Consider the following 129953-nt stretch of genomic DNA (forward strand, 5'->3'; position numbering starts at 1 on the left):
AATTACGAGGATTATCTGGTTTTAACTACATTTGCACCATTATTCTCATTGTACTCGGCACTACTGTTTCTTCGAGGACAGAAAAATTCTGAACAAAGATGTGGAGTTAAGCTGTTTTTGCAGTTTAGTGCCGATTTGATTTAGACTTATATATGACCATAGAAATATATAGATCGATAGAAATTCCATTCATTGCATGTTTTTCAAATTTTCGATTTTTAAGAAATTCAACAGCGTTACCTCTAATTCGACCTTTTTATCCCCTAAACACTAACGAATGTTACCAAATTACGTAGAGCATTCCAAATTACAAAATTAAGCAATTTAAACATTGACAATTTAATAATTTCCTTTATATATACCAAAAAATATATTTGGTCCGTTCTTATATATTTTCTTTATAGTACAGTTTTATTATCCCTTACTTTAGGAAAAGTTAAGATTAAGTTCGTATTAACGGGTTCTCATTATTACACCTTTCCACTAAAATAAATGCATATTCTCCTTTTGTTCGAGAACTATACATCCATAGACAAATTAAGATATAGACAACGAAAAGTTAGTTTGGTCTTTTTTTCCAGGTGGCTCTCATCATGTTTTGCATAGTCAACATGCTCATTTACGCGTTCAAGCCACTCGACTTCGAAAACACTTTTTATCGTTTTTCAAGAATTTCACCGGAATATTCCCATTTTTTTCGATGTCATCGCGTACTTTTCACATTTCTTTTTTTATGAAATAATTTTCAACTGACAAATATTCTACAGTTTTTGTTATTTTTTAACGTTTTAGAATTGAGTGACTTAAATATTCCCACTCAAACCCCTGAAACGATATAGACGACGTCTGCTGATTCGATTTTTTTCGAAGATAAACGGTGAGAGCATTTCGTTGTCTATATTTTCATTTGTCTATGATACAGCTCTATTGTACCATAGACAAATAAATATATAGACTAAAAAGCTGTCTCATCTGTTATCTTCGAAAAAGTGCTTCAATAGATGTCGTTCATGCTGTGAGAGGGCATAAGCATAGACAACGAAAAGTTAGTTTTGTCTTTTTATCCAGGTGGCTCTCATCATCTTTTGCATAGTCAACATGCTGATTTACACGTTCAACCCACTCGACTTCGAAAACACATTTTATAGTTTTTCAAGAATTTCACTTAATTATTTGGGAATTTTTTGATGTCATCACGTAATTTTCACATTTATTTTATTATGGAACAATTTCCAACTGACAGTTTTTGTTATTTTTAACGTTTTAGAATTGAGTGACTTCAATATACCCACTTTTTTCGAAGATAAACGGTGAGAGCATTTCGTTGTCTATATTTTCATTTGTCTATGGTTATACATAGCATAGACAAATGAAAATATAGACAACGAAATGCTCTCACCGTTTATCTTCGAAAAAAATCGAATCAGCAGATGTCGTTCATATCGTTTCAGGGGTTTGAGTGGGAATATTGAAGTCACTCAATTCTAAAACGTTAAAAATAACAAAAACTGTAGGATATTTGTCAGTTGAAAATTATTTCATAATAAAAGAAATGTGAAAAGTACGTGATGACATCGAAAAATATAGGAATATTCCAGTGAAATTCTTGAAAAACGATAAAATGTGTTTTCGAAGTCGAGTGGCTTGAACGCGTAAATCAGCATGTTGACTATGCAAAACATGATGAGAGCCACCTGGAAAAAAAGACAAAACTAACTTTTCGTTGTCTATATTTTCATTTGTCTATGTACATAGACAAATGAAAATATCTTCATTTGTCTATGTCTTGCCCATCTTTCAAAGAAAATAAAGAGAGTAAAGCCTACTCAGTAAACAATTAAATCAGATCGAACAAACACCACCACATCAGTGTTGCCGTTTTGACATTTCTTTACACTTTTTCAAATGATGGTGTTTTTAAACTTTTTTTTACCTTTTGAGCCTTTTTCAAATTATGACAAATGTATAAATGGTTTTTATTTTACTTATTTCAACTTTTTTTATTAGTTTTTATGGTGGTAGTGCAATTTAGATTTTAGGATAACTAGATTTAAGATTTGTATAATATATTCTAGATTGTAGTTCATTAGATTTTTATTTTTGTAGACTTTATGTTTTAATTCATTAGATTTTAAGTTTTTAAATACAAGCTTTAGCATTTTTTATTTATATATATTTTATTGTGTATGTGTTTTTTTTTTGTACAATTTTGTTCTACACATTCTTGTTGAATGTTGTAGAAAGTCTTTGTAATGTATTTTAACAATTGTGCAATGTTCTTTTTTTTTTTTTTGTAATGTTGATACTTCTTTTTGTATGTTAAATGTTCACTGTTTTATGTTAATATTAATGATATTAGTTTTTCTTCCATTCACGAAAAATGGGCAAACACATTGGGGAAATACCCAAAATCTGGCTAACTTCTTATACATTTTTTATTTATTTTTTTGTCCATTTCGGCAACACTGCTCACGTCGCCATTGAAATTAGATGGGCAAGTATGAACGCTAGCGTTGTCTCTCTTATTCTCTGTCATAAGTAAAACATCAACAAACAAATATATATATTAAAATTTTTCTACAATTGTTTTTGTAAAATTATTTTTGAACTTATTTTAATTATATTTCCACTTAAAAATTATTCAATGAATTAAAATTCAATGCAAGAAAAATTCTCTTTAGAATATCTCTTTCATTATTTTATAATTAGCTTAGTGGATGCTCATGTACACAATTTGTGACTCAAACTCGACGCATACTGATATCGATTTAAAACGATTTTACCGATCACCCTTTGTGTTGAATTTTGAGGATTTGCTAAAGATAATCAAGTGTGTCCATAATTTAACAAGCAAGTCCACGTATGCAGTTTTATTCACCTCTTTTTTCTTTTTAATTACGAAATAAAAGTAAATATAAATTGTTCTTCAAATTGTTTTCACTTATAACTTACTACCGAACAACCATACCGTATTCTATATTTTTGGTTAATATTATAAACTAAACACTTGAAACAATCAACGCCACTGATTTTTTTTAACATTGCTTTCTAGCAACATTAGTTATTCTACCGGGCATTTCCCGTTATTTCTCCGGGGATTTCCCGTTTTTTCAGAATCGGTAATTGATTTCTTCGTCAGAAATATGTTGGTACGATACCCGAAGTATTCAGCTTAAGTTATCGGTTATCAATTGCTAGTTCCTTTTCATGGTGTTTTCTTCTATTGGCAGTGCGTATTTCAGCTGTATATTGTTTTTCCAAATGAATTTGCACAATCCATTAAATGACAAATGAAAATATAGACAACGAAATGCTCTCACCGTTTATCTTCGAAAATATCGGATCTGCAGATGTCGTCTATGTCGTTTCAGGGGTTTGAGTGAGAATATTGAAGTCACTCAATTCTAAAACGTTAAAAATAACAAAAACAGTTGAAAATTGTTCCATAATTAAAGACATGTGAAAAGTACATGATGACATCGAAACATTTGGAAATTTCACTTGATAATTCTTGATAAACGATAAAATGCGTTTTCGAAGTCGAGTGGGTTGAACGCGTAAATCAGCATGTTGAGTATCCAAAACATGATAAGTGCCACCTGGATAAAAAGACAAAACAAACTTTTCGTTGTCTATATCTTCATTTATCTATGCTGGTACTGATATAAACTTCAACACTTTAACTTTATCTCTGAAGTTATTGACTCATACTCGACGCACACTGATATCGATTTAAAACGATTTTGCCGATTACCCTTCGTGTTGATTGGCAAAAGAAAATCAAGTGTGTCCATAATTTAACAAGCAAGTCCATGTATGCAGTTTTATTTATCTCTTTTTTCTTTTTAACTACGAAATAATAGTAAACTTAATTTGTTCTTAAATTGTTTTCACTTATAACTTATTACCGAACGCCGGTAAACTAAACACTTAAAACAATCACATCGATCAAAACAACTCCACTAACTTTTTTAATATTATTTTCTAGCAAGATTAACGACTACCTTTTGTCATACATGACGCATATGGAAACCTGAATGCTAACTTATATTCAACAGATGTCGTTGGCGTCGGTTTAAGCATTTAAGCGAATATACCATGACAAAATTATACAGGTAGACGCATCAACACAGCTGCTGGTACCATGAGCTGTTAAATCATGTTTGGAACTCCATATTTTGATACTAATATTGTCCTGGCAGAAATATCCTAGCTGGGATACAGGGGGTCAAAGTTTTCCTGTCACATTGAATTCCTACAATCGAATCTTAATGATTTCGATATTTGAGTAGGAAGTAATCTTCATAAGCTTTCAAACGGTTATCCCCTTGGTCCGGCAGAATTATTCTGGCATACACAATGACCCTTCAGCATGTTTTCCAAGTATACAAGTACCAATCATTTCTGTGCACCAAAGTATAATATTTAGTCCCGGTTGGCACTCGCCCAATTTTATACCCGTACAGAAACAATCAACGATAATGGTAAAGTAACATTGTTGGACGAATTATTGACCAAATTAATTAAAAATGTGATCTGTGTAGAGCATTTTTGTGTAATTTAAATTTGAATTTTTTTCTGCATAATATTATCGCTAATAATGGCCAGAATAACAGTCCTACCTAATACCCGGCGTACCGTACAAGAATACTTGTCGACTATTATGTTAAATGTTCACATTTTGTATGTATATGAAATCGATTCGGATTTGGATATGGATCTAGGTGGCTCTCATCATGTTTTGCATAGTCAACATGTTGATTTACGCGTCCAACCCACTCGACTTCAAAAACACATTTTATCGTTTTTCAAGATGTTCAAAGGATTATTCCCATATTTTTCGATGTCATCACGTACTTTTCACATTTCTTTTATAATGAAATAATTTTCAACTGACAATTATGCTACAATTTTTGTTATTTTTAACGTTTTAGAAAATTCGAAATTCCCACTCCGATCCGATTTTTTCGAAGATGAACGGTGAGAGCATTTCGTTGTCCATATTTTCATATGTCTATGCTATAAACCACTCTCAAAATACTTTTAAGTAATACAAATGTTGTATTAATGACAAATACACAATTAAATGTATATTTTTAATCTTTTTATTCAAAATAATTTTTATGGTTTCTTAATTGACGAAGGCAATTGTTAACAAAGTGTTGCCAAATCACTTTTTTCGTTAAACAAAAATTATTCATCTGTGAAAACTAAACAATGTGGTATTACGAATAATAAACTGAAGCGAAGAGAAAAACCTAAACAAATAGAACACACAAAAAAGAATTTTGTACAATGCATTGCACCTCAATTACAGAAACAATCGAAATTGAAATTAACTTTCTTTTTGCACAAAAAACTCTCATTAACATAATATTTTTAAAATTTACACATCTACAATGTTTTCTTTTCTTATCATGTGTTTTGTTTTGATTCCTCATTCATTCGTTCCTTCATTCTCCTTATGTCGCCATATTGAATATGTAAAGTTTCCATATTTACACTAAATTTGTAGTTCACCAAATCGTACGAAATCTGAAGAAGGTAAAAAATCGTACGTTTTTGAATTGTGAAATTCAAACCATTTCGATACGATTTTGTGACATGCCTGATAGCTTTCATAGATACTATTTCCGAAAAAAAAAAAAATAAACAAAATATATTGTATGTCCTAAAGCATTACAATAACACGTTTTGTAAATTGTTGAATTTGTTTCATATTTATTTAAAAACATAAAATATTCGTATATTAAATTTTGAGTGCATATAAAACCAAAAGGGGTAGCGAAGCGAATCATTTTTAAAGTTGCTTGCTTTTATTTTCAACATACATGAAAACACAAATCAGTTCTGCCGATGTTTTTTTTTATATATATATAAACCGGTAAAGAAAAGTGAAATGACATTTGTTTATAAAGTCGTCATGTTTTCTAAATTAGCAACAATGTAGTACACCTTATGTGTATGTATATATTGATTTCAATTTGAAAGGAATGTTGTTTCTTTCTACGATTTCCTAGCGATTTTTTGAAGTGTTGGAAGATTTGTACCTGCAGCTGAAAACTTAACATTGAGAGGAAGGATATAAAAACATTAAAATGAAACATTTTATTGCGTACATACAAAAACAATTGTCTATGTAGTTTTGCCTTAATCTTGAAAAAATATTGAGAAATTATTGTGTAACAAACATTCGACCTGGTAGAATTAGCTTACGAAATAAATATTATATTGAGCTTATTTATATTATAGTATAAAAAGTTTATGTTTGCAATTTTGATTACTTTTATCCATTTAATGGCCTTCCCCAGCTGTCACTCCCTTACCTTAGCTTATGGATCGGGTTCACTAATATTACATTGAATTCCTGGAACTTTGTTGATAGCTCCTGCCTGAAATGAGATTGGATAATAATATATACCATAGATTCTCTAAAAAATTCAGGTTTTTTAAAGTCAGACTGGGAAATGTTCATTTATTCTTCTTATTGTAACATGTTAGTGTCTTGACCTTCGCCGTCTTTTTTCAAGCAAAAAATGAAACTCATTCAATATTTTTTATATAGTTATTTATCAGAGTTCTTTTTTTATTTTAGAAACAAAAGTTGATTTTATAATGAACAATTGTAATTGTTAATTAAAACTGTACTTCGATCGTTCCAAAGGGGCTTCTCCACAAATAGTTTAAAATTAATATTTTTATTATTACTTCTATGTTTCATTTATTCACTGTTCCGTGTCCAATCGCTTGTAAACGAGCTAGACAAACGGGTTAAGGGTTCTGACATTTCCTGTTTCTTATAATTTTCTAGACATAAGTGGCTTTGAAAAGGAAGCAACTTGCTGGTTTTTCGCTTTGGGGGAAACAGATCAATTAACTTTATCGTTTGGTAATCATCTCTAATTTAAACATATTAAAATATTTAGAATTTTGTCACTTTTACTATATTAATTTTTAGCTATAATATGTATTATTTTTTATTGTTTTACTTTTTATTATATTGTAGTAACGAACAACTCATCTTTAAATTTGTTATATGAATGTATATGTATGTTAAAAAACTTCTAATACTCAACCTGTGGGGCGTGAAGTTGTTCAATTAATTACGGAATGTTTTTTTTTTTAAGACAAATACTCAGTAGATGGTAATAAAAAAGAAGATCCAATTAGAAAATAAATAAGTGCCAAGACAGTTATATGTGCATGTTTGACATTCGCCTATACTTCTGTACTTGGGAACAGGGAATGTTTCAAGTGCATGCTTTAACCTAAACTTAACTAGTAAAATATTCAATATCAGTGTCTTTTATTGAAATTCTTAATGAAGTGTATGCATCTCTATACGAAAACCTCGCACTAATGCAGACACAAAATATAAATATATATTAATGATCGTGTTAATAATAACAATTTGAATTTTATATTTAAAAGTTGGATATTATTTGTGTTTTCAATAAGCTTTGCAATAATAAAGTTATATTGGTTTTCTTTATACGGAGAGAGAATTTAAAAATGTAAATGTTTATAGTTCATAAAAAAAAACAACTTTTTACGGGGAAAATTAATGTCGAAACGGATGGTTTCATATTTTGACAAGTGTGTCGTCATACAGCTCTCTTCTGTCGCTCACAACGGCTTCATGCACATATTTCTGATATATTTAGTCTGAATATTTAGCCAGAAAGTGTAAGTTTGTAGAAAATTTTATTTACATAACTTTTTTCGAAATACTTTCCATCTCTTCCTACATACGCACAAAAAATAACGACTCAAAATGTTTGTTCAATACTCGATAGATGCGATTATGTAGATCTAACCACATGCGGTTTCGTAGTCGACTATGTTTCATTTGATAGTAACTTTTAAATCTGTTAAAAGTTGTAGATCTAAAAGTTGCACCACTTTTGGCTAGGTGCTCTCTCCACAAATATGCATGCAGAGGTAGCCTTGAAAACGAACAATGCGCTGGGACAGAGCACAGTATGAATAGAAAAACCCACTTAAGATGTGAAATATTTGTATTGCCGATTAGTTGCATTTTCATGATAATGATCATATTATTGAGATGTTGTGAGGTGCCATTTTCAGAAAATACTTCAATAGAATTTTGCGATTTCTGAATTTATTTTCAGTTACATTTATCTCCTCCTCTAGATACTTTAATATTTTATATACGTTATGTTTTATAGTATGACGTGGTTGTGGTTTTGAATAGAAAAATCAGTGTGAGTTCTTATTATATTTAATGTCTCTCATAGACTCTGAGCCGTTAATGTGATTATGATTCATACATTCAAAGTACTTTAATTTATTTTGCATAAGATATCTGTTTTCAGTTGCAGACGTTATTTTCGTTTATTTGTTGTACTTGTCTGTCTGTTTATAAGATTAGTTTAATGGAAGGCAAAACATGTGCTGCAATAAACTACTTTTATTATTGTTTGCATTATGTGTATTATTATTGTTACCATTATGTGAATGTTGCTGTTCTTGGTGTTGTTGTTGTGAGTGGTCATAATGATATTCATGGTATGTTTGCTGTTGCTGCTGCTGCTGCTGCTGCGATTCATGATGAAGTTGATGTTGTGGTTGTTGGTGGTGTTGATCATTGATGTAATTATTCAATTGTGTTGCTAAATTGTTATTAGGAGCGTTTATGCGCATTAAACTTAAATCATCAGCAACTGAATCATAGTCACTGGAATCTTCGCCATACAGCTAAAACAAAAAGAAAACGAAATGTTGCTTGAACATAGGAGACTGGCACAGTCTATCTAATACACAGCTTCGAATAAGAACCAAAAAATTTGCAGACCCACATAATCATATTTACTTACACGCATATTGTAGGGATGCAAATCACAGAACTCGTGATGTCAAACTTCATCTTCCAAGGACATTAGCAATGGATTGACATACTCGAAACCTTCGAACTCCGACTGATCGATGTTATCAATGACACGGCTAAATTCAATTTATAAAGAATTGAACAAAATTATTAAGGGAATTGACAAGATTTATATACATATGTCTGCTTTTTGGCAATATAAATGTACTTTGACTACTCAAGAGCGACTTACTCGTCATCTGGTGTTAATTGTACTGCTTCGCCTGTAAATTCAGGTGGGAAATTGGCCAAATCACGATCTGAGTCTAAACGTGGTTTAAATGGTGGTGTGACTTGCTTGTATGCCAACTATGGAATGAATGTGTGTTGGAGATTTTGATGGGTCGAAGACATGAAAAAGAAGCGGGAGCAAGATTTTTATGGATGAATAAAATCAAAATAACAAACAAAAGTTTATAGATTTCAAATTTTGTGAATATTTGATGAGTAACATGATACTATTAAATTCCATATTCATGAAGGTACTTATAGAGAAGGTAGATTTCCCGTAATAGAAGCGCAAACAGACATGTTTTGTTTCAAGGTCTTATAAATGAGATATGAAATGTGACCAACGATTGAGCGAAATTGTCAATTTTCAACACAACACCAATACTAGCAATCTTTACACTCTCATGTTGGGTTTTTATAGGTATGCAAGAAAATTGGGCAAACAAAAAATGGGTAGAAGGTTAACTTTCAAATATTATCGTGAAGTGATTTCATCAAATGAGGAATTGTTTTAGACTTTCGCTTATGTATTCTAGATCAATTTAAGGGAGCAGTACAAATATTTTCTTGATATATATGATCAAGATTTGGTTATCGCGGTCACAAAATTCAACAACATCGATATAACACACTTCATTTGGGAATTTAATCATAATCTAGGACTTACGGGTCATCAGGAGAGAATTCAGTTGGCTCCCTAGTAAACTGAATGTCAAAGTTTGTTGTCAAATAGGGATCACCAGGATCAAATGTTGGTATAAATGGTGGCGCTACTTCCTTTCGAGCAACCTTGCGTATATTAAATGACAATAATTCAAATCGTATTATTCAGAGACCAAAAGAATGAGGTTATAGTTATCATCAAATATGCACAAATAGTTGTTAACTGTTTTTATGAAACCCACATTCAACCCCACCTAGAGCTCACTTACCATTTCCCAATCGATAACCTTAAAAAATGGGTGATTTTTAATATCCATAAAAGCGGTTTCTCTGTGGCAGCCTAAGCGATCAGCTGGATTTTTATTGAGAAAGCCCTTAAGAACAGAAGCCGCCTTGACACTTAACGATCTTGGTATGCGAATAGTTTTCTCCAAAATAACTTGGAACAGGTAATCCTCCGTGTTCTGCGAATATAGAAAATGTAAATTTAAAAATTATAGTTGTTAATGAATTTTACTTTATGGAGAACGCTGATTTTTAGATTGATATTATGCAGTTCAGTTTCGGGTGCTAAAACTTTTGTTGTAACCCGTGTTCGTTTTCGTCTAATCTAACTTGGCATCAATTTAAATAGAACTTTCGTATAAAAATCTTACCTGATCAGGATTTTCTGATGCTCCGGCTATATCGAAGGGACTGCGTCCAGCCAACATTTCATAAAGCAAGACTCCAAGGGCCCACCAATCCACCGAAAACCCATAATCCTCTCCCCGCAATATTTCTGGGGCAATATAGTTGGGTGTACCACAGAATGTAGATGTAGTATCTCCAGGGCGTATGCCTTCCTTGCACATTCCGTAGTCCGTTAACTTGATGTGGCCCTCATGGTCCAATAAAACATTATCTAATTTCAAGTCACGGTATATAATTCCTTTCTCATGCAAAAAGTTTAAAGCCAAACTGATTTCCGCCGCATAGAAACGTGCATGTTCCTCCGGCAAACGCCTCTGCCGTTGCATGTGGTACATAAGATCTCCTCCTCGAACGAACTCAATAACAAAGAATAAACGCGAAGGCGTCTGGAAGCACGAATGTAAGCCCACAAGGAATGGGTGATTTGAAGCCGTTTCAAAGACATGTTTCTCCGTCTGGACCCAATCGATGTCTTCGTCATCAGTTACCAAAGCCTTTTTAATTACTTTCATGGCATAGATACGCCGAGTCTTTTTCAATTCAACCATTAATACTTTAGCATAACTACCACGACCAATAACGCGGATTAACTCGAAGTCATCCAAAGAAAATTGACGCTGCGATCCCATGTCAACTGGATCTTTTCCCGATGACAGGTGGACTCCGCCACCACCACCACTGGAGGACGAGGGCAAATGCTCTGGATCCGAGATGCGTGATTCTTCCCCTCCGGCGTGCATGGGTGGATAGTCTGGAATGGGTGGTGCCATTTTTGGTAATTGCTCGGCAAAGTCTTCTTCCGAGCCTTTTGGAACCAATGGTTCAACGTGTTCATTAGAGCAAGGCTTCTTCACCAATTTGTGACACTTTTTATGTACCAATAATTTGCACTGAATGCACTTGAAGCCTTGACGCCCGAGACCCCAGATTCTATCTTGACAATAGGCGCAAAATGCACGCTGTAGGACAACAAAAAAAATGCATAAATAGAGCGTTTTTTACGGAGGTAACTTACTCTGTTGAAACGTTTGGCCTGGAATATGTGCCCATTGACACGATATAATTTACGCCATCTACGTGCACCACGACGGTATATGCTTCCTGAAATATTCCATTAAAATTAGTCTTACCACACATAGTTTCTTAATTGATATTTATAACTTACGATCTTCTCCATCGCACAACAAACCAGGGGCCGCAGGAACATTCGGAAACACTGAAGAAAATCAAAAGTGTTATTTTTTTTTAAACTATACGGGTCACTTCTTATATGCATCTTATATTGTGAAATACACCAGAAGTTGAGATCGTCGATCGGCCTTTTAGTAGGCTTTAAGTACCATCAAAAATGATGTATTTGTAAAGATGGACAATAAGGTGATATCCCACATTCCACAAAAATTAAAATAAATATCTAATCCATGAGCTCATCCTCCACATTCGGCTACAAATATAAAATATTTGTTTTTAACTCATACCCTCCACATTCTATCCACATGCCACCGAAGCGATTCTATTTCCCTCATAATTTGAATCGAGTCCGTTCTAATACTCCAAGTGCTAGCAATTTTTTCCAGCTCATCGTTTAAAACGAACCCCATTTAAATGTAATCTTTAAACTTCGTATTCAAGACATTCTGTTTATTCCTACCCACATCCATGTCGTATACATGAAATGATATGGATTTTGACCCCTATCCTCTGCCATGGAACATAAAACAAAGTTTTGTAATTTTTATTATTTGACTGAAGCTAAACTCTACCCAAGTCCCTACGAAAAGTCTTGGTTTTGAATACGGCGCTCCTTTTTTGTCAATCGATGTTCATTGTCACACATTTACTCAATAAGTATTTACTACGACAGCATCAAGAAGCAAACCCAAACGGCGAAAATTTAGTTAAATTACTTGTCTTCAATTTCGTCACAGTAAGTTGAAATGTGTGTGTATGCTTTTATATATACATAACATTGTTTAATTTGCATGCAGCAACAATATAATAATTTAACTCTAACTCAAGGTTAAGTAAAAATGCTCGTATATTGCTGAGCAAGGAACGATACACTTGACGATTTCAATAGTGTTTTTTGAGCAACTAATATTTGAACCATATCCAAATAAGTATATCCGCTCTGAATTCGTAGTATACATTTGTATGCATTACGAGGCCAAATTTTGAAATTTTTACTAGTTTTCCGTTCCCGTACTTGCTAGACAAGGCAGTTCTCTCAGAGCGAATGTAACTTATCTCTCTTTTACTAATTGTACCATTAAAAACGTAAAGGGGACACAACAATGATTGCACGAAGCTTAAAAATATTTCATTTTTGGATTTTAGAAACAGACAAATAAATTAATTAACTATGATATTGTTTCAATTCCGATTTCGGAATAGTTTTAGGTTATTGATCAACTGAAAATATAAGCTTCCCCTCAAATTAAGGGGATATTATACTTTATAGATTTGTAATTGGACTCTACTAACATCCGGCACCTCCGCTCATGAAAAATGATGATGTTTGAACCCCGTAAATTGTGGCAGCCTCAAAAATACCATTCCAAATGATCATACCGATGTTTTATCTCGCTCTCGCTCTTTATCTCTCTCAAATAATACTCCTGTGGAACGAACGATGTTGTCAAAACATTCCGTACAGCAATCGATTAATTTGGTGTGCTTGCCGATAATACGTGTTGTCTTCTTTATTTACTCGTTTCTGTCGATCAGTCGCATTCAACAGCACACTGTGTTCTTCTTTTGACGAACCGATGATTTAGACTGTTAGTTCTTTATGACCACTAATTCTCCCAAGAAGAGAAATGTGTGTCATATAAGAGTGACCCATTTGCGAACGCCATAGCAATGTAAAAAAGTACACACGATTGATGGAGAACAATTCAATCGATATTATACGTTTGTGTGTGTGTAGCCCCGCACAATACAGTTACCGCATGGTGCTACCAGATTTCGGTATTTCTGCACAAAGAACGTGCAACATTGTCTTTTTATGCCCCCCAACTTGGAAAGGAGGGTATATTATATTTGTCATTCCGTTTGTAACATCCCTAAATATTCTTCGTAGACCCCATAAAGTATATACATATATTCATAATCAGCATAAAATTCTAAGTCGATTTAACAATGTCCGTCTGTCAGTTGAAATCACGATACAGCCCACAATATTTGACGTTGAGTTTCAAAATTTGGCATAACAATTTGTATTGCGTATGGTTGGTATTGAAAATGATGTATATCGGTCCACGTTTTTATATAGCCCACATAAAACCGTACCTCCCGATATTCGGTATAAAAGTTTGGCGCGGCCTAACTTAACGTTTTTTACTTGTTATTCCTAGTTTAAACTGGATTCACTGAAATTGTAAGCTTAGGCATTAACGTCGTTCTTTATAGATGATTCAACCAATATGCAAACGTATAATGTATAGTCCTTGACGTATGTTTTATTTTATATTCAATAAATTAGTATTTATGTGTTCTTATGTACGTTTTACAACTTGTTCTCTAACAAAAGTAGCCATTCGTGGAATCGTGGTTGTCAAAATTGTTTTCAATTTAAGCACTGCATGCTGAGAGAATGATATGCGAGTTTTGAACAATAAAATTAATATGTTAACGAAAATTTTATGTTGAATTTATATGACGACATAATGTATGCCAGCGCAGACAATGAATTTATATGGGCTACTCCATACTCAACTAAACCAGAATATACTGTGCACTCACACGGTACAAAAATTACACAAACTTTCTCACTTCAATTTCTCACTTCAAAACTTTAGTTCCAAACGTTCGAACACAAAACAAGTTGTACGTTGTTGAGAATACGTCAAAAAAAACGACATAAATCACATCGACTGTACAAAAGGGTAATTTGGACTTGTGGTCTTTTAAATGTTAACCGTGGAAAGACCTACATAGATAAATAAATGCTAGAAAAATTGGAGAGAGATAAGATTAGATGTGAACATATGCTTATCAAGTTATCAGCGAAGGTCTTACGAAAAGACAGATACTCTTATCCCCTGATTCACACCTACAAAACAAAACAAAACCCGTAATTTTTTTAATTGTTGAGCTTTGCCATGTTGTGGCGAAGAATATATGTTTATATGGAGTTGCGGACAAACCAAACATCCCGGAGGCAGACTTAGCATGCAACAAGATAATACAATTTAAATAAATGTTTTTTTTTTTTTTTTTTTTTTTCATATTAGAATTTGTGACAAGAACCCTCTTGTATATCATACCTACGGAATATTAGTTTATACCTGAAAAATTGACTGATACAACGGTAATCAGTTTATAGGTAACACCAACACTAAACGCTTCATTAAGTTACGCAAACGATTTCAAAATATTGATGAAAGCATTAGGAGCATTGTAGACTAAATCATTTGTAAACATTGATATTTCAAGTAAATTAAGCAGTTTTAATAAATTTTGCACAATTTTTTTTTTTGCACAACGCTAGAATTCTTAATGTTTCAATTCATGTACCTGTATCATAATAACGTGGTAATAAGGAAGCACATTACAAGGTCTTACTACCCCAACATTTAAGATTTTATCATATAATTTGCCTGAACCAGGTTGGAGTAACTAACGAAATTTTACAAAATGTTGTTTTCCGATCCTAAAGTCCAGTAAATTAGGGCGAGAGAAGAGAATTTTAATAATTGAGTTACTGAGATTTCTCAATTTCTCACTTCAAAATGTTTCTCACTGAAACTTATTCAATGCCATTAGCTGATTAAAAATCTGCTGTTTTGTAATGACAACCCAAAATGAAAATATTTAAAAAATCCCAACAACTACATAATTATTTGAATCATTAGTTCGTATTATTTATGGCTTAAAGAGGAAATAGGAAGATAATATGTTGTGTTTCAAATTAGAAGTTCTGGAAGGCTCCTATAGGTTTTACACAGCGTCAAAGGAAATCGCTGGTATATGTTCCTTGACAAAGGGACAAGCAAAAAAATCAGTCTTCTTAAAAGCAAAACAAAAAGTTTCATCCGATATAGCGCATGTTGTTTTCATACCTGTCGCATATGCTGGTTCAATTTCTTCTTCTGATTGCAAGTGTTGTTGCTGGTGATGTGTAGTTGGCACAGTGGGTATGGGGACTGGTATTGGTAGCCGTTCGTAGTGAATACATTCGTGATGGTACTGTTGATGGTGTCCATGGCCGTTGTGGATAGTACTGAGGGAACTATTGCGACCACCGCTACCACCACTGCCGCAGCCGTTGAGGCCACTACCAGCACTGCCATGTCGAACAATGTGATGGTGTTGATGTTGTTGTTGGTGCTCTAGGCCCATGCAAGGGCCGCTACCGAAAACACTGCCGCCACTGCCCCCGCCAGAATCATCCGTAGTCGTAGTTGTATTGTGGCAGCGACTAGAACAACGCCCAAGAGAACCACTGCCACCTACATGAGAGTGATGGACACCGGCACCTCCAATAGTGCTCATATGTATATGCCCAATAAGACTGCCAGAAGCCATCATTGAGCCACATCCTTGACTAGAATCCGATCCAGACTCGTGTCCAGTGCACGGCCCCGCAGATCCCGGCCTGGATCCCATCAAATTCATCGTAGAATGGGGCGGCGTTATAGACGACGACGTTTGCATATAGTGATGAGTATACGGATGTGGATGGGGAACATCATAGTCGCCAGTATCCACAGTTCCACCGGTAAGCATTCCCACGCTCCCGCTGTTGGAATGGCCCACACTTACCAAATGTCCTGTACTGCCTTGTAAACAGCCCATTGAGCCATGAACGCTGCCAGGAGGACCAACTGTTCCGTGACTTCCATGATGACTGCCGCCACCATGAATACTGCCGTGGGCACTTCCGCTACGACTGTGCAGGGAAACACCGCGAGTCAATGTGTTATTGGCGGACTGTATGGACGAAACAACTGCACCGCGGCACATTATATCCGAAAGTTGATTCGCCTGTATAGTATCAAAATATTTCGACTGTTATAATCAACATGGAGAGGTGATATCAGACAATCGGTGATCGTTACAACAAATGATTGACCAATGAGTTTTTGGGGTGTAGAAATCGCACGCGATTATTCACAAAAGATGATGCGGATGTCAAAGTGTGCAATTTTCAGGGACAATATTCAAAGAAAAACGAAAATAAATCAAATTACCATGAGAACTAAACTGAGTTGACGATGAACGAAAAATTCTAGAAAAACGCAATCGCATATTTTTTGATGGAAAATTCCCATTATTTCATGTGAACGTTCTTCCAGACAAATACATTCAGGGTGAATTTCCTCATCATTAAATAGCGGTAGATTTTCCACATTTTTCTCTAGATACGTGTAAAATCTAGACCTTGGAACAAACGGCAATACCTTACTAAATGTCCATACCTGTGGACTGTCCAACCGGTCCAGTGATTGACGCCTGGAAGGATAATCCTGGGCAGTAAAGACTTGTTGTGCTGCAGGACAATTCTTATTGGAATGTTGGTGCAAATATTGCTGTGACGAGGTCAAAGGATGTGGGGGCGGCGGTGGTGGTGTAATAGACCCACAAGGGCTTCCAGGACAGGGGCTGCCGGGACACGGGCTGCTGCACCGACTTCGACAAGTGGGACTGTAGCACAAACCAGCTTGTGTGCCAGATGGTGTATTGGGGCATGTATTTGAGTTTGTCGTTGTCGAGGACTGAACTGCGGTCGTAGTTGTCGTCACACAAGGTTCTTCTTCTTGCTGTACTAAATTTACCGGTAACGGCGTTGTCTGCGTATTGCGCCTCGGTGACCGTCCACGGTCCACAGTTGTGGCGCTCCAGTATCCCCAAGCCATGCTATAACAAAATTGTATATAGAGTTTGTTCACAGTTGCCAATGGACCCTTAGGAATTCTTTACAGCTTTTCGACTTATCCTTCAGTCAGTTCTTGCTCAAGCATTATGCATGTCGTATGCTAAAATAAGCAAATGTGTGTGAATTGTTAACGCTAGAGCCAAGCACATATACGTTTTTTAGGATAAACTTCAGCCACTTATTTCGTTTTCCTTTCTTCATACAAATAAACGAAGAACCACTAAGCTGATAAACTCCGAATGAAATGCTCTCCGAAAGGTGGATAAGACTGCTAGATATAATTTTTTAACAGACACAAATATTGTTTACAAATCGTGCTTTAGAAATGGTATGTTATACTTGACAAAGCAAAAAAGGTGACATCAAACTGATATCAACATTTCAATTCAAAACCCCTTAAGAAATCATGAATATTAGTTAAATCTTAAGTAGCCAAACATTGGTTAGTTAAAAAGTCGTATTCTTCTTACATATTTGTTCATATTATTCGTATTGTTTGCATTTTATGTTTTTAACATTTCGCCATATTATCAAAATATTTACAAGGACTTATTGTGCAAATTGGTTGTATAATTCAACTTGCCAATACAGCATAGTTATCAAAAGAAGCAGGTAGTTTTGCTTTGTATTTTTAATCGAAATGCTTGCGTAGTTAGAAATAAAAAAAACGTTGTAGACCGAACAATATTACAAGTTTTTTTACAACTAAAATGCCTTGTATGGACATTGTCTAGTAAACGTAGACTCATATAACTGTACTGTGGAACTCAGAATACAAGAAATTAATTAAATCGAAAAAATAATTGATATAACGCTTATTAAACGAAAAAAAAAATATGTTAGCAAAGCGATGGAAGTGTATCAAAAACTCATTTAGCAAAATGTTATACTTGAGGTTCTTTATGTGTGTCTGTGTAATTGGTTTAGTTTATAAAGGGTCGAGGGCGATTGTACCCATTAACTGAAGCCTAATGTTCAATATACTATGCGGTACACTACATATATTCTTTGTGGAAGACCTTGGAATATTACGTCAAATTCCATCCTTCAATGCAGAAACTTTAAAGATTGTGGCATTTTTGTGTGCAAAACTCCATATCAGTTTTTATTTTATTTTTTACTTTTAATAATAGGTGTTGTAGTCATGTTTATTAGAACACTTCGCAGACTGGCAACCGCCCTTCTGTCATAGTTCAAATTCAGGTTAATATTGCAATTGACGTCAAAACCTCTGAAGCTGCTGACAATAAACAGAAAAAGAATTCACAAACAAAGGTTTGTAGGGATCATGTCCAATAACGCTGTGCAGCAGCGGTCACAGATAAAAAAGTCAAAGGACAACGTTGTAAAATTGCAACGTACTTCAGTGTTTAGGGGAACTCGCATAATAATGAATCGATTTTATAGGCACAGACAATATGCCGAGACCATTTTAACATGCAAAATATCTATAGCCACAAGTTCTCACAAAATAATACATTGTCTTAAGTACTTTGAGCGAAGTCCTACCTGGAGCAGATAAATTATTTAACATAACACCATTTAATAAAACAAAAATCGCACTGGCTCACAAATTCTGCGTTCATTCGGAGTACAGCAAGGACCATCCAAAGAAAATAAAAATGAAAGTGGCTCAAGTTTTTGGGTGGAGTTTTTGTCGATATTTTTTATTGATTTTGATTATATGTACACATATACGACAATGCGTCCATCCGTATGACACCCGTTAGTAACTTTCAATTACCTTTTCCTGAGTAATTTATTACGACGGCAGAGTATGTATTCAAAAAATTTTATCAATTTCAAAGCAAGTCAGGAGCAATTTATTCAAGCACTTTATAATTGTAATAAATCAACTTTTTCACTGGAAAACTGGCTCTTGTATTTTGTAATTATATTCTCCAAAAGGTAATCGAATACTAAATTGAACCTGGCAAATACGTCCATTTGCGACAAAAAGTTGTGCGCGAGTGCTATAATTTTTGTAGAAGGCAGCGAAAGAGAACATCCAGAGCCTGAGACAAGGCAAAAACAAACACATACTATATCCCAGTGTATACTATACAGAAGTATACGAGTGTCTGGCATCGAGAAACTATGAACTTCTACATTGTTGGTTTGATTTAGAGAAATGTGTAAGTAAGACCAGCTGCCGAAAGGAAAAGGACATGCGATGGTAAAGATTACTATACTCCTAGCCTACCAGAACATCATTGAATTGGAGATTCAATGTCAGTATATTTCACCAGTCTCTTTCCAGAAATTTTGTTCTCAGAACGACCTTTATCTCCTATAACAGAACACAAAACTTAGAGCATCGCGACTGGCATTTTCGTAGCGAAGAGAGGCAACATTCTTGCACAGAAGCGGATAAAACTCAAAACAAAACAAATGATGAGCGTGCAATGCACAGTAGCAAAATTACCCGAATGACATATTGTGATGCGATGAAATTTCCTGTCACTGCCGGGACAACTATCACAAGTGTAGCGCAAGTTCAGAACAAAAAACAACAACATTCACACAAAGCAATTAGACATTGACCAAAGTGGTTGTTTTCGTGGTAACAAGGGTGTGAGAGCGAAGAGAAAACATGGAACAAACGTTGAATAAGGCAATGTAATCTGTTTGTCATCTTAGCCCTTTCACCCGAACACCTCATACAATTCCTTGAATATTACACACCATTCCTACGATAATATTAGGACACACCGCCTAAAACCTATGTTTGGAATACGCGGACAATTACAATTAGATTAAAAGAAAAGAAACATTTTTATTGTATGTAGCGAGAAAGACAATAACCGTACGTTTTTTTGGGTCATCAAATTAATCAAAATACATCATGTCACCATAGCAAAGGACTCAATTGTACAATTACCTATTTATACTTATAAATCAAACAACAAGTTGAGAAGTTTATTTGTATTTTTTTTTTTTTTCAATATTATTAAAGCTTTAAAGTAAACAATACTATAAGAACTGAAGTTATTTTGGGCTAATCTCTTAATAATAAACTTATATTCCAGGCAACACGCTCCCAAAAAAGACCAACATTTTCATAAGGCGACCAATTTCGTACAAAACAAAGAAACAATATCTATTGTTCCAAGTTATACTTAAGAGAATACTATAGCATAACAAAACTTTCATCTTACGCAGGCCCGCTCTTATCATGCCTCCTCTCTCTTTTGTGTCCCATTTTTATATTCTTTACGCACAGCCTCTCAGTATATAATTTTTTTAGCAACATCTACAGACGTAGAGACTTTAAACACCTTTGAAATAACTAAATATTTAATGCCACACTATGCTACGGGTAGAACTGGAAGTATAAAAACTGTGTTCTCGCCTAGTATCAGTGTTTAGTGTGTATAAAAGGGACGAAAACAATAAGAGAATGCGGTGGTTGCAATGAGTGTGGCTTTGTCGAGAAATATTAATATCCACGTCGGCTCAACTAAAAAAAACAATTTCGTTTTTTGAAACCAACATAATTTTAGATTTAATGATATATTTTGTAAGAAATAAATGTTTTTTGCGTTCTTTAATAAAATTAGGTCATAGATTTTTTTTTAAAATGAAGCACAATGTTTTGCCGTTGTTAAGTTTCAGCTTTCTTGATTTAAAAACGTATTAGAATCTCATATACACATTTAATAGATGAAACTAACCTCTGTTTCACGTTATTGTAATGAGATACCAATGTTAAGAGCTGTGCCATTATTCAATAAATCCAAAGCATCTAGGGGATGCAATTTTGTGTTCGGGACCCAGTGACAATTTACTTACAACATACAGGTACTAAATTAATGTTTCAGAACTAAACAATTTATATTTACGTGTGATTTCGTTACAGCGTTACCGAAATTCGAAATTATTTTTTAAGTTACACACACGTATCATATGAATGTTTCGAAAAAATCGATCAAATAAATCTTGACAGAACTTATTTTTCTTTTTTTGTATGTTGCAAGGCCTACATAAAATCGTGCAGTAATACCATCTGCCTACCCAATTTGCTGCCTAAAAATTCTGATTTGAAATTCAAAGAAAGTCAAATCTCAATAGAATAAATCATGGTACAATAAAAAGGTAAGTTAAACCTACCATGGCACAAACATTAATAAGTTTGTTGTCAAATGTATCCTTCTTGTCCGACCTTATGTAGGCCTTGGCATAGACAACGAAAGCTTTCAATATCGGTTGCTAAAAAATGTCGCAACAATGGGGTTACACACACGTATCATATCTGGAAAATGGTCCGGGTATCATATCTGGAAAATGGTCCGGGTGGTCCCGCTACTGAAACCAGGCAAGGATGTCAGTAAGGGCGAATCGTACTGGCCGATTTCGCTTTTGTCGCCAGTAGCTAAGATTCTTGAGGCTTTATTCCTCCCCAGCATTAGAGGAAGCTATACAGTTGCCAACCACCAGCATCGATTCCGTCCACAACAGCATTACACGCCATTTCCACACATATTAGTAGAGGACTGAACCAGAACAGGCCGTGTGATAGAACAGTGTTGGTAGCCCTTGACCTATCAAAGGCATTTGATGCAGTCAATCATGCCACACTGTTTGAGGACGAGCAGAGAACTACCCTCCGGCCAAGTTTGAAACGTTGGATAATCAACTATATGTGTGGACGCCAGTCGTACGTGGAATTCCGGAACAAGAAGTCCAAAGCCCGTAGAGTGAAACATGGAGTTCCCCAAGGTGGGGTGATATCTCCGCAACTGTTTAACCTCCGGAATTCCTCGCCCTCCAGACGGCATTAAGATCGTAACGTATGCGGATGATTGTACGATCATGGCGTCGGGCCCAGTGGTCGATGACATATGCGAAAGGCTGAACCCCTATCTCGCGGAACTTGCCGCATACTTCCACGAGAGGAACATGAAAATATCCGCCACGAAATCGACGGCCACTCTCTTTACCACATGGTCTGCGGAGATAAGAAAACAGATGAGTGTGCAGGTCGAGGGGAATCTAATACCGACCACGAACTACCCCAAGACTCTTGGGGTCACGTTCGACAGCATGTTCAAGTCGTCCGCGCAAGCCACAGCTATCTGCGACAAGATGAAAAGTAGGAACAAGGTCCCCAAGGCGCTAGCCGGAAGCACTTGGGGTGCGGACAAAGAAACCTGGTTGACCTATTATAACGCGATAGGTCGGCCTGTGGTCAGCAATGCGGCTCCAGTGTGGTCTGCGAATACTAGTGCTACACAGTGGCAGCATATCCAGACCTGCCAGAACGCTGCCCTGAGAACTGCGACAGGGTGCCTTCTCATGACACCAGTGGACCATCTACATGAAGAGGCGAAAGTCCTTCACTTACGTCAGCATAATCATATGCTTTCGTTGCAGTACCTGCTTGGGTGTTACCGTGAGAGTCATCCCAACCACCATATGGTGGATAAATCTCCCCCACCCAGGCGTTTCAGGAAGGACATACATGGTATAGAGAGGAATTTCCAGCGCCACAAGAAAGAACCTCTAGATCAAGAAGCCTATCAGGCAGGTCTGAGTGGCATTCATACCGATGCAGTCGCGGATGCTATTAGCAATTATAAAGTGAATGCCGTCCTCGGAGTCCACCCCCATCCATTGCTGCTGAAGAACGTCAGTTGCCTAGACAAACCAGGGTATTTTTGGCGCAATTACGTTCAGGGTGGTGTAGTCGTCTCAATTCGCATTGGGCACAAATTGATGAAGATGTGCGTGACGCCTGCTCGGCGTGCGATACAGGCCCGCACAATACGCTGCACCTCTTTAATTGCACAGCCAAACCTACCCAACTCACTCCGAGGATCCCTGGCTACAGCCCATTAAAGTAGCCGAATTTCTAAACCTGGAGCTGGAACTAGATTAGCAGAACGCAAACACATGCATGTCCTACTGCTACAACAACAACAACACGTATCATATGAATGTTTCGAAAAAAAAAATTTTTTCTTTTTTGTATGTTGCAAGGCCTATATAAAATCGGCCAGTAATACCATCTGCCTACCCAGTTTGCTGCCTAAAAATTCTGATTTGAAATGCATAGAAAGTCAAATCTCAATAGAACAAACCATGGTACAATAAAAAGGTAAGTTAGAGCTAAAATGGCACAAACATGAATAAGTTTTTTGTCAAATGTCCGACCTAATGTAGGTCTTGGCATAGGCAACGAAAGCTTTCAATATCGGTTGCTAAAAAATGTCGCAACAATGGGGTTTGCGCGGTCAGGTGTGTGTTTTGCATGGTTGAGTCACTCGACTTCCAAAACAAATTGATTGAGTTTTCAATAACCACAATTGTTTAATTGAATATTTTTCGATGTGATCATGATTGGGACAGTTTTTCTATTCCAATGTACCATTTACAGTTCATAAATCTCTTACAGTGGTTAATAATTTTAGCATTTTAGATTTGTGTGACTTCAATATTTTCATATTGATCTGTTGATAATAAGTGGTGAGTGCCTTCCGTTGTTTATATTTTTATTTGTCTATGGGCCTTGGTATGTTGTACACAAAATCGAATAATAAAATAAATGTTAATATTTGGAATTGAGTGCGGAGTGAAAGTGGATGGATTGTTCTGTGGAATAGCTCCTAAATAATTGTTTCTCTGCGAATTGTTTATCCTACTTATTTTATTTGTTTGGTATTGCCCAAGGCCTGTTGGAATAAGTTTCAGCCAAGCTATGATCAACAGAAAAAGAAAGGTATCTAGTTTATGTAACTAGATGGTTTGCTTCAGATTATAAATGTATCATCCATTCAAATGTCTCAATAGATCCGTTTCGTTAAGCAAGTGCGGACTTTGCAATAAATATTATTGGTGTTGTTAAAACCCAATTCAATTGTTACGTATATTTCATTGTAATTTTGTTGCATTAGGGGAAAAAGTCATCTACTTCCAAATACTAGATGGGATTTGTTGCAGAAATAGCAGATTAAAAAAAAAATTGGATTATATTATCTTTATCACGCCCAGATTACAGCGATGTAAATTCGTGTTCCGAAAGTGAACACTTTCCGAGATGTTGACCTTTAAAATTCGCGGACTAAACCCGTATTTGGCCCAATACTTCTGAACGATACGAAATCTTATGAAAACATATTTCCAACAAGTGGTAAAGTAATGTTAAGTTGAAACTTCGGTAGTTATAAAAAATATTTTTTTTATTTCGTCATGTATAGTAAAATATAAATTGTCGGAACATAAATTCGACATCGTTGTAATCAGGATGACAAGGGCACCTTTTCTAAAGTTGGGGCGGCTAAAGGAAATATGATCCAAAAATAAAGGACTGCTAAGCATGAAACTCAACAATCATGTGTTGCACATCTTGGGTATATAGTACATGTAAAGGGCGAACTGAACTTACCGTGTATGAGTAATTCCGGATTATGATTCATTTCATATAACCGTATGGCTTCGTCTAACTCCATCTGTGTTGATATAGTGCAAGGGTCATGTTCTTCGTCAACCCATTTAATAGTGAAAGGCTGCAAATAAAACTAATTTTCATTAAAGTAGTTCATAAATATTAATTTGTTATCCTTTTTACCTGCTCCAATGTAAAATTGCAATTCTTACGTATTTCAAAGCATAGTTCATCGTAGGTAATATTCTCTTTAATGTAACTGATCATCACTTTTCCGCTATACGCGGTTTTAACTTTAATTTCATTGTTAGCCACATCACTTCCATCTGGCATTATTTGTGAAGGCATTTTCTGAAAACAACAAAACAGTCCTGGTCATATTCCTGCGTTCGACATCGAGCAAATTGCGATCGAAATACATTCGCAATTGTCTATTTAGGCTTGAGAATAAAGACAATTAAGATAGAAATTCACACATTTATAGCTTGTACCGAAAATTTAATTTGGTTTCAAAACTGTTCAATGGATTTTTATAAAACAAGCGGACCGTTTCCCTAAGTAAGAACTTGCAATCTCGCAATAACACAACTTTACCATAGTAAAGGGTAATGGGCTAAACGAACAACAATAATTTGTACAATACGTTTCAAAGTTTTGGGTAAACAAACTGTTTGCGTTAAAAAGCAAAACCCAGTTTAAATTTGTGCAAGACATATTTCTTGAAGCATAAAACCAATGAACAAGAAATTCTGTTTTCGGATATTTCAACAACAATCTATTCGATTACAAGTCATTGAGTTGATAATAAGTAGAATGCTGGTTTAGGGTTTTTCCATAAATATGGCTCTAAGTCTAAATGTAGATTAGGCAACTAAACTTTCCTTTTTCCTTTAAATAAGATAATTTTTTCAGATTTTTTTCGCTTTTAGCTTTTTTGATATTATTGTTTGAATTTTTGTATAAAACAAGAACTCAAAAGGAATTGCCAGAAAATGGTCAATATCAGCATTTGTTTGGATTTCCTATAAACAGACGTATCCCAAGTTAGCTAGTCTAGTTTAAATTCGGACTAAAACGTAACATTTACAACGAAAACGATTTTCTATAGTTATCATTTCGGTCGGAAAAATTAAATTTAAAGGAACCTCTTTCTATAAAAATAAAAACTTAATGATCACTTTTTTATCCACCTCTTATGAGTCTTACATAAGACATGATCAAGGTGCCAAATAGTCTGACTCTTAGCCGTACCACGCCCTTGTAAAAATCTTGATTCTCCCAAACTAATGACTGATTCTTGACACTAAACATTTTGCTGGTTAAGGTCGTTCAGTAAGCGAATTCAAAGTCAAAAATTTCTTACGAAGAATCCACCCAAAAGTATAAAGCCCTAGAAATGTTTAAATTCTTATGCCTCTGCTGTAGAACCCATTAAAACCCTGAAATATTAAATTTTAATTACAAACGGAATGACAAAGTCAATATATCAGACCCTCCATAGTATTTTGAAGGGTATATAACAATTGCTGTACGGCTCTGCATTCAGCAATTCAATAAGATATGGCAACTTCATTGCAGCATCCTCCCTTTTCCGATAGACAAGGAATCAACAAGTGTTTACATATTTCTGTAATTGTAATTGTGTAAATGGATCAATTATTTTTACACATAATTCGATTTCCACTACAAAATCGAACACAGTACCATTAATTAGTCATTTCGGATATGCTGCGTCCTAGCCGATTATATTTTGCCAATAACATTAACCTATATGATATTTTGCATATTGGAGCCACCAGCTAAATGTTAAATGCCACCATAAACTAATGATAACATATTTAGCTTACCACGAAAAGCGAGAAATGCGTACAAAGCAAATAGAAGTTTGTTACAAATAATTAAACTTTCACGAACTGGTAAATAAAATCCATTACTTTCCAACGCGAAGTAAGAGACAAAAAACAGAGGACAGAGCCGTTGATTAGTGCCGTCGGCACACACTACAGTTGGCAATGCAATTCGGATATTTTTATTGTGGTTTTACACTGGGGATTTATCTCAATCGATTTCTTGTCTCTATTAAAATGCAGACACACAGAAGAATTAACCCCCATTCGGTTTATTTTAGAACTGCAAGAATGTAAAAAATTTTAACTACGATTTTCCCTTTATGATATCGAAAAAAATTGCAAAATAAGTGGATTCTTTCAGCTTCTGGAACAGATCAATTATAAGAATTTATTGCTTAAATGGGATTTATGCAACCACATTTATCATAAAAATAGACCTTCCCACAGCGAGAATTATTTTTAATTCCATGTTGAATCTACATACCAACGGAAAGCATTGCTGGTTACATCATTGTATTGGGGCACACTCCAAAGTCTCAAATGTTTCCCTAAGGCGTTCTTTAAATTTTTCATTGGAACACTGAAAAAAAAAAAACTAAAATCTTATTTGCTCATGATAATTCATTGGAAATTGTATTATTTTCTTGCATAAACTAGTCAATGCGAATAAGCACTTGCTTTCCAAAGTCAATTGTGTGTATATTGTTTTTTTTTTTTTTTTTTTTTGAAACATCATTTTTGGATATTTTTCCATTCTCTCCTGGATATTATTATACCCTGTACCATGGCTCAATAAGAAAGGTTGCTCAATTTCAAAGAAATTAGAAAAATGCAAATCTGTGCTGGAGTCTTATGGTGTCGAATAGATTTTAAATTTAAAAAATCAAAATAGAAAAACTTTATAACATTTTTAATTTTTTTCAATGAAATGAAATATATAATGTTGAATGGCGTATGTGCATTCAAACGAAAGTAAATTTTGTTTCTTCTCTCATCCGAGGTACCCTTTGGTAACTGGAAACAAAAGAGGCAATATTTGCAATATTTTGTATCGACAACAATTTTTTGACAAGTGACTCTCCAACCGCATTTAAAACAGAAAAATATATGTAAAATGTCAACATTTTTACAAAATGTTCAAAACATGAATGACCTAAATGAAAGACATAAAAGCCCAATAAGACAAAGTCTTACATCGTTCATGAATGAAAATTGTTAAATGAATGATAAAATATATCATTGGAGAAACAACTATAAGTTCTTCTATTATTATTAATGCTAATTTCATGTACTTTCGTACAAATTCCTATAAAAATCAACAAACCTAACATTTGAAAAAAAAGGAATTATGTTACTATGAATTACGAATCATGTCGTATGAACCGGCACTGAGAACATAGCATAAGTCGAACAATCAACTATGAATAGTCGAGTACTCGGTTTTCACCCAAGTCCATAGTCGAGTTTGAGTTTCAGAACTTTGAGTACTCAAAGTCGATTATTCAATTAATCGGAGTCGACTTACCTATCCCTAATATCGTCTTAGAGATGTAACAAAGAACAAAGTGAAAAGGAGATTAGTGCTCTAATCGTGTAAATATTAGATGAAGTCTATGTTACTGGCTTAAAAGTTAGTTTTATGGAAAAAAAGAAAATTGTAATTTATTGTGTACGAAGAACAAGTGAAAGTGCTACGTTTTTCTCTATTTCAAGTGCGAGTGTGTGATTCGACAATGCAAGAGCAGCTTGTTTTGCTTGTGTATGATACCAAAGCACAAACATACTCCCTCTTTCAATTTGTTATTTGTATGTGTTGGTAAATAAATGGAAGTGAACATTTTATGAATAAAATTTATCAACGTGCCGAACCTCTGAATACGTAACTTTGGAGTACAATGAATGGAGTACAACACTAAGTAAACGAGGTAAATGATAATATTGTTGATACTAAACAAATATATGGATCCTTATCATTATAATTCTATGCTAAGTATGTACTAACCTGTTATGTGGGGTTTGTACCCAATGTTTCGATAGAAAATAACATTTAAATACTCATATACTCAGCAACAAAACTGCCAGAGTTTGGTTCAGAAGTTTGCAGAAACTTCCAATCTCTGACGATACTTCGGTGCGGAAGTCAAATAAATTTTACCGTGATGTTTTACTTTATCTTTTCTTCTTCCATTTTCACATATTATTGCTCGACCCGATATCGACAATTTAGGTATCAAATAAAAGCTTATGTTGGACATACCCCAGAGCAGTAATATTTAATGCTTGACTGACAACTCAAAATAAGAATCAGAGTTAGAAAAACTCCGACTCCTCTGAAACCGGGAACAATGTAAACACATATATGCTCTGTTCCAGAACCTGCAAGAATCTACTAGTTTTGCAATTTTTTTTGATATAAAATAAAAATCAGTTATCATTGTAAAAAGTTTTACATTTTTCCAGTTCTGGAACAGATTAATTATATATCTCTGGATCCAGCAAAGATACCACGCATTGTAACATTTTGGAAACGTCAATTTCGGCTAAAATTTGGTACCTATAGATTTTATGGACTCTCCAAATAGGCACTTTCCGACTTTTTGTGGGGTTTATAAAAAATCCAAAAAAAACAATAATTTGATATAAAACTTCCAAACCGATTTGACATGTGATCATTTGTTGCAAAGGTATTTTTATATGATTTCAAAGGATATCAGCATAATCGGTCCGGTTCTAAACCGAAATTTGGAGCCAAAAATCCGGATATCCAGGTCCCTTACTCAAAAAATCGAAGAGGTTTTCCTGAACTAGTGTTGTTCTATGTTCATTTTATCCGAAAATTTTGACATTTTCAATATATTTGAATATGTTTTTAATTTCAAAATCTACAGAATTTTATTTTTTTTTTTCGATTTTTTTATATTTTTAAAAGAAAACAATATTTACTTTTATTCGAATGTAACATTGTATATTTCAGTCCCTATTTTAATTTTTCATAAAAAATTTAAATTCATTAAATTTTCCTTTTCAGCTCTTATTTTGAATTTTCGTAAAAAAATTATTTCATTAAATTTTTCTATGTTGAATGTCATATTTATTTTTTCGGTTACTGCTCTCACTCAACACGATTAATTAATCTCTTTCAATTATTCAACTTTCCCGCTATGGTAAAATGTTTTGTTCGTCCGCATTACCCAAATACGCCGGGTCCATATATTAAATTCTAACTTTGTTAAAATTAATATTTTGTCACTCCACCTAGGTTATATTTTTCTATTGCAAACACTCACTTTTTTGTATTTTTCATTTCTTTTTTTCTCACACCAAAAAAGTAAATTGTTCAATTTTCAATGTTGAAATTGTTCAACTTTAAAATTTCGTGTACTCCACGTATTTCGTTTAAATCACATGTGTTTAAATTGTGTGGTGAAAAACGTCGACCGAGTACGTCGAATTTTAGATAACATTGTTTAGGTCTTGGCCAATCTTTCGCAAAGTTATGTTCTGGTTCTACTGATGATGTCCTGCTGCCAATGCCGTTTTGCTATAGGGGTTCTGGTGTACGTGGTTTTGCCCTACAAATCTCTTTCTGCCACTATATTTACTCTTTCAAAACCAAAGATATATTATCTTCATCATACAAATAATGAAAGGTTTATTAAGCCACTTATTATTGTTTACGGCAAATTGGGTTTCTCCTGCCATTTTGCTCGAATTGTCTCACATACCAAACTAACTTTATGAGGCCTTTATAGCTGTGATTTAATCTTGGGTCTTCATAAAAAAGTATTACTGTTAGATTATAGATTCCAATAACCAAATTTGTTACTATAATTGCAATTTTCCTATGTAATTTGATCGTTTATCCTTTATTAAGCCTTTTACACTCTACTTGCTGTTGACTTACTGCTCGATCTACACTATGTTTATACAACGTTCAATGTTATACTTTTTGTTCATGATTTTCATATTTCCTGAAAATGTTTAAAATTCCATTAGATTTCTATTTTGCATTTTCAAATGTCATAATATATTTTTTCAATAAATGCTCCCTTATGTTAGGGATGTGACATTTGTTCTGTTCCAGTACCTGCAAGAATCTACTAGTTTTGTTATTTTCCTTGATATAATAAGGGGAAAATTTAATAGAAATAGCTGTATTTTTAACCAATCCGCTTCCTGGCCGACCTTATATAGGTCTTGAGGTCGGCCAAGAAGACTACTTTTGACAATAAACTTGGTAGTTCATGCACTATTATGATTTGACAATCTTTGAATTGTAAATCACAATATGTCTTCTGATAGCAAAATTAGTTGTCAGATGGGCTTTCTGCCCGACCTTATATAGGCCATGCTAAGTAGTTTTCAAACTATTGTGATCCGACTTTTTTAAATTTTTTGTCCTATTTATAGTGAGAATTATGGCGCAATAACAAGGTGCTCCTGCAAATGTTAACAAGTAAGGAAAGGTCAAAAGTCGGGCGGGGCAGGGCGACTATATGATACTCTACTCCACTATGCGTATTTTGTAGAGCTCCCGCAACACTGTAAAGGTTATTGGCACCCTGGGCTTTTCATTACAAATAAACAGTTAATAATAATAATTGCCGTCTCTTTTGTAATAAAAAGGTTAAAAGGTTTTTCGTTGTGGTTTTTCGTAGTTAATAGCTAAGCAACGAATTGATTAATCTCCTCAAGGTTATCTTCAGAAAATATTTCAATAAATAGAAAACCTATAACCCAATTAACCTTATCTGAAAATTTCGTTTTGTTGAATGGAATTGAATTGAATGGCGGGTCCTGAAGATTAAGAGTCGAAAATAGTTAAACTTTCGGATTTATCCTCAACATCTTTAGACGAGCCTACTAAAACGTTCCATGTTCTTAAATGAATTTGTTATGCGGGCTTATCGCAGCCACCAACTATCTACGGCTTAATTTATTCCATTCCAAAATATAAAAGATGTCGGTAGGAAGTCTCCATTATCTTAAGATGATTCTGCCATATTTATCCATGAGACGTCGCTCCAAACTTTTATGCATTTTAGGAAAGGTAAGATTTTCATGTAATGTCCATTTTCGACAATCCTCTTATCCACGTATATTTAACCGGTTTAAATTTTTTGTCCTATTTATAGTGAGAATTATGGCGCAATAACAAGGTGCTCCTGCAAATGTTAACAAGTAAGGAAAGGTCAAAAGTGGGGCGGGCGGGGCGACTATATGATACTCTACTCCACTATGCGTATTTTGTAGAGCTCCCGCAACAAAAAAGTTTATATTGGGAATTTATGTGAAGTAGATCATACCAACTATGAACCTTATTTGAGTGCGTATCAAGGCTTTAGAGTAGTCACAATTTGGGAACTATATCCAACCCTGAATCCATTTTCAACAAATTTGACGGAGACTTTTGTACACCAGCACCAAATAACATAGCTGTATAGTGCATGATATGACTTCGATAATAATTATATAAAAAAAATGTTTATTGAATATACCAGACCTAGTTTCACCAATGGAAAAATTCGGTTGAATATGAAAAAATCTATCCAAATCACAAGATGTCATCTATATCGTTCCAGGCCACTCAATTCTAAAATGTTAAAAATAACAACAACTGTAGGATATTTGACAGTTAGAACCATATTGAAATTGGATAATCGCCCAAAATGTAGGTATAGTTACCATAAATATCTTCCTCCGATTTCGGGTTAGTTGTGCACCAAATGGCCAATATCAGTCCAAATTACCTGAATTTTGGCATATCCGAACGAATTCAGTCTAGAAGCAAAAACTTTAAATTTTGGTAAAAATCAGTTCAGATTTAGCTATAGCTTAACACTATGTGGTGTAGGGTATAAAAACCAGATGAAATGTCAAAATTTCTTTACGATTTTTGGCAATTTGTTTATCTTCTGTTCTGTGATTTCAATCACAATAATGCATTTTCACATTAAATTTGGTAGTCAGCTGCCTTGGCAGGGGCAACTTATACCATAGACTAATGAAAATAAAGACGAAGAAATGCTCTCACCGTTCATCTTCGACAAAATCGAATCACCAGAATTCATCTATATCGTTTCAGGTGTATGAGTGGAAATATTGAGGTCACTCAATTCTGAAAGGATAAACATAACAACAACTGCATGGTATAATTATTACAGGTAACAGCAATAGGTATACCCTTTTTTGATATAAAATTTCACTGCAGTTGGACTTAACAGATCGCCAAAGGCGATGGTTGCAAACTTTTTTTGTGGTTAAGGAATAGACACCACGTTAGATAATATATTCGTATATTTCATGTTTCCTAAAATTGCAAAATCTAGAATACGTTATGTATGTATGTTGTTTGGTTTCAACTTGAAAGTGATGTTGCCTTTTCCGCGATTTTCTAGCGATTGCTTGAAGTGTTGAGAGATTAGGACCAACATCTAACAACTATACATTAAGGGAAATGATGTGAAACCATTAAAATTAAATATTTTGAGAACTATTCTTACATTTACATTTTCGGACACATAACTCTGACACTTGTATTACGTACAAAAACGAATTTGTATGTGGTTGTTGTTACGATTGTTGTACAACAGCACTTGCTGTTACCTGTATTATTCTACCATGCAACATTTGTAGGATATTTGACAGATAAAATCTATTCCATAATAAGATATAGGTGTACATTACATGATGACTTCGAAAAATACGCCATTAATCCAGTGGAATTCTTGAAAAATATTGAAATGTGTTTTCGAAGCCGAATATGCCGGCTGCGTTAAACAGCATATTGACTATGCAAAAACGTGCTGAGACAAAGATAAATGAAGATCATAGACAAATAATATAGACAACGAAAATACAATATAGACAACGAAAGACAAAACTAACTTTTCGTTACGATTATCATCGTAAAGATCGAATCAGCAAATGTCGTCAATGCATAGACAAATGAAGATATAGCCAAGGAAAAGTTAGTTTCGTCTTTTTTATCCAGGTGGCTCTCATCATGTTTTGCATAGTCAACATGCTGATTTACGCGTTCAACTCACTCGACTTCGAAAACACATTTTATCGTTTTTCAAGAATTATAAAGTGAAATTTCCAAATTTTTCGATGTCACCTCGTGTACTTTTCATATTTCTTTTATTATGGAACAATTTACAACTGACAAATATCCTGCAGAATTGAGTGACTTCAATATTCTCACTCAAACCCTGGAAACGATATAGTCGACATCTGCTGATCCGATTTTTTTTCGAAGATAAACGGAGAGAGCATTTCGTTGTCTATATTTTCATTTGTCTTTGGTCAATGTCGTTTAGGGGTATGAGCGAAAATATTGAAGTCACTCAAACCTAGCATGTAAAGATATTAATCACTGTAAGATATTTATGAACTGTAAATTGTACATTGGAGTAGGAAAACTGTCTCATGCTTGCTGACATCGAAAAATATTAAATTAAACAATTGTAATTATTGAAAATTCGATTAAATTGATTTCGAATTTGAGTGAGTCGACCATGCAGACACACCTCACCGGGCAAAAACTGTTGTTGCGACATCTGTTAGCAATCGAAATTGAAAGCTTTCGTCGACTATATTATCATATTTCTATGCCCATGCATCCAAGTCAACAGGGTTGCCATGTTAAAAAGTTATTGTTTTAAGAGGCTGGAATGCAAAGGCCAACTGAAATAACATCAAGAAAAGGTTTTTGGAGGCAAGCTTTATTTATTGGGGTTTTATTCACGACAATTCACATCGCAGCAGCGCTCCCCTGCTGAAATGAGAACAATAAAAGTGGTTACAAGAAAATACGTCACAAGAAATGTCTAAATCTGAACTTACGACCTTATTTTGCAAATATTTTTTCTCGTTAATTTAGTTTTTTTTTTTTAAATATGCAAAAAAATTTAATTGGATCATTGATACACCAAAGCTTTTTGGAAATGGAAGATTAATTTCCAATTTAAATCAAAATAAGTATGGACATTGTGGCTTTGAGAATATTAAGGTTAATGATAAAATAACTCATATATTTTCCTCCCTAGTGGAAACCACACACAGGCTAAATAAAAATATTCAAGTTTATAAAGCAAAAAAACACAGTTTGAACATTCGACATTGCTGTGTCACATATAATGCAATTGAATACTACTATTATTCAATGTTTACAATCAGGGAAATTAAGATAAATAACTAATGCCGTCCGTTATGCCAAGAATGTTACAATTTCAAGAGATCTGGAAGTGTTTCATTTAAGGAAATTTAAAAATGTTACCTGCAGACTACTTTTAAACCTTCGTTTACAAATTTCTATAAAATTAAGATTGTAAAAACTATAAAATTTTATCTATGTAAAAATTTCAAAACAGTCTCAAAAATATAGGAATTTTTAAAATTTGCGTAATAGGTTTTTCAATATTAATTTAAAATATCAAAGCACACTTGATTATTAAATGATGCTAAGGCATTTACAATAATAAAAAATTGATAGTTATGGTATATTCATTTAGTTATAAACAATTAAAATAAAGATTTAAAATAGTCCGGTCGTGAATCTATTTTTACCGATTTGTAGGCTGCTTCCGTTTTCTTTCTTCGCCATGATAAAAAAAATCTGTAAACAGAGTTGTACGGATAATTGTCAATAATTATTTTCTTTATTATTGTTAAATTTAAACATGATTATACCCTCCACCTTGGAGAGGAGGGTATATTAACTTTGTCATTCCGTTTGTAACACTCCGAAATATTCATCGTAGACCCCATAAAGTATATATATTCATAATCAGCAATAAAATTCTAAGTCAATTTAACGATGTCCGTCTGTCTGTTGAAATCACGATACAGCCCACATTATTTGACGTAGAGCGTCAAAATTTAGCAGAATATTTTGAATTGTATCTAGGATGGTTGGGATATATCGGTCCACGTTTTGGTATAGTTCCCATTTAACGGTACCTCCCGATATTGGGTATTTTGATGATTTTTGTCTAAAAATTGGTATTTGTGGGTCATAGTGGGTTCTAATGTTTCCTTTGCCCTAAGGTGAAGGGCATAAAAAGTTCGGCCCGGCCGAACTCAATGTTTTTTTTTACTTATTTTTAATTATTATATAATTAGAATTTCTATGCGAAGGTCATTTTTAAATTCTCTTAAGAATTTCTCTTTCATTATTGTACCCGGTGTTTAATCCCGTTTTCCTTTTACAATAAAATAATGGCAACAATGGGGAATCAAAAACATACTAACACATACGTGTGAGAACAATTCTTTTCTCTTGGTGCTCTCGAATATAGAGCGTAGCGTAAAGCTTTTTTGCCGACTGAAGTTATTGTGTGACTTTGATTTCAATGTGTACTGCGCTCAATAACCGTTGCTCCTTCGCGGTCATCCGACATCGTTGCTGGTTGTCGGGAGTTGCTTCTTATTTATTTAAAAGCTGTGTGTGTGTGTGTTAGAAGTTGAAAAACAGCTCATACAAGTTTTTGCTGAATGAAAAATATGTGAATTTAACATTAAAAATCAACTTGAACCAAATAAAGATAATAGAAAAACATTTAGCCGAGACAAGTAAATGAAATAAGGAAAAAAAAAAAAAACACCGCGACCATCTACTACTATGGCCAAGAAAATGCGTGCATTAATTGTGTATACGAAAAACATGGTAATTTCTAATAGGATATATATACGCCGTACTATGGTTTTTATTAGCCTAGCCCTACTACGGTGAACTGGGCGCATACTAAGAAAGTAGTTTTTGTTTCGAACAATATATTTGTATGTATTTAAAAAGTTTTTCATTAATCGCAATTCTATACATTTCCGTACTTTCTTTCGGTATCTAAGAGAGATTTATTACTTGAAGAGAACGGAGGCATACCTCATAGAAATTCATGTTGGAGCTGTTGTTGGCTGATGCGGCAGGGCGACATACACCAGTTGTGATGGCATGTAACTGATTTGTGTGCGTGGTACACATTCGTGTTAAATGAACTCTTAAAAGATTTGAATGTGGAACGATTTTAGTTGTTTATGTAGGTAGGCCCTCCTAGTTTTCATTAAATGTCAGTCAACTTTAAATGCGTTAAAGTTGGAAATGCATTCTTCTGTTTGGATGGAACAGATTAAAAAGAATATATATATATATATATATATATATATATATATATATATATATATATATATATATATATATATATATATATATCCTATTGCCGAAGTTGAGGTTTATTGCATTGTAAGAGCACTATTCATTGGACAGGGTAGAACAAATGACCGGATTGGATGGAACAGATTAAAAAGAATATTAATATATATATATATATATATATATATATATATATATATATTATTAATATATATATATATATATATATATATATATATATATATATATATATATATATATATATATATATATATATATATATATATATATATATATATATTATAAAAATATTAAAAATTTCCTATTGCCGAAGTTGAGGTTTATTGCATTGTAAGAGCACTATTCATTGGACAGGGTAGAACAAATGACCGGATTGGATGGAACAGATTAAAAAGAATATATATATATATATATATATATATATATATATATATATATATAGAACAAATGACCGGATTGGATGGAACAGATTAAAAAGAATATTAATATATATATATATAAATAAATATATTATTAAAAATTTCCTATTGCCGAAGTTGAGGTTTATTGCATTGTAAGAGCACTATTCATTGGGCAGGGTAGAACAAATGACCGGATTCCAATGTATTCGTTATTTCTGGAAGAATACTTCTCCAAGAGTAGTATGTGTATAAATGGATAGCCAATGGAGTTATCCCTTTGAATGCATTTACCCAGGAATAGCCATATACCTCGAAATCTGCTCAAACTTCTTATCCTTTTTAAAATGTGTACAGGGTAAGTGCGCCAGTAGTCGGCACTTTTAGGATTTTCAATCTTTCAACATTCTGAGTGAAACCTTTCAATTGCAGAAATGTAAAGTTGTTCAGTTTGATCCAGAATTTAAAAAAAAAAATTTTGCATTTAAATAGTGTTTTATTTAATTAGGCTTTTAAGCTAGGTACTGTTTTTAATTCATTTTGTTTTAACTTGAACTAAAGCATAATGAATAAAATCAGGTAATTCATAGGTGCATAGTTGTCAGTCTTCACTAAGGAGTTTTTTTAATTGATGTTTAACTTATTAATTTTAACATGCTTCGCATATAAACAATAGTTCAACGATTTCATCATATCGACGAGGTATCACATCCTAAGTTTCTTTCCTCTTTTTGCCGTATATTTATGAATTGATCTTTTTCCTTTAGACTGCCAACATTTTTTTAAAAAATGCACCCGCTTATCCAAAACGTCAAATAGGTGGTTTAAAAAACCTAGAAAAAGTTTAGAAAAGTTTGTCAAAAAGCACAAATAACGGCAAGTGCCGAATCAAAACTATTTTTTTATTTGAGTAGTTTTTGGATTATTTTTTTATACTTTTCTAAAATTTTGGTGAAATTGGTCAAAAATGATATTTTTCTATTTTTTTAAGTTATAAAATGATCTTTGGACTGTTATTTACCATTATAAAATACATCTGATTCCAAATGCATTAAATATAGTGTACTTACATCGATTACTAAGTTGACCACAACACTATCGAATGTGTTGGAAGACACTCACTGACAAAAACCGTTATTCTCTCGTAATAAATGATCGAAGCTCCTTGTTTTTTTTACAGAAAGAGAGCAAAGAACATAGTTGACGTTTTTTTGCAATTATGTCATAATTTGGTCAATTCTCTTCTTAGATATATAAGTTTAAATTTCAAAACTGCCGACTACTGGGACATGCTGAACTTAGGCCACTTACCCTATATGGTAATCTTCATAAGCTTTTCATGCGGGTACCCATGTTGAAGTGGAAGAATTTAAAAGGGAAGCATAGTAGCAAATAGGATTAACTTTTCCTTCAGAGAGATCAAATTCCACGGAATCTGAATAGTACTTTTCAAAAGGTTTCCATTGTTTCCCATATTGGAGCGGAGGAATTGTAATGAAAAGCAGTGGGTTATTAGGTGTGTATAGACTGATAGTTCATATTAAATATTCTTTTAGTTTATATAAAAAACATTTTGTGTAGCTTTATTAATGCTAACAGCAGGGCTATGTTAACTGTTGTCAAATGTTACAATTTAATGTTACAATTTAAAATTTATTGAATGTTAAAAAATCATCCTTATTAATTTAGGTTTAAGTTTTAATATAATATAATTCTTTAGACTTTCTTAGAACTTTCCAACAATAAAGAATATTTAATCAAAAACTTCTTTCAAACATTTAAATTTTTTTCTTCGTGTACATCAATGTCTAAGTTTTGATAGTACACTCCACAACAGCTCTCCGCTATTTGTTATAGTTCAATAAGAAATGAAATTTGAAAAACGATTTCTTTAATTTATTTTAAAGTCCTGATGCACATTGTCCAAATGCACATCCAAATTGATAAAATCAAATAAAAATAAAATTAAAAAATACTAATCCAAATTTTTTTCAATAAAGCGTCATTTACGGGATAGCAGCAATTTTTTAATTTACAATTTACAAAAGAATCCTGTATACATTGGTGGTAGCTGCGATCATGCATCGTTCACTGAAGCCACATACACAAGCTAAAAAGATTACGAAAGTCGCTCCACCAGCTCTTCCAGGAGATCCTATTCATACAAATTCAGCATTCCAACAACAAGTCGGACTATATCGTTTAGCAGGAAGTGCACCTAATGCTGCTTGTAAAGTGCAATTATTACTTGAAGAGAACGGAGGCATACCTCATAGAAATTCATGTTGGAGCTGTTGTTGGCTGATGCGGCAGGGCGACATACACCAGTTGTGATGGCATGTAACTGATTTGTGTGCGTGGTACACATTCGTGTTAAATGAACTCTTAAAAGATTTGAATGTGGAACGATTTTAGTTGTTTATGTAGGTAGGCCCTCCTAGTTTTCATTAAATGTCAGTCAACTTTAAATGCGTTAAAGTTGGAAATGCATTCTTCTGTTTGGATGGAACAGATTAAAAAGAATATATATATATATATATATATATATATATATATATATATATATATATATATATATATATATATATATATATATATATATATATATATATATATATATATATATATCCTATTGCCGAAGTTGAGGTTTATTGCATTGTAAGAGCACTATTCATTGGACAGGGTAGAACAAATGACCGGATTGGATGGAACAGATTAAAAAGAATATTAATATATATATATATATATATATATATATATATATATATATATATATATATATATATATATATATATATATATATATATATATATATTATTAATATATATATATATATATATATATATATATATTATTAATATATATATATATATATATATATATATATATATATATATATATATATATATATTATTAATATATATATATATATATATATATATATATATATATATATATATATATTATAAAAATATTAAAAATTTCCTATTGCCGAAGTTGAGGTTTATTGCATTGTAAGAGCACTATTCATTGGACAGGGTAGAACAAATGACCGGATTGGATGGAACAGATTAAAAAGAATATATATATATATATATATATATATATATATATATATATATATATATATATATATATATAGAACAAATGACCGGATTGGATGGAACAGATTAAAAAGAATATTAATATATATATATATATAAATAAATATATTATTAAAAATTTCCTATTGCCGAAGTTGAGGTTTATTGCATTGTAAGAGCACTATTCATTGGGCAGGGTAGAACAAATGACCGGATTCCAATGTATTCGTTATTTCTGGAAGAATACTTCTCCAAGAGTAGTATGTGTATAAATGGATAGCCAATGGAGTTATCCCTTTGAATGCATTTACCCAGGAATAGCCATATACCTCGAAATCTGCTCAAACTTCTTATCCTTTTTAAAATGTGTACAGGGTAAGTGCGCCAGTAGTCGGCACTTTTAGGATTTTCAATCTTTCAACATTCTGAGTGAAACCTTTCAATTGCAGAAATGTAAAGTTGTTCAGTTTGATCCAGAATTTAAAAAAAAAAATTTTGCATTTAAATAGTGTTTTATTTAATTAGGCTTTTAAGCTAGGTACTGTTTTTAATTCATTTTGTTTTAACTTGAACTAAAGCATAATGAATAAAATCAGGTAATTCATAGGTGCATAGTTGTCAGTCTTCACTAAGGAGTTTTTTTAATTGATGTTTAACTTATTAATTTTAACATGCTTCGCATATAAACAATAGTTCAACGATTTCATCATATCGACGAGGTATCACATCCTAAGTTTCTTTCCTCTTTTTGCCGTATATTTATGAATTGATCTTTTTCCTTTAGACTGCCAACATTTTTTTAAAAAATGCACCCGCTTATCCAAAACGTCAAATAGGTGGTTTAAAAAACCTAGAAAAAGTTTAGAAAAGTTTGTCAAAAAGCACAAATAACGGCAAGTGCCGAATCAAAACTATTTTTTTATTTGAGTAGTTTTTGGATTATTTTTTTATACTTTTCTAAAATTTTGGTGAAATTGGTCAAAAATGATATTTTTCTATTTTTTTAAGTTATAAAATGATCTTTGGACTGTTATTTACCATTATAAAATACATCTGATTCCAAATGCATTAAATATAGTGTACTTACATCGATTACTAAGTTGACCACAACACTATCGAATGTGTTGGAAGACACTCACTGACAAAAACCGTTATTCTCTCGTAATAAATGATCGAAGCTCCTTGTTTTTTTTACAGAAAGAGAGCAAAGAACATAGTTGACGTTTTTTTGCAATTATGTCATAATTTGGTCAATTCTCTTCTTAGATATATAAGTTTAAATTTCAAAACTGCCGACTACTGGGACATGCTGAACTTAGGCCACTTACCCTATATGGTAATCTTCATAAGCTTTTCATGCGGGTACCCATGTTGAAGTGGAAGAATTTAAAAGGGAAGCATAGTAGCAAATAGGATTAACTTTTCCTTCAGAGAGATCAAATTCCACGGAATCTGAATAGTACTTTTCAAAAGGTTTCCATTGTTTCCCATATTGGAGCGGAGGAATTGTAATGAAAAGCAGTGGGTTATTAGGTGTGTATAGACTGATAGTTCATATTAAATATTCTTTTAGTTTATATAAAAAACATTTTGTGTAGCTTTATTAATGCTAACAGCAGGGCTATGTTAACTGTTGTCAAATGTTACAATTTAATGTTACAATTTAAAATTTATTGAATGTTAAAAAATCATCCTTATTAATTTAGGTTTAAGTTTTAATATAATATAATTCTTTAGACTTTCTTAGAACTTTCCAACAATAAAGAATATTTAATCAAAAACTTCTTTCAAACATTTAAATTTTTTTCTTCGTGTACATCAATGTCTAAGTTTTGATAGTACACTCCACAACAGCTCTCCGCTATTTGTTATAGTTCAATAAGAAATGAAATTTGAAAAACGATTTCTTTAATTTATTTTAAAGTCCTGATGCACATTGTCCAAATGCACATCCAAATTGATAAAATCAAATAAAAATAAAATTAAAAAATACTAATCCAAATTTTTTTCAATAAAGCGTCATTTACGGGATAGCAGCAATTTTTTAATTTACAATTTACAAAAGAATCCTGTATACATTGGTGGTAGCTGCGATCATGCATCGTTCACTGAAGCCACATACACAAGCTAAAAAGATTACGAAAGTCGCTCCACCAGCTCTTCCAGGAGATCCTATTCATACAAATTCAGCATTCCAACAACAAGTCGGACTATATCGTTTAGCAGGAAGTGCACCTAATGCTGCTTGTAAAGTGCAATTGGAGGATGGCATTATAATGAGTAGTATGGTGTCCTCGCCATCGCTCGAGGAAGGCGGCTTCAATTTGCCTCGGGAACCGACAGTAGCATTGCGAATAAAAGGTGAGCTAATTTTGTTCCACTAGCATTCCAATAATTTGTTTTTTTTTTTCTTACAGACGAAATTGGAGAATATTCAACCGCTATGTCATCTTCGGGGTCTTCACAAACAGCCACACCCAATACTACGGGTGCTAAAGGTGTACAGCCTTTGGTTAACACAAATCCCTTAATATCCGGTGTCCCACCAGTATTCTGTGCTACTTTGCGAGAACCGTTAACACACAAAGCGGCCGTTTATTACCACCAGCAGCTGGCTCTGCAAGAGGACCAGGGAATAGATCTAACACAATCGCCGGGTCGAGATTCTCCTGGCTCTTCATCAGGTTCAGCAGGTTCTGGATCGCGCCATTCAACAGCTAGCCTAGATTCAGGTCGAGCATCGTCATATTTGACAGGAGCTTCTGTAGCAGGTTCGACACGTAGTAGTAGTGGAGGGGGAGCACTCTCGTCCCCACGATGTAGCTCATTAAGTTCTTGTTCGATTGGTTCTATGGACCGACAACGTAACGAAGAGTTGATTGTAGATTGGCTAATGGAAATGAAATACGAAGAGTATGCACAACTGTTCATTACGGCTGGTTATGATTTGCCGACAATTGCTCGTATGACTCCGGAGGATTTGACTGCCATTGGTATTAAGAACCCGCATCATCGTGAGCGTATCAAACAGCGAATCGATAAACTGCAAGTTTTGGATAACTTACCACATTTCGTCCCGGTGAGTTAATTCGGTGAATTTGTAAAAAAATGCCGCTTTATAAACGGTGTTTGTCGTAAAATAAACTGATTCAACTATTAATATTCTTAGGGTTCTATCGAAGAATGGCTACAACTACTCCGCTTGGAGGAGTACTTACAGCCTTTATTGGATCAAAATTATAAAACTGTCCGGGAAGTTACTCAAGTTACATGGGAAGATTTAGAAGATATTGGCATTGTTAAGCTCGGACATCAAAAGAAAATTTTGCTTGCAATAAAACGTGTAAAGGATATAATAAGCGGAAAATGGAATCCCGGTGGATCAAACATCTATAACCAACAAGTAATTACATTTTTTTGTTTTTTTTTTTTAATTTTTTTCTGTTTATATATTTGTGTTCATTTCATTAAATAATTTTAGTTCAATTTTATTTTTTTTTTAATATATTTTGTTTTTGTTCATTTATTTAGATTTGTGCCAAACCTTGGCAGCATTTACCACCCACCCCTACTTATTTACCCACCGTCCGTGTTTCATGGGACGATTCTAAAGTTTACGCCAATGCTTCTGCATTGCCATACACACATTCCTGCTTTAGCAATAGTGAAGAGTGTTGCAATGACAATGATATTGTATTAATAAAGGTAATTAAATGTATCTTAGTGTGTTTATTTCGATACACATCAAACATTCGTTTAAAGGAATTAATGCAATATGTCATTGAAGAATATCGTATATCTGAGAATATCGTAAATAAGGCAGGGTAAATCTGGAAGTTTTTAACAACTGTTACTTTTTATATCCTCATTATTCAATGAAAATTATAGACCAAAAAGAATTTGTATAAAACGCATATAGTTTCATTAATTTGTACTTTGCTCGAGCCAGTTTCGTTTATTTGCCCTTTGCTCGAACCACTTCTCACAAAACAAGAACTTTCGTTCAACGCCGAGAAACGGAAGAATGCTTTCAGTATTTTGATATGTATATAGTATTTTGTTTTCCATTTTTATTGCTTACGATAAATGTGAATCTGTTTTTTTATTTATTTAATTTTTTTTTTTTTGGTTTTGATATGTGTATGGTATATTGTATTTTATCTTTAAATTTTTTAACGTCTTCATTAAAAAAGTTTGAATAATAGAAATCCATATGTTTGGTCAGGTTCGTCAACCGCGTGGTAAAAGTCTAGAATCTCTTGAAGACATACATGATAACAGCACTCGAAGCCATTTGACATTCAGTCATTACACAACCACGGATTATGGTCATTTTGCACACCCATCCCAAATTCAGCAACAGCAAGCACTGCAGCAGCATCCACAACATCATTTGCAGCAAGTTTCTTTGGTAGGAGGCGCGGGATCAACGGTAGGTGGCCTTCATCGAATCTTAAGCAATCCAAACACAATGGTAATTAAAATTGCCATATCAATTATTGTGTTAATGTGTATTTTGTATTTAGAATTGGCGCCGTTCTTATGATGACGGTGACATAACACCTACAAATGATGCTGCTACCCGTGAACTCATGTATGAAGACGGCGGTGGTACGTTGCCCCGACAACAGCGTGGTATCCTTCAGCGTGCTGTTTTAAATACCATGCCTCCCCTGGAACATCACCACTATATGAATGCTGCTGCGGCAGAATATGTGTGCAATGCTGCTGGGCTAGTTGGCCCAAGTGCAAATGTTCCAACTGGAAATGTATCATCTGCTAAAGTAATAGAGAGCTCAAATTTAAACAATGTAAGTTGAATGTTGATGAACATGATTTTTAAATCATTTTTTTAAGCTATCGTCTTTCGTTCGTTTATATTTAGCATTATATATCGGGCAGCCCAATGACCGGCAAAAAAATAGCTCCCGAACCTCCAAGACGTCACTGTAGTATGCGCAACTCATGTACAATAAGTCAAGATGCATCGCATTTAAATGCAGTTTCGAACACTGCTGGTCATGGTCTTACGACAAACATGTATTATGGATCTATGGGAGCACCGAACTCAGCATCAAATATTCATTCTCATTCTGCATATTTGCAACAACAAGCATCTCAACCAATTTATGCAAATTATGCAACAATACAGCAAACTACAGCAGAAATTCATTGCGAAAAAACACATGATAATAAGGTAGGTTAATATTTTTTTTATAGTCGGGAACCAACTGTTTTATATAACCGATGTCGCCTTTTCTAGTCCAACTCTAGTATAGACTCAATTGACACAATACCATTTGCGAATGAAAATACTGGCACTATAAAGCAGCGTTTACTAAATAGACAAGAACTTACTGCAAATGCATCCAATACTGTATCACAGCCAACTCCTAGTAGCCACTTGCACTCTTCTTCATCATCATCGTCATCGTCCTCCACAAACACTATAGCTAATATAACCCATTCATTCCACTCTTTGAAATCGTCGTCCTCTCTACATGAGGCATCATTGATAAGAAGTGATAGCATCGGTAGTACAGCCAGTGGAGGCAGTGTTGGCCTTACCCTTCTCCGATCGCCAACTTTGCAGTATGCCCCGAGTCAAGCCGATAGTGTACCGTCGCTTGCAGTAGTGGAAAATTTCAATGCCAACGAAATCAGTGCGGGTAGTCCTGTAGAAGCAAGTGCCATAACAAACTCTAGTGCCTGTGGCAGTGATGCTAAAAATATTTCGTCCTCAACATCAAAAGGTTCGAAAGTTTCTGTGAATGTACTTAACGATATCGGCAATATGTTGGCAAATCTTACTGATGAGTTAGATGCCATGCTGGAGGAAGAGAAACGAGTTGGTCTAAATACCGATAGTGAATAGATGTAATCAAATGGCAATCAAATCCTCTAATATTCAATGAAAGGCAGGTGATTTTCCCATATAATAACCATTTCGCTTGAATATCGGGGTATAAGACATCGTCCGCCACATAAATAATACATTTGTATGTAGCGCTAGATTAGCATTAGGAAAATCGGGAGTCTGGTTTTAACAATTCAATAATCTATTATGGGTGCTATCTCCAATTTGCTAAGGCTCGGCCGAATCAAAAAAAATATATATATACGATAAATTTATAAAATTTAGGTAATAAAACTAAATGGATAAGAGTTGGTATGGATCGTATTAATCCATCCAAGCAATAAAAAAGAAACGTAATTCGGATGTTCCCCTTAATTTAATCTGTTTTCCATGCAATACTTAAAAATTTTCGGAGAAGAAGAAGCGTAGAAATCACAATCTTTACAAATTTTCATCAATTTTTTAATTGACTGGCAACCTGTGTCATTAATCATATTTAAAATATACATTTAGGCATATACTTAAAAGGATATATAAAGTAATAAATAAGCAAATTCCAAAGTCCTCCAAAAAATTAGAATGCCCAGAATCATAAATCGCGACAATATTTTTTTTTAATTTGTAATTTTTAATTTACTAGCCCGTAGGACCATGGATGGTTCCAAAAACTTCTATAAACGACTACTCTATGTTTAATAATAATTTAATATTGCAACATTTTTACTTTCAGTTTATAACTTTTTAAGAAGGACAATGAATAACTTCTTTTTGATATTGAATAGCTAAGACATTTTCAACCCCTTTTTTATTTCCAATATGGCATCATTGTAACAAACTTAATAACAGTCCGCTTATATCCTATTTTATCAATTGAACGTTTGAGATCAAACGATCTATGTATAACAAATGACTATAATTTGATATCCCTTGCTCAGATTATATATATTTTTTTGAAACAGAGCCAGCATTTTCCCAATTGTAACAAGAACTTGTAGTAGCAGTATTCTTATCAAAATTCTTGGGTAAGCTAATATTCGCATTTATATTATCGCCACCACCGTATATACTAACATATTTGTACTTAATATGTCCGATGATGTGTTGAAAATGTTTATTTAAACTCTTATGCATTTGTTCTTATTGCAGAAATTTTGTAAAATGCATATATACTGGGGAAGGCCTTTTCCATTTCGATCTTATTAAATATGAATGTTAACATTAAGAATGAATAAATGAAAACTATTTCCACTTAGTAACAAAAATTAAGCTTTTTAAAAGTATACTTTTTTGTACGTTAAAAAATGCAAAAGCAAAATAAAAATATGTTAACAAAAGCATATTTTGAAAAATAATATGTTTAATAAAACACATGTTATGTGACATAAACGTGTGTTCAGTAACGTAAAAACTAGCATATATATATACATATATAACATTTATACTTGCATTATAAAAATTATAAAGGTCGAAGAGAAATATGACATAATTAAAAATTATTTATATTAGTCCACTAATAGAAGGACATAACTCAAATTTTACATTATTATTTGAAATCCTTATAGCACATTTTCAACACTGTTGAATTTAACTGAACCTACATTAAAAAAATAGTTAAAATGTAGGATAAGGTAGTGTGCCGTGGTATCTTAGAATATTTTGTTTATGTTAAGGACCTACTCAAATTTATAAATTGTGTTGTCTATCCATTCCAAATTTGTTTATTAATGTATATTTTCCGAAATATATTAATAAAAATCACTATAATGAAAACATATGTTTCATTTTGTATGTATTTATTTGTCGTTTTGAAAACGTCTGGCAGAATTTTATGGTACCTCAAAAGAAAAGCAGAGAGATGTGAAAAGATATTTTCTTAGTTGTTATTGTTACCGGGTCTTAAGTTGATTAATATGATGGAGGAGGATTTTGCATATTATTATAGTGTTCAACCTATCGCTTCTCAAAGCTTCGTGACAAATTGTTGTCATGTGTGATAATAATTTAGAGATTGCAGATAATGCCTTCCTTAATTTGATATTTTCCTATAAAATTGTAAACTGCTCCAGAAAATATTGGTAGAGGTATTTATCATGTATATTTTAGATGTGTAGCTAGTAGACGTTGTTTGCTTTCTCGCTTGCGGACGACGTTGATTTGTGCTGCTATATTTATTACAGAACGCTATAAAATCTAGTATGTTTTTAGACTGAACATCCTGTCCGATAATGGTTTAAGTCTTAATTCGAATAAAATTAAGGCAATGTATTTTGGAAGTATACCCGATGGTTTGATATCTGTAAAAGCTTTACAGATGTTGTAAGTAAGATGAACTATGTGAGTGTACTAACTGATATAAATTGGTCGTTCAAGTTGCATTTTAATTTATTATATTCAAGGTTAACATCACTTAAAAAATTTTACATTTGGGAATTGTTCTCTCCGTGTTAACCGTATGCTGATAGCGCCTAATTTATTGCATTTCCCTGAAGTTGTAGTTGTTGGTGTGGTAAATCGTTAGGTTGAAGTCAGCATGTATCATTGTATATTGTAGTTTTTGTACTTTTGTTATTATTTTTTCTTTAATTTTTCACGTTTCTGTATGATATATAAGTTGCAGTTTCCGCCCCGTTGCCATTAAATTATTTATTTTACCCAGTGTTTCCCTTTTATGACAAAATTAACACAATTGCAATTTTTTACTAGTGTTATCAACTATTGTTTTGTCGTCCTTATAAGAAGAACACAAAGATTGTAGTTGTTAATGTATCGACAAAAATGTTCAATATTGGATTTGCCTTGCATTTTGTATGCAGTTTTAGTTTTAAAATATTTGAAACTTGAACGCTTTTGAAAGTTTATCGACAGTTTGTCCAAATTTCTGCAGAATAGCAGCATCGTAACTGCAAACAACAAAAGCTAGTTATTAAATAAACAACAACAAGGGTAGTTAAATGTTACAGAATATGCATAATGGTTTTAAAATTCGCAAATCAATTTTAGATATTTTTCTATAACGTTACCCAAAATTCGACGTAGCGTACATAAATATTCAACTCCAACTTCTCGTCTGTAGTTGGTGAGAAGGCGTTTGATGTGAGAGTTGCGAGATTGTGGAATCAGCTTCCTCTGACCCTGCGTAATTTTACCTGTTCTTTTGATATGTACAAGAAGAGGTGTTTTGAATATTTGTCTGTTCATTGAGTTTCTGGTTGCGGGTTATTTTTTGTTATTTCTTTTTAGTTATTTGCTGGGGGGGGCCATTTTTATGGTTGTTTATTTTCCATGTAGTACATAATTTTATTGTTTTTTTTTTTTTTCTCTTTTTAAGGATTTTTTTTGCTATACTTGCGGTAGTTACATTCGCTGGGTTGGAAACGAGTGATGATTAGCGCTTAAGTGTATTGATGTGTCATGTCTTTTTCCTCTCTACCTTGCTAAACTGTTGTTCAGCTTGGTAGAGGAGTTGTATCTGAGGGTCTAATTACTAAATTGCTACTAAATTTAAATTATTGTTCTTTTTTTTTTTTGTATATATATTACTATTCGTTGATAATTTTTGTTATTTATTTAGTTTTTTTTTTTTAGATTGATTTGGTTATGGGCTGTTTTTATACTGTTATATGATAATATAAGATTTTGGCCATGTTGGCTTATTTATATTGAATTGTATGAAATAAAGGAAATGAAATGAAAACTCCCAACTATAGTAAAATGTTACTACAGGTTCATATCTTAAGATCTACTGACTTATAACATTGTAAAAATTGATAGTTTTAAAAATTATACAATTGTTATATTTTTCAATTCCAAACATTTACATTTTTTGTATCATTCATCTCATCATATCATTCACACAAGAAAATAACCGATTCAATTGTCAAAGTTCTTTTTTTTTCTTTCTTTCTTTTTTAAAATTTTGTACGCCCGACGTATTTGGATAACGACACTGCTCTTTAGAACAATTTCGAATGGCTTCATTTCAACAGTAATACAACGCAGGCAACACAGACAGTCAATTGTTTTTGAAAGTTGAAATCAACCGTTTCCATGAGATTGAATGCACGTTTAAAATAATATTAATTTTTTTTTAAGCGTTGAAAGGAAATTGGATAAATGTGCTTGTAGTCAGCACAGGCAGTCAATTATTTTTGAAAACTTAAATCAGCACGTTTTCCTGGGACTAAATGTATGTTTAAAAAAGTATTACATGTTTTAATCGCTAAAAGTAAATTGGGTAAATGTGTTAGTAGTCAGAACTTTTATTATTCGCTTGTCTTTGTAATTCCAACAATTTAATTACAATTTTGCTTGGCCATTAGATGCTTATAGGAAACTTATGGATGATGATGGAATGTACGTCTTTATAGATAAATTTTATGCCTATACCTTGTTTTTCCATTTGGAAATAATGATTGGATATGTGTATTAGTAGTCAGCACAGACAGTCGATTATTTTTGAAGACTAAAATCAGCACGTTTTCATGAGACGAAATGTGTGTTTAAAAGAGTATTACATGTTTTAATCGCTGAAAGTACATTGGGTAATTGTATTAGTATTTAGTACTTTAATTTTTCGCACATTTTTGAAAATCCAACGTTATAATTACAAATTTGTTTAGCCATTAGAGGTTTTTAGGAAACTTATAGATAATGATGGGATGTACGTCTTTAAAGATAAATTTGATGCCTATATCTTGTTTTTCTCCTTTTTTTATTTGTTATGAAAACGTAGTTAGCTTAATACCATTTTGGTTTTATTAGTAGAGAAAAATAGCAATGATTACCAAGGGTAAGATAGGGAATACCATAGTTTTGGAAAAAGTCTCCGCCCTTTGTCAGTTCCCTTGTTTTTTGTCAGGGGATGTTCTCCCAGAAGTTTTTTAAAAGCAACTCCTATGACAAAAACAGATTAATTTTTATGAACCGCATGATTTGTGGATTTTGAAAAACAATAACTGACTTCCAAATAAGTGCTTAGTACTAAGAGATTTTAATGCCCACCACCGCTAACGGTCAAGTATGGAACTGCCAAAGTAGACTTGCTAAGACGTTTATCCGGCAGATTAATTTTTATGAACCGCATGATTTGTGGATTTTGAAAAACAATAACTGACTTCCAAATAAGTGCTTAGTACTAAGCGATTTCAATGCCCACCACCGCTAGTGGCATTCCGTGCTAAATAATTACCAAGAAGAAAGAAGATTTATTGCACCACAAACTGCACAGCAAATGGGAATGCCCCTACCCGAATAAGTGGAGAGTGTCACAGTTCCTCTGAATTAACCCTAAGGTTAAAGGATGTCTTTACCACAGGTTAGTTGGTGTGATAAATGACTAAAGGTGGCCACCCGTCATTTTTCTTTGGTCAAACCTTTTCCTCATAATTGTCTCTTAATGCAGATCTTCCGGCTTCATAATTTCTGAATGCTACACCTTCCTTTGCCACAGAAAACCTCACTGAACTGAATTCAGAGATTTCACCAAATGACGCTTCTGATATCCCCCTGTTCTTTGTCTAGCAGAAAAGAGTTTCCAAGCCGTCGTCACAGGCGCAGCCGCTTGCTATTGCTGATATTGGAGGTCAACCGGTTTGGTACAGAAGCACAAAAAAAAATAGTACTACAATATCTGAAGTGTGTGGAACGGTAAAATCACACTCGAACCCTGGGAGAATAAACGATAAAAGCTTAGTCTCGTATAACATATCAACCGTAACTAATCGGAAGAAATTCTGAATTTATTTTAACGACAAATTTTCGTATCACATAGAGTGTGATGTGGCGAATTGAAGAGCACCTATACGTTCACCTCACATTGCATTAAAGATCTTCGGCTACTCAGGTTGAGTCTCAACTCGCATTAGGCTATTCTTTCTTTGGAATTATGAATAAGAATTGTATTGCTCTCTCGAAAGAACTTGCAGAGTAAAAATTATGGGGAAAATATGCAGACTAACTTTTTATTTTCATTATTTATATAAAAATAACGATAAAACATGCAACACATAATGAACAAATTTATAAAATTGCAATAATTTGAATCAGATACCTAGAGGGATCTCTCGTTACTATATATTTTAAATATCAACCTTTATGTTTTATGCTTGCATGCAAACGTCGTCTAAATGTTGCGAACGGCTTCCTTTTTTTCCACAGCCTCCAACAATGCTAATGGTACATTCATTGTTTGGTCATCAATCAACACAATATCAAAAGTATTCATGTATTTCTCCAAACTTTCTTCAGCCTGTAAAAATTAAATTTGTCATCTTTGCCTTTCGAATTAAGAAAACTAATAAATCATACGTGGTCGTAAAGAAATCCAATTTTTATAATATGTGAGGAAGCCGGTACACCATTTGCCATGTCAGCGTCTCCAAGAGAATCCCCCATAACAATAATGTGGTCACGGTTATGAACCAAATCGTAGTACTTATGACGGTCAAGAGCAGTTTCGTTCTTGTTGAAACTGTGTATCATAGGTTTTTGAAAACCATCGAGCAAACCGTTTTTGTATTGCAAAAAATTGGAAATTACACTCACGTTGGGATACATTACATTGGCTTGTTTCAAAACTGAAATGACAGAGTTTCCCAAGCCAGCAGAAAATACTAGGACTGGTATGTTTAATCTGTTCAAAGTGTCAAAAAGTTTATGTGAATTATCTCGCAGTGAATCCTTGTATTTGCTGGCTACTGCATCAATTTCACTTTGTTCCAATTTGAAGCCTCTGTAATTTAGAATTACACTTAAATTCTTATAGGATTAAACATTACATTTACACACTTACACCAACAATTCTCCTGTTTTCGTCCACCACTCAATCATGCATTGAACTTTTTCATCCATAGGTAAGTGCGGATCAATTTCAATGGGTCGATACTTATTATGTAGGTTGTTGGACTCCTCAATAAATTTTGTTGGCAAGGATTCACATGCATTCAATATTCCAAAGCTGCTTAGAACTGGAGATCCATCACTTTTACGCTGTTTGGTAATAGTATAGTCAAAATCTGAAACCACCTGCAGTCTATCAGGACCACCCATTACAAATTCATTAAATATTTGTTTCACCCGCTCTGGGTTCTTCATCTTGCAATTATCATTCCAAAGCAGTGCTATGTCTTCTAAACGAATAACATTTTCGACTATATTCCTTTCTTGTTCTTTTGACAATCCCATTATCTTAATGAAAAGACGAGTGGCAAGGATGTTTCGTACTAATTTTGATGTTATTTTGAATTTTTAATAAAGAAATCTATGAATGATGAGATTTCCAGATTACTCAGATGCAGGGCCAAAAGAAGCAATGGATTAAGGCAGAAATGAAAACAAAAACTATCGAAAACGAATATTAGGGGATTAGAAACGCAATTTCGTCGAAAGCACAGCTGACATTTTCATGCGACAGCTGTATTTCGTGTGTATTGAATATATTCCATTTTGTTATAATTAAAACGTTTGTTTACAACGTTCGTTAGGAATAAAATGTTGAGTTTTTAACTGTCGTCTACTCAAGAAAAATTGTCACGAACCAAAGTTGTATTTTACTACGTCAATCATTACGACGTTCAAAATCAGATTACTTGTTGTAAAATTTGCTGACAACAATACCTATTCAATAAAACTTGTATATGTGTGCTTCTGTATGAAAAAAAGTTGGAAAACTTTTAACATATATGAAGGAAAAAAATAATAAAAGTAAACTTTAGAAATTGTTAAAACATATGTTCTAAGGACAAAGTAGAATGAAATTGTTTCGAAGAGAGTTATGGATAAAATAAAACAAAGGCGAGTCGTAAATATTTTGTAACGCGAATTTAATGCAATTTTAGCGTTCTTTAGGACGACGTGTGATTTGATTAAAGCGCCTTGGCTTTAATTGATTTTTAATAAAAGCATTTTCTCAGAAAATTATGTGACTACCTAATAGTTGTATTTGTGTTTTCCTGAATGGTGATTAACATCAAATGTTGCCATTTTTGAAACGCTCAAGTTACATTATAAACTACTAGCTACCGGGTAATCGAATAATTTACTGTCTGGTAACGCTCGAATCACACCATATCATTTTGACAGTTCAAGTTTTTTCTCCACGTGAGAGATAAACAAGTGAGATTCGGGAGCTAAATTGAGTGTATGTGTTAAAATATTAATAATTTGAACTAAATATTTATACTGAAAAATAACAAAATAAAATAGGGTACATTTCTGCAAGGAAATTACATTGGTTTTTGACGAAATAAAACTAATCGCAATGGGTAGACGCAGTACGAGAATGTACGCCGATAACATCCTCTCTCAATTGCTTCTTAAAATTTAGATAGTGAATTGTAACTGTAACGTTGCTGCATAGGTGCATTTTTATCTTAAAAACAAATATTGCTCAATGGATTGCACCTTCGCTATAGTACATACAAACTGATTATTAAAATATTGTATAGTAATGGCCGCATTTACTTGTTAAATCGTATTCAACTACTGTTTTTACAAAATTTAGTTTTAGTAGCTTTAAAATAATTTGTTTCAATTTTATAATTTAAGCTACAATTACTTTGCGTTTACGATAGCCTAACGGGTCAATAATGAGAGAGAAATGAGACACAGCCGACATACTCAGGTTTACTTCAGTGAATTCACGTAATTGGAAAGAAAAAATATTTGTAATCGGAAAAAGTATTTTAAAGGTCTTCTATATGTACGCAAAAACAAGTGCATTGTATAATTTATTGTGAAAGTTTTCTGTGTTATTTTCAACCTAAGAATACTAAATTGTCTGCGTGCGTATAAAGATTTAATTCTCTGTTTCTAGAATGCCTTATTTTGTTGCGTCTTGAAAAGCAAAGAAGGTTAAAGTGCAATCCTTCCGCTTAATTCGTGTATATTTACAGTTAAACATAGAGTCACAATCAAATAAATATTTCTTCACTTTTTTATTACATGCTCCTGTCTTTACTGAACCTGCACAAATTTGAAAACGACAAAAAAACACTTCCTCCCAATCAGGTAAGTTATTGGAATTTCTTTAATATGCTTGTTTAGAAAGATGCAGACATAGAAACTTTGGACCCCCGATCATGTTACCCAACCATTCTTCTTAAATTTTGTTTTCGATTGAGGCAATTTTTTAATTTAGTATTAATGGCACATAGAGGCTTCAAGCGGATTTATTATATATTTACACATGAATACTTATGTCGTTCTCTTTAAGTGATGTGCAAGGCGTTATTGTACAATCATTACATACATAAATATATCTGTAGTGTTACACAAATTGTTCATAAAAATACCGAATATTGAAAAGTATCGTTAAATCCAGATATAGAAAAACGTGGATCTGCAACAGAAGGTAGATCCCATTAGGTGCTATAAACATCAAATTTAAAACAATTCTGTTGAGAAATATTGCTGAAACCAGCATAATACTGAATACCGTTATATGGTAGTGTTGAATGCGTGGGCCTATATAGAAAATGTATTTCCACAGGACTTAGAAAGTGTTGCAAACTCGAAATATGGAACATTAAAAAATTCTCTTGGAAAAAGTGAATATAATCATCAAAATATCGAATGTTAGGGAATACCATTATATGGGGGCTATAGAAAAACTTTTACTGATATAGCCCATATTAGAACTGAATCTTTCTGCGGGCAAAATACAGCTGTATGAAAAATACGCAAGTCTTGTGGATCCCAGCCCGATTTAAACAGAATGATGGGTGAACTTTTTGTATTAACTTAGAATTTTACGATGGTCAAAATAATTTTTTTTCTAAAATGGTTATTTCGTTGAGCTACAGCCGGAATGCAAACTTAATATACCCCTAAAAATATGGTGCGAGCATAAATCCGCACGCTCAGTAATCTATATTAAATAAAAGCATTTCCACAACATCTTGCATCAAATCAAAATTCATAAAATACGCTAGTTTATGGAAATTTCATTTAACATTTTCAAAGAACGAACTATTGTACATTGTGTAAAGCTTAGAAATGTAACACTGCAGTTCCGTAGTCAATAGATCACATTAAAAATTAAACTAACAATAAAACTTAAAACAAAATATAATGTTTGTTGTATACGGCAAAATTAATTTATCGGTAAAATTGTGTGTTCTCATGCCAATTATACCTATTTAGATATACGTATGTATGTACCCGTTTCTCTCTTGAACTTATGTCACTAAGCAAGGCATTTTATTTAAATTCGAATGTCTTGCAGCATACATATTTATAGCATGAAAATTAACCTTCACGACATCTCGATGTTTGTAAAACTATTGTACCATGTTGAACTGACAGACTGCTTTCTTGAAAAATAATTTTAAATGCATAAAAACAATTGGCAAAAAATGAAACTTCATCGCCGAATGCAATACAATTATGTTTTCAATTTCTATATAATCGCAGATGCAATGCAAATAATAATCAGTATTAGCTTAATATACAGGATGTTCAGATGTATATTATTTGTGAAACTCTTAAAGGTGATATCTTCATGGATAATTAGATGACCTCAACATTATTATTCGAAGCGGTTAAATAAAGGCAAATTAATATATTCTAATGTTTTCAATGGTAATCTAAAAAATACACCATCCTATTAGGTGTTCGTTTGTGCATTAGTAATTTATGCCACTTAAACAAATCAAGTATGTTGGCATGATAGTATAGTTCCCCCATGTATATCAGTACGCGTATACGTTCTATATTTGACGTTTTCAATATGAAAGAAGTATAATAATAATTCGCGGAGCAATAACCAAATATTTTTGTCACAATTTACGCTGTAAATAGCCTCAATTTTGATTTTTTTACTCGTCCATATCACGCGACAATACTTGTATTTTTTCCGGTCATGTCTTTCGAGTACAAATAAAATTCCACATCTATCAATTTGCTTTATTATTACATATTTCAGATCACTGTCATTGTCATCTGTAAAAATTAGTTTATATTAATCTTTTTGGTCCACGATTGGTTATTTATTTGATTAATTTCTACATTTAAATTGATTTCCGTCATCATTAAATGGATATTATCGCTATAATTCATTTCATATGTCAGTGTGACTGTGTGTCTGATAAGTTTGTCTTCTTGTACATTATAGATATAATTGATGTTGGAACTCAACCTGCATATGGAAAGAGAGTGCATACATATATTCAATCATTAACTAAATCTAAATCATAATCCATTCAAAATCTATATACACCAGATTATACTGCAGCTAACTCAAGACAAGGATAAAGCGGTTAAGGAGATACCTGAATACTATTTGCATTAATAAATTTTAGAAAATATAGCTATTAGCTCCGTAAAGTAGAAACAATCGTAATAGTCCTGCATTAAGGAATATTTGAGAGCAAATAAAGATGTTCATCGAAGATGATGCACAGTAAGTATCCATATCATTCTCTACATCATAATAAAGTAATTTCGAAAGACAAAAAAGCAACATAAACGTTGTATTCTCCAATAAAATTCCACCTAATCAGTTTCTTTATACATACCAATCTACCTATATGACGTGTCAACTTCGTACAACATTTCCGTGGGTTTTACTCCTTGGCTGATAAATTTAGTGCATTATAAATGGATTAGTAATCTTTTAATAAATATAAATAGATATAAATCTTAGTCGATTTTTAAAGTAAATTTGCACATAAATAATAACATTTTATTAGAACTACAGAAGAAGAATGCCACCGGTACACTTTATTAATCTATAATCCATTTTATGTTTGTTGCTGTCTGCTTTTACCACTTCAATATGTGTTTGTCTTTATTGTTTTTTTATAGAACTTCACATTCATTACTCTCTGTGCATTCAATTATTCATTAATTTGAATAAACGTGGTCCATTCGATAATGTCAGAATTAATAAGACTAAAATTAAAATGACACACAAATATATACATTTTAAGTTTTTCCTGTACTAACTATACATCTTTTTTACTTTTAGCATGGAAAGTTTCTGGATACAGAGTGCTATTGGGGCCATTAAGGCCTTTGCATTTGTTTGTGATATAATCACATTACCAGTTTATTTGGTCTTACAAAGGCCATGGAAACGTAGACAAGAAGCGAAACGAGTTAAGGTTAGTAAAATATAAAAATAAAACACTAAAAATAAAAACTCCTCACGACAGTTAAATATAAAAATTCAACCGACCAAAAAATTGCTTTCAAATTTATCTGTTAGAATTTTTGTAAATTTTATCGCATTATGAGATTTGATGACGTCGCACAAATGAAAGGACCACACTGTCTTATCCATTTTTAGTCGATTTAATAAATGAAAGTAAGAGCACATCAGTACATAGCACACAAAGAACAAGTTAAATAGCAGTAAGTTCGGCCGGGCCGAACTTTGAATACCCTCCACCATTTGGAACGAATTTGGAAATTTTTAAAAAATAAAACCTTTAAACAATTCTGTTAAAATATTAAAAATACCGAATATAGCCGTTATATTGGGGTCTATACATCGTGGACCTACATAGGCATTGTTTGTCATAAGCCATTACCATATTAAAAATCGAAACTTGAAATAAACGGTGAAGAATGTAGCTAAAATCATCAAAATATCGTATATAGGGAGGTACCGTTATATCGGAGCTGTGCGAAGACCTGGACCAGCATGGACAATTTTCTGTCATAGGCTGTAGCATCCATTACGAACTTCTAATACGGCATCTCAAACAATTTCGGTGGGTATTGTATCTAAATTCGTCAAAATACCGAATATAGGGAGGTACTGATATATGGGGCCTATACGACCTGGACCTGCATAGAAAATTTTCTATCACAGACTGTTGTTCCCATTACGAACACTAAATACGTAATTTGAAACAATTCCGGTGAATAATGGCCCTAAAATCATCAAAATACCGAATATTGGGAGAAACCGTTATATGGGGGCTATACGAAGACGTAGACCTGCACAGACAATTTTCTGTCTTGGGGGCTGTAGTATCCATTACGAACTTATACCAAACCGTTATATGGGGGCTATACGAAGACGTAGACCTGCACAGACAATTTTCTATCTTGGGGGCTGTAGTACCCATTACGAACTTATACCAAATTTGAAACAATTCCGGTGAATAATGTCGCTACAATCGTCAAAATACCGAATATAGAGAGGTACCGTTATATGGGGGCTATACGAAGACGTGGACCTGCACAGACAATTTTCTGTCTTATACTGTAGTATCCCTTTCGAACTTCAAATACCAAATTTGAAAAAATTCAAGTGAATAATGCCGCTAAAATCTTCAAAATACCGAATATCGGGAGGTACCGTTATATGGGGGCTATACGAAGACGTGGACCTACATGTGGCCCATTTACGAACTTAACCTGCCTACTGGAAAAATAAACACGTGTGGAAAATTTTAGCCTTCATCTTAATTCGTTCGAAAGATAGCGTGATTACAAAAGACAGACGGGCAGGCAGAGAGACGGATATAGCTAAGTCGAATTAGAATTTTACGCTGATCAAGAATTTTTTCAACCAAAAATAAAGTCAAATACAATACCACACGAAGAGTAAAGCTTTAAAAAACTTATGATTTGAGAAATTCTCATTTGTTGGGATTCAAAATTTAAAATTGTTATGTAAATTGCAGTGATGATACGAGAAAGGGCCAATTGAAATAAAATCTGTCACAAACTTTTGGAGCAATTAAAAAAAAACTTAATACACTAGTCCTGACTTAAACTAGACGAGTTTACTCGCAATTTTTATCGTTCTCTTTTGAACTTGTCTTCTGCATTTATATAAGATAATTATTTACAGCAATGAAAATGCGATTTCTGTAATTTTTTTTTATTTTTGTATAAAAAAAAACAAAAGAGGAATTGCCTGTACGATATCGGGTAACAATTCTTACCATATATTATACTAGCTGTATTTTTTCATTTGTTCAAAAGTCTAGTATATAAGAGGATATTAGAGAAAAATTTCGACATGTTTTTAAATGAGAGTTGCTGGATTTTGAATAAATGTTATTTTCAAATTTGAAATTATCTGCAATATTAGTTACTGCTTTATATCAATAAAAATTAATCATTTACAAAATTTTGAAACTTTTCGTCAAGAAATTATTTTGCAGACCCTAAACTCGAAATGTCTCATTTCAGTAAGAAACCGGAATATTTTTTAGAAATAATTTCTAAGAAGAACTCTACCTTTACGTACAGTCTTTAAATGGGAAGCGTCAGTAAAAGCAAGTGGATCTGTTACTACTTGCAGCATGTACTGTGACTTATTCGCTATAGTCCATATTCGAAACTTTCAGCAGGCGAAATAAACATGTGTACGTTTTGGCTGTTAAATATGTTCATACTAACTGTGTCTTACCAGAAATACAAAAAGGCTAAATGGGCAGAATTATAATATGCATTTTATATGTAAAAAGTATTCAATGATAGAAGGAATTAAAATAATAACAAAATAAATTGAAATATCGAATTGGGGTTGCAAAGCACCCCGGGCTCAGCTTGTAAAATTTAAAATAACTTCACTTTGCCACAGATCAAGTCGAATTTGTTTCTTTCAAATGCTGAAGTTTTCGTCTTATTTTAAAATTTCTATCTGTCAATTGAATTCATCGTGATTTTGTACTTATAATTTTAGGCAAAAATTGTGTCTAATGACGAAACCGCATTAAGTTATCGGACAATTGAACCTCCACGTGATGTTCACATTAAAATGTTGCAGGACAACATAGACACGCTTGAAAAGGTTTTCAATTACGTTGCTAAAACACATTCATCGAAGCGGTGTCTGGGAACTCGTCAAATTTTAAGTGAAGAAGATGAAGTCCAACCCAACGGCAGAGTTTTTAAAAAATACAAAATGGGTGAATACAAATGGAAAAACTTTATCGAATCTGAACGGTTAGCTGCCGCATTCGGACGTGGTTTACGCGAATGTGGCCAAGAACCCCGAAGGAATATCGTAATATTTGCCGAAACTCGTGCTGAATGGATGATTGCTGCTCACGGCTGCTTCAAGCAATCCATGTCAATTGTTACTGTTTATGCAACACTGGGCGACGAAGGCGTGGCTCACTGCATAAGCGAAACTGAAGTAACAACCGTTATTACATCCCATGATTTACTGCCTAAATTCAAGTTGCTTTTGGATAAATGTCCAAACGTTAATACAATTATATACATGGAAGATCAGTTGCACAAAACTGACACATCAGGATTCAAAGAAGGCGTTAAAATTATTCCATTTTCACAAGTAACACGTCTTGGCCAAGATAGCAAATTCGGTAAGTCAACAATAGTACCTCAATCAACGAATATACTAAACAATACTATTCTAGAAAGCGTTCCTCCTAAGGGCGATGACATTGCCATCATCATGTATACTTCTGGCTCAACAGGCACACCAAAGGGAGTCTTATTGTCCCATAAAAACTGCATTGCAACAATGAAAGGTTTTTGTGACGTTGTTCCAATCTATCCCGACGATGTTTTAATAGGGTAAGCTTTATTTAAATCCTTCTATATATTTAAAAATTGTTGATGCACAGTATTTCGACCGATAGACTGTATTATAAAATTTAATATGAAAATAATGATTTTTGTAGATTTCTTCCTCTTGCCCATGTTTTTGAATTGGTAGCCGAAAGTGTTTGTTTAATGACAGGCGTGCCAATTGGATATTCCACGCCATTGACTTTGATAGATACTAGCAGTAAAATTATGAGAGGCTCCAAAGGAGATGCCACCGTCTTAAAACCAACTTGTATGACCACTGTCCCAGTAAGTAAATACACATTATTATTAGCTTTTTCTTAACAGCATTCTACCTTTTAGCTTATATTAGATCGTATTTCAAAAGGCATAAACGATAAGGTGAACTCCGGTTCCGCCTTTAAAAAAGCTTTGTTCCAGTTTCTTTACCAATACAAAGTGAAATGGACTCAGAAAGGTTACCAGACTCCTTTGATTGATAGGTAGCTAAACTTTAATTTTATTAAAAAAGTGATTCGTATTTATTATAAAATATTCTAGGTTGGTTTTTAAAAAAGTTGCCAAACTTATGGGCGGACGCGTTCGAATTATGATGTCAGGCGGTGCACCACTTTCACCCGATACACACGAGCAGATAAAAACTTGTTTGTGCGTTGATTTAATTCAAGGTTACGGCTTAACTGAAACCACATCGGGAGCAACGGTTATGGATTGTAATACAAGTTTTGAAACTTGCTTTCATTTAATAAAATCGCTCACCTTTTGTTTTTTATAGATCGCGATATGCAGTATGGTCGTGTTGGCGCCCCATTAACAGTTTGTGATATACGCTTAGTCAATTGGGAAGAAGGAGGGTACCGAGTCACAAATAAACCCAATCCCCAAGTATGTGTATCCAATGAAATTTATTACAAGAAAAATCAACTCTTCCTCTTTTTAGGGAGAAGTTCTTGTTGGGGGTGAATGTGTTTCCATGGGTTATTATAAGCTACCAAACAAAACAGCCGAAGAGTTCTTTGAAGAAGATGGAAAACGCTGGTTCAAAACCGGAGATATTGGTGAAATGCATCCAGATGGCGTACTTAAAATTATTGGTAAAGCCAGTTAAAATTTATGATTTTGCTTGAGAAATTAAGTTTTTTTTTTCCGTTTCAGATCGCAAAAAGGACTTGGTCAAGCTGCAAGCTGGTGAATACGTTTCCCTTGGAAAAGTAGAATCGGAGCTTAAGACATGTCCACTGGTTGAAAATATTTGCGTATATGGTGATCCTACCAAGCAGTTTACTGTTGCTCTAGTTGTACCCAATCAGAAGCACTTGGAAGAGTTATCTCTTCGTCATGGTCTTGAAGGCAAAACATTTGAAGAGCTTTGCTCGAGTTCAGAAATTGAAAAGGCAGTTATTAAAGAAATCGCTGAACATGCTCGCAAATGTATGTACGAAATACAAATAATAATGGATCCTGCGTTAACTATCGCCTTTTCAATTTTTAGGTAAACTTCAAAAGTTCGAAGTCCCCGCTGCCATTACACTCTGCAAGGAAGTCTGGTCACCAGACATGGGGCTTGTAACTGCTGCTTTTAAACTGAAGCGCAAAGACATTCAAGACAAATATCAGCACGACATCAATCGCATGTATGCCTCATGAAATTGACTAAACAACTAGGTGCAGTTTTAGCCGGTAACAAGTATGCACTACACGAAAAGTTTATTCGTGTACTGTCTTTAATTTTTCATACATCACGATCTAATATGGATCAAAACAATTTCTCATTGAATGAAAATTTTAGTACAGCAATATTAGGAACACAAAATTATTTATTAATCTATACAAATACCAATAATACTACCATTTCAAATTGTACACGCATGTTCTAAATTTCATACCGAAACTACACTTCCTTATTACGCTTTGAACTTAAATATAAAAAGTTAATGGTAAAAATAGAACAATGAAAAAAAATTATTATTTTATGTAAAGTTTCAAACACACAGAAGGTCTTATGAATTCATTTTAGTTCTTCTTTCATAGCTATAATCACTCTTAAACAATTGTTTTCTGCTTAACATGAAAACATAGTGCGAATTAACACAGCGCAACTTGGATAACGTGAAAGACATATTTTTGAAATTGTTTAAATTACTTCAAGTTTGTTTAAGTGAATGCTGAATTACTAAATTAATTAGTATTGGGCACATTTTCTTTATTAATTTATATTTGTAAATTTATTATCAAATGCATTAACCACCTATTTCATAACAAAAATTTAGTCTGTCTGTGTACAGTGCGTATTGTTGAAATTATAAGCAACTTTTTTGGATTAAACGCTTGTAATAATTATGCGGTTCACATTTTTAATATTGTCTTAAGAAACATATTTTAATACAGAAATTTGATATTTGAACCTTATAAGCTTTGTGTTTTTAAAGTAAGTGTAGTTTTCAAAAACCAGGAAATGGAGTTTTAACGGAACTCGCAATCGTCTGCATTCTAACATATAAATTGTATTTTTTTTTGTACGCATATTTGTTACAATTCTAATACCATTCGGGAATATATACTTTTTAACACATCTTCTCAAACATAATTTATTAGAAGGCATTAAAATTACACAATCCACCAAACAGTATAGACGTCGAGTAAGTTTTTGTTAAGAATAAGGGGTAAAAAGATTATACTTTGGATATTAGTTTACAGTTCCAATTTGTTATTAAAATAATTGTATTTAATATAGTGAACTTAATTTTAAGGTTAGTGCTAAAACTATTTGATGGTATTTTGTTTTGAAAGAGACTTAAGAGAAAGCCAGTAATAGCAAAAACATATGCAGATTAATATAAATGGTATAAATAAAAACATAAATAAACAATTTGTCTTCACATTTCCCCTTAATTATAATTAAAAAAAAGACAAATACAATATATATTTGCGTTGTTGTGGAACAATGTATAGCAAAGTTACAATTTTTAGGTCACATGTAGAATTTTAATCCTACACAATATTAATGTATACTATTGAAATACATTATATGTGTTTTGTAAAGGGAGTCGTCACAAAATTTGACAATGATTTTCAGTATCCATACAACGCAGCATCAAGAAACGGGGCAAAATATTTCACGGAGCTTACAAAAAGTGACTAACGTACGGCAAACTATTCGTTTTTTAAATGAGTATATATTGAAAATATTGAATAAAACTCGAAGAATTTTAAAAAATAAAAAAAATTAATTTAATGTATATTTAAACGTAAAAAGGCATTCCAAATATAACTTTCCATGTATTTTGAAAGTGATCAAACTGCGTGTGTTTTTGAGGCAAGGCATGCGGATAAGGAAGATAGAATTAAATTCCTTGATTGGGTTTCCTCACCATCGATGAATCCATTTTCTTGTTTTCCTTAAGAACTCGTGTTTCAATCGTTGGCATTTGTTTTGCCCTAGAATTTGCATGCGTTTTTGATGCAGGAAATGCAGAAAGAATTTCAATAAGGCTACGATCTTAGAACGGCTTCTTTCTTGCATACCAATCAGTACTTTTATTTTATGTATACTCACGCCATCTCGAAGCATAAAATATTTTATTGGAATTACGTCTTCAACATAGATTCTTGTATTAAGATAGTGCTAATCGATGCTCAAAATGATTGAAAACAGAAATCATATGCAGAAGGCAATATTTGTTAAATGCGTTTGGATATGAAAAATATTATTAAATTCCACGCTTGTTTTTAGTCACGATCGAAACCGTACTGTGTTTTTCCAGGAGATATTTCTTGGTCTCTACAAACTGCGTGTGTTTTTGAGGCAAGGCATGCGGAAAAAATCTACCAATTCATACAAATTTAGTTTGGGAATGTATGTAATATTTTATTGGAATTACGTTTTCAACATAGATTCTTGCATTAAGTAAGTGTTAATCGGTGCTGGAAATGTTTAAAAATAGAAGCTGAAGTTATTTTCAGAAGCCAACATTTGTTAAATACTTTTGGATATGAAAAATATTATTTAATTCCTCGCTTGTTTTTTCTCACGAACGAAAAATAAATTTTGTGATTTCCTTGCACAGCAGACAATATTTCTTAATCGCTTTTGGATATGAAAGATAGAATCTAATTTTTTGATAGGGTTTCCTCAACATCGACGAATCTATTTTGTTGTTTCCCCGAAGACTCGTATTACACTTGTTGACAGTTGTATTTCCCTTGAAATTGACAAAAATTTTAAATATACTTCGAAATGGTGTGAGTATACATAAAATAACAATATTAATAGGTATGCAAGAAAGAAGCCGTTCTAAGATCGTAGTCTAATAGGAAATTTTCCAGCTTTTCTTGAAATTAAGGAATTAAATTCTATCTTCCATACACATAAGCGTTTAAGAAATATTGCCTGCTAAATATGACTTCTGCTCCTATTCCCAATCAAAATTTGTATGTAAGGATAGATTTGTCCCCATACTTTGCTTAAAAAAACACACGCAGTCTCAAGAGACGTACACATGTTTCCAGGATAAGGCAAGAATCTATGTTAAGTCCGATGTCCGATAAGATATTTTATAATTTGAAATCTAATCAAAGATTAAATTCTATCTTTCATATCCAAAACGTTTAAAAAATACTGCCTGCTGAAGATGACTTCTTCTCCTATTCCCAAACTAAATTTGTATGAATTGGTAGATTTTTCCCCATGACTTTCCTCAAAAACACACGCAGTTTCAAGAGACCTACAAAAATATCTCCAGGATAACCTCAGGATGGGTTTTCGATCGTGACTAAAAACAAGCGAGGTATTATATAATATTTTTCATATTCAAACACATTTAACAAATATTGCCTTCTGATTTCAAACATTTTGAGCACCGATTAGCACAAACTTAATGCAAGAATCTATGTTGAAGTCGTAATTCCAATAAAATATTTTATACTTCGAAATGGTGTAAGTATACATAAAAAAGTACTGATAGGTATGCAAGAAAGACGCCGTTCTAAGATCGTGGTCTGATTGAAATTCTATCCGTATTTCCTGCATCAAAAACGCATGCAATTTCAAGGGTACTACAACTGCCAACATATGAAACACGAGTTCTTAAGGAAAGCAAGAGAATGTATTCATCGATGGTGAGGAAACCCAATCGGGAAATTAAAATCTATCTTTCATATCCAAAACGTTTGAAAAATATTGCCTGCTAAATACGACTTTTTCTCCTATTCCCAAACTAAATTTGTATGAATTAGCAGATTTTTCCCCATGACTTTCCTTAAAAACACACGCAGTTTCAAGAGACCCACAAATATCTCCAGGATAACCTCAGGATGGGTTTTCGATCGTGACTAAAAACAAGCGAGGTATTAAATAATATTTTTAATATTCAAACGCATTTAACAAACATTGCCTTCTGTTTTCAAACATTTTGAGCACCGATTAGCACAAACTTAATGCAAGAATCTATGTTGAAATCGTAATTCCAATAAATTATTATATACTCCGAAATGGTGTGATTGTACATAAAATAAAAGTACTGATAGGTATGCAAGATAGACGGCGTTCTAAGATCGTCATCTAATTGAAATTCTATCCTTATTTCCTGCATCAAAAACATATGCAGTTTTAAGGGTAATACAACTGCCAACATGTGCAACACGAGCTTTTATTGTCTCCTGGATAAGTCTTCTGCGTCTGTTTTCAAACATTTTGAGCACCGATTAGCATTAATTTAATGCAAGAATCTATGTTGAAGACGTAATTCAAATAAAATATTTTATACTTCGAAATGGTGTAAGTATACATAAAAAAGTACTGATAGGTATGCAAGAAGGACGCCGTTCTAAATCGTGGTCTGAGTGAAATTCTATCCGTATTTCCTGCATCAAAAACGCATGCAATTTCAAGGGTACTACAACTGCCAACATATGAAACACGAGTTCTTAAGGAAAGCAAGAGAATGTATTCATCGATGGTGAGGAAACCCAATCAGGAAATTAAAATCTATCTTTCATATCCAAAACGTTTGAAAAATATTGCCTGCTAAAGATGACTTTTTCTCCTATTCCCGAATTAGTAGATTTTTCCCCATGACTTTCCTCAAAAACACACGCAGTTTCAAGAGACCCGCAAATATCTCCAGGATAACCTCAGGATGGGTTTTCGATCGTGACTAAAAACAAGCGAGGTATTAAATAAAATTTTTAATATTCAAACGCATTTAACAAACATTGACTTCTGTTTTCAAACATCTTGAGCACCGATTAGCACAAACTTAATGCAAGAATCTATGTTGAAATCGTAATTCCAATAAATTATTATATACTCCGAAATGGTGTGATTATACATAAAATAAAAGTATTGATAGGTATGCAAGATAGACGGCGTTCTAAGATCGTCGTCTAGTTGAAATTCTATACTTATTTCCTGCATCAAAAACATATGCAGTTTTAAGGGTAATACAACTGCCAACATGTGCAACACGAGCCTTTATTGTCTTCTGGATAAGTCTTCTGCACCTGTTTTCAAACATTTTGAGCACCGATTGGCATTAATTTAATGCAAGAATCTATGTTGAAGACGTAATTCCAATAAAATATTTTATACTTCGAAATGGTGTGAGTATACATAAAATAACAATATTGATAGGTATGTAAGAAAGAAGCCGTTCTAAGATCGTAGTCTAATAGGAAATTTTCCAGCTTTTCTTGAAATTAAGGAATTAAATTCTATCTTCCATACACATAAGCGTTTAAGAAATATTGCCTGCTAAATATGACTTCTGCTCCTATTCCCAATCAAAATTTGTATGTAAGGATAGATTTGTCCCCATACTTTGCTTCAAAAAACACACGCAGTCTCAAGAGACGTACACATGTTTCCAGGATAAGGCAAGAATCTATGTTAAGTCCGATGTCCGATAAGATATTTTATAATTTGAAATCCAATCAAAGACTAAATTCTATCTTTCATATCCAAAACGTTTAAAAAATACTGCCTGCTGAAGATGACTTTTCTCCTATTCCCAAACCAAATTTGTATGAATTGGTAGATTTTTCCCCATGACTTTCCTCAAAAACACACGCAGTTTCAAGAGACCTACAAAAATATCTCCAGGATAACCTCAGGATGTGTTTTCGATCGTGACTAAAAACAAGCGAGGTATTATATAATATTTTTCATATTCAAACACATTAAACAAATATTGCCTTCTGTTTTCAAACATTTTGAGCACCGATTAGCATTAAATTAATCCAAGAATCTATGTTGAAATCGTAATTCCAATAAATTATTATATACTCCGAAATGGTGTGATTATACATAAAATAAAAGTACTGATAGGTATGCAAGATAGATGCCGTTCTAAGATCGTCGTCTAATTGAAATTCTATCCGTATTTCCTGCATCAAAAACACATGCAGTTTCAAGGGTAATACAACTGCCAACATGTGCAACACGAGGTGTTAGGGAAAACAGCAAAATGGATTCATCGATGGTGAGGAAACGCAATCAGGGACTTAAATTCTATCTTTCATATCCAAAACGTTTAAAAAATACTGCCTGCTAAAGATGACTTCTGCTCCTATTCCCAATCTAAATTTGTATGTAAGGATAGATTTACCCCCATACCTTGCATCAAAAGCACACGCAGTTTCAAGAGGCCTACAAATATCTCCCGGATAACCTCAGGATGGGTTTTCGATGGTGAATAAAAACAAGCGAGGTATTAAATACTATTTTTTATATTCAAACACATTTAACAAATATTGCCTTCTGTTTTCAAACATTTTGAGCTTCGATTAGCATTAAATTAATCCAAGAATCTATGTTGAAGACGTAATTTCAATAAAATATTTTATATTTCGAAATGGTGTGAGTATAAATAAAAGAACTGATAAGTGTGCAAGAAAGAAGCCGTTCTAAGATCGTGGTCTGATTGAAATTCTATCCGTATTTCCTGCATTAAAAACGCATGCAATTTCAAGGGTAATACAACTGCAAACATATGAAGTACGAGCTCTTAAGGAAAAGGAAACAATGGATTCATCGATGGTGAGGAAACCCAATCAAGGAATTTAATTCTATCTTTCATATCCGAAAGCGTTTAAGAAACACTGCCTGCAAAAGATGACTTCTGCTCCTGTTCCCAATCCAAATTTGTATGTAATGATAGGTTTGTCCTCAGACGTACACATATTTCCAGAATAATGCAAGAAATTATGTTGAAGACATAATTCCAATAAGATATTTTATACTTTGAAACCCAATCAAAGAATTAAATTCTATCTTTCATATCCAAAACGTTTAAAAAAATATTGCCTGCTAAAGATGACTTCTCTTATTCCCAAGCTAAATTTGTATGAATTGGTAGATTTTTCCCCATGACTTTCCTCAAAAACACACGCAGTTTCAAGAGACCTATAAATATCTTCAGGATAACCACAGGATGGATTTTTCGATCGTGAGGAAAAATAGCTAGGAATTAAATAATATTTTTCATATCCAAATGCATTTAACAAATATTGCCTTCTGGATATGACTTCTGCTTCTCTATTCAAACATTTTGAGCACCGATTAGCACAAAGTTAATGCAAGAACAGACATTGAAGACGTAATATTATGCTTCCAAATGGTGTGAGTATACATAAAATAAAAGTATTGATAGGTATGCAAGAAAAAAGCCGATCTAAGATCGTGGTCTAATTGAAAATGTTCCCGCTTTTCCTGCAATCAAGAAATTTAATTCTATTCTTCTAATCCAAAAGCGTTTAAGAAATATTTACTGCTAAAGATGACTTCTACTCCTATTCCCAATCTAAATTTGTATGTAAGGATAGATTTATCCCCATACCTTGCATCAAAAACACACGCAGTCTCAAGAGAAGTACAAATATCTCCAGGATAACCGCAGAATGGCTTCTATTTGGTTTTTAAAAAAGTTGCCAAACTTATGGACGGCCGCGTTCGAATTATGATGCCAGACCACTTTCACCCGATTCACACGAGCAGATAAAAACTTGTTTGTGCGTTGATTTAATTCAAGGTTACGGCTTAACTGAAACCACATCGGGAGCAACGGTTATGGATTGTAATACAAGTTTTGAAACTTGCTTTCATTTAATAAAATCGCTCAACTTTTGTTTTTTATAGATCGCGATATGCAGTATGGTCGTGTTGGCGCCCCATTAACAGTTTGTGATATACTCTTAGTCAATTGGGAAGAAGGAGGGTACCGAGTCACAAATAAACCCAATCCCCAAGTATGTGTATCCAATGAAATTTATTACAAGAAAAATCAACTCTTCCTCTTTTTAGGCAGAAGTTCTTGTTGGGGGTGAATGTGTTTCCATGGGTTATTATAAGCTACCAAACAAAACAGCCGAAGAGTTCTTTGAAGAAGATGGAAAACGCTGGTTCAAAACCGGAGATATTGGTGAAATGCATCCAGATGGCGTACTTAAAATTATTGGTAAAGCCAGTTAAAATTTATGATTTTGCTTGAGAAATTAAGTATTTTTTTTCCGTTTCAGATCGCAAAAAGGACTTGGTCAAGCTGCAAGATGTTGAATACGTTTCCCTTGGAAAAGTAGAATCGGAGCTTAAGACATGTCCACTGGTTGAAAATATTTGCGTATATGGTGATCCTACCAAGCAGTTTACTGTTGCTCTAGTTGTACCCAATCAGAAGCACTTGGAAGAGTTATCTCTTCGTCATGGTCTTGAAGGCAAAACATTTGAAGAGCTTTGCTCGAGTTCAGAAATTGAAAAGGCAGTTATTAAAGAAATCGCTGAACATGCTCGCAAATGTATGTACGAAATACAAATAATAATGGATCCTGCGTTAACTATCGCCTTTTCAATTTTTAGGTAAACTTCAAAAGTTCGAAGTCCCCGCTGCCATTACACTCTGCAAGGAAGTCTGGTCACCAGACATGGGGTTTGTAACTGCTGCTTTTAAATTGAAGCGCAAAGACATTCAAGACAAATATCAGCACGACATCAATCGCATGTATGCCTCATGAAATTGACTAAACAACTAGGTGCAGTTTTAGCCGGTAACAAGTATGCACTACACGAAAAGTTTATTCGTGTACTGTCTTTAATTTTTCATACATCACGATCTAATATGGATCAAAACAATTTCTCATTGAATGAAAATTTTAGTACAGCAATATTAGGAACACAAAATTATTTATTAATCTATACAAATACCAATAATACTACCATTTCAAATTGTACACGCATGTTCTAAATTTCATACCGAAACTACACTTCCTTATTACGCTTTGAACTTAAATATAAAAAGTTAATGGTAAAAATAGAACAATGAAAAAAAATTATTATTTTATGTAAAGTTTCAAACACACAGAAGTTCTTATGAATTCATTTTAGTTCTTCTTTCATAGCTATAATCACTCTTAAACAATTGTTTTCTGCTTAACATGAAAACATAGTGCGAATTAACACAGCGCAACTTGGATAACGTGAAAGACATATTTTTGAAAATGTTTAAATTACTTCAAGTTTGTTTAAGTCAATGCTGAATTAATAAATTAATTAGTATTGGGCACATTTTCTTTATTAATTTATATTTGTAAATTTATTATCAAATGCATTAACCACCTATTTCATAACAAAAATTTAGTCTGTCTGTGTACAGTGCGTATTGTTAAAATCATAAGCAACTTTTTTGGATTAAATGCTTGCAATAATTATGCGGTTCACATTTTTAATATTGTCTTAAGAAACATGTTTTAATACAGTAATTTGATATTTGAACCTTATAAGCTTTGTGTTTATAAAGTTAGTGCAGTTTCCAAAAACCAGGACATGGCGTTTTAACGGAACTCGCAATCGTCTGCATTCTAACATATAAATTGTATTTTTGTACGCATATTTGTTACAATTCTAATACCATTAGAGAATATATATTTTTAACACATCTTCTCAAACATAATTTATTAGACGTCGAGGAAGTTTTTGTTAAGAATAAGGGATAAAAAGATTATACTTTGGATATTAGTTTACAGTTCCAATTTGTTATTAAAATAATTGTATTTAATATAGTGAACTTAATTTTAAGGTCAGTGCTAAAACTATTTGATGGTAGGGTAAGCACTTTTTATTTTTAAGCCCAAATAAATGAAACTTTTACAACTAAATGTATTTTGTTTACTTCAAATATATTGTCAGCTATCTTTGTGTACAATTTCGCTAAGAAAAGATGATTTATTCTAATAAAAATTAAATTTTTGTCTGTGAAGGTCCTCAACAATCCATATTCTTAAAAAAAGTACAATAAAGACGTCGAATCAGTTTAACTAAACAAAAATATTATATTTTAATGAATTAATTTACAAAAAAAATTTGTATGCCGACTGTTGGAACATGCCATACCGACAATTGGCAAGTGGTGCCGACTACTGGCAAAAAGCATTGTTTTAATAAAACTACAAATTTATGAAATTTAAAAAAAAGTTATTAAAATTTTATTTATTATTGCAAAAACTATACAAAATTTCGAATCTGAATAAATTAACTTTGTAATAATTGAAAAGTTCCACTCAGAATGGTGAGCGATTAAAAACGCGAAAATCCTAAAAGTGTCGACTACTGGTACACTTAAAAACCATCAATGTTAAAAACGCATTTTTGTGATCGAAAATAAACTCCGGTCAAATTTTCGGAAATCATTTGATTTTTGGAGGAGAATGGTAAAGTTGTTATTCACTATGCGGCCATATAGAGGCTCATCGGAAAAAGCAGCTTGGCAGTACATTGCATGGCGCCCTAGAAGGGATGTCATAATGATGCAAAAGCATAATATTCAATTTCTAAATGTCTTATGAATATATATTTTTTAGAGATGCTAAGCTAATAATTTTTTGCGTTGGTTACCGAAGGCAAGTATATGATTTGAAAGGTCATGGCCAGTATTTTATTGAAATAACGTTTTAATGTTATTGGGGACCGCTAAAAGTGAATGTTGGGAAATTCGAATTTTCTTTGATGTCAATCTTAAACACACCTTCTAAATTAATATTTGGTGCTTTGAACTCGTTCAGCGAATCCTATAAAGGTATGCTCTATAATAATTCCTTTGTTCCCCTTCTTAGTAGTGAGTAAATAAAACTTTCAAATATTGCAGTCATGTACAGGTTTAACCAGGGTGATCAAGTTTGAAAAACACAATTTAGAATTCGTGATACTTCTAAGTTATTAACTAGAAATGCAACTAGGTTTTCTGTTTAAATTACTCCTTACTCAAGCTTTTTAAAAAGAAGAAGATACTGTTAAAAATGAATAGAAGTTTTTACCTTACGATTTGACAATTTGCTTTTCGTAAACGTTGTAGATATAAATTTTAAGGTGAACGAAATTGGCAAATGTTTCAAATTATTTATTACATTATCATTTAGAATATTCGCGCACATTTCCTATTTATTCTTAAGGTCGATTTGGCTAAAAGTAGATCCCTTAGATGCAAAGAACTATCAGAAGTAAGGAACAGTCTTTGATTTTTCGAACTACATGAGTTAAGGTAGCGTTGAATTGTGTTTCACTGTCTTGTATTACAATCTTTGCTTTTGATATATCGAAGTAGTACGTTGAATGTTGTTTGTCATTTTGTTTTTTTTTTTTTTTCGAGAAAGTTTAATATAAAACAGATCTTTCCATGTTTTGTTATTTGTATTTTTTGCCTGTTAAAGGTTTCAAATATATATTACTTCCTTATTTAAAATTTTTTTTATCAATTAACAATAAATTACTCGATTTTATTTAGTAAAATATTGTGTTTCATATCTTTTATTCCTTTGGCCATGATGTCTTGTTGTTGCTATCGCATGTTAATATCATACCAAAAGATAGTTATCGTAAGGAATAATTTTGTCAGAAAATATAGTAGTCATAATTAATTTTTCGGAAACACGTTTGTATTTTCCGAACTAGACAATCGTTCTTATTTGCCTCCGAAAATATGTACACCAAATTTTGAGCTGTGTTGCACATATTTAAACAATGAGCGATATCATATTGATCCATGTCTTGTGGTAGGGCATGGGTAAACTGCTTCACGGAGCTCATCATCAACATCCTCATTGTTTTTTATGAATCACTAAGAGCTCTTGTTTCACTTGTTAACAGTAGTATTACCCTTAAAATTGCATGCATTTACGATGCAGGAAAAGCGGCAAAAATTTCAATTGGACCACGATCTAAGATCGGTTTTTTCTTGCACCCTTATCAGTTTTTTTATTTATACTCACACCATTTCGAAATATAAAATATTTTATCGCAATTATGTCTTCAACATAGATTCTTGCATTAATTTAATGCTAATCAATGCTCAAAATTTTTGAAAACGGAAGCAGAAGTCATATCTAGACGGGAACGTTTGTTAAATGCGTTTGAATTTGAAAGATATTAATTTTTTCCTCGCTTGTTTTTCCTCACGATCGAAAAATCAATTTTGTTGTTTCTTTAAAAGTACCTGTAATCCTCTTGAATTTGTACGTGCTATTTGATGCAGAACATGCAAAATAAATATTAATTAATCTACCATCTTAGAACTGCTTCTAATTGTCATATTTACTATAACATTTATTAATGCATACTCAAACCATTTCAAAGTGTATATAATGTTTTATTAGAATGCCATTTTCAGCATCGATTCTTGCAAAAATTGTTGTTAATCTGTGCTCAAAACGTTGGAAATATAAGCAGGATACATTTTCAGTAGGCACTTTTTCTTAAATGCTTGGACATGAGTGATAGAATTTAGTGCCTGGTTGGCTTATCTCACAATCGAAGAATCCATCCTGTTGTTATCCTAGAGATATTTGGACTTCTCTTGAGACTGCGTGTTTTTGAGGCAAAGTATGAGGACAAATCTATCCTTACATACAAATTTAAATTGGGAATAGGAGCAGAATTCATATTTAGCAGCCAATACTTCGTATCAGTTCTTTTATTTATACCCACACCATTTCGATATATAAAATATTTTATAGGAATTACGTCTTCAACATAGATTCTTGCATTAATTTAATGCTAATCCATGCTTAAAATGTATGAAAACAGGAAAAGAGGCCATATCTAGAAGGGAATATTTGTCAAATGCGTTTGAATATGAAAAATACTATTTAATTCCTCTTCTGTTTTTCCTCACAATTGAAAAATCCATTTTGTTGTTTCTTTAAAAGTACCTGTAATCCTCTTGAATTTGTACGTGCTATTTGACACAGGACATGCAAATTAAATTTTAATTAGTCTACGATTTTAGAACGGCTTCTAATTGTCATATTTCCTATTACATTTATTAATGCATACTCAAACAATTTCAAAGTGTATATAATGTTTTATTAGAATGCCATTTTCAGCATCGATTCTTGCAAAAATTGTTGTTAATCTGTGCTCAAAACATTGGAAATATAAGCAGGATACATTTTCAGTAGGCACTTTTTCTTAAATGCTTGGACATGAGTGATAGAATTTAGTGCCTGGTTGGCTTATCTCACAATCGAAGAATCCATCCTGTGGTTATCCTAGAGATATTTGGACTTCTCTTGAGACTGCGTGTTTTTGAGGCAAAGTATGAGGACAAATCTATCCTTACATACAAATTTAAATTGGGAATAGGAGCAGAATTCATATTTAACAGTCAATATTTCTTAAACGCTTTTGGATATGAAAGATAGAATAAAATTTCTTGATTGGGTTTCCTCACCATCGATGAATACATTTTCTTGTTTTCCTTAAGAGCTCGTGCTTCATATGTTTGCAATTGTATTACCCTTGAAATTGCATGCGTTTTTAATGCAGGAAATACGGATAGAATTTCAATCAGACCACGATCCATTTTCATTAGAATGCCATTTTCAACAACGATTCTTGCAAAATCGTTGTTAATCTGTGCTCAAAAACATTGGAAATATAAGCAGGATATATTTTCAGTAGGCACTATTTCTTAAAGGCATGGACATGAGTGATAGAATTTAGTGCCTGGTTGGCTTATCTCACAATCGAAGAATCCATCCTGAGGTTATCCTGGAGATATTTGTACTTCACTTGAGACTGCGTATATTTTTGATGCAAGGTATGGGGACAAATCTATTCTTACGTACAAATTTAGATTGGGGATAGGAGCAGAATTCATATTTAGCAGTCAATATTTCTTAAACGCTTTGGATATGAAAGATAGAATTAAATTTCTTGATTGGATTTCCTCTCCATCGATGAATACATTTTCTTGTTTTCCTTAAGAGCTCGTGCTTCATATCTTTGCAATTGTATTACCCTTGAAATTTCATGCGTTCTTAATGCAGGAAATACGGATAGAATTTCAATCAGACCACGATCCACTTTTTTTGTTCCTTTAAAAGTACTGTAATCCTCTTGAACTTGTACCATTTTGTTGTTTCCCCGAAGACTCGTATTACAGTAGGCACTATTTCTTAAAGGCTTGAACATGAGTGATAGAATTTAGTGCCTGGTAGGCTTATCTCACAATCGAAGAATCCATCCTGAGGTTATCCTGGAGATATTTGTACTTCACTTGAGACTGCGTATGTTTTTGATGCAAGGTATGGGGACAAATCTATTCTTACGTACAAATTTAGATTGGGAATAGGAGTAGAATTCATATTTAGCAGTCAATATTTCTTAAACGCTTTGGATATGAAAGATAGAATTAAATTTCTTGATTGGGTATGGGAACAAATCTATTCTTATGTACAAATTTAGATTGGGAATAGGAGCAGAATTCATATTTAGCAGTCAATATTTCTTAAACGCTTTGGATATGAAAGATAGAATTAAATTTCTTGATTGGATTTCCTCACCATCGATGAATACATTTTCTTGTTTTCCTTAAGAGCTCGTGCTTCATATGTTTGCAATTGTATTACCCTTGAAATTGCATGCGTTCTTAATGCAGGAAATACGGATAGAATTTCAATCAGACCACGATCCACTTTTTTTGTTCCTTTAAAAGTACTGTAATCCTCTTGAACTTGTACCATTTTGTTGTTTCGCCGAAGACTCGTATTACACTTGTTGACAGTTGTATTTCCCTTGAAATTGACAAAAATTTTGAATATACTTCGAAATGGTGTGAGTATACATAAAATAACAATATTGATAGGTATGCAAGAAAGAAGCCGTTCTAAGATCGTAGTCTAATAGGAAATTTTCCAGCTTTTCTTGAAAATAAGGAATTAAATTCTATCTTCCATATACATAAGCGTTTAAGAAATATTGACTGCTAAATATGAATTCTGCTCCTATTCCCAATCTAAATTTGTACGTAAGAATAGATTTGTCCCCATACCTTTCATCAAAAATATACGCAGTCTCAAGTGAAGTACAAATATCTCCAGGAGAACCACAGGATGGATTCTTCGATTGTGAGATAAGCCAACCAGGCTCTAAATTCTATCACCCATGTCCAAGCATTTAAGAAATAGTGCCTACTGAAAATATATCCTGCTTATATTTCCAATGTTTTTGAGCACAGATTAACAACGATTTTGCAAGAATCGTTGTTGAAAATGGCATTGTAATAAAAATGTATCGTGGTCTGATTGAAATTCTATCCGTATTTCCTGCATTAAGAACGCATGCAATTTCAAGGGTAATACAATTGCAAAGATATGAAGCACGAGCTCTTAAGGAAAACAAGAAAATGTATTCATCGATGGAGAGGAAATCCAATCAAGAAATTTAATTCTATCTTTCATATCCAAAGCGTTTAAGAAATATTGACTGCTAAATATGAATTCTGCTCCTATTCCCAATCTAAATTTGTACGTAAGAATAGATTTGTCCCCATACCTTTCATCAAGTGAAGTACAAATATCTCCAGGATAACCTCAGGATGGATTCTTCGATTGTGAGATAAGCCAACCAGGCACTAAATTCTATCACTCATGTCCATGCCTTTAAGAAATAGTGCCTACTGAAAATATATCCTGCTTATATTTCCAATGTTTTTGAGCACAGATTAACAACGATTTTGCAAGAATCGTTGTTGAAAATGGCATTGTAATAAAAATGTATCGTGGTCTGATTGAAATTCTATCCGTATTTCCTGCATTAAGAACGCATGCAATTTCAAGGGTAATACAATTGCAAACATATGAAGCACGAGCTCTTAAGGAAAACAAGAAAATGTATTCATCGATGGTGAGGAAATCCAATCAAGAAATTTAATTCTATCTTTCATATCCAAAGCGTTTAAGAAATATTGACTGCTAAATATGAATTCTGCTCCTATTCCCAACCTAAATTTGTACATAAGAATAGATTTGTTCCCATACCCAATCAAGAAATTTAATTCTATCTTTCATATCCAAAGCGTTTAAGAAATATTGACTGCTAAATATGAATTCTACTCCTATTCCCAATCTAAATTTGTACGTAAGAATAGATTTGTCCCCATACCTTGCATCAAAAACATACGCAGTCTCAAGTGAAGTACAAATATCTCCAGGATAACCTCAGGATGGATTCTTCGATTGTGAGATAAGCCTACCAGGCACTAAATTCTATCACTCATGTTCAAGCCTTTAAGAAATAGTGCCTACTGTAATACGAGTCTTCGGGGAAACAACAAAATGGTACAAGTTCAAGAGGATTACAGTACTTTTAAAGGAACAAAAAAAGTGGATCGTGGTCTGATTGAAATTCTATCCGTATTTCCTGCATTAAGAACGCATGAAATTTCAAGGGTAATACAATTGCAAAGATATGAAGCACGAGCTCTTAAGGAAAACAAGAAAATGTATTCATCGATGGAGAGGAAATCCAATCAAGAAATTTAATTCTATCTTTCATATCCAAAGCGTTTAAGAAATATTGACTGCTAAATATGAATTCTGCTCCTATCCCCAATCTAAATTTGTACGTAAGAATAGATTTGTCCCCATACCTTGCATCAAAAATATACGCAGTCTCAAGTGAAGTACAAATATCTCCAGGATAACCTCAGGATGGATTCTTCGATTGTGAGATAAGCCAACCAGGCACTAAATTCTATCACTCATGTCCATGCCTTTAAGAAATAGTGCCTACTGAAAATATATCCTGCTTATATTTCCAATGTTTTTGAGCACAGATTAACAACGATTTTGCAAGAATCGTTGTTGAAAATGGCATTCTAATGAAAATGGATCGTGGTCTGATTGAAATTCTATCCGTATTTCCTGCATTAAAAACGCATGCAATTTCAAGGGTAATACAATTGCAAACATATGAAGCACGAGCTCTTAAGGAAAACAAGAAAATGTATTCATCGATGGTGAGGAAACCCAATCAAGAAATTTTATTCTATCTTTCATATCCAAAAGCGTTTAAGAAATATTGACTGTTAAATATGAATTCTGCTCCTATTCCCAATTTAAATTTGTATGTAAGGATAGATTTGTCCTCATACTTTGCCTCAAAAACACGCAGTCTCAAGAGAAGTCCAAATATCTCTAGGATAACCACAGGATGGATTCTTCGATTGTGAGATAAGCCAACCAGGCACTAAATTCTATCACTCATGTCCAAGCATTTAAGAAAAAGTGCCTACTGAAAATGTATCCTGCTTATATTTCCAATGTTTTGAGCACAGATTAACAACAATTTTTGCAAGAATCGATGCTGAAAATGGCATTCTAATAAAACATTATATACACTTTGAAATTGTTTGAGTATGCATTAATAAATGTAATAGGAAATATGACAATTAGAAGCCGTTCTAAAATCGTAGACTAATTAAAATTTAATTTGCATGTCCTGTGTCAAATAGCACGTACAAATTCAAGAGGATTACAGGTACTTTTAAAGAAACAACAAAATGGATTTTTCAATTGTGAGGAAAAACAGAAGAGGAATTAAATAGTATTTTTCATATTCAAACGCATTTGACAAATATTCCCTTCTAGATATGGCCTCTTTTCCTGTTTTCATACATTTTAAGCATGGATTAGCATTAAATTAATGCAAGAATCTATGTTGAAGACGTAATTCCTATAAAATATTTTATATATCGAAATGGTGTGGGTATAAATAAAAGAACTGATACGAAGTATTGGCTGCTAAATATGAATTCTGCTCCTATTCCCAATTTAAATTTGTATGTAAGGATAGATTTGTCCTCATACTTTGCCTCAAAAACACGCAGTCTCAAGAGAAGTCCAAATATCTCTAGGATAACAACAGGATGGATTCTTCGATTGTGAGATAAGCCAACCAGGCACTAAATTCTATCACTCATGTCCAAGCATTTAAGAAAAAGTGCCTACTGAAAATGTATCCTGCTTATATTTCCAACGTTTTGAGCACAGATTAACAACAATTTTTGCAAGAATCGATGCTGAAAATGGCATTCTAATAAAACATTATATACACTTTGAAATGGTTTGAGTATGCATTAATAAATGTTATAGTAAATATGACAATTAGAAGCAGTTCTAAGATGGTAGATTAATTAATATTTAATTTGCATGTTCTGCATCAAATAGCACGTACAAATTCAAGAGGATTACAGGTACTTTTAAAGAAACAACAAAATTGATTTTTCGATCGTGAGGAAAAACAAGCGAGGAAAAAATTAATATCTTTCAAATTCAAACGCATTTAACAAATGTTCCCTTCTAGATATGACTTCTGCTTCCGTTTTCAAAAATTTTGAGCATTGATTAGCATTAAATTAATGCAAGAATCTATGTTGAAGACATAATTGCGATAAAATATTTTATATTTCGAAATGGTGTGAGTATAAATAAAAAAACTGATAAGGGTGCAAGAAAAAACCGATCTTAGATCGTGGTCCAATTGAAATTTTTGCCGCTTTTCCTGCATCGTAAATGCATGCAATTTTAAGGGTAATACTACTGTTAACAAGTGAAACAAGAGCTCTTAGTGATTCATAAAAAACAATGAGGATGTTGATGATGAGCTCCGTGAAGCAGTTTACCCATGCCCTACCACAAGACATGGATCAATATGATATCGCTCATTGTTTAAATATGTGCAACACAGCTCAAAATTTGGTGTACATATTTTCGGAGGCAAATAAGAACGATTGTCTAGTTCGGAAAATACAAACGTGTTTCCGAAAAATTAATTATGACTACTATATTTTCTGACAAAATTATTCCTTACGATAACTATCTTTTGGTATGATATTAACATGCGATAGCAACAACAAGACATCATGGCCAAAGGAATAAAAGATATGAAACACAATATTTTACTAAATAAAATCGAGTAATTTATTGTTAATTGATAAAAAAAATTTTAAATAAGGAAGTAATATATATTTGAAACCTTTAACAGGCAAAAAATACAAATAACAAAACATGGAAAGATCTGTTTTATATTAAACTTTCTCGAAAAAAAAAAAAAAACAAAATGACAAACAACATTCAACGTACTACTTCGATATATCAAAAGCAAAGATTGTAATACAAGACAGTGAAACACAATTCAACGCTACCTTAACTCATGTAGTTCGAAAAATCAAAGACTGTTCCTTACTTCTGATAGTTCTTTGCATCTAAGGGATCTACTTTTAGCCAAATCGACCTTAAGAATAAATAGGAAATGTGCGCGAATATTCTAAATGGTAATGTAATAAATAATTTGAAACATTTGCCAATTTCGTTCACCTTAAAATTTATATCTACAACGTTTACGAAAAGCAAACTGCCAAATCGTAAGGTAAAAACTTCTATTCATTTTTAACAGTATCTTCTTCCTTTTAAAAAGCTTGAGTAAGGAGTAATTTAAACAGAAAACCTAGTTGCATTTCTAGTTAATAACTTAGAAGTATCACGAATTCTAAATTGTGTTTTTCAAACTTGATCACCCTGGTTAAACCTGTACATGACTGCAATATTTGAAAGTTTTATTTACTCACTACTAAGAAGGGGAACAAAGGAATTATTATAGAGCATACCTTTATAGGATTCGCTGAACGAGTTCAAAGCACCAAATATTAATTTAGAAGGTGTGTTTAAGATTGACATCAAAGAAAATTCGAATTTCCCAACATTCACTTTTAGCGGTCCCCAATAACATTAAAACGTTATTTCAATAAAATACTGGCCATGACCTTTCAAATCATATACTTGCCTTCGGTAACCAACGCAAAAAATTATTAGCTTAGCATCTCTAAAAAATATATATTCATAAGACATTTAGAGATTGAATATTATGTTTTTGCATCATTATGACATCCCTTCTAGGGCGCCATGCAATGTACTGCCAAGCTGCTTTTTCCAATGAGCCTCTATATACTTGTATGGCCGCATAGTGAATAACAGCTTTGCAATTCTCCTCCAAAAATCAAATGATTTCCGAAAATTTGATCGGAGTTTATTTTCGATCACAAAAATGCGTTTTTAACATTGATGGTTTTTCAAGTAATATCTGATCTAGTCCCAGCAAACACGTGAATCGGAATTTTCCCAATATTACTTATTTATTTACCTGATTGTTGAGTAAAAAAGAGATGAAATCAAGGTATTTTTGTAGCAATTGTTACCAAATCTCGCGTAAAAATAAGCAACTATTAGGTGTCGTAGTAGAATACCCATATTTATGAACGTTGAATTGCCAAAAGTATAAAAAGGATGCTACTAATGTTTATAACTTGTTATGAGTAATTTTCCATTCAATATTCTTAGTCCAAAAATGTTTAGACTCCTCTTTGTACCACCATCGCTAATGAAGCGGCTATCAGTATGATTGACCACGTACATTCAGTAGGTCCTTTTTTCTTTTCTAGTATAGAGTAGAAAAGCTTTTTCTCCTTTGGCTGCAGGTATCCCTATATTTTTGTTAAAAGGTTCACAACCACTAACTTACAGCTTATCTTAATGAGGGAGTAAAATAGTACAGTCAACAAGCCAAACAATACCAAGGATGGTGTCACGACTACCACCGCTTACTCACATCGTCTTTCTAGTGTGCGTCTATGCAAACGAATGAGTCAGCAAAGACAACAAACAACATTATGTCAACACTGAACGCGCTTCGTATAGTGGTGTATGTTACAAAATGTAGATGGCGCGCACAGAGTTTATGAAACTACACTGAACATACCCTTTGACACAGTTGTATGTTACAAAATATAGATGGCGCTTACTACTGTTCTAGAAATACACTGAACACACTCCATTATTGGTTGTTTCTTACCACATGTAGATGGCGCGCACTAAGAACCTAAAAATGCAATTAATGGGCCTTTGTTATTGATTGTTCATAACTGAATATGAATGGAGCACACTCAGGCTGTGCAAATGCATTGTATTTCTGACAGGGGCCACTATTTCTGTGCCAGCCTAGACAAAACCAAAGGGAAATGTACTGTAAATTAAAAACTCAAATGTTGCATTTAAAGATGAAGTCCAACCTAACGGCAGAGTTTTTAAAAAATACAAAATGGGTGAATACAAATGGAAAAACTTTATCGAATCTGAACGGTTAGCTGCCGCATTCGGACGTGGTTTACGCGAATGTGGCCAAGAACCCCGAAGGAATATCGTAATATTTGCCGAAACTCGTGCTGAATGGATGATTGCTGCTCACGGCTGCTTCAAGCAATCCATGTCAATTGTTACTGTTTATGCAACACTGGGCGACGAAGGCGTGGCTCACTGCATAAGCGAAACTGAAGTAACAACCGTTATTACATCCCATGATTTACTGCCTAAATTCAAGTTGCTTTTGGATAAATGTCCAAACGTTAATACAATTATATACATGGAAGATCAGTTGCACAAAACTGACACATCAGGATTCAAAGAAGGCGTTAAAATTATTCCATTTTCACAAGTAACACGTCTTGGCCAAGATAGCAAATTCGGTAAGTCAACAATAGTACCTCAATCAACGAATATACTAAACAATACTATTCTAGAAAGCGTTCCTCCTAAGGGCGATGACATTGCCATCATCATGTATACTTCTGGCTCAACAGGCACACCAAAGGGAGTCTTATTGTCCCATAAAAACTGCATTGCAACAATGAAAGGTTTTTGTGACGTTGTTCCAATCTATCCCGACGATGTTTTAATAGGGTAAGCTTTATTTAAATCCTTCTATATATTTAAAAATTGTTGATGCACAGTATTTCGACCGATAGACTGTATTATAAAATTTAATATGAAAATAATGATTTTTGTAGATTTCTTCCTCTTGCCCATGTTTTTGAATTGGTAGCCGAAAGTGTTTGTTTAATGACAGGCGTGCCAATTGGATATTCCACGCCATTGACTTTGATAGATACTAGCAGTAAAATTATGAGAGGCTCCAAAGGAGATGCCACCGTCTTAAAACCAACTTGTATGACCACTGTCCCAGTAAGTAAATACACATTATTATTAGCTTTTTCTTAACAGCATTCTACCTTTTAGCTTATATTAGATCGTATTTCAAAAGGCATAAACGATAAGGTGAACTCCGGTTCCGCCTTTAAAAAAGCTTTGTTCCAGTTTCTTTACCAATACAAAGTGAAATGGACTCAGAAAGGTTACCAGACTCCTTTGATTGATAGGTAGCTAAACTTTAATTTTATTAAAAAAGTGATTCGTATTTATTATAAAATATTCTAGGTTGGTTTTTAAAAAAGTTGCCAAACTTATGGGCGGACGCGTTCGAATTATGATGTCAGGCGGTGCACCACTTTCACCCGATACACACGAGCAGATAAAAACTTGTTTGTGCGTTGATTTAATTCAAGGTTACGGCTTAACTGAAACCACATCGGGAGCAACGGTTATGGATTGTAATACAAGTTTTGAAACTTGCTTTCATTTAATAAAATCGCTCACCTTTTGTTTTTTATAGATCGCGATATGCAGTATGGTCGTGTTGGCGCCCCATTAACAGTTTGTGATATACGCTTAGTCAATTGGGAAGAAGGAGGGTACCGAGTCACAAATAAACCCAATCCCCAAGTATGTGTATCCAATGAAATTTATTACAAGAAAAATCAACTCTTCCTCTTTTTAGGGAGAAGTTCTTGTTGGGGGTGAATGTGTTTCCATGGGTTATTATAAGCTACCAAACAAAACAGCCGAAGAGTTCTTTGAAGAAGATGGAAAACGCTGGTTCAAAACCGGAGATATTGGTGAAATGCATCCAGATGGCGTACTTAAAATTATTGGTAAAGCCAGTTAAAATTTATGATTTTGCTTGAGAAATTAAGTATTTTTTTTCCGTTTCAGATCGCAAAAAGGACTTGGTCAAGCTGCAAGATGTTGAATACGTTTCCCTTGGAAAAGTAGAATCGGAGCTTAAGACATGTCCACTGGTTGAAAATATTTGCGTATATGGTGATCCTACCAAGCAGTTTACTGTTGCTCTAGTTGTACCCAATCAGAAGCACTTGGAAGAGTTATCTCTTCGTCATGGTCTTGAAGGCAAAACATTTGAAGAGCTTTGCTCGAGTTCAGAAATTGAAAAGGCAGTTATTAAAGAAATCGCTGAACATGCTCGCAAATGTATGTACGAAATACAAATAATAATGGATCCTGCGTTAACTATCGCCTTTTCAATTTTTAGGTAAACTTCAAAAGTTCGAAGTCCCCGCTGCCATTACACTCTGCAAGGAAGTCTGGTCACCAGACATGGGGCTTGTAACTGCTGCTTTTAAACTGAAGCGCAAAGACATTCAAGACAAATATCAGCACGACATCAATCGCATGTATGCCTCATGAAATTGACTAAACAACTAGGTGCAGTTTTAGCCGGTAACAAGTATGCACTACACGAAAAGTTTATTCGTGTACTGTCTTTAATTTTTCATACATCACGATCTAATATGGATCAAAACAATTTCTCATTGAATGAAAATTTTAGTACAGCAATATTAGGAACACAAAATTATTTATTAATCTATACAAATACCAATAATACTACCATTTCAAATTGTACACGCATGTTCTAAATTTCATACCGAAACTACACTTCCTTATTACGCTTTGAACTTAAATATAAAAAGTTAATGGTAAAAATAGAACAATGAAAAAAAATTATTATTTTATGTAAAGTTTCAAACACACAGAAGGTCTTATGAATTCATTTTAGTTCTTCTTTCATAGCTATAATCACTCTTAAACAATTGTTTTCTGCTTAACATGAAAACATAGTGCGAATTAACACAGCGCAACTTGGATAACGTGAAAGACATATTTTTGAAATTGTTTAAATTACTTCAAGTTTGTTTAAGTGAATGCTGAATTACTAAATTAATTAGTATTGGGCACATTTTCTTTATTAATTTATATTTGTAAATTTATTATCAAATGCATTAACCACCTATTTCATAACAAAAATTTAGTCTGTCTGTGTACAGTGCGTATTGTTGAAATTATAAGCAACTTTTTTGGATTAAACGCTTGTAATAATTATGCGGTTCACATTTTTAATATTGTCTTAAGAAACATATTTTAATACAGAAATTTGATATTTGAACCTTATAAGCTTTGTGTTTTTAAAGTAAGTGTAGTTTTCAAAAACCAGGAAATGGAGTTTTAACGGAACTCGCAATCGTCTGCATTCTAACATATAAATTGTATTTTTTTTTGTACGCATATTTGTTACAATTCTAATACCATTCGGGAATATATACTTTTTAACACATCTTCTCAAACATAATTTATTAGAAGGCATTAAAATTACACAATCCACCAAACAGTATAGACGTCGAGTAAGTTTTTGTTAAGAATAAGGGGTAAAAAGATTATACTTTGGATATTAGTTTACAGTTCCAATTTGTTATTAAAATAATTGTATTTAATATAGTGAACTTAATTTTAAGGTTAGTGCTAAAACTATTTGATGGTATTTTGTTTTGAAAGAGACTTAAGAGAAAGCCAGTAATAGCAAAAACATATGCAGATTAATATAAATGGTATAAATAAAAACATAAATAAACAATTTGTCTTCACATTTCCCCTTAATTATAATTAAAAAAAAGACAAATACAATATATATTTGCGTTGTTGTGGAACAATGTATAGCAAAGTTACAATTTTTAGGTCACATGTAGAATTTTAATCCTACACAATATTAATGTATACTATTGAAATACATTATATGTGTTTTGTAAAGGGAGTCGTCACAAAATTTGACAATGATTTTCAGTATCCATACAACGCAGCATCAAGAAACGGGGCAAAATATTTCACGGAGCTTACAAAAAGTGACTAACGTACGGCAAACTATTCGTTTTTTAAATGAGTATATATTGAAAATATTGAATAAAACTCGAAGAATTTTAAAAAATAAAAAAAATTAATTTAATGTATATTTAAACGTAAAAAGGCATTCCAAATATAACTTTCCATGTATTTTGAAAGTGATCAAACTGCGTGTGTTTTTGAGGCAAGGCATGCGGATAAGGAAGATAGAATTAAATTCCTTGATTGGGTTTCCTCACCATCGATGAATCCATTTTCTTGTTTTCCTTAAGAACTCGTGTTTCAATCGTTGGCATTTGTTTTGCCCTAGAATTTGCATGCGTTTTTGATGCAGGAAATGCAGAAAGAATTTCAATAAGGCTACGATCTTAGAACGGCTTCTTTCTTGCATACCAATCAGTACTTTTATTTTATGTATACTCACGCCATCTCGAAGCATAAAATATTTTATTGGAATTACGTCTTCAACATAGATTCTTGTATTAAGATAGTGCTAATCGATGCTCAAAATGATTGAAAACAGAAATCATATGCAGAAGGCAATATTTGTTAAATGCGTTTGGATATGAAAAATATTATTAAATTCCACGCTTGTTTTTAGTCACGATCGAAACCGTACTGTGTTTTTCCAGGAGATATTTCTTGGTCTCTACAAACTGCGTGTGTTTTTGAGGCAAGGCATGCGGAAAAAATCTACCAATTCATACAAATTTAGTTTGGGAATGTATGTAATATTTTATTGGAATTACGTTTTCAACATAGATTCTTGCATTAAGTAAGTGTTAATCGGTGCTGGAAATGTTTAAAAATAGAAGCTGAAGTTATTTTCAGAAGCCAACATTTGTTAAATACTTTTGGATATGAAAAATATTATTTAATTCCTCGCTTGTTTTTTCTCACGAACGAAAAATAAATTTTGTGATTTCCTTGCACAGCAGACAATATTTCTTAATCGCTTTTGGATATGAAAGATAGAATCTAATTTTTTGATAGGGTTTCCTCAACATCGACGAATCTATTTTGTTGTTTCCCCGAAGACTCGTATTACACTTGTTGACAGTTGTATTTCCCTTGAAATTGACAAAAATTTTAAATATACTTCGAAATGGTGTGAGTATACATAAAATAACAATATTAATAGGTATGCAAGAAAGAAGCCGTTCTAAGATCGTAGTCTAATAGGAAATTTTCCAGCTTTTCTTGAAATTAAGGAATTAAATTCTATCTTCCATACACATAAGCGTTTAAGAAATATTGCCTGCTAAATATGACTTCTGCTCCTATTCCCAATCAAAATTTGTATGTAAGGATAGATTTGTCCCCATACTTTGCTTAAAAAAACACACGCAGTCTCAAGAGACGTACACATGTTTCCAGGATAAGGCAAGAATCTATGTTAAGTCCGATGTCCGATAAGATATTTTATAATTTGAAATCTAATCAAAGATTAAATTCTATCTTTCATATCCAAAACGTTTAAAAAATACTGCCTGCTGAAGATGACTTCTTCTCCTATTCCCAAACTAAATTTGTATGAATTGGTAGATTTTTCCCCATGACTTTCCTCAAAAACACACGCAGTTTCAAGAGACCTACAAAAATATCTCCAGGATAACCTCAGGATGGGTTTTCGATCGTGACTAAAAACAAGCGAGGTATTATATAATATTTTTCATATTCAAACACATTTAACAAATATTGCCTTCTGATTTCAAACATTTTGAGCACCGATTAGCACAAACTTAATGCAAGAATCTATGTTGAAGTCGTAATTCCAATAAAATATTTTATACTTCGAAATGGTGTAAGTATACATAAAAAAGTACTGATAGGTATGCAAGAAAGACGCCGTTCTAAGATCGTGGTCTGATTGAAATTCTATCCGTATTTCCTGCATCAAAAACGCATGCAATTTCAAGGGTACTACAACTGCCAACATATGAAACACGAGTTCTTAAGGAAAGCAAGAGAATGTATTCATCGATGGTGAGGAAACCCAATCGGGAAATTAAAATCTATCTTTCATATCCAAAACGTTTGAAAAATATTGCCTGCTAAATACGACTTTTTCTCCTATTCCCAAACTAAATTTGTATGAATTAGCAGATTTTTCCCCATGACTTTCCTTAAAAACACACGCAGTTTCAAGAGACCCACAAATATCTCCAGGATAACCTCAGGATGGGTTTTCGATCGTGACTAAAAACAAGCGAGGTATTAAATAATATTTTTAATATTCAAACGCATTTAACAAACATTGCCTTCTGTTTTCAAACATTTTGAGCACCGATTAGCACAAACTTAATGCAAGAATCTATGTTGAAATCGTAATTCCAATAAATTATTATATACTCCGAAATGGTGTGATTGTACATAAAATAAAAGTACTGATAGGTATGCAAGATAGACGGCGTTCTAAGATCGTCATCTAATTGAAATTCTATCCTTATTTCCTGCATCAAAAACATATGCAGTTTTAAGGGTAATACAACTGCCAACATGTGCAACACGAGCTTTTATTGTCTCCTGGATAAGTCTTCTGCGTCTGTTTTCAAACATTTTGAGCACCGATTAGCATTAATTTAATGCAAGAATCTATGTTGAAGACGTAATTCAAATAAAATATTTTATACTTCGAAATGGTGTAAGTATACATAAAAAAGTACTGATAGGTATGCAAGAAGGACGCCGTTCTAAATCGTGGTCTGAGTGAAATTCTATCCGTATTTCCTGCATCAAAAACGCATGCAATTTCAAGGGTACTACAACTGCCAACATATGAAACACGAGTTCTTAAGGAAAGCAAGAGAATGTATTCATCGATGGTGAGGAAACCCAATCAGGAAATTAAAATCTATCTTTCATATCCAAAACGTTTGAAAAATATTGCCTGCTAAAGATGACTTTTTCTCCTATTCCCGAATTAGTAGATTTTTCCCCATGACTTTCCTCAAAAACACACGCAGTTTCAAGAGACCCGCAAATATCTCCAGGATAACCTCAGGATGGGTTTTCGATCGTGACTAAAAACAAGCGAGGTATTAAATAAAATTTTTAATATTCAAACGCATTTAACAAACATTGACTTCTGTTTTCAAACATCTTGAGCACCGATTAGCACAAACTTAATGCAAGAATCTATGTTGAAATCGTAATTCCAATAAATTATTATATACTCCGAAATGGTGTGATTATACATAAAATAAAAGTATTGATAGGTATGCAAGATAGACGGCGTTCTAAGATCGTCGTCTAGTTGAAATTCTATACTTATTTCCTGCATCAAAAACATATGCAGTTTTAAGGGTAATACAACTGCCAACATGTGCAACACGAGCCTTTATTGTCTTCTGGATAAGTCTTCTGCACCTGTTTTCAAACATTTTGAGCACCGATTGGCATTAATTTAATGCAAGAATCTATGTTGAAGACGTAATTCCAATAAAATATTTTATACTTCGAAATGGTGTGAGTATACATAAAATAACAATATTGATAGGTATGTAAGAAAGAAGCCGTTCTAAGATCGTAGTCTAATAGGAAATTTTCCAGCTTTTCTTGAAATTAAGGAATTAAATTCTATCTTCCATACACATAAGCGTTTAAGAAATATTGCCTGCTAAATATGACTTCTGCTCCTATTCCCAATCAAAATTTGTATGTAAGGATAGATTTGTCCCCATACTTTGCTTCAAAAAACACACGCAGTCTCAAGAGACGTACACATGTTTCCAGGATAAGGCAAGAATCTATGTTAAGTCCGATGTCCGATAAGATATTTTATAATTTGAAATCCAATCAAAGACTAAATTCTATCTTTCATATCCAAAACGTTTAAAAAATACTGCCTGCTGAAGATGACTTTTCTCCTATTCCCAAACCAAATTTGTATGAATTGGTAGATTTTTCCCCATGACTTTCCTCAAAAACACACGCAGTTTCAAGAGACCTACAAAAATATCTCCAGGATAACCTCAGGATGTGTTTTCGATCGTGACTAAAAACAAGCGAGGTATTATATAATATTTTTCATATTCAAACACATTAAACAAATATTGCCTTCTGTTTTCAAACATTTTGAGCACCGATTAGCATTAAATTAATCCAAGAATCTATGTTGAAATCGTAATTCCAATAAATTATTATATACTCCGAAATGGTGTGATTATACATAAAATAAAAGTACTGATAGGTATGCAAGATAGATGCCGTTCTAAGATCGTCGTCTAATTGAAATTCTATCCGTATTTCCTGCATCAAAAACACATGCAGTTTCAAGGGTAATACAACTGCCAACATGTGCAACACGAGGTGTTAGGGAAAACAGCAAAATGGATTCATCGATGGTGAGGAAACGCAATCAGGGACTTAAATTCTATCTTTCATATCCAAAACGTTTAAAAAATACTGCCTGCTAAAGATGACTTCTGCTCCTATTCCCAATCTAAATTTGTATGTAAGGATAGATTTACCCCCATACCTTGCATCAAAAGCACACGCAGTTTCAAGAGGCCTACAAATATCTCCCGGATAACCTCAGGATGGGTTTTCGATGGTGAATAAAAACAAGCGAGGTATTAAATACTATTTTTTATATTCAAACACATTTAACAAATATTGCCTTCTGTTTTCAAACATTTTGAGCTTCGATTAGCATTAAATTAATCCAAGAATCTATGTTGAAGACGTAATTTCAATAAAATATTTTATATTTCGAAATGGTGTGAGTATAAATAAAAGAACTGATAAGTGTGCAAGAAAGAAGCCGTTCTAAGATCGTGGTCTGATTGAAATTCTATCCGTATTTCCTGCATTAAAAACGCATGCAATTTCAAGGGTAATACAACTGCAAACATATGAAGTACGAGCTCTTAAGGAAAAGGAAACAATGGATTCATCGATGGTGAGGAAACCCAATCAAGGAATTTAATTCTATCTTTCATATCCGAAAGCGTTTAAGAAACACTGCCTGCAAAAGATGACTTCTGCTCCTGTTCCCAATCCAAATTTGTATGTAATGATAGGTTTGTCCTCAGACGTACACATATTTCCAGAATAATGCAAGAAATTATGTTGAAGACATAATTCCAATAAGATATTTTATACTTTGAAACCCAATCAAAGAATTAAATTCTATCTTTCATATCCAAAACGTTTAAAAAAATATTGCCTGCTAAAGATGACTTCTCTTATTCCCAAGCTAAATTTGTATGAATTGGTAGATTTTTCCCCATGACTTTCCTCAAAAACACACGCAGTTTCAAGAGACCTATAAATATCTTCAGGATAACCACAGGATGGATTTTTCGATCGTGAGGAAAAATAGCTAGGAATTAAATAATATTTTTCATATCCAAATGCATTTAACAAATATTGCCTTCTGGATATGACTTCTGCTTCTCTATTCAAACATTTTGAGCACCGATTAGCACAAAGTTAATGCAAGAACAGACATTGAAGACGTAATATTATGCTTCCAAATGGTGTGAGTATACATAAAATAAAAGTATTGATAGGTATGCAAGAAAAAAGCCGATCTAAGATCGTGGTCTAATTGAAAATGTTCCCGCTTTTCCTGCAATCAAGAAATTTAATTCTATTCTTCTAATCCAAAAGCGTTTAAGAAATATTTACTGCTAAAGATGACTTCTACTCCTATTCCCAATCTAAATTTGTATGTAAGGATAGATTTATCCCCATACCTTGCATCAAAAACACACGCAGTCTCAAGAGAAGTACAAATATCTCCAGGATAACCGCAGAATGGCTTCTATTTGGTTTTTAAAAAAGTTGCCAAACTTATGGACGGCCGCGTTCGAATTATGATGCCAGACCACTTTCACCCGATTCACACGAGCAGATAAAAACTTGTTTGTGCGTTGATTTAATTCAAGGTTACGGCTTAACTGAAACCACATCGGGAGCAACGGTTATGGATTGTAATACAAGTTTTGAAACTTGCTTTCATTTAATAAAATCGCTCAACTTTTGTTTTTTATAGATCGCGATATGCAGTATGGTCGTGTTGGCGCCCCATTAACAGTTTGTGATATACTCTTAGTCAATTGGGAAGAAGGAGGGTACCGAGTCACAAATAAACCCAATCCCCAAGTATGTGTATCCAATGAAATTTATTACAAGAAAAATCAACTCTTCCTCTTTTTAGGCAGAAGTTCTTGTTGGGGGTGAATGTGTTTCCATGGGTTATTATAAGCTACCAAACAAAACAGCCGAAGAGTTCTTTGAAGAAGATGGAAAACGCTGGTTCAAAACCGGAGATATTGGTGAAATGCATCCAGATGGCGTACTTAAAATTATTGGTAAAGCCAGTTAAAATTTATGATTTTGCTTGAGAAATTAAGTATTTTTTTTCCGTTTCAGATCGCAAAAAGGACTTGGTCAAGCTGCAAGATGTTGAATACGTTTCCCTTGGAAAAGTAGAATCGGAGCTTAAGACATGTCCACTGGTTGAAAATATTTGCGTATATGGTGATCCTACCAAGCAGTTTACTGTTGCTCTAGTTGTACCCAATCAGAAGCACTTGGAAGAGTTATCTCTTCGTCATGGTCTTGAAGGCAAAACATTTGAAGAGCTTTGCTCGAGTTCAGAAATTGAAAAGGCAGTTATTAAAGAAATCGCTGAACATGCTCGCAAATGTATGTACGAAATACAAATAATAATGGATCCTGCGTTAACTATCGCCTTTTCAATTTTTAGGTAAACTTCAAAAGTTCGAAGTCCCCGCTGCCATTACACTCTGCAAGGAAGTCTGGTCACCAGACATGGGGTTTGTAACTGCTGCTTTTAAATTGAAGCGCAAAGACATTCAAGACAAATATCAGCACGACATCAATCGCATGTATGCCTCATGAAATTGACTAAACAACTAGGTGCAGTTTTAGCCGGTAACAAGTATGCACTACACGAAAAGTTTATTCGTGTACTGTCTTTAATTTTTCATACATCACGATCTAATATGGATCAAAACAATTTCTCATTGAATGAAAATTTTAGTACAGCAATATTAGGAACACAAAATTATTTATTAATCTATACAAATACCAATAATACTACCATTTCAAATTGTACACGCATGTTCTAAATTTCATACCGAAACTACACTTCCTTATTACGCTTTGAACTTAAATATAAAAAGTTAATGGTAAAAATAGAACAATGAAAAAAAATTATTATTTTATGTAAAGTTTCAAACACACAGAAGTTCTTATGAATTCATTTTAGTTCTTCTTTCATAGCTATAATCACTCTTAAACAATTGTTTTCTGCTTAACATGAAAACATAGTGCGAATTAACACAGCGCAACTTGGATAACGTGAAAGACATATTTTTGAAAATGTTTAAATTACTTCAAGTTTGTTTAAGTCAATGCTGAATTAATAAATTAATTAGTATTGGGCACATTTTCTTTATTAATTTATATTTGTAAATTTATTATCAAATGCATTAACCACCTATTTCATAACAAAAATTTAGTCTGTCTGTGTACAGTGCGTATTGTTAAAATCATAAGCAACTTTTTTGGATTAAATGCTTGCAATAATTATGCGGTTCACATTTTTAATATTGTCTTAAGAAACATGTTTTAATACAGTAATTTGATATTTGAACCTTATAAGCTTTGTGTTTATAAAGTTAGTGCAGTTTCCAAAAACCAGGACATGGCGTTTTAACGGAACTCGCAATCGTCTGCATTCTAACATATAAATTGTATTTTTGTACGCATATTTGTTACAATTCTAATACCATTAGAGAATATATATTTTTAACACATCTTCTCAAACATAATTTATTAGACGTCGAGGAAGTTTTTGTTAAGAATAAGGGATAAAAAGATTATACTTTGGATATTAGTTTACAGTTCCAATTTGTTATTAAAATAATTGTATTTAATATAGTGAACTTAATTTTAAGGTCAGTGCTAAAACTATTTGATGGTAGGGTAAGCACTTTTTATTTTTAAGCCCAAATAAATGAAACTTTTACAACTAAATGTATTTTGTTTACTTCAAATATATTGTCAGCTATCTTTGTGTACAATTTCGCTAAGAAAAGATGATTTATTCTAATAAAAATTAAATTTTTGTCTGTGAAGGTCCTCAACAATCCATATTCTTAAAAAAAGTACAATAAAGACGTCGAATCAGTTTAACTAAACAAAAATATTATATTTTAATGAATTAATTTACAAAAAAAATTTGTATGCCGACTGTTGGAACATGCCATACCGACAATTGGCAAGTGGTGCCGACTACTGGCAAAAAGCATTGTTTTAATAAAACTACAAATTTATGAAATTTAAAAAAAAGTTATTAAAATTTTATTTATTATTGCAAAAACTATACAAAATTTCGAATCTGAATAAATTAACTTTGTAATAATTGAAAAGTTCCACTCAGAATGGTGAGCGATTAAAAACGCGAAAATCCTAAAAGTGTCGACTACTGGTACACTTAAAAACCATCAATGTTAAAAACGCATTTTTGTGATCGAAAATAAACTCCGGTCAAATTTTCGGAAATCATTTGATTTTTGGAGGAGAATGGTAAAGTTGTTATTCACTATGCGGCCATATAGAGGCTCATCGGAAAAAGCAGCTTGGCAGTACATTGCATGGCGCCCTAGAAGGGATGTCATAATGATGCAAAAGCATAATATTCAATTTCTAAATGTCTTATGAATATATATTTTTTAGAGATGCTAAGCTAATAATTTTTTGCGTTGGTTACCGAAGGCAAGTATATGATTTGAAAGGTCATGGCCAGTATTTTATTGAAATAACGTTTTAATGTTATTGGGGACCGCTAAAAGTGAATGTTGGGAAATTCGAATTTTCTTTGATGTCAATCTTAAACACACCTTCTAAATTAATATTTGGTGCTTTGAACTCGTTCAGCGAATCCTATAAAGGTATGCTCTATAATAATTCCTTTGTTCCCCTTCTTAGTAGTGAGTAAATAAAACTTTCAAATATTGCAGTCATGTACAGGTTTAACCAGGGTGATCAAGTTTGAAAAACACAATTTAGAATTCGTGATACTTCTAAGTTATTAACTAGAAATGCAACTAGGTTTTCTGTTTAAATTACTCCTTACTCAAGCTTTTTAAAAAGAAGAAGATACTGTTAAAAATGAATAGAAGTTTTTACCTTACGATTTGACAATTTGCTTTTCGTAAACGTTGTAGATATAAATTTTAAGGTGAACGAAATTGGCAAATGTTTCAAATTATTTATTACATTATCATTTAGAATATTCGCGCACATTTCCTATTTATTCTTAAGGTCGATTTGGCTAAAAGTAGATCCCTTAGATGCAAAGAACTATCAGAAGTAAGGAACAGTCTTTGATTTTTCGAACTACATGAGTTAAGGTAGCGTTGAATTGTGTTTCACTGTCTTGTATTACAATCTTTGCTTTTGATATATCGAAGTAGTACGTTGAATGTTGTTTGTCATTTTGTTTTTTTTTTTTTTCGAGAAAGTTTAATATAAAACAGATCTTTCCATGTTTTGTTATTTGTATTTTTTGCCTGTTAAAGGTTTCAAATATATATTACTTCCTTATTTAAAATTTTTTTTATCAATTAACAATAAATTACTCGATTTTATTTAGTAAAATATTGTGTTTCATATCTTTTATTCCTTTGGCCATGATGTCTTGTTGTTGCTATCGCATGTTAATATCATACCAAAAGATAGTTATCGTAAGGAATAATTTTGTCAGAAAATATAGTAGTCATAATTAATTTTTCGGAAACACGTTTGTATTTTCCGAACTAGACAATCGTTCTTATTTGCCTCCGAAAATATGTACACCAAATTTTGAGCTGTGTTGCACATATTTAAACAATGAGCGATATCATATTGATCCATGTCTTGTGGTAGGGCATGGGTAAACTGCTTCACGGAGCTCATCATCAACATCCTCATTGTTTTTTATGAATCACTAAGAGCTCTTGTTTCACTTGTTAACAGTAGTATTACCCTTAAAATTGCATGCATTTACGATGCAGGAAAAGCGGCAAAAATTTCAATTGGACCACGATCTAAGATCGGTTTTTTCTTGCACCCTTATCAGTTTTTTTATTTATACTCACACCATTTCGAAATATAAAATATTTTATCGCAATTATGTCTTCAACATAGATTCTTGCATTAATTTAATGCTAATCAATGCTCAAAATTTTTGAAAACGGAAGCAGAAGTCATATCTAGAAGGGAACATTTGTTAAATGCGTTTGAATTTGAAAGATATTAATTTTTTCCTCGCTTGTTTTTCCTCACGATCGAAAAATCAATTTTGTTGTTTCTTTAAAAGTACCTGTAATCCTCTTGAATTTGTACGTGCTATTTGATGCAGAACATGCAAATTAAATATTAATTAATCTACCATCTTAGAACTGCTTCTAATTGTCATATTTACTATAACATTTATTAATGCATACTCAAACCATTTCAAAGTGTATATAATGTTTTATTAGAATGCCATTTTCAGCATCGATTCTTGCAAAAATTGTTGTTAATCTGTGCTCAAAACGTTGGAAATATAAGCAGGATACATTTTCAGTAGGCACTTTTTCTTAAATGCTTGGACATGAGTGATAGAATTTAGTGCCTGGTTGGCTTATCTCACAATCGAAGAATCCATCCTGTTGTTATCCTAGAGATATTTGGACTTCTCTTGAGACTGCGTGTGTTTTTGTGAGGCAAGGCATGCGAATATGGAAGATATGCTGCGAAAATACTTCAGTAACCTGCTTGGGTTAACTGTTCGACGTAGAAGAAAATGTGCCACTGCTCAGCTATGGGAGACTTTATGCTTAAAAGAAAATGCGCCGCAGGCCGGCTTGGGACGGGTAAGTGTCAGGAAAAAATGCGCCGCAGGCGGCAAATTTTTCAGGGTATAAGTAGAGGCCCGTCAGAGTGACCAAATTGGGACGGGTTTGTGTGAAGAAGAAATGCGCCGCAGGCGGCAAATTTTTCAGGGTATAAATAGAGGCCCGGCAGGTAGACAAAATTGCTGGTGAGGACCTTTTTTTTTTTTTTTTTTTTTTTTTTTTTTTTTTTTTTTTTTGCTCTTCATTTTCATTTCGAGTGACATCAAAAGTAGGTCTCACATTTATTATTCTCCGACGACGAATTGTTCATCGAATCAAATTTGAAATTTTATTTAACATTGAACTTCAATTCCGATTGGAAATAAAAATCATTAACAATTATCCATATTTCCATTCCACAGATACTTCATCGAAATTCTTCATCAACACCAACAACACCATTTTGAAGGAAGGCGAAGGAAGCATTGAAGCAACTTATTCATGGCAAAGGTGAAAGAAGAAGGTAAGACAATGAACAATGAAAACTAATTCAACACATATTAATATTTCTTTCTTTCATTGATTCTTTACAGCTTCTTCATTCATTCATATGCATTTCTATGGATAATACTCACTGTCTCATTGTGAACTACTACAACTAAATGAACGAGCGACCTAGCTAACGAATCCACATACATATATGTGTTGTGAAAAGAAGCTGTAACTGCAATACTTCCACTTCCACCAATTGTCAATGCATCGACAACAAATAATACATTGGCTGGACTTGACAAGCAACCACGCAGACTACTAGTAGCCAAGGTAAGGCAAGGCAAGGCAAGGCATTAGAGTTGAAGACTGACCAATAGCAATAGCAATGGCAATGGCAATAGAAATACCAACACTAATACCATTTAGTGGGATCGATTTGAACGGATATTCTAGTGCATACATTGAAGTTGCAGCTGAAATTGGTGGTGAAGTTGAAGTTGAAATTGAAGAAAGTATTGATGAGACAGCAAGGCAAGGCAACGAGATGACAAAGGCGAAAGGCAATTGGCAGTGGCCATCAATGGAAGATGTAAGTGAAAAAGTGATCGAATTGTTACGTGAAGGAGTAGTTGTAGTAGAATTGTTATTGATGTTGGTGTTGATGTTGATGTTGATATTGATGTTGGTGTTAGCTATCAATGTATATGCAATTGTAAAGAGCTGATGAAGTGAGTGAGCGAGTGTTAGAGTTCCGACACGGTGCAATAATGGGAGGCCATATGGTGTTGAGCTTTCACGACTACATGGCTTATGGCCGTAGTCCGACTATACCCCCAGAACCACTAATTATTCCCGCAACTCCCAACATTTCGTACTGCTGCTGAAGACTTGGATGAATGAATGCGCATCTCTACATCGTACATCCGGATTGCCACCTGAACACGCGGAATTGTAGCCTTTGTTGGAGTGCTAAGTGCTTCGCCTCTGGTATTTGATACTCACTATGTGGATTATGCGCCGCAGGCCGGCTATGTAAGACTGTCTGCATTGGAGGAATTGCGCCGTAGGCCGGCTTGGGACGGGTAAGTGTCAAGAAAAAATGCGCCGCAGGCGGCAAATTTTTCAGGGTATAAGTAGAGGCCCGGCAGAGTGACCAAATTGGGACGGGTTTGTGTGAAGAAGAAATGCGCCGCAGGCGGCAAATTTTTCAGGGTATAAATAGAGGCCCGGCAGGTAGACAAAATTGCTGGTGAGGACCTTTTTTTTTTTTTTTTTTTTTTTTTTTTTTTTTTTTGCTCTTCATTTTCATTTCGAGTGACATCAAAAGTAGGTCTCACATTTATTCTTCTAATCAAATTTGAATTTCATTTAACATTGAACTTCAATTCCAATTGCAAATGAAAATAATTAACAATTATCCATATTTCCACAGATACTTCATCGAATTTCTTCATCAACACCAACAACACCATTTTGAAGGAAGGCGAAGGAAGCATTGAAGCAACTTATTCATGGCAAAGGTAAAAGAAGAAGGTAAGACAATGAACAATGAAAACTAATTGAACACATATTAATATTTCTTTCTTTCATTGATTCTTTACAGCTTCTTCATTCATTCATATGCATTTCTATGGATAATACTCACTGTCTCATTGTGAACTACTACAACTAAATGAACGAGCGAGCTAGCTAACGAATCCACATACATATATGTGTTGTGAAAAGAAGCTGTAACTGCAATACTTCCTCCAATTGTCAATGCATCGACAACAAATAATACATTGGCTGGACTTGACAAGCAACCACGCAGACTACTAGTAGCCAAGGTAAGGCAAGGCATTAGAGTTGAAGACTGACCAATAGCAATAGCAATAGCAATGGCAATGGCAATACCAACACTAATACCATTTAATGGGATCGATTTGAACGGATATTCTAGTGCATACATTGAAGTTGCAGCTGAAATTGGTGGTGAGGTTGAAGTTGAAATTGAAGAAGAAAGTATTGATGAGACAGCAAGGCAACGAGATGACAAAGGCGAAAGGCAATTGGCAGTGGCCATCAATGGAAGATGTAAGTGAAAAAGTGATCGAATTGTTACGTGAAGGAGTAGTTGTAGTAGAATTGTTATTGATATTGGTGTTGATGTTGATGTTGATGTTGATGTTGATATTGGTGTTGATGTTGATATTGGTGTTAGCTATCAATCTGTATGCAAGTGTGAAGAGCTGATGAAGTGAGTGAGCGAGTGTTAGAGTTCCGACACGGTGCAATAATGGGAGGCCATATGGTGTTGAGCTTTCACGACTACATGGCTTATGGCCGTAGTCCGACTATACCCCCAGAACCACTAATTATTCCCGCAACTCCCAACATTTCGTACTGCTGCTGAAGACTTGGATGAATGAATGCGCATCTCTACATCGTACATTCGGATTGCCACCTGAACACGCGGAATTGTAGCCTTTGTTGGAGTGCTAAGTGCTTCGCCTCTGGTATTTGATACTCACTATGTGGATTATGCGCCGCAGGCCGGCTATGTAAGACTGTCTGCATTGGAGGAATTGCGCCGTAGGCCGGCTTGGGACGGGTAAGTGTCAAAAAAAAATGCGCCGCAGGCGGCAAATTTTTCAGGGTATAAGTAGAGGCCCGGCAGAGTGACCAAATTGGGACGGGTTTGTGTGAAGAAGAAATGCGCCGCAGGCGGCAAATTTTTCAGGGTATAAATAGAGGCCCGGCAGGTAGACAAAATTGCTGGTGAGGACCTTTTTTTTTTTTTTTTTTTTTTTTTTTTTTTTTTTTTTTGCTCTTCATTTTCATTTCGAGTGACATCAAAAGTAGGTCTCACATTTATTCTTCTAATCAAATTTGAATTTCATTTAACATTGAACTTCAATTCCAATTGCAAATGAAAATAATTAACAATTATCCATATTTCCACAGATACTTCATCGAAATTCTTCATCAACACCAACAACACCATTTTGAAGGAAGGCGAAGGAAGCATTGAAGCAACTTATTCATGGCAAAGGTGAAAGAAGGTAAGACAATGAACAATGAAAACTAATTCAACACATATTAATATTTCTTTCTTTCTTTCATTGATTCTTTACAGCTTCTTCATTCATTCATATGCATTTCTATGGATAATACTCACTGTCTCATTGTGAACTACTACAACTAAATGAACGAGCGAGCTAGCTAACGAATCCACATACATATATGTGTTGTGAAAAGAAGCTGTAACTGCAATACTTCCACTTCCACCAATTGTCAATGCATCGACAACAAATAATACATTGGCTGGACTTGACAAGCAACCACGCAGACTACTAGTAGCCAAGGTAAGGCAAGGCAAGGCAAGGCATTAGAGTTGAAGACTGACCAATAGCAATAGCAATGGCAATGGCAATAGAAATACCAACACTAATACCATTTAGTGGGATCGATTTGAACGGATATTCTAGTGCATACATTGAAGTTGCAGCTGAAATTGGTGGTGAAGTTGAAGTTGAAATTGAAGAAAGTATTGATGAGACAGCAAGGCAAGGCAACGAGATGACAAAGGCGAAAGGCAATTGGCAGTGGCCATCAATGGAAGATGTAAGTGAAAAAGTGATCGAATTGTTACGTGAAGGAGTAGTTGTAGTAGAATTGTTATTGATGTTGGTGTTGATGTTGATGTTGATATTGATGTTGGTGTTAGCTATCAATGTATATGCAATTGTAAAGAGCTGATGAAGTGAGTGAGCGAGTGTTAGAGTTCCGACACGGTGCAATAATGGGAGGCCATATGGTGTTGAGCTTTCACGACTACATGGCTTATGGCCGTAGTCCGACTATACCCCCAGAACCACTAATTATTCCCGCAACTCCCAACATTTCGTACTGCTGCTGAAGACTTGGATGAATGAATGCGCATCTCTACATCGTACATCCGGATTGCCACCTGAACACGCGGAATTGTAGCCTTTGTTGGAGTGCTAAGTGCTTCGCCTCTGGTATTTGATACTCACTATGTGGATTATGCGCCGCAGGCCGGCTATGTAAGACTGTCTGCATTGGAGGAATTGCGCCGTAGGCCGGCTTGGGACGGGTAAGTGTCAAGAAAAAATGCGCCGCAGGCGGCAAATTTTTCAGGGTATAAGTAGAGGCCCGGCAGAGTGACCAAATTGGGACGGGTTTGTGTGAAGAAGAAATGCGCCGCAGGCGGCAAATTTTTCAGGGTATAAATAGAGGCCCGGCAGGTAGACAAAATTGCTGGTGAGGACCTTTTTTTTTTTTTTTTTTTTTTTTTTTTTTTTTTTTTGCTCTTCATTTTCATTTCGAGTGACATCAAAAGTAGGTCTCACATTTATTCTTCTAATCAAATTTGAATTTCATTTAACATTGAACTTCAATTCCAATTGCAAATGAAAATAATTAACAATTATCCATATTTCCACAGATACTTCATCGAATTTCTTCATCAACACCAACAACACCATTTTGAAGGAAGGCGAAGGAAGCATTGAAGCAACTTATTCATGGCAAAGGTAAAAGAAGAAGGTAAGACAATGAACAATGAAAACTAATTGAACACATATTAATATTTCTTTCTTTCATTGATTCTTTACAGCTTCTTCATTCATTCATATGCATTTCTATGGATAATACTCACTGTCTCATTGTGAACTACTACAACTAAATGAACGAGCGAGCTAGCTAACGAATCCACATACATATATGTGTTGTGAAAAGAAGCTGTAACTGCAATACTTCCTCCAATTGTCAATGCATCGACAACAAATAATACATTGGCTGGACTTGACAAGCAACCACGCAGACTACTAGTAGCCAAGGTAAGGCAAGGCAAGGCAAGGCATTAGAGTTGAAGACTGACCAATAGCAATAGCAATGGCAATGGCAATAGAAATACCAACACTAATACCATTTAGTGGGATCGATTTGAACGGATATTCTAGTGCATACATTGAAGTTGCAGCTGAAATTGGTGGTGAAGTTGAAGTTGAAATTGAAGAAAGTATTGATGAGACAGCAAGGCAAGGCAACGAGATGACAAAGGCGAAAGGCAATTGGCAGTGGCCATCAATGGAAGATGTAAGTGAAAAAGTGATCGAATTGTTACGTGAAGGAGTAGTTGTAGTAGAATTGTTATTGATGTTGGTGTTGATGTTGATGTTGATATTGATGTTGGTGTTAGCTATCAATGTATATGCAATTGTAAAGAGCTGATGAAGTGAGTGAGCGAGTGTTAGAGTTCCGACACGGTGCAATAATGGGAGGCCATATGGTGTTGAGCTTTCACGACTACATGGCTTATGGCCGTAGTCCGACTATACCCCCAGAACCACTAATTATTCCCGCAACTCCCAACATTTCGTACTGCTGCTGAAGACTTGGATGAATGAATGCGCATCTCTACATCGTACATCCGGATTGCCACCTGAACACGCGGAATTGTAGCCTTTGTTGGAGTGCTAAGTGCTTCGCCTCTGGTATTTGATACTCACTATGTGGATTATGCGCCGCAGGCCGGCTATGTAAGACTGTCTGCATTGGAGGAATTGCGCCGTAGGCCGGCTTGGGACGGGTAAGTGTCAAGAAAAAATGCGCCGCAGGCGGCAAATTTTCAGGGTATAAGTAGAGGCCCGGCAGAGTGACCAAATTGGGACGGGTTTGTGTGAAGAAGAAATGCGCCGCAGGCGGCAAATTTTTCAGGGTATAAATAGAGGCCCGGCAGGTAGACAAAATTGCTGGTGAGGACCTTTTTTTTTTTTTTTTTTTTTTTTTTTTTTTTTTTTTTTGCTCTTCATTTTCATTTCGAGTGACATCAAAAGTAGGTCTCACATTTATTCTTCTAATCAAATTTGAATTTCATTTAACATTGAACTTCAATTCCAATTGCAAATGAAAATAATTAACAATTATCCATATTTCCACAGATACTTCATCGAATTTCTTCATCAACACCAACAACACCATTTTGAAGGAAGGCGAAGGAAGCATTGAAGCAACTTATTCATGGCAAAGGTAAAAGAAGAAGGTAAGACAATGAACAATGAAAACTAATTGAACACATATTAATATTTCTTTCTTTCATTGATTCTTTACAGCTTCTTCATTCATTCATATGCATTTCTATGGATAATACTCACTGTCTCATTGTGAACTACTACAACTAAATGAACGAGCGAGCTAGCTAACGAATCCACATACATATATGTGTTGTGAAAAGAAGCTGTAACTGCAATACTTCCTCCAATTGTCAATGCATCGACAACAAATAATACATTGGCTGGACTTGACAAGCAACCACGCAGACTACTAGTAGCCAAGGTAAGGCAAGGCAAGGCAAGGCATTAGAGTTGAAGACTGACCAATAGCAATAGCAATGGCAATGGCAATAGAAATACCAACACTAATACCATTTAGTGGGATCGATTTGAACGGATATTCTAGTGCATACATTGAAGTTGCAGCTGAAATTGGTGGTGAAGTTGAAGTTGAAATTGAAGAAAGTATTGATGAGACAGCAAGGCAAGGCAACGAGATGACAAAGGCGAAAGGCAATTGGCAGTGGCCATCAATGGAAGATGTAAGTGAAAAAGTGATCGAATTGTTACGTGAAGGAGTAGTTGTAGTAGAATTGTTATTGATGTTGGTGTTGATGTTGATGTTGATATTGATGTTGGTGTTAGCTATCAATGTATATGCAATTGTAAAGAGCTGATGAAGTGAGTGAGCGAGTGTTAGAGTTCCGACACGGTGCAATAATGGGAGGCCATATGGTGTTGAGCTTTCACGACTACATGGCTTATGGCCGTAGTCCGACTATACCCCCAGAACCACTAATTATTCCCGCAACTCCCAACATTTCGTACTGCTGCTGAAGACTTGGATGAATGAATGCGCATCTCTACATCGTACATCCGGATTGCCACCTGAACACGCGGAATTGTAGCCTTTGTTGGAGTGCTAAGTGCTTCGCCTCTGGTATTTGATACTCACTATGTGGATTATGCGCCGCAGGCCGGCTATGTAAGACTGTCTGCATTGGAGGAATTGCGCCGTAGGCCGGCTTGGGACGGGTAAGTGTCAAGAAAAAATGCGCCGCAGGCGGCAAATTTTTCAGGGTATAAGTAGAGGCCCGGCAGAGTGACCAAATTGGGACGGGTTTGTGTGAAGAAGAAATGCGCCGCAGGCGGCAAATTTTTCAGGGTATAAATAGAGGCCCGGCAGGTAGACAAAATTGCTGGTGAGGACCTTTTTTTTTTTTTTTTTTTTTTTTTTTTTTTTTTTTTTGCTCTTCATTTTCATTTCGAGTGACATCAAAAGTAGGTCTCACATTTATTCTTCTAATCAAATTTGAATTTCATTTAACATTGAACTTCAATTCCAATTGCAAATGAAAATAATTAACAATTATCCATATTTCCACAGATACTTCATCGAATTTCTTCATCAACACCAACAACACCATTTTGAAGGAAGGCGAAGGAAGCATTGAAGCAACTTATTCATGGCAAAGGTAAAAGAAGAAGGTAAGACAATGAACAATGAAAACTAATTGAACACATATTAATATTTCTTTCTTTCATTGATTCTTTACAGCTTCTTCATTCATTCATATGCATTTCTATGGATAATACTCACTGTCTCATTGTGAACTACTACAACTAAATGAACGAGCGAGCTAGCTAACGAATCCACATACATATATGTGTTGTGAAAAGAAGCTGTAACTGCAATACTTCCTCCAATTGTCAATGCATCGACAACAAATAATACATTGGCTGGACTTGACAAGCAACCACGCAGACTACTAGTAGCCAAGGTAAGGCAAGGCATTAGAGTTGAAGACTGACCAATAGCAATAGCAATAGCAATGGCAATGGCAATACCAACACTAATACCATTTAATGGGATCGATTTGAACGGATATTCTAGTGCATACATTGAAGTTGCAGCTGAAATTGGTGGTGAGGTTGAAGTTGAAATTGAAGAAGAAAGTATTGATGAGACAGCAAGGCAACGAGATGACAAAGGCGAAAGGCAATTGGCAGTGGCCATCAATGGAAGATGTAAGTGAAAAAGTGATCGAATTGTTACGTGAAGGAGTAGTTGTAGTAGAATTGTTATTGATATTGGTGTTGATGTTGATGTTGATGTTGATGTTGATATTGGTGTTGATGTTGATATTGGTGTTAGCTATCAATCTGTATGCAAGTGTGAAGAGCTGATGAAGTGAGTGAGCGAGTGTTAGAGTTCCGACACGGTGCAATAATGGGAGGCCATATGGTGTTGAGCTTTCACGACTACATGGCTTATGGCCGTAGTCCGACTATACCCCCAGAACCACTAATTATTCCCGCAACTCCCAACATTTCGTACTGCTGCTGAAGACTTGGATGAATGAATGCGCATCTCTACATCGTACATCCGGATTGCCACCTGAACACGCGGAATTGTAGCCTTTGTTGGAGTGCTAAGTGCTTCGCCTCTGGTATTTGATACTCACTATGTGGATTATGCGCCGCAGGCCGGCTATGTAAGACTGTCTGCATTGGAGGAATTGCGCCGTAGGCCGGCTTGGGACGGGTAAGTGTCAAGAAAAAATGCGCCGCAGGCGGCAAATTTTTCAGGGTATAAGTAGAGGCCCGGCAGAGTGACCAAATTGGGACGGGTTTGTGTGAAGAAGAAATGCGCCGCAGGCGGCAAATTTTTCAGGGTATAAATAGAGGCCCGGCAGGTAGACAAAATTGCTGGTGAGGACCTTTTTTTTTTTTTTTTTTTTTTTTTTTTTTTTTTTGCTCTTCATTTTCATTTCGAGTGACATCAAAAGTAGGTCTCACATTTATTCTTCTAATCAAATTTGAATTTCATTTAACATTGAACTTCAATTCCAATTGCAAATGAAAATAATTAACAATTATCCATATTTCCACAGATACTTCATCGAATTTCTTCATCAACACCAACAACACCATTTTGAAGGAAGGCGAAGGAAGCATTGAAGCAACTTATTCATGGCAAAGGTAAAAGAAGAAGGTAAGACAATGAACAATGAAAACTAATTGAACACATATTAATATTTCTTTCTTTCATTGATTCTTTACAGCTTCTTCATTCATTCATATGCATTTCTATGGATAATACTCACTGTCTCATTGTGAACTACTACAACTAAATGAACGAGCGAGCTAGCTAACGAATCCACATACATATATGTGTTGTGAAAAGAAGCTGTAACTGCAATACTTCCTCCAATTGTCAATGCATCGACAACAAATAATACATTGGCTGGACTTGACAAGCAACCACGCAGACTACTAGTAGCCAAGGTAAGGCAAGGCATTAGAGTTGAAGACTGACCAATAGCAATAGCAATAGCAATGGCAATGGCAATACCAACACTAATACCATTTAATGGGATCGATTTGAACGGATATTCTAGTGCATACATTGAAGTTGCAGCTGAAATTGGTGGTGAGGTTGAAGTTGAAATTGAAGAAGAAAGTATTGATGAGACAGCAAGGCAACGAGATGACAAAGGCGAAAGGCAATTGGCAGTGGCCATCAATGGAAGATGTAAGTGAAAAAGTGATCGAATTGTTACGTGAAGGAGTAGTTGTAGTAGAATTGTTATTGATATTGGTGTTGATGTTGATGTTGATGTTGATGTTGATATTGGTGTTGATGTTGATATTGGTGTTAGCTATCAATCTGTATGCAAGTGTGAAGAGCTGATGAAGTGAGTGAGCGAGTGTTAGAGTTCCGACACGGTGCAATAATGGGAGGCCATATGGTGTTGAGCTTTCACGACTACATGGCTTATGGCCGTAGTCCGACTATACCCCCAGAACCACTAATTATTCCCGCAACTCCCAACATTTCGTACTGCTGCTGAAGACTTGGATGAATGAATGCGCATCTCTACATCGTACATCCGGATTGCCACCTGAACACGCGGAATTGTAGCCTTTGTTGGAGTGCTAAGTGCTTCGCCTCTGGTATTTGATACTCACTATGTGGATTATGCGCCGCAGGCCGGCTATGTAAGACTGTCTGCATTGGAGGAATTGCGCCGTAGGCCGGCTTGGGACGGGTAAGTGTCAAGAAAAAATGCGCCGCAGGCGGCAAATTTTTCAGGGTATAAGTAGAGGCCCGGCAGAGTGACCAAATTGGGACGGGTTTGTGTGAAGAAGAAATGCGCCGCAGGCGGCAAATTTTTCAGGGTATAAATAGAGGCCCGGCAGGTAGACAAAATTGCTGGTGAGGACCTTTTTTTTTTTTTTTTTTTTTTTTTTTTTTTTTTTTTGCTCTTCATTTTCATTTCGAGTGACATCAAAAGTAGGTCTCACATTTATTCTTCTAATCAAATTTGAATTTCATTTAACATTGAACTTCAATTCCAATTGCAAATGAAAATAATTAACAATTATCCATATTTCCACAGATACTTCATCGAAATTCTTCATCAACACCAACAACACCATTTTGAAGGAAGGCGAAGGAAGCATTGAAGCAACTTATTCATGGCAAAGGTGAAAGAAGGTAAGACAATGAACAATGAAAACTAATTCAACACATATTAATATTTCTTTCTTTCTTTCATTGATTCTTTACAGCTTCTTCATTCATTCATATGCATTTCTATGGATAATACTCACTGTCTCATTGTGAACTACTACAACTAAATGAACGAGCGAGCTAGCTAACGAATCCACATACATATATGTGTTGTGAAAAGAAGCTGTAACTGCAATACTTCCACTTCCACCAATTGTCAATGCATCGACAACAAATAATACATTGGCTGGACTTGACAAGCAACCACGCAGACTACTAGTAGCCAAGGTAAGGCAAGGCAAGGCAAGGCATTAGAGTTGAAGACTGACCAATAGCAATAGCAATGGCAATGGCAATAGAAATACCAACACTAATACCATTTAGTGGGATCGATTTGAACGGATATTCTAGTGCATACATTGAAGTTGCAGCTGAAATTGGTGGTGAAGTTGAAGTTGAAATTGAAGAAAGTATTGATGAGACAGCAAGGCAAGGCAACGAGATGACAAAGGCGAAAGGCAATTGGCAGTGGCCATCAATGGAAGATGTAAGTGAAAAAGTGATCGAATTGTTACGTGAAGGAGTAGTTGTAGTAGAATTGTTATTGATGTTGGTGTTGATGTTGATGTTGATATTGATGTTGGTGTTAGCTATCAATGTATATGCAATTGTAAAGAGCTGATGAAGTGAGTGAGCGAGTGTTAGAGTTCCGACACGGTGCAATAATGGGAGGCCATATGGTGTTGAGCTTTCACGACTACATGGCTTATGGCCGTAGTCCGACTATACCCCCAGAACCACTAATTATTCCCGCAACTCCCAACATTTCGTACTGCTGCTGAAGACTTGGATGAATGAATGCGCATCTCTACATCGTACATCCGGATTGCCACCTGAACACGCGGAATTGTAGCCTTTGTTGGAGTGCTAAGTGCTTCGCCTCTGGTATTTGATACTCACTATGTGGATTATGCGCCGCAGGCCGGCTATGTAAGACTGTCTGCATTGGAGGAATTGCGCCGTAGGCCGGCTTGGGACGGGTAAGTGTCAAGGAAAAATGCGCCGCAGGCGGCAAATTTTTCAGGGTATAAGTAGAGGCCCGGCAGAGTGACCAAATTGGGACGGGTTTGTGTGAAGAAGAAATGCGCCGCAGGCGGCAAATTTTTCAGGGTATAAATAGAGGCCCGGCAGGTAGACAAAATTGCTGGTGAGGACCTTTTTTTTTTTTTTTTTTTTTTTTTTTTTTTTTTTTTGCTCTTCATTTTCATTTCGAGTGACATCAAAAGTAGGTCTCACATTTATTCTTCTAATCAAATTTGAATTTCATTTAACATTGAACTTCAATTCCAATTGCAAATGAAAATAATTAACAATTATCCATATTTCCACAGATACTTCATCGAATTTCTTCATCAACACCAACAACACCATTTTGAAGGAAGGCGAAGGAAGCATTGAAGCAACTTATTCATGGCAAAGGTGAAAGAAGGTAAGACAATGAACAATGAAAACTAATTCAACACATATTAATATTTCTTTCTTTCTTTCATTGATTCTTTACAGCTTCTTCATTCATTCATATGCATTTCTATGGATAATACTCACTGTCTCATTGTGAACTACTACAACTAAATGAACGAGCGAGCTAGCTAACGAATCCACATACATATATGTGTTGTGAAAAGAAGCTGTAACTGCAATACTTCCTCCAATTGTCAATGCATCGACAACAAATAATACATTGGCTGGACTTGACAAGCAACCACGCAGACTACTAGTAGCCAAGGTAAGGCAAGGCAAGGCAAGGCATTAGAGTTGAAGACTGACCAATAGCAATAGCAATGGCAATGGCAATAGAAATACCAACACTAATACCATTTAGTGGGATCGATTTGAACGGATATTCTAGTGCATACATTGAAGTTGCAGCTGAAATTGGTGGTGAAGTTGAAGTTGAAATTGAAGAAAGTATTGATGAGACAGCAAGGCAAGGCAACGAGATGACAAAGGCGAAAGGCAATTGGCAGTGGCCATCAATGGAAGATGTAAGTGAAAAAGTGATCGAATTGTTACGTGAAGGAGTAGTTGTAGTAGAATTGTTATTGATGTTGGTGTTGATGTTGATGTTGATATTGATGTTGGTGTTAGCTATCAATGTATATGCAATTGTAAAGAGCTGATGAAGTGAGTGAGCGAGTGTTAGAGTTCCGACACGGTGCAATAATGGGAGGCCATATGGTGTTGAGCTTTCACGACTACATGGCTTATGGCCGTAGTCCGACTATACCCCCAGAACCACTAATTATTCCCGCAACTCCCAACATTTCGTACTGCTGCTGAAGACTTGGATGAATGAATGCGCATCTCTACATCGTACATCCGGATTGCCACCTGAACACGCGGAATTGTAGCCTTTGTTGGAGTGCTAAGTGCTTCGCCTCTGGTATTTGATACTCACTATGTGGATTATGCGCCGCAGGCCGGCTATGTAAGACTGTCTGCATTGGATGAATTGTGCCGTTGGCCGGCTTGGGACGGGTAAGTGTCAAGAAAAAATGCGCCGCAGGCGGCAAATTTTTCAGGGTATAAGTAGAGGCCCGGCAGAGTGACCAAATTGGGACGGGTTTGTGTGAAGAAGAAATGCGCCGCAGGCGGCAAATTTTTCAGGGTATAAATAGAGGCCCGGCAGGTAGACAAAATTGCTGGTGAGGACCTTTTTTTTTTTTTTTTTTTTTTTTTTTTTTTTTTTTGCTCTTCATTTTCATTTCGAGTGACATCAAAAGTAGGTCTCACATTTATTCTTCTAATCAAATTTGAATTTCATTTAACATTGAACTTCAATTCCAATTGCAAATGAAAATAATTAACAATTATCCATATTTCCACAGATACTTCATCGAATTTCTTCATCAACACCAACAACACCATTTTGAAGGAAGGCGAAGGAAGCATTGAAGCAACTTATTCATGGCAAAGGTAAAAGAAGAAGGTAAGACAATGAACAATGAAAACTAATTGAACACATATTAATATTTCTTTCTTTCATTGATTCTTTACAGCTTCTTCATTCATTCATATGCATTTCTATGGATAATACTCACTGTCTCATTGTGAACTACTACAACTAAATGAACGAGCGAGCTAGCTAACGAATCCACATACATATATGTGTTGTGAAAAGAAGCTGTAACTGCAATACTTCCTCCAATTGTCAATGCATCGACAACAAATAATACATTGGCTGGACTTGACAAGCAACCACGCAGACTACTAGTAGCCAAGGTAAGGCAAGGCAAGGCAAGGCATTAGAGTTGAAGACTGACCAATAGCAATAGCAATGGCAATGGCAATAGAAATACCAACACTAATACCATTTAGTGGGATCGATTTGAACGGATATTCTAGTGCATACATTGAAGTTGCAGCTGAAATTGGTGGTGAAGTTGAAGTTGAAATTGAAGAAAGTATTGATGAGACAGCAAGGCAACGAGATGACAAAGGCGAAAGGCAATTGGCAGTGGCCATCAATGGAAGATGTAAGTGAAAAAGTGATCGAATTGTTACGTGAAGGAGTAGTTGTAGTAGAATTGTTATTGATATTGGTGTTGATGTTGATGTTGATGTTGATGTTGATATTGGTGTTGATGTTGATATTGGTGTTAGCTATCAATCTGTATGCAAGTGTGAAGAGCTGATGAAGTGAGTGAGCGAGTGTTAGAGTTCCGACACGGTGCAATAATGGGAGGCCATATGGTGTTGAGCTTTCACGACTACATGGCTTATGGCCGTAGTCCGACTATACCCCCAGAACCACTAATTATTCCCGCAACTCCCAACATTTCGTACTGCTGCTGAAGACTTGGATGAATGAATGCGCATCTCTACATCGTACATCCGGATTGCCACCTGAACACGCGGAATTGTAGCCTTTGTTGGAGTGCTAAGTGCTTCGCCTCTGGTATTTGATACTCACTATGTGGATTATGCGCCGCAGGCCGGCTATGTAAGACTGTCTGCATTGGAGGAATTGCGCCGTAGGCCGGCTTGGGACGGGTAAGTGTCAAGAAAAAATGCGCCGCAGGCGGCAAATTTTTCAGGGTATAAGTAGAGGCCCGGCAGAGTGACCAAATTGGGACGGGTTTGTGTGAAGAAGAAATGCGCCGCAGGCGGCAAATTTTTCAGGGTATAAATAGAGGCCCGGCAGGTAGACAAAATTGCTGGTGAGGACCTTTTTTTTTTTTTTTTTTTTTTTTTTTTTTTTTTTTGCTCTTCATTTTCATTTCGAGTGACATCAAAAGTAGGTCTCACATTTATTCTTCTAATCAAATTTGAATTTCATTTAACATTGAACTTCAATTCCAATTGCAAATGAAAATAATTAACAATTATCCATATTTCCACAGATACTTCATCGAATTCTTCATCAACACCAACAACACCATTTTGAAGGAAGGCGAAGGAAGCATTGAAGCAACTTATTCATGGCAAAGGTGAAAGAAGGTAAGACAATGAACAATGAAAACTAATTCAACACATATTAATATTTCTTTCTTTCATTGATTCTTTACAGCTTCTTCATTCATTCATATGCATTTCTATGGATAATACTCACTGTCTCATTGTGAACTACTACAACTAAATGAACGAGCGAGCTAGCTAACGAATCCACATACATATATGTGTTGTGAAAAGAAGCTGTAACTGCAATACTTCCACTTCCACCAATTGTCAATGCATCGACAACAAATAATACATTGGCTGGACTTGACAAGCAACCACGCAGACTACTAGTAGCCAAGGTAAGGCAAGGCAAGGCAAGGCATTAGAGTTGAAGACTGACCAATAGCAATAGCAATGGCAATGGCAATAGAAATACCAACACTAATACCATTTAGTGGGATCGATTTGAACGGATATTCTAGTGCATACATTGAAGTTGCAGCTGAAATTGGTGGTGAAGTTGAAGTTGAAATTGAAGAAAGTATTGATGAGACAGCAAGGCAAGGCAACGAGATGACAAAGGCGAAAGGCAATTGGCAGTGGCCATCAATGGAAGATGTAAGTGAAAAAGTGATCGAATTGTTACGTGAAGGAGTAGTTGTAGTAGAATTGTTATTGATGTTGGTGTTGATGTTGATGTTGATATTGATGTTGGTGTTAGCTATCAATGTATATGCAATTGTAAAGAGCTGATGAAGTGAGTGAGCGAGTGTTAGAGTTCCGACACGGTGCAATAATGGGAGGCCATATGGTGTTGAGCTTTCACGACTACATGGCTTATGGCCGTAGTCCGACTATACCCCCAGAACCACTAATTATTCCCGCAACTCCCAACATTTCGTACTGCTGCTGAAGACTTGGATGAATGAATGCGCATCTCTACATCGTACATCCGGATTGCCACCTGAACACGCGGAATTGTAGCCTTTGTTGGAGTGCTAAGTGCTTCGCCTCTGGTATTTGATACTCACTATGTGGATTATGCGCCGCAGGCCGGCTATGTAAGACTGTCTGCATTGGAGGAATTGCGCCGTAGGCCGGCTTGGGACGGGTAAGTGTCAAGAAAAAATGCGCCGCAGGCGGCAAATTTTTCAGGGTATAAGTAGAGGCCCGGCAGAGTGACCAAATTGGGACGGGTTTGTGTGAAGAAGAAATGCGCCGCAGGCGGCAAATTTTTCAGGGTATAAATAGAGGCCCGGCAGGTAGACAAAATTGCTGGTGAGGACCTTTTTTTTTTTTTTTTTTTTTTTTTTTTTTTTTTTTTGCTCTTCATTTTCATTTCGAGTGACATCAAAAGTAGGTCTCACATTTATTCTTCTAATCAAATTTGAATTTCATTTAACATTGAACTTCAATTCCAATTGCAAATGAAAATAATTAACAATTATCCATATTTCCACAGATACTTCATCGAATTTCTTCATCAACACCAACAACACCATTTTGAAGGAAGGCGAAGGAAGCATTGAAGCAACTTATTCATGGCAAAGGTAAAAGAAGAAGGTAAGACAATGAACAATGAAAACTAATTGAACACATATTAATATTTCTTTCTTTCATTGATTCTTTACAGCTTCTTCATTCATTCATATGCATTTCTATGGATAATACTCACTGTCTCATTGTGAACTACTACAACTAAATGAACGAGCGAGCTAGCTAACGAATCCACATACATATATGTGTTGTGAAAAGAAGCTGTAACTGCAATACTTCCTCCAATTGTCAATGCATCGACAACAAATAATACATTGGCTGGACTTGACAAGCAACCACGCAGACTACTAGTAGCCAAGGTAAGGCAAGGCAAGGCAAGGCATTAGAGTTGAAGACTGACCAATAGCAATAGCAATGGCAATGGCAATAGAAATACCAACACTAATACCATTTAGTGGGATCGATTTGAACGGATATTCTAGTGCATACATTGAAGTTGCAGCTGAAATTGGTGGTGAAGTTGAAGTTGAAATTGAAGAAAGTATTGATGAGACAGCAAGGCAAGGCAACGAGATGACAAAGGCGAAAGGCAATTGGCAGTGGCCATCAATGGAAGATGTAAGTGAAAAAGTGATCGAATTGTTACGTGAAGGAGTAGTTGTAGTAGAATTGTTATTGATGTTGGTGTTGATGTTGATGTTGATATTGATGTTGGTGTTAGCTATCAATGTATATGCAATTGTAAAGAGCTGATGAAGTGAGTGAGCGAGTGTTAGAGTTCCGACACGGTGCAATAATGGGAGGCCATATGGTGTTGAGCTTTCACGACTACATGGCTTATGGCCGTAGTCCGACTATACCCCCAGAACCACTAATTATTCCCGCAACTCCCAACATTTCGTACTGCTGCTGAAGACTTGGATGAATGAATGCGCATCTCTACATCGTACATCCGGATTGCCACCTGAACACGCGGAATTGTAGCCTTTGTTGGAGTGCTAAGTGCTTCGCCTCTGGTATTTGATACTCACTATGTGGATTATGCGCCGCAGGCCGGCTATGTAAGACTGTCTGCATTGGAGGAATTGCGCCGTAGGCCGGCTTGGGACGGGTAAGTGTCAAGAAAAAATGCGCCGCAGGCGGCAAATTTTTCAGGGTATAAGTAGAGGCCCGGCAGAGTGACCAAATTGGGACGGGTTTGTGTGAAGAAGAAATGCGCCGCAGGCGGCAAATTTTTCAGGGTATAAATAGAGGCCCGGCAGGTAGACAAAATTGCTGGTGAGGACCTTTTTTTTTTTTTTTTTTTTTTTTTTTTTTTTTTTTTTTGCTCTTCATTTTCATTTCGAGTGACATCAAAAGTAGGTCTCACATTTATTCTTCTAATCAAATTTGAATTTCATTTAACATTGAACTTCAATTCCAATTGCAAATGAAAATAATTAACAATTATCCATATTTCCACAGATACTTCATCGAAATTCTTCATCAACACCAACAACACCATTTTGAAGGAAGGCGAAGGAAGCATTGAAGCAACTTATTCATGGCAAAGGTGAAAGAAGGTAAGACAATGAACAATGAAAACTAATTCAACACATATTAATATTTCTTTCTTTCTTTCATTGATTCTTTACAGCTTCTTCATTCATTCATATGCATTTCTATGGATAATACTCACTGTCTCATTGTGAACTACTACAACTAAATGAACGAGCGAGCTAGCTAACGAATCCACATACATATATGTGTTGTGAAAAGAAGCTGTAACTGCAATACTTCCACTTCCACCAATTGTCAATGCATCGACAACAAATAATACATTGGCTGGACTTGACAAGCAACCACGCAGACTACTAGTAGCCAAGGTAAGGCAAGGCAAGGCAAGGCATTAGAGTTGAAGACTGACCAATAGCAATAGCAATGGCAATGGCAATAGAAATACCAACACTAATACCATTTAGTGGGATCGATTTGAACGGATATTCTAGTGCATACATTGAAGTTGCAGCTGAAATTGGTGGTGAAGTTGAAGTTGAAATTGAAGAAAGTATTGATGAGACAGCAAGGCAAGGCAACGAGATGACAAAGGCGAAAGGCAATTGGCAGTGGCCATCAATGGAAGATGTAAGTGAAAAAGTGATCGAATTGTTACGTGAAGGAGTAGTTGTAGTAGAATTGTTATTGATGTTGGTGTTGATGTTGATGTTGATATTGATGTTGGTGTTAGCTATCAATGTATATGCAATTGTAAAGAGCTGATGAAGTGAGTGAGCGAGTGTTAGAGTTCCGACACGGTGCAATAATGGGAGGCCATATGGTGTTGAGCTTTCACGACTACATGGCTTATGGCCGTAGTCCGACTATACCCCCAGAACCACTAATTATTCCCGCAACTCCCAACATTTCGTACTGCTGCTGAAGACTTGGATGAATGAATGCGCATCTCTACATCGTACATCCGGATTGCCACCTGAACACGCGGAATTGTAGCCTTTGTTGGAGTGCTAAGTGCTTCGCCTCTGGTATTTGATACTCACTATGTGGATTATGCGCCGCAGGCCGGCTATGTAAGACTGTCTGCATTGGAGGAATTGCGCCGTAGGCCGGCTTGGGACGGGTAAGTGTCAAGAAAAAATGCGCCGCAGGCGGCAAATTTTTCAGGGTATAAGTAGAGGCCCGGCAGAGTGACCAAATTGGGACGGGTTTGTGTGAAGAAGAAATGCGCCGCAGGCGGCAAATTTTTCAGGGTATAAATAGAGGCCCGGCAGGTAGACAAAATTGCTGGTGAGGACCTTTTTTTTTTTTTTTTTTTTTTTTTTTTTTTTTTTTGCTCTTCATTTTCATTTCGAGTGACATCAAAAGTAGGTCTCACATTTATTCTTCTAATCAAATTTGAATTTCATTTAACATTGAACTTCAATTCCAATTGCAAATGAAAATAATTAACAATTATCCATATTTCCACAGATACTTCATCGAATTTCTTCATCAACACCAACAACACCATTTTGAAGGAAGGCGAAGGAAGCATTGAAGCAACTTATTCATGGCAAAGGTAAAAGAAGAAGGTAAGACAATGAACAATGAAAACTAATTGAACACATATTAATATTTCTTTCTTTCATTGATTCTTTACAGCTTCTTCATTCATTCATATGCATTTCTATGGATAATACTCACTGTCTCATTGTGAACTACTACAACTAAATGAACGAGCGAGCTAGCTAACGAATCCACATACATATATGTGTTGTGAAAAGAAGCTGTAACTGCAATACTTCCTCCAATTGTCAATGCATCGACAACAAATAATACATTGGCTGGACTTGACAAGCAACCACGCAGACTACTAGTAGCCAAGGTAAGGCAAGGCATTAGAGTTGAAGACTGACCAATAGCAATAGCAATAGCAATGGCAATGGCAATACCAACACTAATACCATTTAATGGGATCGATTTGAACGGATATTCTAGTGCATACATTGAAGTTGCAGCTGAAATTGGTGGTGAGGTTGAAGTTGAAATTGAAGAAGAAAGTATTGATGAGACAGCAAGGCAACGAGATGACAAAGGCGAAAGGCAATTGGCAGTGGCCATCAATGGAAGATGTAAGTGAAAAAGTGATCGAATTGTTACGTGAAGGAGTAGTTGTAGTAGAATTGTTATTGATATTGGTGTTGATGTTGATGTTGATGTTGATGTTGATATTGGTGTTGATGTTGATATTGGTGTTAGCTATCAATCTGTATGCAAGTGTGAAGAGCTGATGAAGTGAGTGAGCGAGTGTTAGAGTTCCGACACGGTGCAATAATGGGAGGCCATATGGTGTTGAGCTTTCACGACTACATGGCTTATGGCCGTAGTCCGACTATACCCCCAGAACCACTAATTATTCCCGCAACTCCCAACATTTCGTACTGCTGCTGAAGACTTGGATGAATGAATGCGCATCTCTACATCGTACATCCGGATTGCCACCTGAACACGCGGAATTGTAGCCTTTGTTGGAGTGCTAAGTGCTTCGCCTCTGGTATTTGATACTCACTATGTGGATTATGCGCCGCAGGCCGGCTATGTAAGACTGTCTGCATTGGAGGAATTGCGCCGTAGGCCGGCTTGGGACGGGTAAGTGTCAAGAAAAAATGCGCCGCAGGCGGCAAATTTTTCAGGGTATAAGTAGAGGCCCGGCAGAGTGACCAAATTGGGACGGGTTTGTGTGAAGAAGAAATGCGCCGCAGGCGGCAAATTTTTCAGGGTATAAATAGAGGCCCGGCAGGTAGACAAAATTGCTGGTGAGGACCTTTTTTTTTTTTTTTTTTTTTTTTTTTTTTTTTTTTTTGCTCTTCATTTTCATTTCGAGTGACATCAAAAGTAGGTCTCACATTTATTCTTCTAATCAAATTTGAATTTCATTTAACATTGAACTTCAATTCCAATTGCAAATGAAAATAATTAACAATTATCCATATTTCCACAGATACTTCATCGAAATTCTTCATCAACACCAACAACACCATTTTGAAGGAAGGCGAAGGAAGCATTGAAGCAACTTATTCATGGCAAAGGTGAAAGAAGGTAAGACAATGAACAATGAAAACTAATTCAACACATATTAATATTTCTTTCTTTCTTTCATTGATTCTTTACAGCTTCTTCATTCATTCATATGCATTTCTATGGATAATACTCACTGTCTCATTGTGAACTACTACAACTAAATGAACGAGCGAGCTAGCTAACGAATCCACATACATATATGTGTTGTGAAAAGAAGCTGTAACTGCAATACTTCCACTTCCACCAATTGTCAATGCATCGACAACAAATAATACATTGGCTGGACTTGACAAGCAACCACGCAGACTACTAGTAGCCAAGGTAAGGCAAGGCAAGGCAAGGCATTAGAGTTGAAGACTGACCAATAGCAATAGCAATGGCAATGGCAATAGAAATACCAACACTAATACCATTTAGTGGGATCGATTTGAACGGATATTCTAGTGCATACATTGAAGTTGCAGCTGAAATTGGTGGTGAAGTTGAAGTTGAAATTGAAGAAAGTATTGATGAGACAGCAAGGCAAGGCAACGAGATGACAAAGGCGAAAGGCAATTGGCAGTGGCCATCAATGGAAGATGTAAGTGAAAAAGTGATCGAATTGTTACGTGAAGGAGTAGTTGTAGTAGAATTGTTATTGATGTTGGTGTTGATGTTGATGTTGATATTGATGTTGGTGTTAGCTATCAATGTATATGCAATTGTAAAGAGCTGATGAAGTGAGTGAGCGAGTGTTAGAGTTCCGACACGGTGCAATAATGGGAGGCCATATGGTGTTGAGCTTTCACGACTACATGGCTTATGGCCGTAGTCCGACTATACCCCCAGAACCACTAATTATTCCCGCAACTCCCAACATTTCGTACTGCTGCTGAAGACTTGGATGAATGAATGCGCATCTCTACATCGTACATCCGGATTGCCACCTGAACACGCGGAATTGTAGCCTTTGTTGGAGTGCTAAGTGCTTCGCCTCTGGTATTTGATACTCACTATGTGGATTATGCGCCGCAGGCCGGCTATGTAAGACTGTCTGCATTGGAGGAATTGCGCCGTAGGCCGGCTTGGGACGGGTAAGTGTCAAGAAAAAATGCGCCGCAGGCGGCAAATTTTTCAGGGTATAAGTAGAGGCCCGGCAGAGTGACCAAATTGGGACGGGTTTGTGTGAAGAAGAAATGCGCCGCAGGCGGCAAATTTTTCAGGGTATAAATAGAGGCCCGGCAGGTAGACAAAATTGCTGGTGAGGACCTTTTTTTTTTTTTTTTTTTTTTTTTTTTTTTTTTTTTTTGCTCTTCATTTTCATTTCGAGTGACATCAAAAGTAGGTCTCACATTTATTCTTCTAATCAAATTTGAATTTCATTTAACATTGAACTTCAATTCCAATTGCAAATGAAAATAATTAACAATTATCCATATTTCCACAGATACTTCATCGAATTTCTTCATCAACACCAACAACACCATTTTGAAGGAAGGCGAAGGAAGCATTGAAGCAACTTATCATGGCAAAGGTAAAAGAAGAAGGTAAGACAATGAACAATGAAAACTAATTGAACACATATTAATATTTCTTTCTTTCATTGATTCTTTACAGCTTCTTCATTCATTCATATGCATTTCTATGGATAATACTCACTGTCTCATTGTGAACTACTACAACTAAATGAACGAGCGAGCTAGCTAACGAATCCACATACATATATGTGTTGTGAAAAGAAGCTGTAACTGCAATACTTCCTCCAATTGTCAATGCATCGACAACAAATAATACATTGGCTGGACTTGACAAGCAACCACGCAGACTACTAGTAGCCAAGGTAAGGCAAGGCAAGGCAAGGCATTAGAGTTGAAGACTGACCAATAGCAATAGCAATGGCAATGGCAATAGAAATACCAACACTAATACCATTTAGTGGGATCGATTTGAACGGATATTCTAGTGCATACATTGAAGTTGCAGCTGAAATTGGTGGTGAAGTTGAAGTTGAAATTGAAGAAAGTATTGATGAGACAGCAAGGCAAGGCAACGAGATGACAAAGGCGAAAGGCAATTGGCAGTGGCCATCAATGGAAGATGTAAGTGAAAAGTGATCGAATTGTTACGTGAAGGAGTAGTTGTAGTAGAATTGTTATTGATATTGGTGTTGATGTTGATGTTGATGTTGATGTTGATATTGGTGTTGATGTTGATATTGGTGTTAGCTATCAATCTGTATGCAAGTGTGAAGAGCTGATGAAGTGAGTGAGCGAGTGTTAGAGTTCCGACACGGTGCAATAATGGGAGGCCATATGGTGTTGAGCTTTCACGACTACATGGCTTATGGCCGTAGTCCGACTATACCCCCAGAACCACTAATTATTCCCGCAACTCCCAACATTTCGTACTGCTGCTGAAGACTTGGATGAATGAATGCGCATCTCTACATCGTACATCCGGATTGCCACCTGAACACGCGGAATTGTAGCCTTTGTTGGAGTGCTAAGTGCTTCGCCTCTGGTATTTGATACTCACTATGTGGATTATGCGCCGCAGGCCGGCTATGTAAGACTGTCTGCATTGCTATGTAGACTGTCTGCATTGGAGGAATTGCGCCGTAGGCCGGCTTGGGACGGGTAAGTGTCAAGAAAAAATGCGCCGCAGGCGGCAAATTTTTCAGGGTATAAGTAGAGGCCCGGCAGAGTGACCAAATTGGGACGGGTTTGTGTGAAGAAGAAATGCGCCGCAGGCGGCAAATTTTTCAGGGTATAAATAGAGGCCCGGCAGGTAGACAAAATTGCTGGTGAGGACCTTTTTTTTTTTTTTTTTTTTTTTTTTTTTTTTTTTTGCTCTTCATTTTCATTTCGAGTGACATCAAAAGTAGGTCTCACATTTATTCTTCTAATCAAATTTGAATTTCATTTAACATTGAACTTCAATTCCAATTGCAAATGAAAATAATTAACAATTATCCATATTTCCACAGATACTTCATCGAAATTCTTCATCAACACCAACAACACCATTTTGAAGGAAGGCGAAGGAAGCATGAAGCAACTTATTCATGGCAAAGGTGAAAGAAGGTAAGACAATGAACAATGAAAACTAATTCAACACATATTAATATTTCTTTCTTTCTTTCATTGATTCTTTACAGCTTCTTCATTCATTCATATGCATTTCTATGGATAATACTCACTGTCTCATTGTGAACTACTACAACTAAATGAACGAGCGAGCTAGCTAACGAATCCACATACATATATGTGTTGTGAAAAGAAGCTGTAACTGCAATACTTCCACTTCCACCAATTGTCAATGCATCGACAACAAATAATACATTGGCTGGACTTGACAAGCAACCACGCAGACTACTAGTAGCCACAATCCCACGGCAGCGGGTTCTACGATACCGGATTGACCCGAAACAACAAGTTTCCTGTTTCGGCCAGCGGCTGCCAACCCAGTATGTACATGTTTGTGTTTGTTTATTTTTCTGCATTGGGAGCAGCATATCCCGGAATGCTTGCTCCGGATTTTATTGGTCCGTGCCGGGATTGAGGAAAACCCCGGACCTTGGTTCTGCTCGGTTTTGTCAGAACGTCATCCACCACAGATCTGTCTCGGTGCGATGTAATGGATGCAGAGAGTGGGTGCACTTCAAGAACTGTTCCGGATTAAGGCGTTTGCGAGACTACAGCGAAAGGGATTATGTTGCGACTTGCTGCAGTAACGTAGTCCCCAGCGAGTCCTCTTCTTCGTCGTCCTCGTCAGAGACGTCGTCGGAGTATGGCACTCCACCGCAGTCTCCAGAACAGCAACCAACACCGCAGCACCTAACGCCACATGTTGCTGTTCCAACTCCGGATTGTGCATCATTCTTGCAATTCAATTGCAACGGACTTCGAGGCAAAATAGATGAGATAGTGGAATTTATGAGTCGGAGGAATATTAAGATCGCAGCGGTGCAGGAAACCAAGCTGAATGAAAATTGCAGCCTACAACGTTGTTATGGTTACAACGTACTAAGGAAGGATCGCACCAGAAGTGGAGGTGGGGGATTAGCGTTCCTGTTACACCATTCTGTTCAGTACAGACCTATCTCGCTTGAGCTAGTCTCTAGTGACCCATACATGGAATGTATGGGGGTAGCAGTCAAGTGTGGAACTGCCGAGGTAGAGGTGCTTAATGTGTATATCCCGCCGATTAATAGCTGTGAACCACGTTATTTGCCTGATATTAGCCCATTATTGGTAGGCAATAACCGCCTGGTACTAGGGGATTTTAATGCCCACCATGAGTTGTGGCATTCCGTCCTAGGTAATGACCAGAGGGGATCAGCGCTGGCAGAGCAGATTGACTGCTCCCACATTCTGCACGGTTAACGAGGATGCCCCCACCCGAATAAGAGGAGAGTGTCACAGTTCGCCAGATTTAACCATAGTGTCACCCGGTCTGATAAATGACGTGACTTGGCAACCCGTCATTTCTCTTGGCTCAGACCATCTCCCGATAATCGTCTCCATAAGCAGGTCGCCCGATTTCATAACCTCTGAACGCCGCACTTTCCTTAACCATGGGAAAGCTCACTGGCCAGAGTTCAGAGAATTCACCAACCGCCGCTTCAGAGAACTGCCCAACCCTTCTGATGTTCGGGTAGCAGAAAGGATTTTCCGAAACATCATCAGAGCTGCAGCCGCTCGCTATATACCTGCTGGTCGAATACCCGAGATAAGACCAAACTTCCCAGCAGAGGCAGCGGGATTAGCAAACGAGCGTGATGATCTCCGTCGTACCAACCCTACTGATCCTAGAATCAGTGATTTGACAGTGGAAGTCAACCGGTTGGTGCAGGAGCATAAGAGGAAAAAGTGGCTAGACCATCTGAAGTGCTGCAACATTGGAACCGATATGAGTAAGCTGTGGGTAACGGTTAAGTCGCTCTCGAACCCTGGAAAAAAGGATGATAGGACCTCAGTCACTTTTAACGACGTAACGGTGACTGATCCGAAGAGGTGCGCGGAATATTTTAACCGACAATTTGTCGAGCACCCCGAGAGTGATAGGGCGAAGCGAAGAGTACTACGTCGTATCAGATCTCTTCCCGCCGAGGAGGAACCACCACAGTTTACGATGGGTGATGTTGCAAATGTCATCCGTAACGCTAAGTCATCCAAAGCGTTGGGCCCGGACGGAATCTCAATGGTAATGTTGAAGCAGCTGGATACGCCGGGAGTCGAGTACTTAACAAAAGTTCTCAATTTGTCGCTAGCCACCTACATAGTGCCCGAAACCTGGAAAATGGGCCGGGTGGTCCCGCTACTGAAGCCAGGCAAGGATGCCAGTAAAGGCGAATCGTACAGGCCGATTTCGCTTTTGTCGCCAGTAGCAAAGACTCTTGAGGCTTTACTCTCCCCAGCATTAGAGGAAGCTATGCAGTTGCCAACCACCAGCATGGATTCCGTCCACAACATAGTACCACAACAGCATTACACGCCATTTCCACACATATTAGTAGAGGACCTAAACCAGAACAGGCCGTGTGACAGAACAGTGTTGGTAGCCCTTGACCTATCAAAGGCATTTGATACGGTCAATCATGCCACACTGTTTGAGGACGTACAGAGAACTACCCTCCGGCCAAGTTTGAAACGTTGGATAATCAACTATATGTGTGGACGCCAGTCGTACGTGGAATTCCGGAACAAGAAGTCCAAAGCCCGTAGAGTGAAACAGGGAGTTCCCCAAGGTGGGGTGATATCTCCGGAACTGTTTAACCTCTACCTTTCCGGAATTCCTCGCCCTCCAGACGGCATTGAGATCGTAACGTATGCGGATGATTGTACGATCATGGCGTCGGGTCCAGTGGTCGATGACATATGCGAAAGGTTGAACCCCTATCTCGCGGAGCTTGCCGCATACTTCCACGCGAGGAATATGAAAATATCCGCCACGAAATCAACGGCCACACTCTTTACCACATGGTCTGCGGAGATGAGAACACAGCTGAATGTTCAGGTCGAGGGGAATTTAATACCGACCACGAACTACCCCAAGATTCTTGGGGTAACGTTCGACAGCATGTTCAAGTCGTCCGCGCAAGCCACAGCTATCTGCGACAAGATGAAAAGTAGGAACAAGGTCCTCAAGGCGCTAGCCGGCAGCTCTTGGGGTGCGGACAAAGAAACCTTGTTGACCTCTTATAACGCGATAGGTCGGTCTGTGGTCAACTATGCGGCTCCAGTGTGGTCTGCGAATACTAGTGCTACGCAGTGGAAGAATATCCAGACCTGCCAGAACGCTGCCCTGAGAACTGCGACAGGGTGCCTCCTCATGACACCAGTGGACCATCTACATGAGGAGGCGAAAGTCCTTCCCTTACGTCAGCATAATCATATGCTTTCGTTGCAGTACCTGCTTGGGTGTTACCGTGAGAGCCATCCCAACCATCACATGGTGGATAACTCTCCCCCACCCAGGCGTGTCAGGAAGGACATACATGATCTAGAGAGGGAGGTCCAGCGCTACAAGAGAGAGCCTCTAGATCAAGAAGCCTATCAGGCAGGTCTGAGTGGCATTCACACCGATGCAGTCGCGGATGCTATTAGCAGTTACAAAGTGAATGCCGTCCTCGGAGTCCACCCCCCATCCATTGCAGCCGAAGAACGTCAGCTGCCTAGACAAACCAGGGTAGTTTTGGCGCAATTACGTTCAGGATGGTGTAGTCGCCTCAATTCGTATTGGGCACGAATTGATGAAGATGTGCGTGACGCCTGCCCGGCGTGTGATACAGGCCCGCACAATACGCTACACCTTTTTAATTGCTCAGCCAAACCTACCCAACTCACTCCAGAGGATCTCTGGCTACAGCCCGTTAAAGTAGCCGAATTTCTAAACCTGGAGCTGGAACCAGATTAGCAGAACACAAACACACACATGTACTACTGCTACAACAACAACAACAACTAGTAGCCAAGGTAAGGCAAGGCAAGGCAAGGCATTAGAGTGAAGATCTGACCAATAGCAATAGCAATGGCAATGGCAATAGAAATACCAACACTAATACCATTTAGTGGGATCGATTTGAACGGATATTCTAGTGCATACATTGAAGTTGCAGCTGAAATTGGTGGTGAAGTTGAAGTTGAAATTGAAGAAAGTATTGATGAGACAGCAAGGCAAGGCAACGAGATGACAAAGGCGAAAGGCAATTGGCAGTGGCCATCAATGGAAGATGTAAGTGAAAAAGTGATCGAATTGTTACGTGAAGGAGTAGTTGTAGTAGAATTGTTATTGATGTTGGTGTTGATGTTGATGTTGATATTGATGTTGGTGTTAGCTATCAATGTATATGCAATTGTAAAGAGCTGATGAAGTGAGTGAGCGAGTGTTAGAGTTCCGACACGGTGCATAATGGGAGGCCATATGGTGTTGAGCTTTCACGACTACATGGCTTATGGCCGTAGTCCGACTATACCCCCAGAACCACTAATTATTCCCGCAACTCCCCACATTTCGTACGCTGCTGAAGACTGGATGAATGAATGCGCATCTCTACATCGTACATCCGGATTGCCACCTGAACACGCGGAATTGTAGCCTTTGTTGGAGTGCTAAGTGCTTCGTCTCGGTATTGATATCTCACTATGTGGATATGCGCCGCAGGCCGGCTATGTAAGACTGTCTGCATTGGAGGAATTGCGCCGTAGGCCGGCTTGGGACGGGTAAGTGTCAAGAAAATGCGCCGCAGGCGGCAAATTTTTCAGGGTATACGGAGAGGCCCCGGCAGAGTGACCAAATTGGGACGGGTTTGTGTGAAGAAGAAATGCGCCGCAGGCGGCAAATTTTTCAGGGTATAATAGAGGCCCGGCAGGTAGACAAAATTGCTGGTGAGGACCTTTTTTTTTTTTTTTTTTTTTTTTTTTTTTTTTGCTCTTCATTTCATTTCGAGTGACATCAAAAGTAGGTCTCACATTTATTCTTCTAATCAAATTTGAATTTCATTTAACATTGAACTTCAATTCCAATTGCAAATGAAAATAATTAACAATTATCCATATTTCCACAGATACTTCATCGAATTCTTCATCAACACCAACAACACCATTTTGAAGGAAGGCGAAGGAAGCATTGAAGCAACTTATCATGGCAAAGGTAAAAGAAGAAGGTAAGACAAAGAACAATGAAAACTAATTGAACACATATTAATATTTCTTTCTTCATTGATTCTTACAGCTTCTTCATTCATTCATATGCATTTCTATGGATAATACTCACTGTCTCATTGTGAACTACTACAACTAAATGAACGAGCGAGCTAGCTAACGAATCCACATACATATATGTGTGTGAAAAGAAGCTGTAACTGCAAATCCTTCCCAATTGTCAATGCATCGACAACAAATAATACATTGGCTGGACTTGACAAGCAACCACGCAGACTACTAGTAGCCAAGGTAGGCAAGGCATTAGAGTTGAAGACTGACCAATAGCAATAGCAATAGCAATGGCAATAGCAATACCAACACTAATACCATTTAGTGGGATCGATTTGAACGGATATTCTAGTGCATACATTGAAGTGCAGCTGAAATTGGTGGTGAGTTGAAGTTGAAATTGAAGAAGAAAGTATTGATGAGACAGCAAGGCACACGAGATGACAAGGCGAAAAGGCAATTGGCAGTGGCCATCAATGGAAGATGTAAGTGAAAAGTGATCGAATTGTTACGTGAAGGAGTAGTTGTAGTAGAATGTTATGATATTGGTGTTGATGTGATGTTGATGTTGATGTGTATGGTGTTGTGTGATATTGGTGTTAGCTATCAATCTTATGCAAGTAAAGAGCTGATGAAGTGACGTGAGCGGTGTTAGAGTTCCGACACGGTGCAATAATGGGAGGCCATATGGTGTTGAGCTTTCACGACTACATGGCTATGGCCGTAGCCGACTATACCCCCAGAACCACTAATTATTCCCGCAACTCCCAACATTTCGTACTGCTGCTGAAGACTTGGATGAATGAATGCGCATCTCTACTCGTACATCCGGATTGCCACCTGAACACGCGGAATTGTAGCCTTTGTTGGAGTGCTAAGTGCTTCGCTCTGGTATTGATACTCACTATGTGGATTATGCGCCGCAGCCGGCTATGTAAGACTGTCTGCATTGGAGGAATTGCGCGTGGCCGGCTTGGGACGGGTAAGTGTCAAGAAAAAATGCGCCGCAGGCGGCAATTTTTCAGGGTATAAGTAGAGGCCCGGCAGAGGACCAAATTGGGACGCGGTTTGTGTGAAGAAGAATGCGCCGCAGGAGGCATTTTTCAGGTATAAATAGAGGCCCGGCAGGTAGACAAATTGCTGGTGAGGACCTTTTGTTTTTTTTTTTTTTTTTTTTTTTTTTTTTTTTGCTCTCATTTCATTTCGAGTGACATCAAAAGTAGGTTCCACATTTATTCTTCTAATCAAATTTGAATTCATTTAACATGAAATTCAATTCCAATTGCAAATGAAATAATAACAATTATCCATATTCCACAGATACTTCAGTCGAAATTCTTCATCAACACCAACAACACCATTTGAAGGAAGGCGAAGGAGCATTTGAAGCAACTTATTCATGGCAAAGGTGAAAGAAGGTAAGACAATGAACAATGAAAACTATTCAACACATATTAATATTTCTTTTTCTTTCATTGATTCTTACAGCTTCTTCATTCATTCATATGCATTCTATGGATAATACTCAGTTCATTGTGAACTACTACAACTAAATGAAACGAGCGAGCTAGCTAACGAATCC

General features: G+C 35.1%; 6 protein-coding genes, 3 long non-coding RNA genes and 2 pseudogenes across 37 annotated transcripts in view; 8 read left to right on the top strand and 3 right to left on the bottom strand.

Moving 5' to 3' along the window:
* The window catches only part of LOC101901304 (uncharacterized), a 5442-nt gene extending 1385 nt beyond the window's left edge, over positions 1–4057 (bottom strand). Inside the window, exon 1 of one of the 12 annotated variants that reach the window (XM_059123760.1) lies at positions 3968–4057. Coding sequence is in view for 2 of the 12 variants with exons in the window: in XM_059123751.1 (XP_058979734.1) it covers positions 2953–3042 (90 nt within the window). In the remaining 10 variants the exon portion in view is untranslated. The other 11 variants (XM_059123754.1, XM_059123752.1, XM_059123753.1 and 8 more) reach the window with 11 other exon arrangements.
* A 4048-nt stretch (positions 4058–8105) lies between these two features.
* Positions 8106–25089, bottom strand: LOC131802944 (atypical protein kinase C-like). 4 transcript variants are annotated; one of them, XM_059123748.1, is made up of 10 exons: positions 19099–19240; positions 16897–17454; positions 15538–16486; positions 11640–11690; positions 11490–11575; positions 10438–11433; positions 10051–10245; positions 9081–9196; positions 8838–8964; positions 8106–8718 (listed from the first exon to the last, which is right to left on the bottom strand). In XM_059123748.1, the coding sequence occupies exons 2-9, from the start codon at positions 17332–17334 to the stop codon at positions 8877–8879; spliced, it is 2919 nt and encodes a 972-aa protein (XP_058979731.1). In that variant the 5' UTR covers positions 17335–17454; positions 19099–19240; the 3' UTR covers positions 8106–8718; positions 8838–8876. The 4 variants fall into 4 exon arrangements, with proteins under 4 accessions (XP_058979731.1, XP_058979730.1, XP_058979732.1 ...); XM_059123747.1 differs by having other exon boundaries at positions 16879–17454; XM_059123749.1 differs by lacking the exons at positions 8106–8718; positions 8838–8964; positions 9081–9196 and adding an exon at positions 9211–9907 and having other exon boundaries at positions 16879–17454.
* Positions 25090–42106: 17017 nt separating this feature from the next.
* LOC131802889 (uncharacterized) lies at positions 42107–47875 on the top strand. Of its 5 annotated transcripts, XM_059123617.1 has the most exons (9): positions 42135–42605; positions 42662–43323; positions 43414–43647; positions 43776–43949; positions 44470–44718; positions 44771–45055; positions 45130–45441; positions 45508–46162; positions 47248–47875. In XM_059123617.1, the coding sequence occupies exons 1-8, from the start codon at positions 42341–42343 to the stop codon at positions 46117–46119; spliced, it is 2793 nt and encodes a 930-aa protein (XP_058979600.1). In that variant the 5' UTR covers positions 42135–42340; the 3' UTR covers positions 46120–46162; positions 47248–47875. The 5 variants fall into 5 exon arrangements, with proteins under 5 accessions (XP_058979603.1, XP_058979602.1, XP_058979600.1 ...); XM_059123620.1 differs by lacking the exon at positions 45508–46162 and having other exon boundaries at positions 42107–42605; XM_059123616.1 differs by having other exon boundaries at positions 42137–42605; positions 45508–47875.
* Positions 47876–52033: 4158 nt separating this feature from the next.
* On the bottom strand, positions 52034–53498 carry LOC101888185 (7-methylguanosine phosphate-specific 5'-nucleotidase). Its single transcript, XM_005182001.4, has 3 exons — positions 52892–53498; positions 52408–52831; positions 52034–52348 (listed from the first exon to the last, which is right to left on the bottom strand). Exons 1-3 carry the CDS (start codon positions 53281–53283, stop codon positions 52223–52225), a joined length of 942 nt encoding a protein of 313 aa, XP_005182058.1. The 5' UTR covers positions 53284–53498; the 3' UTR covers positions 52034–52222.
* Positions 53499–54111: 613 nt separating this feature from the next.
* LOC101888355 (fatty acid CoA ligase Acsl3) lies at positions 54112–64468 on the top strand. Of its 11 annotated transcripts, none has more exons than XM_059123622.1 (12): positions 54112–54238; positions 57212–57499; positions 58067–58202; positions 60746–61391; positions 61446–61605; positions 61713–61887; positions 61942–62081; positions 62140–62312; positions 62375–62484; positions 62540–62693; positions 62755–63030; positions 63092–64468. In XM_059123622.1, exons 2-12 carry the CDS (start codon positions 57477–57479, stop codon positions 63244–63246), a joined length of 2148 nt encoding a protein of 715 aa, XP_058979605.1. In that variant the 5' UTR covers positions 54112–54238; positions 57212–57476; the 3' UTR covers positions 63247–64468. The 11 variants fall into 11 exon arrangements, with proteins under 11 accessions (XP_058979605.1, XP_058979610.1, XP_058979609.1 ...); XM_059123626.1 differs by having other exon boundaries at positions 54222–54238; positions 57320–57499; XM_059123624.1 differs by lacking the exon at positions 54112–54238 and adding an exon at positions 54740–54881.
* Positions 64469–69062: 4594 nt separating this feature from the next.
* LOC131802837 (long-chain-fatty-acid--CoA ligase 4-like) lies at positions 69063–72194 on the top strand (annotated as a pseudogene).
* A 6440-nt stretch (positions 72195–78634) lies between these two features.
* Positions 78635–87517, top strand: LOC101899156 (long-chain-fatty-acid--CoA ligase 4). The gene is made up of 11 exons (XM_059123512.1): positions 78635–78766; positions 79698–79880; positions 83954–84440; positions 84495–84654; positions 84762–84936; positions 84991–85130; positions 85189–85361; positions 85424–85533; positions 85589–85742; positions 85804–86079; positions 86141–87517. The coding sequence occupies exons 1-11, from the start codon at positions 78635–78637 to the stop codon at positions 86293–86295; spliced, it is 2145 nt and encodes a 714-aa protein (XP_058979495.1). The 3' UTR covers positions 86296–87517.
* A 4594-nt stretch (positions 87518–92111) lies between these two features.
* On the top strand, positions 92112–95243 carry LOC131802838 (long-chain-fatty-acid--CoA ligase 4-like; annotated as a pseudogene).
* Positions 95244–101552: 6309 nt separating this feature from the next.
* Positions 101553–103409, top strand: LOC131802905 (uncharacterized). The gene is made up of 3 exons (XR_009342416.1): positions 101553–101700; positions 102054–102151; positions 102226–103409. It is a non-coding gene; the product is annotated as an uncharacterized LOC131802905 (long non-coding RNA).
* Positions 103410–104751: 1342 nt separating this feature from the next.
* LOC131802907 (uncharacterized) lies at positions 104752–110719 on the top strand. The gene is made up of 6 exons (XR_009342418.1): positions 104752–105156; positions 105227–106654; positions 106725–108161; positions 108232–109218; positions 109570–109667; positions 109742–110719. It is a non-coding gene; the product is annotated as an uncharacterized LOC131802907 (long non-coding RNA).
* Positions 110720–115484: 4765 nt separating this feature from the next.
* LOC131802906 (uncharacterized) lies at positions 115485–121610 on the top strand. The gene is made up of 7 exons (XR_009342417.1): positions 115485–115685; positions 115756–116730; positions 117084–117181; positions 117256–118687; positions 118758–119744; positions 120097–120194; positions 120269–121610. It is a non-coding gene; the product is annotated as an uncharacterized LOC131802906 (long non-coding RNA).
* The last annotated feature ends 8343 nt before the right edge of the window (positions 121611–129953 follow it).

The sequence above is a fragment of the Musca domestica genome, unplaced genomic scaffold (genome assembly GCF_030504385.1).
Source record: "Musca domestica strain aabys unplaced genomic scaffold, Musca_domestica.polishedcontigs.V.1.1 25, whole genome shotgun sequence".
Classification (NCBI taxonomy): Eukaryota; Metazoa; Arthropoda; class Insecta; order Diptera; family Muscidae; genus Musca; species Musca domestica.

Bases quoted from the DNA above. Each gene is read 5' to 3' on its own strand.
- LOC131802889 (XM_059123617.1), top strand. From the start codon at position 42,341: ATGCATCGTTCACTGAAGCCACATACACAAGCTAAAAAGATTACGAAA. The intron at 43,648-43,775 runs GTAATTACATTT...TCATTTATTTAG, and splicing joins CAAACATCTATAACCAACAA to ATTTGTGCCAAACCTTGGCA. The intron at 43,950-44,469 runs GTAATTAAATGT...ATGTTTGGTCAG, and splicing joins ATGATATTGTATTAATAAAG to GTTCGTCAACCGCGTGGTAA.
- LOC101888355 (XM_059123621.1), top strand. From the start codon at position 54,698: ATGAGACACAGCCGACATACTCAGGTTTACTTCAGTGAATTCAC. The intron at 58,203-60,745 runs GTTAGTAAAATA...TTATAATTTTAG, and splicing joins AAGAAGCGAAACGAGTTAAG to GCAAAAATTGTGTCTAATGA. The intron at 62,082-62,139 runs GTAGCTAAACTT...AAAATATTCTAG, and splicing joins CAGACTCCTTTGATTGATAG to GTTGGTTTTTAAAAAAGTTG.
- LOC131802944 (XM_059123747.1), bottom strand. From the start codon at position 17,334: ATGGCTTGGGGATACTGGAGCGCCACAACTGTGGACCGTGGACGGTCA. The intron at 11,576-11,639 runs GTAAGTTATAAA...GGAATATTTCAG, and splicing joins GTTGTGCGATGGAGAAGATC to GAAGCATATACCGTCGTGGT. The intron at 8,965-9,080 runs GTAAGTCGCTCT...AATTGAATTTAG, and splicing joins CAATTAACACCAGATGACGA to CCGTGTCATTGATAACATCG.
- LOC101899156 (XM_059123512.1), top strand. From the start codon at position 78,635: ATGTATCGTGGTCTGATTGAAATTCTATCCGTATTTCCTGCATTAAGA. The intron at 78,767-79,697 runs GTGAGGAAATCC...TTTTGAGCACAG, and splicing joins AGAAAATGTATTCATCGATG to ATTAACAACGATTTTGCAAG. The intron at 85,362-85,423 runs GTAATACAAGTT...TGTTTTTTATAG, and splicing joins GGGAGCAACGGTTATGGATT to ATCGCGATATGCAGTATGGT.
- LOC101888185 (XM_005182001.4), bottom strand. From the start codon at position 53,283: ATGGGATTGTCAAAAGAACAAGAAAGGAATATAGTCGAAAATGTTATT. The intron at 52,832-52,891 runs GTAAGTGTGTAA...TCTAAATTACAG, and splicing joins AAAACAGGAGAATTGTTGGT to AGGCTTCAAATTGGAACAAA. The intron at 52,349-52,407 runs GTATGATTTATT...TAATTTTTACAG, and splicing joins TTGGATTTCTTTACGACCAC to GCTGAAGAAAGTTTGGAGAA.